The following is a 131,746-nucleotide window of genomic DNA, read 5'->3' as shown; positions in this document are numbered from 1 at the left end:
CACCCACCCGTCCGTCCGTCCGTCCATCCATCCATCCATCCATCCGTCCATCCATCCATCACCGGAATACGTTGTAGAATATGTTGTGCGACGTATTCCACGAGCTCCGTCATTTCTCAGCGACACCGGAACTGATTATGTAGTGGATGTACTACACAGATGCATGACAAAAAAGAAACGCAGAAAGAGCACGCGCCATCTAACGGCCGCGCTCAGAGGCATCTCTTGGCGAACGGTGCAAGAAGGGAAAGAGCGCTGCCGCTTCGCTTTCAATGGACAACAACGCGTTGGCCCTGTCGGTCGGTCCGTCCGGTTCCGAGCGCAGTCTGGCCTTCGCGTCGGCCACGTTATAGCCTAGCAACGCCGCCGCGGACGCCCCCAAAACCAGTTTTTTTTCGGCGCCTGGCGGCTCGGCCCAAAAGTTCTGTGCACGCCGAGCCTTCCGCCCTTTCGACCTCCTCCTCTTCCTACGGGTGTTCCTTTTCTCTTCCTAGTTTTTACACGTCGAACAAACATACTGTGCCTCCTTCCATCCTGGAGAGGGCGGCCGAGGCCAAGAAGAAGGCATCAGGCGCAGTTTCGGATTTGCAGACGATAACTTTGGGGCGGTCCACGATCGTCTGCTCAGCCCTCGGGGTGTTTGTTTTTTTCGTCTGCTAGTGCGCGGTCATCCTTATCCGTCATCTAAAGCCACGCCGCCGACCCTTTCCCTGTTGATTACTTCCGCGAGACATTGAAACGGAAAATTGCAGGGCGGGCATTAGGTGATCTCCAACCACTGTAATCGTGCGCATGCGCGCGCCCGCAGCTTCGATTAGCGAGATAATCTTATTTCGACCAGCCGTGGCCGGCTGACCCAGGCTGTGAACCTGATTGTCTGAGTGCGGGGCGACGTTGTGGGCAGGGCATTTTTATTTTCTTTTTTTTTTGGTGGGGGGAATTTTGTTCGTAGTAGGTGAACTTGACCCGGCTGACCCGCTCACTCTGGGTCCGCGACTTCTAGAGGCACCCGGGCGCGAAGGTCACCGCTTGTGATTACTTGTTATGGAACGGCATCAGATATCTTTGTTTCCTGATCTCATTTAACGGCTTTGTCTTCTTACCGCGCAATGCATGTACGGTATCCAACTACCTAATGCGATGGTTACTGTAAAACAAGCCCATACGACGATTTAAGCAGCTTAATGATGGCCAGCGAAGGTGAACGCTTTATGCCTCTAGTGACAGTATGTTGGGACCGATTGTAGGTAATATAACTGGTGCCGCTAGCGTGGTGACTAAATTAATCACTTTGACCTGCAACAGTAGACATTTCCCAGCCCATAAACGATCTGTTCTTTTAATCTTGGTAAATAGAATTTGAGAGATAGGCAAGTTCCATTTTGGACGTTGGAAAGCAACAGAAGGAAATGGTGTGGTGTGGTATGGTACGGTACGGTACGGTGCGGTATGGTATGGTATAGTGTGGCATGACATGATATGGTATGGCATGCAATGGTATGGTACGCAATGCTATGACATGGCATGCATGGTATTGTACGGTATGGTATGGCATGCGGTGCGGTACGCAATGCTATGACATGATATGGCATGACATGGCTCGATGCGTCACGGTACGGCACGGTATGAGAGGTGTGTGCTAAAGTGCAAATAAGTTGTTAGTTTCCCTTGCTGCTGTTGTTTTCGTCGGGAGTTTGAATGCACCAACCGCGACACTGTTTAGCCATCAGATAGCAGTGCGTCTCCCACAGCTGACAGCACAGCTTCGTGGAGACTCCGAAAACCTGGGGGCGGTTCGTGTACCGTGTACGTTCAAAACAATTCATTGAAAACAACAATCATTCAGTGCGATCCCACCCATCTCATGGCATTTACAGTCGTACTTCCAATCTCTCTACCATGTAACATAGCCTAAATCTACCCCGACTTACATGTGGATGCCAATTTTTTTCTCATTTTCTTATTTGAAAAAGGCCATCGGCAGCTTAGACTCGTGTTTTGAATTAATTCTGTTCACCCTGTCGTTCTGCGTGCATTGATCACTCCCCCCCCCCTCCCAAAAAAAAAGAATCATTTCTTGTAGAGCTAATTAATTGCTTTCGCTAATTGCTTTACGAAAGTTTTCTTCAACGCACATCGCGGGACTGGGAGCGCTTTCCTGAGCTCGTCGCCACCAGCAGGTAGCACCAGCACAAAAAAGTGCGTTAATTAGCAAAGAATTGCATAATTAAAATCCTGAAAACTTTTACCCTTCTTTTTCTGTTGCGCTTTCTGTTTTAGTGATAACGCTCTCATTCGCTCACCCACACCGACCATGAATCTTGGCTTGATGTTTCTTGTGCCGTTGCCTAGCAACACCGACGCCGTGCTAAGTTAGAAAAAATCAAATATTCATGACTGGGAGATTAGGGCGCTCGACTACTGATCCGGAGTTCCCGGGTTCGAACCCGACCGCGGCGGCTGCGTTTTTATGGAGGAAAAACGCTAAGGCGCCCGTGTGCTGTGCGATGTCAGTGCACGTTAAAGATCCCCAGGTGGTCGAAATTATTCCGGAGCCCTCCACTACGGACCTATTTGTTTCTCTCTTCTTTCACTCCCTCCTTTATCCCTTCCCTTACGGCGCAGTTCAGGTGTCCAACGATATATGAGACAGATACTGCGCCATTTCCTTTCCACCAAGAACCAATTATTATTATTATTATGACTGGGAGCCGAACCGGCGGCGGCGCGAACAGGTTAGCTTCGCAACTGCCGCAGCCGCTCGCGCCTCATGTTAAACTGAAACACATTCTCGAACTGTGCATTGCACATTGTCGTCTTCTATTCCAGCTGTGAAAGCTGAAACCTCGATCAAACGTTAACCTAAGTCTAATAACGTCGCCATATGTGCCGACGACCCGTATCATAGCAAACCTATGAGCCAAGAGGCTAAACACATGATTTTCGCGCGTCTACTCGGTTTAATTACGTTGATACCCTACCAATTTTTTGTTTCGGACTTCGCATACTTTTCCGTTCACCACTGTATTGCAACTCCGACTGTAAGGCACAAATGTAAGTGAAAATTAAATCGAAAATTTCCCGCGTGGACTTTCGCGCATGTCACTGCCGATCAAAACAGAATGGCGGAGGTCTCGCTTCAAGTGTTGTGAAGCTGTGAAGCCTACGGGAGGAGCGCCGAGGAGTGCGGAAAGTGAGCTCGATGTGTCAGGTCGGCCATCTTGTTTACAGGGCAGAGTTTACAGAAGAGCTTGGAGGGTGGAAAGGTCAATCAGAATAGTTAGCGACCAGGCAAAGGGAACAGTAAGGATACGATGAAGAAAGATTTGAGTTAAATGTCGCGGGTGGACCGATATGTGCAGAAAAGCCTACTTGTGGAATTGTGCATAAGGTAAATTTTTTACCAGCTTTTAGACGAACGCCTCTTGACCTTGCAAGCACATTGGACAGACGGAGCGTTCAGAAGAAGAAGAGTGAATTCGCTACATCTGTCACGATGAAAAGAAAATGGATTACTTGTCTGCGAAAGGGCTTTTCAGCGAAGCGAAGATGCGCCTCTCTGGGCTGTGGAGTTTTAAAATATATACACACCAGGAAAAAAAACAACCAAATCGGCGGATTTTTCAGTTTGAAGATGAGAAAACACAAAGAAGTGGTGCAGCCTAGTCGTTCGACAGCCGAGGTCGCTGTAATCGAATCAAGCGAACAAGAAGGAACGGCCAAGGTTGCATCATGCAGAGGTCATGCTTCAAGCGACGTCTTTATTTTTATGGAAAAGCTGGAAAGAGGAATCAAGATTTCTAGTTGCTAGGTGCCTAGGTGTTATAGGTGCCGGGAAGTGAATCCACCAGACCGGAAGTGAAGTATTTTTGAGGTAAAGTAATCAACAGCTACTAATGCAATCGCATTGCCAACACACAACGGAATTAGCTGTCCCTGGGAATTTTTATTTAGTCTGTGCACCCATATTTGCTTTACCAATGCTTTTATTCGCATCGCGTTAGGTTCCGTGAATAATGCGATTACTATAGCCCTTGAACAAGTTTCGCAATAGTACTCTACACTTTTCACATTCAGCGCATCCAAGTCCGCACCTTCAGCCTTCTCGCCACCCTCCAAGTGTGCACCTCTTGCCATTTTCAGCTTGTGAGGACGAGCTCTAATCTCGGATCCTTGACCACCAGAAAAAAAAGTCCACATGCTACGCCACCTGTAAGCTCGAAACAATCACTTCACCCAACGCCCCAAGCTTGAGGAAATTACTGTAAAATCTCTAGCGTCCACATTGAGAGATATGGAGACTAGACGGCCCGCAGTGGCGACGCCAAGCGCAAACTCAGTGCCCTGCTGGACTTTGTTTCAGAGTCCGGCGTCCTATCCCTTACTTAAACTTCCCACTTTCAACTTAGGCATCACACCATACTCGTCAATAAAGATTGATGAATGAATGAATGAATGAATGAATTTTTTGTGCAACTCTCCATCGTTATTGTCTTCGATGCACACCTGAACAGAATGTATAACGTATACCTTCCTATCTCCCCGACCATGTGCTCCGTGTATTCTGCACTTTTTAAAGTACATGACGTGTGCTTAGATAAAGGCACAACTGCTCTACAGCTGTTCAGAAAATGTTGGACCTGAACCAGGTCTGCTCTGACAGTACTGACGCAGTAGTGTGCCCTCCAAGTGCAGACGCTGATATGAGTTCGAGAAAATCTGTCGCACGGAAAGCATTAGATCGCATTGCTGCTTTAAATTCGAAGTTGAACCTCCGACAGGACCCGGGAGCAGAAGGGCCCCCGAGCAGTATAAGAGGTGCGCCAAATGACGTCCACACGGGGTTGCGCGCACTGCTCTCTATCTGGTCTCGGAGGTTTTCTAGCGACGTGGGTAGAGAGGCAGCACCATCGCCATTTTCCTTTCCCGACCAGGGCCCGTAGATAGGTGAGCTCTAAAGAGAAAGGGGGGGGATTAAAAAGACGCTGCGGTAGTAAGAAGAAGCCAGGCGAAAGTAGACGACGCCAAAGAGGAACGAGAAAAATAAATTAAAATAAACAAAATCGTGAGATATAGAGAGCGTGGCGGCGGTGGGTGCGCGGTGCTCTCGACTTGGCGACGTGGGCATCCAGGAATGAGGGCGACGCTGCCGCTCTGACTTCTCTAGACACGAAATGCGGCGGAGGAGTCCGTCGCTTCGTGAGGCGATGCGCGGGCGAGCGCGAAGCACTACACGTAATACGCGGTGGCGATGAGGGAGCGCCTAAAGCATTATGGTGAGGGTGTTCACGGCGGCAGAGAGAACCACATCGCAGTCATCATCATCATCATCAGCCTGACTGCGCTTACTGCAGGGCAAAGGGCTCTCCCATGTCTCTCCAATCATCAGTGGGAGATCGCACGTTGCGTCTTCGCGCGCACGTCGGGTTCACCTGTCGTATCACCGAAGGCATTCCGTCGTTGTCCTTTCTATGGGGCCTTCACATGACTAAATATCGTGGAAGCTAAGGAACGACTTATCAATGTATGCGCGCACCTGGCGATACTGGTCTTTAGCTTTGTGTTGGCGCAGACTTTTTTTTTTACATTTCTCCATCACTTCACGGTTTACTGAGCGCATCAGTCATGTAAGAATGTACAGCATGGTCCATTATTAAGGCATGAAGACCCGCTTCCTTCGGTGTCGTCCCACAATTCACATCGTCATCACCAGCGTCACAACCAGCAGCAGCCACAGCAGCAGTAGCCCGGCTTTTATCCACTACAGTCCGAATTCTTTTCCCCTTAATCTCCAATTAACCATGCACTGTGTGAGCCACGGCTGCCAATGCGTGCTGTGTGAAGTCTTTCTGGCTTCGCTGGCCCAGCGCCACATGATTCATTTATTAACGCACGCCAAGCGCATACAGTTTTCAGCCCATGCCTATCCTAGAGGCAAAAAGCCTCTGAGAGGCTACAAAGCCTTTCGGAGTGGCTCCACCTAGAAACACAAGTTCCTTTGCCCTGGTTATTCTCTGCGGGCCGTAGCAAACCACCAGGCACAAATTCAAACCAAGGTTCACCGCTTCTGCCACCGCCGCTATATATTTTGTGCTGCCCAGTTGCACAACAGGATGTGTGAGTCAGCCGCTACCGTGATCTAGCTTACTCATGCACCAGACAAAGCATCTAGCCCACAAGAAGCAAGTGAAGGGTGAGGGGAATCGGGGGGGGGGGGGGGGGGTATAGAGGAGGACTGAGCGCGATTCGGAGTAAGAACGTGAGGAAGTGGTCGCCCTGTACGAACGGCCGCTGGCAGCGGACGCACGGGCGCCTCTTTCCTGAGCTGGCCAGCCAGGAAGGCCCCAAGGTGAAGAGGGCTGTTTGGAAAGAACCCTTCGCTGCTCGTTGGACGATTAAGCTGGCTAGTCGAGGACGCCGACACACATTGCGTGTTTTGTATGTATACGCGCTCTGTGCCACTGAAACAGCGTGCAGCGTTAAGGAACCCTCGCGATCCGATCGAGCTCATGTAATCGGCGCTCGAATTTGAAAAGCCCTCCGCTACAGGCCGGGCAGTCTCCCCTATTGTAGTTAATTTCTTAGGTCGTATAAAAACTCCTTGACTGACTGATTTGTCCGCTTCTCGGCTGTCGTGTCGCATGGTTATTTGTGCAGGTGTGACCTCATCGTAATCGCGCTCAGCACCTTGGTAACATAGGCACACTGCAGAACAAACATCTTCCAAAAGCACGACATCAAATAACCAGAATTATATATTTTTAGTATTACAGACGTACGTAAAAGGTGGCGAACAGTAATTTAGCTCTCCAGAAATCATTTCAGGCATGTAAACGCCTATGTTTGGGACCAAGTGACAAACTCGTGTTGTTCTAAGCACAGGCTCCTTTAGCCGACATACTTCAACAGCGAAACCAGTCCGCAGCATGGCTTTCCGCCACATCCTGCAGCATTGCTCACTGTTCGCTTTCCCTCTTTTCCACAGTCACGTGACCCTAGCCCACTATCACCTCTCCTTCCCCACTCCTGCCTGCACCTTGTGCCCAGAACCATTCGCCTCTTCCCTCCACATCCTCTCCCTCTGACCGGCGGACCCTCCCCCGCGCGGCCTAGAGGACCTCAAGACCTGGGAGGACTGGGAGACCCTGCTGCGCTCGGAGGACCCGGCCGTGCAGACAATCACCACCGGCCGGGCTGCCAGTGTTATGGACCTTAGGGGCATAAACACTTGAGTGCAGCGGGGTCGTGCGGAGACCCAGGGGGCGTGCCCCGACTTCCTCTCCAACAATAAAGTTTTTTTTCTCTCTCTCTCTAGGTGTTTCTCCTCAGCCATGAGTGCTCTCGGTATACCTTGTTCTGATGCACCTCCCGCCTGCGCCATTTCCTTTAATAATAATAATAATAATAATTGGTTTTTGGGGAAAGGAAATGGCGCAGTATCTGCCTCATATATCGTTGGACACCTGAACCGCGCCGTAAGGGAAGGGATAAAGGAGGGAGTGAAAGAAGAAAGGAAGAAGAGGTGCCGTAGTGGAGGGCTCCGGAATAATTTCGACCACCTGGGGATCTTTAACGTGCACTGACATCGCACAGCACACGGGCGCCTTAGCGTTTTTCCTCCATAAAAACGCAGCCGCCGCGGTCGGGTTCGAACACGGGAACTCCGGATCAGTAGTCGAGCGCCCTAACCACTGAGCCACCGCGGCGGGTATTTCCTTTCCCCCAAAACCAATTTTAATAATAATTCGAAATTATTCAGGACGCCATCCACTACGGCACCTATTCTTCCTTTCTTTCACTCCCTCCTTTATCCCTTCCCTTACGGCGCGGTTCAGGTGTCCAACGGTATATGAGACAGATACTGCGCCATTTCCTTTCCCCAAAAAACGAATTATTATTAATAATAATAATTGGTTTTGGGGAAATGAAGGGATAAAGGAGGGAGTGAAAGAAGAAAGGAAGAAATAGGTGCCGTAGTGCAGGGCTCCCGAATAATTTCGACCACCTGACGATCTTTAACGTGCACTGACAACGCACAGCACACGGGCGCCTTGGCGTTTTGCCTCCATAAAAAAGCATCCGCCGCGATCGGGTTCGAACCCGGGAACTCCGGATCAGTAGCTGAGCGCCCAACCACTGAGCCACACCGCGGCGGGTAAACGAAAGCATTTTCCAATTTCCAATTCCCGTGTGCTGAGCTGTCATTGCACGTTTAAAGATCCCCAGGTGGTCGAAATTATTCCGTAGGCTTCCACTACGGCACCTCATTCTACCTTTCTTCTTTCACTCCCTCCTTTAACCCTTCCCATGAGGTGCTGTTCGGGTGTCCACCGGGATATGTCAGACATTTACTGCGTCATTTCCTTTCCTCAAAAACCAAATTTCACTTTCAAATGCAAAAGGCGCCCGTGTGCTGTGTGGTCAGCACGTTAAAGATACCCAGGTGGTCGAAATTATTCCGGAGCCCTCCACTATGGCACCTTTTTCTTCTTTCAATCCCACCTTCCTCCCCTTCCTTTACGGCGCTGTCCGGGTGTCCATCGAGAAGTGTGAGACAATTACTGCCCCATTTCCTTTACTCAAAAATCAATTTTCAATTTGGAAAGCTGAGAGCGCTCACATCAGCATTACCACGAATGTGCAGTCGCCGCATAATTTTTAAAGCCTTGGTTAACCGCCCCTTTCTACTTTTGAAATGCAGCAGCACCGTTGCAAGTCGGCCATCTCTTTCTGAAAGGCTAATTGTCAGTAAAAGAAAGATTTCGCTATAACCTATACCTCCCATTAGCGCTCAGTAGAAAGGCATTAAGATTGCATGACACAGGTTTGCGCATTTTCGTAGCAATGATTTGTAGGTTTTTCGAGCAATTCGGCTGAGGTGGTGCCGGTAGTTAAGAGCATTTCGACCCTGAGTTCAGTGTACGGTGCAAACCCTGCAATGAGGTGGCAGACATCACATGGAGTGGGTTGTAAAGAGAGTTCAACGTTACCACCCCTTCTTGGCCGCTTTCAGGACTGGGAGGCAACCCTGCATAGCAGCACTGGACTGGACCAACAGTGATCTCTAGTCTGACGGGCCATGGTGGCGGCCTCTACCAATGGCTTCCCGAACTAAGGAGGTCACTCAGTGCAGTGGAAACCTTCGGAACCTCACCCTCTTCCGAAGCGAAAAGCTTCACTGCGCTAGGTAAAGCAGTCGCCGGGTGGGCCAGATAATGACCTTGAACAGCCTTCATCTCAACCACGTTTATAATATATGAACGAAAATGGCGCGCTGACTGTCTCACATATATCGGAGGACACCCCGACCACGCCGTAAGGAAGGGATAAACGTGGTTGGGATGAAGGCTGTTCAAGGTCATTCTCTGGCCCACCCGGCGACTGCTTTGCCTAGCGCAGTGAAGCTTTTCGCTTCGGAAGAGGGTGAGGCTCCGAAGGTTTCCACTGCACTGAGTGACATCCTTAGTTCGGGACGCCATTTCGTTCCTCAAAACCAATTTTCAAAACCAATCTTGGCCCCCGCCGCGGTGGCTCAGTGGTTAGGGCGCTCGACTACTGATCCGGAGTTCCCGGGTTCGAACCCGACCGCGGCGGCTGCGTTTTTATGGTGGAAAAACGCTAAGGCGCCCGTGTGCTGTGCGATGTCAGTGCACGTTAAAGATCCCCAGGTGGTCGAAATTATTCCGGAGCCCTCCACTACGGCACCTCCTTCTTCCTTTCTTCTTTCACTCCCTCCTTTATCCCTTCCCTTACGGCGCGGTTCAGGTGTCCAACGATATATGAGACAGATACTGCGCCATTTCCATTCCACCAAAAACCAATTATTATTATTATTAAGCTATGGGCCGTCGGCGCTCTTTGTGTTCATTGGCGTTGGCATTGGCAACGTCACATCTCGGCGCAGTATCTATATGGCGCAGTATCTGTCACAAGGGAAGGGATAAAGGAGGAACTGATAGAAGAAAGGGAGAAAGAGGTGCCGTAGTGGAGCGCTCCGGAATAATTCGACCACCTGGGAATCTTTGACGTGCACTGACATCGCACAGCACACGTGCGCCTCAGCGTTTCGCCTCCGAAACTCTGCCGCCGCGGTCGGCTTTGAACTCGAGTACTCCGGATCAGCAGCCGAGCGCTCTAACCAGTGAGTCAACACGGCGGGTAGCGCCGGGTGAGCTTAGTGCAGAATTCTGAACAGCCAGTGCACACGCTCTCATTGCTCACGAAATACCATCGCGAGATACCGGATTTTCGGCCACTTCGCGGACAAGTTGCGCCATCTGGCACCACCACCACGATTTGTTGTTTGAAGGCCTGTATACCGCATGGCGGGGCAATCTTTGGTGCCGGGGAGCACGCGCTAGAAACTCTCCCAGTGCATTCGCAATCTCGTTATTGTAGGTAGTAATTAAAAAAATTGCCAGTGGCTTAACTTGGCTAATCCTGGAATTCAGTGAAAAGCAAGCACGCTTGCTAAGCGTCTGAGGCTCGTCCATGGCAGCGCCGCTACACGCTCGCGACAGCCATTCTATATATACGTACACGACCACGTGGCTATGACGTGGTATCACATGGTCTTACGACACCCCCATCAGATGTCATAACGCGGCTTCACATCACCACATCAGATGTTCCTAAGGTTGAAGTTCAACCAAAGGTCAGGGGTCAAGGGTTAGACACCATAACTGTGCCACATATGGTCATACACGGCTATCCTTAATTTGGCTGAAGGTCGTTCAAGGTCGTTGTGCTGCCTACCCGGAGACTGCTTTACCTAGCGCAGTGAAGCCTTTAGCTTCAAAAATTACGGTCGATTTGCGTAGTTAATCAAATGCGAAGTAAGTATGCCAGCACCGCTTATCCCTGCTTTTGCATCAGCGACGAAAAAAGCACCGGTGTACTATGAGCTCACTCCGCCTTCTCGTCGGCTAAGAAGCGCGACGCGGCGTGGCCACGGTCTTCTTCGCGCTTCAAGCTCACGTAGAGAGAGCTTGGTAACTCAGTGTCCGCGTTCGTGGCGCGCTTGTGGCGCCACCGACAGTGCACGTTAAAGAACCCCGGGTGGTTGAAGTTGTCTGGCGCCCTCCACTACGGCGTCCCTCATAGCCTGAGTAGCTTTGGAACGTTAAACCCCCATAAAAGCAAAACGACCCTTCAATCCTTCAGGGCGCGGTAAAGGTCTTCACAGAGAATGAGGGAGGTACTGTGTACTCATCCATGTCTTCAAATTCAACTTATTTTACTTTTGTTATATTATTTGTAAATGTCATTTATTTCTATTAATGCTGGTTTTTAATTTGTTATTTGCTTTGGCATGCGACGAGACTAATATGGACACCTCCGTTGAAGCCGCTTTGGATGCTACCGACAAAGGTGCTTGCAGTTGGTCCCGCAAATGCCAAGGTTTAAAAGAGACGTATATGGCAAGAAAACGTCCATTCTGGAGCACTTCGTGCCGCGCAGGATGCGGTCGTGCAGAGGCGTTGCTCTACTCTCGCGAGTCCCGCGCGAAAGCGACGGTGGGCTCTATGACCCCCAGAAAGTCGGCGCGCCGCCGACACGAGCGCTGGCGCCCAAAACAAAAACAACAAAATCAAAAGAAGAACGACGAGAGGTGACAGTCGGCTAGAGAGGCACCTAAGCTTCCACAAGAAAATGGGAAGGGTGGTGGTGGTGCTGGAAAGGGGAGACACACACATCAAGACACAATTCTTGCGACGCACGGACGACCCCGAGCGGGACGCAGAAAAACTTGACGAAGAGGACGAGAGAGAGCGGGTTAGGAAAGTCGAAAAACGAAACCAAAACGTCGACGAAGCCACGCGCAAGGAAAGAGGGAGGGTAGACGTCTCGGACGGATTCGCGCCTCTCGCCACCGTTGCCTCAGCCGCTTAAACGGAGCAGCTCTCCCAGATTCGAGTCGGCGGTGGTGGGGCGAGGGGAGTGGTGGGTGCAACCAGCTCTCTTTCCTCCTCTCCCACCTTCGTCCGGAAGGCGCGCGGGCGGCCCACGCCGAGCGCGTGCGCCAGTCAATCGCGACAGCGGACCCAACCGCGCCGGCCGCAGCGGAGCGTCCGGCTTCACATATCTCTGTCTGCGGACGTAGCGTTGATTGAAAAAGATATTTTTGTTTTGTGTTTTTCGTGTGGCAACGGATACGCCGGCTTCAAGGCAGCTAGTGTGAGACTGCGCGACCGGTGACTGCACCGTTTTGTGGCGTCAGCTGACGCGGTGGGGAAAGTTCATCGCGACTTCTCGGCTAGCTTGTGAACCCCCACTATTACAGCGTACTCCCTCCTCCTGCGGAACCCGTGATTACACTAGTGTTCACCTGTGCTCGACTTGTCCTAAGCGCTACTAATTTGCGGCCGACTTGCTTGGAGAAAACTCGGCAACAACTAACTCATCGTGCGCGTCTCATCGTACCGTTCGTACTTTCACCGCCATCGTACAGGAGGAAGAGGAGGAACTGACACCGGTGTAATCGTTGTTGAGTGTTAGTATACGGTGATCGAGAGTGGGGTGACAAGAGAAAAAAAAAAACCAGTTTCGCTTCTGTCGACACCAAGTGAGGAGTTGTGTGTGCAACGCTGACGTAGCGCTTGCGGACAGTCAAGCGCTAGCCAGTCAACTTGCTGCACAGTTTCATTTTGTCTCTTTTTTTTTCTGGACTTCGCAACGATTCCGGTGGACTGCACCGTAGAGCACACACAAAAACGCGCCCCAAAGCGGTCACCCTTCGCCGTCAACTTCACCGTCGATCACTGCCACTTTCCTTTGCGGTCCACGTCTGTTTCGGTTGTCAGTTGTGTATCCACCGCTTTCCATCTTCGCAGCGCGCTTGCTTTTTTGGGAGCCCCCCACGAAGACTCCTGGATTGTTCGGTGCCGCCAGAAGCCCGTTCGCGATTCTTTTCCTATTGGATCGGTTTTTTTCTCCTCTTTTGCGAGGCGTCTTCCGAGGGACCTGATCGATCACCGGGAGCATCGAACGCCGCCTTGCTGCTTTCTTGGAGGCACCGGATTAAGCGGTGAGTTTAGCGTCGTCGTTATGAGCCCCTTAACCTGTGATGATGCTTCGCGGCGATCAAGCTGTCCTTCCCGCCCTTAAGAATGTTTGAACTTCATCTTTTTTTTTCTCACATGGGCGAAGCATCTGCCCCTTCGCGTTACTGCGACGGTAGCTGAAGTGTCAGCATAGATATAAAAAAGTAATCAGTACGCACCGGTCTTTGTGTATGGTTCGAACATCTCAAGATCTCGAAAAGCATAAGAGAAAAAGTGACATGGCAGTCCTTGTTAGATAGTTTCAGCAATTTTGAGACAACCGGTTCTATAATGAAAGATCTTGTGCTTGAAGAAGTTTCGCGCAATGTTCCCCTTGTATTCTTGTTTTCCCTGGCACTTTTTTTCCTCTAAAGTCTCATCAAAAAGTGAGCCAGCTGGCATAAGCGACTTTCGTAGTAGAAAATACAGGTCATGGACACAGGGCAAATGAAGTATAGCCTTCGCTCTGTTTTAGCCGTTCTTGCGCTGTTTCTGTGTCGTACTCGCTCAAATCGATGGTAGAGAGAGGTTGGCCGGATGGTTCTTGATGATCACGAAGTGAATTAGGGAGGTAAAAACCACAGGGTGCTTGCCGACGTTTCGACAAGACGACTTGTACTTGCCCAGAAGAAGACAAGTCTTCTTGTCCAAACGTCGGCAAGAACCCTGGGGTTTTTCCTTCCCTTGTTCACTTCGTTATTATTGCACAAATTGAGAATATCGAGGTTTTTTGTTTTCTTTTTGTCGCGTCCGCAGTGAGATGATAGTAGTAGAGGCGGTTTGTCTATCCCCTCCCTCTTCCCTTCAATAGCCCTTCTCTCCTTCAAGGCATTACGCAGTTAGTTCAGTCAACGCCTACCAGCAAAAATAATACAGGATAAAAACGCTGTATGCCCTGCCTTAAGCGCTGGGTAATGAGTGCATGTGGACTGCAATAGAATATCAAATGATCCTAGCCTGTATGCTCCGCCACACAACACGGGAGTAACGCTCTTGTGCTCTGCTAATTTTGTATGTCATGTCATAACTGGCCTGTCTAATTCCCCTCTTGTGTTAGCAAAGCTGGCTCGCACCACTGTGTGCTGCGTTTACCTTTGGTTCCGTTCGTAGTGGCATGCGCCTGTATGCTTACATGCACCTTGATGCTCATTTGCGTGTGTGCGTTCCTCACAGCCGCAGCTGTTTAATGGCCATTAATTGGTAACGTGCTCCGCACACAGTTTCAGCGCAGAGGTTACGGAATTAATCCCGTATGTAACCCTAGCATCGACGTACGTTAGCGCAATGTGCGGCGAATACATGAGCCCGAAAACACAAACACGACGATGAAAAAGCAGAAAGAATAGAAAAAAAAATGTGTCCAAAGGTAGTCCTTCGTGTAATAATCGCGGGGCCGGTCGTCCCGTCCCAGTAACGTCGTAGTAGTGGAGGGGAACGGTGTAATTGAGACGTCATATTGCGCGCTCTTGCGCATAACCGCGATCTAAAATTGGCCCCACACCCACTACTACTCGCACAGGGGGCTGACCTCGATTAGGAAGCGCCGCGAGGCCTCCCCTCCCCCCCCCCCCCCCCCCTTTTCTTCTCTGTCCACCTACTCAGCACAGAAAGGGGCCAGGTATGAGTGGGAAGAACCTTCGTGTTATGTCATCTTCTTGCATGCGTGGGGGGCCGTTATGCGTGCATGCTTAATTTTGCCTCATTACAACTGTGTGTGTAGCGCACTTCCGATAGTGATATTTTTCCCTCTTGATCGCCTCTTGCTACGGCTGAGTAATCAGTGCGCACTACAAAACGAAGTGCAAAATATGGCAATATATACGATACTCTATGGCTTGAGTCGCGAATGTTTCGTATGCGACTTTCATAATTATAATATGCTTCCTCAATACTTGGACAATTCGGCTTCGTTTTTAGTGTTTGCTTGAAACACGTGGCCGCGGCCAAATACAGCTTAAGAAAGGAAACAGCAGCAGTTAATAACAGCTAACGACCCACAGAGTGCTGTAAATTACTACGCTAACCAGCGGCCGCAGTAAGCGTTTTTATTTCGCTCCGCTAATTAGTTCAGAGACATCGAAAATCTTGGGCTTTTAATTTCATCTTGTGATTAACATTTTGTACAGGTAACAGGAAGAGCATCAATAATGGATCATTTCCTTGTCGCAGCAAGTGTTTGGCGCGTATAAGCATTAGCAGGGTTTCACTTGAGACTCAGGTTGTGTCCCACAAACCGTACGTGGGCCCGAGCTTGGATATTGTTGCAAGCTGAGCTCCAAGCGGAGTGGACAAGCGCCGTACATTGTGTCGGTGGAGCCTTCCCGCACGGCTCAACAACTATGGCGTTCACGCGACAAGCCACAGTCAGAAGAGGTCAAGCGCGATTTGCATGCGTTTGTATGTAAAACCAGTTGCGTTTGTTGTGCAGTCACTTATCCGTCACGGTGCAGCATAAGCGGGGTCCACTGATAAAACGAAGTCCAGTTCTTGCAAGACTTGCACATCGCATTAATATGCGACTATTTTTGACATGGCCTAGATCCACTTGATGCTTCAGGATATCCTGAATTGTCCCGCGAGTTGTAACGGCCCACGAAGTTTTAACCGCCAAGAATATATCACAAAAAATGGTCGAACTCGTGACTTCCACGCAGCAAGGAATAGGAGGAGCAGGAATAAAGTCTTTAGTACGGTCTCGCGACATCAGGGTATAATTGACGACGACCCAGATTTAACGAATAATTGCCTTTCTGACTGCTCCACCTGGGTCCGGTTCAACTGCAAACAGCGCGTAAGCGTCAATTCGTTCCTCTGAACGGTGCCGGTTAGTCCGATTTTCCTCCCAACCCTCGCTACTCAGCTCCGTTCCGTGCACAGTGTCCTCCGACACCCATGCTACCGCTTCCCAACTGAGCTGTACAATTATACCTCATTCTAGGCGTGGTACCCAGAAACGTGCTGTGTTTATTGGCCTTCTCTTTTTTCGTTACCTATACAGAAAAGGCCTGCTGTATGAGCATTTGCTCCAGAAACGTGCGAGGCCGGCTATTTCTTCTCTTTTGTACCTTCGTATTTTCTTTTTCATCCTCCATAGACACGCGCGTCAAAAGCCGCCATCCTAAGCGAGTTCTGTACACCTCGCTCTCTGTGGGAACCAAGTGAGGGAGCCTTTTTTGACGGAAACGTGATATCCTTTCCCGTTGACGCTCGCTCTTTCTTCCGTGTTTCTTTCTTTTCCTTGTTTTATGCCCAACGAAGTATACCCTTTATCACTAAAACAGGAATGAATTTAATGTGAAAGGGGGGGGGGGGGGAATCATGAATATTGATTTTCTGAATGAAAACTTTCTTTTTTTTTTGGGCCAGGAATGTTCAAGAAATGTATCACGCAAATAAGAACTTTGTAGCCAAGTAAATTCATTCAAGGGCACACAGTCATTCAAGGATGATCAAGAAGCGTGACGTTACGTTTGCTGCCGCGAGGTCTAGACCCTTGACCTCTTCTACCGCGGGTACAAAACGTATGAAGCTTCATGTGGATGCCGAAAGAAAATTTTATGTGGTCGGTACATTCGAATGATTTTCTAGGGCCGTCGCAAATACTCGGTTGATCGCAGGAAGAATTCTATACGTCATACTTTGCTCCCAGAAGGAAGAGTCGGCCATGGTAATCACCATGTTCGTGCAGAATATATTGAGACTCTCTAATTTGTTTATTTTTTTTTCAAAATTGCAAGTTTAAAACATTTTCACCACAGCAGCTGTTCGTTTCAAGCTTCTTCTTTTAGCCTACGCTTTGCGCAGTTCAACTATCCATGTTTAAGAAACTCGCGAAGATGATGGAGGGCCCTTTTTTTCTCCCCCAGATAATTTTGAGGAACTCAATTTTTGCAATGAGAGAGTTGGCACGCCCACTGTAGTGCGAAAGCAGTGACTGCATATCCACGCACAGCTTATCCACACTCCTTCTAACCGTGGTAGAAGCCATTACGGTAAAGCCTGTTAATACCCTGCCGTTACTGCACAGACCACAGAGAGAGGAGGATGCAGTGTAACGGAGGAGAATATTCCAGTGGGAGGCAAGAGTAGTAGGGGGTGACAAAGAGCCTGGTGGGCGGGGCAGATCAGGAAGTTCGCGGGGGTAAAGTGGCTGAATCTGACGCAGCACACCGTTAATTCGAGATATATGGGAGAGGCCTTTGCCATGCAGTGGTCTTATGTTGGCTGATGATGGTGACGTTCGCGATGACGATGGTGCTAATAATATTGACGACGAAACGTGCCTGTAGAAGTGGGTCATTGATTCCGCAAGTCTTTTTGTACTAGCGTACCGTGAAGCTCCACAATAGCACTGCATAACGTTAGCTCAACCTTTTCTCCGCGTTCTACCCCGCTTTAGTAGGACGTTCTTGCGGGCTAATGGGTTCATATTAGACATGAAGGTTTGGTTAGTTGGTGGTGGGATACTGGCTGCGACATGTTAACTAGCACGAATAAAGCAGCGGACAGAAGCAGAGAAACAGAAATGTTAAAACTGCGCAAAAGACGAGGATATAGGCAACAAGGAACACCTGTGGTGTTTTGTGTGTTCCTCGTTGCTTATGTCCTCGTGTTTTGCGCAGTTTTAACCTTTCGGAATCTACCCTCCCCCCCCCCCTCCCCCCCCCCCTCTTCCTGCGCTTCGTGAGGGCTCGGGCGCGAAATGGCTGGTACAGTGACGCTGCTGAATGCTCCGTACAGATGGCTTCCTCGCCGCTGCTGCTGCGTGGTTCAGTGGGCCAGAGCACACGGAGGAGCTCGCACTGACTGCAGTCGCCTGCGGCTCCCTTTGCAGGCACGTATAGACATAATCGGGGCGCGCTCGAGTGGCCCTAATGGCCAAGTCGCGCTGCGTAATTGCCGCCCGCAAATAAAGGAAGGCAAAGCGAAGACGCAGGAGACTGGCTCCCCGCCCGAATCCGGCTTCCACGTTTGGCAGGAAACAGCGGAAACTGCCGCTGGATGCGCGAGCAGCCCGATCTTGTTCCGTAGGGCGGCGCGTGTTTAGCGGTGAGACCCGAAGCAGTGCGTTTATATACTTTGGGGCAGGGGCTGATAGCTGCTTTGTCCCAGTTCCTTCTTAAACTCGTCTTCGCACAGTTTATTAAAGATTAGTGTCGAAGGCTGGTTCGAGGCTTCCGTGCTCCGATGCTTCGTCGTCGTAATTGTTCGCTCGTCGCACATCTCACTGTGCGCGAGCCTTCCTGCTGTCCGGGATTTTTCTTGATGTCGTGACGCAGCTACTGTGCACAGCCGGTTTGGTGGTATCGAGATTGATCTAAGAAATGCAGTCACTTCCGCTTAGTGCCGGATAGGCATCCGGGACTAATATGCTCGCAAACAGACATGCATGAAGTTGTTGTTGCTTCTTTCGTTTATTTTTAATTGCTGGGAGCTCTGTGTCAGGGAATACTTTTTTTTTCGCTTCAAGGCATTGTTGACGTAGGACAAGGAGAAGCAGTGCAACGCAAAAATGACGTCCTCGCATTGGGATTACGTTAAGATGAGAATGAGCACTGCCCTGTTCAGTGCGGGCTAATGGAAATGTGACCTCCCTTTATGACGATCTCTTGTACTTGGGAAGATAGAGAAAGATGCGAACTATTGCGCGTTAGTGTATTTGTGTGTGTTTGCTTGTGTACGTGTGTTGGCTGCAGATATGGGCGACATGGCTGTCGCTTTGCTACTTCTAGGAAAGTAACAAGCCTCGGAGTTCTGCATGTGCTTCAGCTGGTTCCTAGACAGATTTTACGCCATTGCAATGTATTGTGGCAGCTCAGTAAGCAAAGAAAAGTTTGCCAGGTGATGTATGTTGGTTATCACTCATACTACTTGTGAATTCATTTAGTCTTCTTTTAGCATGTTGTGTTACTTTGCTGACATGTTTCCCAATATCTTCTTTGCATGTGTTATTGTATGTAGTTCTATCCCCCCTACAATAATGCCTCATGGCCGCTGCAGGTACTTGCAATAAATAAAATAAATAGTTCTCCTACGTCAACTGTCATTACCCGCCAAGCTTCTTGAAACCTATGAACGACACGCGGCTTATGCATGTCGCTTGTAGCCTGAGCGCATTCTTGTAGCTACTGCATCTTTTTTTGTTGTTCTATAGAAATTATCGAAAAACAAAGAAGGGCTAGAACGCAGGAATTCGCAAGACTACTAGCTATCTTCAGTGCTACGCCATTTTCGTCGGGTCATGTGATGTACGAGAAGTGGAGATAATCATAGTGCAACCACCTATCCTCTAAACGGGCCACGTTGTTATAAGGTCAAAATGCAGACTTCTGCCTTGAACCCAAACCTTATGAAAATCTTTAGAAAGTGTGCGAATAGCAAGATGTAGCCGATTCGGCCAGATCAATTTGTTTCCACCATTCTCGGGTGTTTTTCTCCTGCAGAAGTCAGCCAGGTATCGGATGCACGCTTACGCCCCCAGGAAAACTAACAGGTTACCAGTTATGCCGGAATTCTAACCCAGTTCTTTCCATCACCATTTGATTTTTGATTTTTGCTTTTATTGCGTACTTGCCATGATATACAAAGGAATAAATCAATACCGTCCGGCCGGAATGAAAACCGAACGGTCATATGTCGTTCTCTTGTACTTTACCTTTCTACTCTGCAACCAATTTCTGAATATATATTTCGGTAGATATCTAGAAACACGAATCAGGCTATATGTAAACTGCAGCCGAGAGTACAAAGGTAAAATATTTTGTTTTGCTCATAGGCACTGTTTGCGTTTCATTCCAACCTGTCTGTGCACAAAGGAAAGAACCCGCACCTGGCAAGCTATCCCAGAGTGAGTGAGTGAGTGAGTGAGTGAGTGAGTGAGTGAGTGAGTGAGTGAGTGAGTGAGTGAGTGAGTGAGTGAGTGAGTGAGTGAGTGAGTGAGTGAGTGAGTGAGTGAGTGAGTGAGTGAGTGAGTGAGTGAGTGAGTGAGTGAGTGAGTGAGTGAGTGAGTGAGTGAGTGAGTGAGTGAGTGAGTGAGTGAGTGAGTGAGTGAGTGAGTGAGTGAGTGAGTGAGAGGCGGGCAGTGCTACCTCTCGGAATACGGATGCGTGGTTCGCTGTATGGGGCTTCCCGTGACTTTTCCGTCTCGTCCAGTGACGTCACTGATGCAAGCCGCTACAGTCTGCGGCCTGAAGTGTGGCGTAACGCCCCGGAAACACGCCAGAAGATTTCGGGTCAGATCCTTGAAGGCGGTCGTCCTCCTTGGTGTGGATTATGCGGATGACGGCTGGTTTGAGTAGAGCCTCACTTTCTGAGCACATGACATCATGCTGTTTTCATTTACGCCACGGCGGTTTATGCGGGAATTCGTTGGCATTGCCATTCTACGCAGCTGTCGATATTTAAAAACAAAAGGAACCCTTCACAACCGTAAACAATGACATGTTTTTCACTGCCACCACGAAACACCATTCGTTGACTGCGTTCCACCATCAGCGAACGCTTTTCAACGGAGTCTTAAATTTCTTCTTAGCGACTCTAGGTTGGCCTTCTACAGTGTTCACTGCCAGATAGTGGGAAACCATACAGAGGCAAGTCTGAATTGATCTCAGATAACGCTTTCAACCGCTATATCCCAGCGCGTGTCAACTTGTGAACTTGATGAACACGATGAATATTGAAGCTGCAGAATCAATACGCTGCGGCTGCTCTAGTTGGCGACGATGGCAATGGCGCAGAAAGAAACCACACGCTCTTGGTATCGCCTGTTTATCCTGTACAACATGTAAATACTTCTGAATATTGAACGGATGGAACGTTGTTGCTCCCTCAATAACGAACCCTCAATTTCTTCAGCATGTATTATCCATCCTGTAAATGCATCTAGCCGAATGATCGTTGACCACTCGACAGATCAGTACGGCGCGAGCCGTGAACGCTGCTTTGAGCCACCACCGCAGTCCTCCCCTAATCGCACGAGGTGGCCGAGGAAAGGTCTCCAGAGCAAAAGGGGGCCGCGAGGACGATTTCGGATTGTCACCATTTTCATCGATACGGCCCACATCGGCCACGGTTCGGTGAGCGTTGACCGCGCGCACCGCAGCAGACAATGCACCGCAGCCACCGGGCCTTTCTTTCCTGCTCCGATCTAAGAAGAACGGCTATATTACAACACACCGCACCGCTGCTCCCTTCGTGCTGGCCGCAAAGAGGTTGCACACTGTCTCCCTATGTCGTTCCATTCGGACACTCGAGAGGCCGGCTGCGTGTTACATTGTCTCGATGCCCGTTACAGCATCTCCACTTTCGCGCCACTCATCCGATACGCGTTGTTTTCCTTTTGCTGTGTATTCTCGCGATATGCCCCGCTTTCATCTTTCATTGTTTTCTTTTTGTCCCTCGCTGCGTCCCCCCCCCTTCCCCCCCCTGCATGGTCGCGGTTGGCCCGCATCTATTACGGCCTCTCTACGGACCATTAGATGAGCCTCCTTTTGACCCGTATACGTACATACGGCGATCTCTTACGACTTTGGCGCAACAGGCACTCGACCCCTGGCGTTTGCTGTTAAATGGGTTTTAGTGTAGTCGGAGCAAAAACATTCATTGCTGTTACTATCTCTTGCAGTGTACAGCTTTCTGAGCACAAGATTTCCGCCGTGGTAATCACGCCCAAGGAAATATGTCAAAATGGCGTGTGAATATGGATGCGTTCTACTCTAAACCCTACACAAACAAGTTTATGCCAGTTCGCCAGCCTGCTAGTCAACACGTCTTAGTTGTATACTTATGTACACCACCGCTCAGAATGTTATGCCAAAGGCATAGCTCTTATAACTCAAAAAACGCTGTATTTAAAAGTTCCCACCAGTCTTAGGTGAAATACCCTGTATAGAGCAGAAACACGCCAGTTGATTAAGCGAACGGATGCAGCGCAACGCGTTCTTTGTTTGCTTTCATGTTAATCTTATCTATTTAGTGCTCTTTACACGCATGCTCAAACCCTTGGTCAGATTTTCCGCTCATTTTCTAACTATGCCATTAAGGCCAAGAAGAAAAAAATCCGCCGTAACCCCTGACCACCACTCCGAAATGATTGAAAAACAATCCTGCCTAATATGTCTGCACAAGTATAGCGCCTCAGGTCACAAAATATTCACACGCAACACAAGACACTAAATTCATAGCGAATTTCAAGAACCCAGAGAGGAAACTTGTTCCACTCGTTCCAGCATAGGACATAAGAACTCGAGCAACATCCCAATGCCAGACAGAAATCACGTGCACGGTACCACACATGAAAACGATATCACACGAGGTATTTATTAGCCGCTCGACGCATGCGAAGGAAAAATAGAAATTAACGGAGCCCAGAACCACGGGAAGAGGCTTTGTCGTCATAAGGCAAAGCCCCGATATACTCTCTTGCGGATGTGGGTAATAGGCCGATTAACGAGGCTAAAATATCTACAAAAAGGGAATGGCATGCATCTGAAACAAACTTCGAGGGTCTGCCTACCCTCCACTACTGATTTGCTCCTCCCAAAAGCTCAGTGCGTAGTTCACTTCCCCCCCCCCCTTTTTTTTTTCCTTTCCGCTTCAGTACTCTCTGGCTATTCCTGCACTTCTTAGGCCTACAGGAAAAGCAACAGTGGAGAAAAAAATTGAAGTACACCCTGAAGAACGCAGTGGACTCACGGGCATACAGCTGTGCACACTGCATCGGCTACCGGAGGAGGCAGAACCGGAGGGCAGGAAAGGAAGAACAAAGGCTGCCCATCCAAATAGAGTCACCGAAACAGAAACTAGAGGAAAGATTGTGGAACCACACAACCGTGCATTCAGCTCGCTTGCAACCAGCAGCAGCTGCAGGAGTGTAGGCGATGTCTCCGAAGTCGGCGTTCCTCTGGACTTCGTCGGCTTTTTTCTTTCCTCTTTCAGCTGTTTTTTTTTTCTTTTTATCTCTCGGTCGATCGGCGCGCGGAATTCGATCCGTTTCCGCTTGGCCGACCAAACAGCACGAGTACACACACACAGACGGAGCCAGCGGAGGAGATCCCCCCCGGCGCACTGGTCACCCATATTCCACGCCGCCTCGAAACACACCACTGTCCCCCCATTGCTCTTCTCCTTACGTCGCCATGGCCGTTGTTTCGGGGAAGGGCTACCGCTGCAGTTTTGTCGCGGCCGCCGGAAGCACAGCGCGGCGACGTCTTCGCGAACGACGACGCAGTGTCGTCACCGTGCAGTGCACAAGCGGTCGCTGCCATAACAGTGCCGTGCTCTCCATTTGTGACGGAACATAGCTCTACGGAACCCGCAGGTGTGGCTCACTGCGTGGTTACCGTGTTTGGTTTGTGAGCTCGACGACGCGTCAGCAAGTCCCGGCCGAGGCACTTCGATTGAACGCGATAGCGTTAAAAGGCCCGTTCCCTAGAAACTCCGATTTCGGCACAGTTGGTGTCGGCGTTCTGAGCGAAAAATCAAGGGCATGGCTCTCGCAGGTGGTCCCCGGAGAGCAGCCTGGGAGGCAAGTGGGCCACCTAAGTCACGTGACCTTACGGCCTCATCACAACCTGCCCACCGGATAGTGAGAAATTGGCTCTTCACACGATGTCAGTGCACGTTAAAGATACCCAGGTGGTCGAAATTATTCCGGAGCCCTCCACTACGGCACCTCTTTTCTTCCTTCTCTCAGTCCGGCGCTCAGCATAAGCCGTTGTGCTTTGCACACTTCGGCTTTTGGCACTCGGCTTTTCCTTGATTTCTTTCTAAACTCTCCATTGGCATGGCCAGTTTGAAAAGATCGCTTGTGCAAGCCTTTTTCGGCTTGAGAGCTGCAGCGGTACGAAGCTTCAACGCGCAAGCTGCCCAGCAACTGTAGAAAGGTGCATGCATGGGATGCTGAGCATGGTGGCCGCCGCCACCTCCACCTCCACGCCCACACCCATAGAGCATCTCGGTCACGCCCTCCAATAAGGAGAAATTATTACCAGCGCCTAGCCCCCCGCATGGATGCGCGTGCCCGTAATCGCCGCGTACTCTGCTAAGTAGGATCGGACGGAGAGACGCCAACACCGCAGAGATCTGGGCGCGGTCGGCGCATAAGCACGCTTAGTGAGAAACAATGGGCGGTGGAAGCGCTATAGAGCGAGCCTGCTATCTCGAGCGGTGTATATGCCTCTCTCTGTGTGCGCACTCGGGATGGACCACATGGCGGGCTACTTTTTCCTCGATGCCACCTGCATTTCTCGGCTCCGAAGCTCGCTGGAACTACGAGGCGACCTTGCGAAATAGCGCTGTGCTTTGGCTCTGCACCCTCGCACCACTTCGCTTGCTCCCCTACCCGCTCCCCTTTGCAACCGCGTTAATTCGCTTCCTCTATTCTCGGCTTGTGTTATTCCCCTAGCGCTTCGACAATGAGCCAGAACTTCTAGCACAAAAGCGTTTCCTTACTGCGACGAAACAGCGCGCGAATGACAGCTTGCGTAGCGTTGAACGGGCCACATCTAGAGAGATGTAAAAGTGAGCGGCAGCGAGATTCTATACTCACTACAGCAGGTGTCGTGGTTCAGGCAACACCGATACCACTTGTAAAGCAGAATTGCAAGCACTGAAATAATTGAGATACTTACAGAAGGCTTGTGCCAGAAGGGCTTCAATGAGTACGGTTGTCTTTTGGAATTGTTTAAATTGTAAATGGATTCTTCCGGAAATGGCGCTCAGAGGTTTGCTGGAGCTTTGCTTCGCTTTAGCCATATTTCCCGGTTATGCAGGACTTTAGAGCTAGAACTTCCTGTCAGATGAAGTTGCAAGACCAGATAATGTAACCAGGTGTCCCTGCCGGCTGCTTCCTTCACTCATTTTTTTTTAGATGACACTGATACTTACCGTTATACACTGCAAGAACTTTATCAGTCTTAAGTTAGCTCTATGAAAAGGAATTAAAAAAGAAATATTATATTTTGTGGGGCGTATCGTTCCGAAGCTGCGCATGATCTATGAGGGACATCGTATTTTGAAAGGCCCCGATTAGTCTCGACCCCTCAATGTTCTTCAACGTGCTCTGGCATCGCGCAGCACCCACGGTGTTTTTAAATTCGTCTCCAACGTCAGCAATTGCGACCGCTGCAACCGAGATTCGATCCTCCGACTCCCTTTTGAAGTCTATCACTACTTGATTCTGCTTAACAATACTTTATTTCATGAAATGAAAGGAAAGGTGACAATACACGCGGTGGCGTGGCGGCGGACTCTGCAGTCAATGAGAACATAGTGACCTGCATTACAAACGACATCATTGTGTGTGGCCGCAATCCCAACATGTGGGAACTGTATAGAGAGTACACTGAACACTAGGGGAGCTACGATCGCATGCGGTGATATTAATGACTTTCGTATTGTGGTACGTGGGAGCGGACTGACGGACGCCGGCTGCTCGCTGCTTTCTCAGTGTCCCGATGTCGCCTCTGCAGCGAATACCGGCGGCGCAGTGCGGCCATTCTCACTGATCACTGGACAAACATGCAGAGAGCGGAAGAGAAACAGAGAGAGAGAGAGAGAGAAAGACAGAGAAATGTGCCTCGTTCGTCATTTCTCATTGTACAAGCACTACGGATTGACCAGAACATTTGTCCCGGTACTGGGACGTAGCTATCAACATTGGGTAGACGAATGGTTAGGAAAGTGAATAAATGTTCTGACTACGTTTGATCTTTGTCTGAATCAGGAGAGGGCATGTGCTCTCGTCTGAGCACTGGCTATTGCAACGTGTGGTATCCCCCTTCTCTCCCCTTGTTTGAACTCAACAAGCGAACTCAGGAAGTACTTAGCAGCAAAGTGAAGAAGAGGGCCGACACTGGCTGTTAGTTTAAATAAATTTGTGGTTAGTCAGCCTATTTGTGCGTCGACTCCTCTCGTGTCTGGTTTGTTTGTTTGTTTTTAGCTCTATTCCCAACCTTGATACAGCAGGAACAAACTGTTTTCTTGTGACTGTTAGTATTTTTTGAAATGCGCTGAAATGGCATGGTTGTAGTGACAGACTTGTCGGCTCGAGCATGTTGGGACTGGTGGACGGTCAACAGCCTACGCTACGGCAGATGCTAACATTATGTGAGCAACGGGCGTAAATAAGATCTAGCTTCAAGAATGCGCACTAACTCCACATGGTGTGAAAATTCACGTAATCTTCAAAGTGGGAAACTTGCCTATTCATGGCATGCAAACCACAAGAAAAGGCGTTTCTCAGTTCCTGTCATCGCACCAGTTGCCGTCTCTCTGTTCTGGTAACCTTCGCCGTCGAGTATATTTTAGCCCTGAAAAAAAAAAAAAAGCCTGGGCTGAGGAAACGAAGGGTGGATCAGGATTCTTAAAACACCCCGGACCAGCTCTTAGCGGCGGCGTCCTCTCCGCGAGCTCACAGCACGCACAAAGTACACGTGCGCCGTGCATGTATTTAGGGCGGCTACCCGCATAACCAGCAATCCGGAACGCCACCGACTTGCTTCCACAGAGTCGAGGAAAATATAATACATACAAAACAATATCAACACTCGCTCTTGTGTGCACTACGCGGGCCACCCCCTGGTTGCTACGTATACGGGAAGACACGCTTCAGAAGCTGCAACAACGATGAGAGAGGTCCCCGGTAGTTTCTCATTCCTTAGAAGTCTCGGTTTTTTTTTTCTCACTTCTTTGTCAGCCTTTCATTTAATTTTTGAGCCCATCCCAGTCGGCGCCGCGGCTTCACATGTTTTCCTTGAACTCCGTGCGGTTTATCTGCGAGATGATTCTTAACGCTGTGTGCGTTAGGAATGGCTGCGTGTGGCCCGAAATGCGCAGTGTTCGTATACCGCGGAGCACTCTCCCGCGTGGTGCTGCTATGACTATTTTTGTTTGTCCGGCCTTCAGAATAGTTTATTTTCGTGCACTGTGCTTTACCTGGTTAGAAAGGATGCTGCCACGTGGTGCTCACGTGTTTGAGTCGTTAGACTTGGCACTCGATTCTAGTTCGGCCATTCCTGCTCCCCCGCCGCGGTGGCTCAGTGGTTAGGGCGCTCGACTACTGATCCGGAGTTCCCGGGTTCGAACCCGACCGCGGCGGCTGCGTTTTTATGGAGGAAAAACGCTAAGGCGCCCGTGTGCTGTGCGATGTCAGTGCAAGTTAATGATCCCCAGGTGGTCGAAATTATTCCGGAGCCCTCCATTGCGGCACCTCTTTCTTCTTTCACTCCCTCCTTTATCCCTTCCCTTACGGCGCGGTTCAGGTGTCCAACGATATACGAGACAGATACTGCGCCATTTCCTTTCCACCAAAAACCAATTATTAATTATTATTATTCCTGCTCGGTTCGTACTTCAGCTTTTTAGGCGTTACACCTACAGCCGCTCTGACGTAAACGAACCGGCGCTGCGGTGTCCCAACAGCTGGCCTCAGTTAATCAGTAGCCTAACCTGGCGAATAAAGAGAGATAAGATAATCACGACGCGAGGCGGCTAATCACAAACCACTGTTGCACTCGATTATCTAACATTCGACGGTGCTTCATATTTAATGTATGCCTGCCGCATCAAGCGCGGTGTTCGGCAGCGATGTTATGGGCGGCGAATTCTTTCGCATTTGTGCTAAGGGTCAGCAGCCCATTTCTGACTGAACACTGTGCACAGCCACCCCATAGCCAGAATCAAAAGCCGTACTTTAGCAATGAGCAGTTCTTTTTTTTTTTTCCTGACGCAATAAGCCACTGGAATGCCCTGCCCAACAACGATATAGTTTCATGCAGCGATCGCAAATCATTTCGCACGAAACTCGCCAGTCATTTTCAGAACACGTGAACCTTTTGTTGCCCTCAATTTTTCCCGTATTTTTTCCCCTGTATGTTTTTAATTTTTTGCTTACCCTTTTCGTAACCACTTGACCGTCCTGATTTTATTTTTTTAGCGTTTACAGTTGCAGTGTTGCGTTCATTGTGCCTATGTTTTCATCATGGGTGCATTTACACAAAACAATTTGTAAGCCCCTCCTTATGTAATGCCCTCTAGCCTTTAAGGATGAAATAAATGAAACAGCGGCGAAGTACTAGCAATTCAAAATCAGAAGCTGGCGAATGCAGAACCACTAGATACAGGCGCGTATAGTGCAAAGCGCAGCTATATAGAGGCCTTGTGGCTGGAACAGCGCAGCACTAGACAAAGAAGGGGCAAAGAAGGGAATTGCTGCGCTTTTCCTGCCACAAGATTATGCACCAATCAGCCCAACTTTTCACCTTGCTATATAGAGGCATAATTAGATAGTGCTACCATGCGATAACGTAGCCCGGGCAGAGTTCCTCCAGTCATGTTCGCTGCATACGCTGGCAATGCGCGAGGGCAACTTACTCCGCACCACAGTGGCACACGGTATAAAATAGTGCGTATAGAATAATCTAGAGAGGATCAACGTTGATGTCACTCGTGTAGGCATAGACAAAGTAGAGGAGAAAAAAAGCAAAAGAATGACTTAAGGAACCGTTATAAAATACGACGCGACGACTCCAAGAGCTGCAGAGCACCACATGCACATACCCGCGAGGGAAAAAGCGGTTTCCACTTAAAAACGGCGAAGCCCAGATTCCAACGACGCGTACCTTTCTAAGATTCCAGTACTGCAGCTGGGGCTGCTGGAAAGCTCTTCGCTGGAAGGCTCGCTCTACTTTTCTCTATTCCTTTCCGAATTTCAGCGAGGCAACCTCTTTAGGTGCGCGAATCTAGTTCGCAACTGCGAATCCAGGGGGCGCATACGCGAGTTACTCGAGAAGTCCACACACAGCACTTGGAGGCATTTAATGGAAGACACGCGACTACACGACGCCGCTCCGTTCAGGGTCGCTTCATTTCGAGGCAAGCCGCGATGCGATGCGAGCTCGAGTTTGATCGCCGGAGCGCAGCGACATCTAGGAGCGAGTAAAGGTATACGTTTTCACGGGCACAGCTTGACCCAATTTAAAGGAGTTAAAAGAAGCAGGGGACCGATTGAATAAACTGTGCCTGACTCACAGACCGCAACGAGGCGCATTTCAGTGAATATGAAAAGCCGGGTTAGCTCCATCGCCATGTGTATCAAGGAGGCATACTTGCGTAGAGTCACTTTCTTCGCGTTTTCCGCGACGGCGCTTCGGGGATTTAACACGGGGCCGGAATTCGTGGTAAGACCTGACCTTAGTGTATCGGAGCGTGTTGTGTGAAACTGTACGGTTGAAACAACGTTAAGCCCTGTTTAACGCGCCTCAGTTAGCTGGGTTTGTAAAGTGGCACAGTTTTGAACTTTTCTTGTGGGTCGCCAAAGCATTTATCGGCCGAAGATCGGCACACACTACGGTCATGTTATGCCCATGTAACCCCGGTTTGTGCTTCTCAAAATTTACTCGTGACAAGTTCAAACCCAACAATTCTGAAAAGAAGAATTTTTAAGCGGGAAACCGTCTGTGAACGCAATTTTTTCATATAATGTAAGATTTCACTAAAACAATCAATATATCCCCATATCACCAGACGCCAGTCTTGTAACTTTTTTATATTAATATTTTTGCTATCGTAAATGTTCCCCGTTGGGTTTCTTCGACAATGTTAACTGTTCGATAGGATCGATGCAAACAGTTTAAAAGAAAGATTTCCCTGCATATCAGAAGAATGGACCATTACCTTCAATATTTCCTTAACACTGTCCTACAATCTTTTAATTTTCAAAAAAAATTGCCCGAGAATGTTAGACATGCTGGTCGTTAGTTGGCTAGAACATATATCAGTAAAACTTCTTTTTGGGCTAGTTGGTGCATTTTGAACCAAGGAAAAGGAGCAGCGCAAAAGCATGCAACCACACAAGAAGAAAGGACAGCGCTTGTGTCTTGTCCTTTCTTCTTGCGTGGTTGCATGTTTTTGCGCTGCTTCTTTTCCTTGGTTTAGAACATATATGATCCAGTTTCCTGAAGTCCGTTTGGGTGGGTGCATACTTTACAATGCGCTGTGTGTCTCTTGCCCGTGGCCTTTACGGCTTCTTGGCTTTTACGGCGAGAGCCGTTAATAGGAGCCCACCTTCAGTTGTCGTGTAACTGAGGCTTGTTGCAGCTGTAGCAGTTGTAGTGTTATAGGGTTTGCTACTTGTCTTGCCCTGGCTTGGAACCGATGCACTTGAGCGCCAAGCCAAGGCAGGCCAATCCAACAGCCAAACCAAACCAACGGCAGGAGAGAGGGAAGAACAAGAGTCGAAAAACTCGAGAGAAAGAAGAGGACGAGGGGGAGAAAGTGGAGAGATGCCTGCGTGGAGAGTGAAATGCACAAGACGGTTCTAGCCGAAAGTTTTAACTAAGCCGTAGCACAGTTTATCCAGTCTTTTCATCCACTGGTCGAGCCAAAGCGGGTCCGTGGAGACGTACGCGTACGTTCTTGTCCTGCGACTATGACCTGACTAGTTGGTGAGTCACTTCTACTCCTAGCAAAACAGTGACACCTCTCTGTAGTGGTGAATTATTTATTTTCTTATCCGAAAAAGTGCGGGTGACGCGGCTATGTTGATCAGTGATGCCATGCGTGATGTAAAAACCATGATTGTCAATTCGTTTTTGGTTTTATGGGTGTTTAACTTCCCGAAGCGACTCAGGCTTTGAGAGACGCCGTAATGAAGGGCTCCGGAAATTTCGACCACCTGGGTTTCTCTAGCGTGCACTGACATCACGCAGTACACGGGCCTCTAGAATTTCGCCTTCATCGAAATTCAGCCGCCGCTGCCGGGATCGAGCCCACGCCTTCAGGGCCAGCAGCCGAGCACCAGAACCACTCAGCCACCGTGGCGGCCTGCTGGCCAATTAGTGTTGGCGTGGTTACGCCAAAGACGACGCTGCGGAAGCTGGAAACGCTGCTGGACAGCTGTCGCTGTAATGCACTTGTCAACGTTTTAAGTGCGAAGCAGAGCTGGGAGTTGTCAGAGATCGCCTAGGATATGGTGGGGTGGCGATCAGCGGTAGCTTGCCTCAACTGTTGTTTTCATTGAACGCTCTATAGTTAAGACTAATAGATGTAACGAGCACTGCTTGAGCACACCTACTTTGGAAGTAGCGTGGAACCATGGACTACGTCCCACCGCCGTCTCAGGACGCGGTGGAGCGTGCGCCGCTGCGCGCACTAAATTTAAGTAAAATGTGAGGCATGGTGTTTTTGTCCGCCATGAGCCATGAAGGTGCGCTCAAGCCAACGCTACCTGAGCGCGACATTTGGTCCAAACGTGCTAGACCATACACAGACACGTCTTACAGGCAAGGCAGAACTGTCGCTTTAAAAATGATACCAACAAACTAGTGTTGAACAGTTTTGGAAAGGACCAGCAGTTTAAGCACTGCAAATGACATGGGACTACATCCACTTAGGGCAGGTAGTGACCGCAGATCCTGACGGCGAGAGAAACATTGGAGGCGGCACTTAAGCTCCGCCTTAAGCGTATGACACGACAGCGTAGTGGGTTAATTCCCATATATGCAGAAGGTAATTCTGTACTTTACGTTCATAAACCCCTGTGAGTCCTCATACCTCTCCTGGCGCAGTGGCGCAGCGGTTTAGTGATGCGTCATTGCCCTGCGATGGCAGGTGCTCCCAGCTGTGGGCCTTGTTCGGCTCAGGTTGCTCTTCCCGAGCGACCATTCATTAGTTTAAATACCACCTCCCACGGCGGGCACTTTGCTCCGCATACCCGGTGGGCAGGTTGGGATGATGCCGCTAGGTCACGAGACCTATGTGGCCAACCTGTCTCTTAGGTTGCCCTCTGGAGACAACCTGTCAAAGCTATGCTCGCGATTTCTCGCTCACAATGTCGACGCCGACACCGGATTTTCTGGATAACGGGACCTTTAAACCTATCACGTAAGAAATATCGATAGGAGAATATTCAAGGGGCAGAAAGACTTTGACAGGTACTCTCAGGGCATGAACCCTAGCTTAGGTTGAGTTCTAAATAGAGACCATTTGACTGCGGACCCCGCGTCATGTGAGGCCCCATTCCCTCTCCATCAGGTCCGCGCTTGACCGGCGTAAAGAACAAAGACCATGAGCATATGTCTAATTCGCTTAACGGCAAGGTAGCGATAAGTGGATTAGGCATCTGCATGGTTTTCCGCCATGCCGAGTTCACCACCATTGCAGCACAGACACGAAAGCAGCGGTACTTAAAAATCACGTGACCTTTGGACTGTGGGCATATAAATCTATGTTTAGTAGTATCCCAGCACCAGGGGTACGAGTGAAGGTGTTTAAAAAAAGGGTAATGCGTTCCCCTATGCCTGGACCTCCTGGCGAGTTTCATCTCCGCACGCTGGACACGATGCAGCCGCGCGGTCCCACCAGTAGCTGCGGCAGGCATGGCCAGGCGGAACCTGTTTCGCCTACCGTGTGAAAATCGCTACTGACATCAGCGCCTCCACATGTTCTTGACGTCGCGGCGTGAAGGAGGTGTGTGCTATCTATCGCGACACCCTAAACTGCTAGGCCTTCCGCTCTCCTTAGCACGTAGGAAGACGTCAGTTGGCGCCGCCATGCCGAGTGTCCACGGCCCCCGCTTTGGCAGCCCAACATGGGTAGCATTAGCCACCGACAGCTGAGACATTGAACCCGCCGCCTCCCATCCACATGTGGTCCCCCGATGACTCCTCCATGTTTCTGGTACTGAGCAGAAGAGCACAGTGTTCTTATATAGCAGTGTGTTCCGACATTCACCAGTCGTGCAAAAAGTGCCGCCATTTCTCACCTCTCTAAATTCCGGCAAAATGATTTTCGACTATTCCGTGCTCCGCCTGGATTACCGCGTGCGACATGCACTGCAGTAGGTTATTCCTTTATGCAGTCCGTACAAATTCTCGTTGCGCTTTTCATAGGAGCGCCCATAGGGGCCGTTGCACTCTACGCTGTTATCACCCGTATTTGTAAATTAATGGGTGCCACTCTGTTGGATAGATGATCGTAGACGTATATTGCTGATGCGGGCTCTCAGTGAAACCCACGCAGTAGATCGCTGGCTACGGAACTAAGGACGTTGCCTCTTTTCTAGACGTTTTCGGGACGTTGTAGCGGCGCTCGTGTAACATCCTCGGAAGTCCTACCATTTGGAGGGGGAGTCTCAAATTTCCGCCTACCTCATTAGGAAGGCTTAAGATGCACAACCAGCCACACGGGGCCCCCCAAAAACAAATCCCGCTGGGGCAGTAAACATTGCAAAAAGGCTGTGCATACTGCCACAAAGCAATACTTTACTGCCTTTCACGTTGTGTAGTGTACGTATGGTATGGCGCATTGGTAAGGCTATACAAAGTAGTGAAAACAGATTGTCTCTGCCCGTGCCACTACGTACAGCCGACTTAAACCAACTACCACATATAACAATTGGGCCGAAGGCCATAACAAATTTCAGTTAAAAGAAGAAAATCACAGGGACATCTAATTACATTGTGTTAATTGGCAATGCGATAGAATTCCAAGCTGCTGATGCCTTTGCCGGAAGTGACTGCGGGACTTGTGAGTCTCAAGTTGCTGTTCCAAAGCAAGGCGGAGTAGGAACAGCTACCGCAGGCGCTACTTTGCGTACGCAGGCCGTTAATTATTGCACAGAGGCCACATGCTGTCTGAGTCTTTAGTCAACACTACTTACTATGTTTGGCAGTGGAGGCTTTACGTAGACGACGAACCTGGTCTAGGGACGTCACTTCCCTCCAGCTAATGGCCATTCTCCGGTCTCGTGACGCCACGTTTCTCCAGCCAATAAGATCTCTTGGGTCTTGTGACGTCATGAATGACGTCATTTCTCAGCAGCCAGTCAGCGAATTTTGTGACGGACGACGCCGGACGCCGCAGGAGGCCTTCGAATTTTTTCACCGATGAGGCCTTTAATGCTATAGTATCAAAGAAAGGATAAGGAAGCGAAAGACCCTTACAAAAATTTCTTTGGCAGTCTATTGACTGTCCATAGACTTCCGTCCATAAAGTCTATAGACTCTTTATAGACAAACATTAGATAACAGTCTATAGGCAATGCAAATAGACATTCTATAGATTATATATACATTTATGGCCATACACTTTTAGTAGCATTTTCTCTACAGACAGTCTATAGACTATGAATAGACAAAAAGAAATATCTGTAAGAAGCCAATAGAGTCTATAAGAAGTGTATAGACTGTCCATAGGTCATTTTTTTAAGGGGAGACAGGAGTGAAAAGAGACAGGAGGAGAGGAAAGGCAGTAGCGGACCGGTATAGTTGAATTTCAACCATCTGGGGGTTCGTTACCACGCATTGGTATCTGAAACACACGACCGTTTCTGCATTTCGCCCATACCGAAATGCGGCCGCTGTGACCGGGATTCGATCCTGCAACGTTGTGTTTAGCAGCCAAACGCCATAATCACTGGGTCCCTCCGCCGGTTGAGGGCATGTGTGCTTGGAAACAAACAACTAAGTAGACAATTTGTTGGTGGCGCACTTCACGTCGCCACTGCTAGGCAGTCCTTCCGGCGTCTGAGCGCCTCTGAAGAATGCGACAGGTAACAGCCTCCAGAATCGCTTGTCTTAAGAAATCGAAATGCCGACCCTGTTCGTGTTTCAAGTTTCACGCGCCCAAGGAGCGAAAAACACGAGTTATATTACGTCGCGCTTTAGCACGGGCGTAGAAACACGCACGCACTCGCCTCGCAATGCTGTCGAGGCAGCTTCGTGACTTACCGAGCCTCGCTGACGCGGCTAACCGGAGAGTCGATTACGCTCCGTGAACTGTACGCCTTCGGCGCAGCTCGCTACCATACTCGCGGGAAAGAAGGGATAAAAATAATAATAAAAAAACACCTTCGGCGCGCCTCCTCGCTAAACGACCGGATCTGTAAAACGCTATTGCGCTGCCTTTCGAAAGGTTTGGGCGGCAGCCCTGTGTGTCAGCTTGTCTGACAACCGCAGAAGTATAGTCGGAGACAAGCGAGATACAGCGCGAGTCGTGCCTCGTAGAAAGCGCCCGCTGCGGGTCGCCTTCTTCGCGTTTGGAGGGATCTGTTTGCTTATGTATTTTAGACCGTGCACGTGTCTACACGATAGCAAGAAAAGGAAGGGAAAGCAAGCGCTCGATCATTCTGACACGATTACCGCAGCAAAATGTTTGGAACGGAAGGTCTCCCGTTATGTACCGTGTTGATTCGATTGTAAGCAACTCCCCTTTCGATGAGAAAGCGTTAGAGTTGTCACATCAAAACACCGCCGATGGCCGGTGTCGCAAAATTTGCTGATAGATTGAGACTCGGAGGTCAATGTAGCCTTATGGCGTCATCACAACAGGCATGATGGGTCACCCTACTTGGAGAGTGCCGCCGCGTTGGCTCAGTAGTTATGGCGCTCGGCTGCTGACCCGAAAGACGCGAGTTCGATCCCGACCGCGGCGGTCGAATTTCGATGGAACGTTAAACAGCCCCAGGTGGTCGAAAATTCCATAGCCCTTCATTACAGCATCCTTCATAGCCTGAGTCGCTTTCGGACGTTAATCTCCCATAAACCATAAATGGTGTATAGAAGTCCCTTGACCTTGTGACGTCATCACAACCTGCCCACTGGGCTATGAGGCACCTAGATAAGGAATGAAAGTCAGCAATCAGAAAAGAATGTGGTATATGCAAATGTTGGCAACATAGTATCATATCGGATACCTGCTATTCCAGCTAGCAGTCGGAATATAGTGGTTGATGGAACCACATTTGCAAAAAAACTGACGCAAACACAGAAGTTGCAATCGATGCTGCGACGTATGGGAAATATAATGCTATCGCGTTCCACTATTCAGGTTACTTAAGCGTCCCCATAGTTTTCTGTTCACATCCCAAACTTTCCAGCTTGGAGTTTGCAGTATTGACCAGAAATGATGGCTGCTTATTTGGCAGATACCTTCCTAGGTCGAGGAATGTCCAGCTTCAAAAAAGCAAGATAACTATTTATTGCTTACTGCACTTCACGTTCGTCACAAATCATTGTCGATCTGTTTGAACACAGCGATCGGAAAGCACGCGAGTCATGGTTCAATCCTTCCTTCAGAACACTGAGAGCGCTCTTAGTGGCAAGGGACGGATATGGCGATTTCGTTTAGTTCAGCATGTCCTCAGAAGATGGCGATCTGTCGAAAGAGACGGAGGGAGTATCTGCGAAGAAAGGCTTAGGGATTACCCTCCAGCCTGTAAAGCCCTGTATGTCACGTGCGATACGCACACCCAAATAACAATAGTTCGTCTCTGAAAAATATATACAGTCCTCAGAGAACTACGATAAATCCGTTTTCCAGTATATTTCTCAAAGCAAAATCAAAGTTGCAGCTGTCATACAGGTAAAGATATTGTGTAAGGTCCTGAGACCTGACCACAAAAGCTAAACATACCGATAGAGAAACCCGAAGTTTCAGCACAAGTACTGTGACATTAGTAGGCGAACGAATACGGGATGCATTAATTTTATTTGCCTGAACGCACAAGCTTATCGTCTTTAGAAGTTCAGACTAGAAGACATTTTGCTCCAAGCACAACGAGCTTTTCTCTGTGGGTATAATAGTTTTCTTTTTACTTTTTGCCCTTCTACAATGGCGGGATCGGTAACATATAAATGCTAGAAATTAGGAATTAGAAACTTTTTTAAAACATTCTTAGTGCCTGAGCATCGCAGGATCAAATTCATGTCAATACTGCAGTTATAGCCGCAGCTTCAGAGTAGGCTGACGACGCAAGGGGTGGTTAAGGAGTTCTCCCGTGTGGTCTCTTGTGCACCCGAGCTGCTCGGTTCACACGGCGCCGGAAAACAGCAACGGCTTCTTTCGCGTGTTAGAGAAACCTCGGTCTCTCTCGGACGTCCGAGACGCTGTCAGCGTGACTGCACGGAGCTTCGCGCCTCTCACGAAGTCGGTCAGTAGATGGAGAGGACGAAGGGGCACCTTGTCTCTTTGCGTCACGCATTGCATATATATGTGTGCGTCCGTCGCTTAAGAGGCTTCCTTTCGCTGTTGGACGCCTGTCTTGCACTTTGCTAAAGCACGCACAGTTTGGGAGTTGCGCTGGAATACGTTCCGGTATTCAGGACATCGCACCAAAGGGTTATCCCCACGCCGTGGTCCGAAGGGGCTGTTCAAGACACGCGTGTTAACAATGGTCATGACCTCAGCGCGCGATTGCGACGTGTGCCTTGCTGTCTGCCCTCGTTTAGAGGGGCTGTTTTAATGGCAGCTTCACATAGAGGACTCGTCCCGGCGAGTCATATGTTAGTGGACACCGTAGTACACAAGCCCCATGTTGTGTCGAACGTGCGAATAAGTTGCGAATAAATAGCCGTGCTTCCTTGGCGTCCAATTAAAGCCACCGCTGCGCAAACAGGCATACACGTACGAATTCTGCATCCGAAATGTGGCGAGCAAGATGCCAGAAGAGGTGTCCTTGTCAGTCGGGGCGTGTTCCTGCATGCGGCCGCCCACGCGAGAGTAGAAAACGCTGCAAAACATCGGGAACCAAAGAACACCGCACTTCATCCGGGTCACCGAAAGCTTCGTTTCGTTCGCGCTCGCCCGCGAGCCAGGCTTCAGGGTGCGTGGGAGCGCAGAAGCGTCCTCGTTAGCTCTTCGAACCTCCCCCGTTCAAGGCGCGATGCAATTATTACGCGAGTTGTGCGCAGTTCGGCTCGTTTGTTATCGCGAGTGTCCTCGCGAGATTACCCGTTCAACCCTCGAGGACTGAGCGGCGAAGTGGATGGCGCAGTCAGGCTGGCGGTGCAGATGTTACGCACAGGTGGGGAGGTTGCGTGGGGGAGACCTCGTCCCCGCCACCGCATCCTTGTGCAAAAACCCGGACGCAAGCGCAGAAAAGGATTGCGCCTGTAGGCGTTCCCTGGCTCTTGAAGCTCTCCACTGCACGTAACAGAGATGGTTGCGCTGCTGCTCAGATCTAACAGGCTTTAAGAGTAAGAGAGCAGCGTGGAATAGGGAATAAAAGCGAGCTCACGGTCTCTAAGCTTAAATGAAGGAGATGGAAATGTACGTGAATGTAAGATATAAGGCGGACGATGGATAGCCAGTCGCCCTTTGGGGTTACAGTGTGGATTGTGAGGGAGGAAAAGCGCAGCAATCTACAGTAGAGGTTCAAATGGGGAGGCGAGAGTAGGTCATTTATAACGGCGAAAAACTGTGCGAACTGGACAACTCATCCCAAGTGCGCTGACTCGCAACAACTCACATTTAAGTCAATAACAAGATCGCAGATGGTACATCTCGTAGAGATAATTGGAAGTGAATAGGAGATACTTTTTTCTGCAGTGAATGTAGTGGACTCATAACGAGATGATGATGACGGTGATCACAAAAATTTGGGGTTGATGATTTGTCCAACTGCGTGAGAGGAAGGTTGTCAGAAACGAGAGCATAGCTCACAGCTCCCTGTCAGCGTATACCCTTAATAACTCGCTGTCTTTTTAATGTGGGGTTTTGCGCGCTGGCACGAACTTCCAGCGAAAGACTAGGTTTGGCAGGACCAAGTCAGGGGCTTTTTTGAACGCGAGAGAATTAGAATTGCCGTCACACCAAACACCCCACCGCTTTACAGTGTCACGAAATTCGCTGATTGGCCGAGAGAGGTTACGTGACCTTTTGACGTTATCACAGGCTGCCCACCGTGTGAGGCGGCAACCTGACCACCTGACTGCGCACAACCTGCCCACCGTAGAAGGAAAATAATGAAATGCTCGAGAGAAGTCGTGTGACATTGTGACGCAATCACAACCTTCCTACCGCGTTGTGAGCAACCTAGTTTCTAGACAGCAATCCTCATATATAGAAAGTCGAAATCAAAAAATCACAAAAAAAACTGATATACGCAAATGCAGGCACCGTCAAAGCATAGCGGATACTTACTACTGCAGCTAGCAGCCCGTATATGGCGTTTGTTGATGGGCCGAAAATTGCCAAGAAGCTGACCCAAACATGCACAGACGTCGCAATACAAGCTGCGACAAATGTGGAAAATAATGCTATTGCATTCCGCTCATAAGATGGCTCAAACGTCCCCGTAGTATTTTTTTTCTTGGTCGTATCAGTTATAAACCTTCAGCTCATAATACAGGCTTCACCTGTGGCCGCTTCCTACAGGCTAGCATACAAGCGAATGAGTACAAACTGCGCGAACAAGACGGTACGTAAGGCGCTTTGTCTGTCCTTTTGTGTGCCTTGCGTCCAGTCTTGTTCGCGCAGTTTGTACTCATTCGCTTCATTGTGAACCAACTATGCCGTCAGAACGTCCTTCTTCTAGCATACAAGATAGTTTCAGTTGATTGCCTGAGTAAAAATGTCCGGCGAGTTTTTGCATTACCTATTGCTAAACACAGCCTGGAATTTTCACCTCTCTGCACCAGTTTGTTTTAATACGAATGCCATGGAACCACGCTAAGCTTCTCTCAGAAATGAACATCCCAGCCTTGATGCCCGCTCATTTTGAAACACACATATCTGTTTGAGTTGGAGTTATGCACTTAGAAAGCCCATGTTTTGGCCAGCGCGTGACTTTTCAGTTCATCGCCCTCGCATGACGCTTCCGAGAAGACCTCCCAGCATCAAGGTCACGTTATTCCAAGCCTGCACCCCCCTCCCCCCCCCCTCACACACGCAGCCTTCTCCAGCTTATTTGGTGAAAGCCGGAGCGTTACTTTCGGATAGGTCATAAAGATGCGGCAGTCAGAGACGGCCCAGCCAACAACCTCTCATCCAAGAAGACTCGAAGGGGAGAGGGCATCATTTAAAGTAAAGTGTACGCCTCCATCGGCGCATAAGCCTTTGTTGCTACCTTCGCCGTAAATCTGGCTCTAGAGAATAGAAAGAAAGGATGAAAAGACGGCGCAAAGCCGAATCTACCGCGTCCTCGAGCGAGACACGAAAGATGTTGCGAAAGGGCCTCGCACTCTGTCTTACACTAAAACTGTACAGCGTTTCCGAATGCTCTTGCCTGTACGCAGGGAGCCGTTTTGGGTCGACCGCATCTTATATCCTATCGTATCGCCGATATCGCGGTTAGCGAACGCTCCCGCGCCGCTGTAAATCCCGAATTCCACTCATGTTGGGAAAGTTTAGTGAATCTGGTTTCTCGTATGCTGACATCGGCTCTATGTAGCCCTCCGCTAAGCTTAAAATACAAATAAGAAAAGTCGTATAGCTAAGGATACAGGCTTAGCGCATTAATCAACGAAAGCTGTTAGAGCTTTGGTTTAGCTATTTAGGTTAATCCTAGAGTCCCCACCCTATCTCTCACTTCCGCCTTGCTCCTTTTCTCTTTTCAACCTGTCAAGATAGACAGGTGACAACCATTGAACTGAATTTCAATAAACTAAATTCTATTAATCCAGATAAGTTAAATTATTTCACTAAGTAACTATGGTCATACGGCTGACACTATAGATTCCACAGCAGAATGTAGAACAATATGTATAAACCAGAGGTATAACAAGTTTTGCTGCAAAATAAAGTTTATTTTTCGATTTCCTCATGTTCGGTACTGCATGCCGCCTACACCTGTTTCGATACTTGAGTTCGGTGCAACTACGTTCGATACTCTCATGTACGGTGCTTTGTCTCTTCCACCAGCATCATATTCCCACCTATTGTACTCACTCCACCACCAAGTTTGACACTATATTTCACTTCGGTACGTCGCAAAACAGAGGATCAGAAGCGGGTATCCGAAACAGCTGCAGGGTATCGAACCCGCGATCTCGGATTACTCAGAAAAGGAACATCGAGCCGTCTCGCCCGATACATATCTCTCGCTGCACGGTTTTAGTGGAAAACCGCATAGGCGTTGACCTGCTGTGCGCGGGCGCGCGCTCTCTAAAGCCCCGCCGCAGCCGCCTCCTCCTATGCCGCTGTCTTTGCTCCGTATAGCCTCGGCTGTTTTCTTTCGTGCAAGAACAAGCCACCGGCGTCGTCTTCGCCGCACATTTCAGGCTTAGCGTCGCGTTTAGAGCCGCCTGCCTCATTGCCAATGCAACCATGCCCGCGCCGCTAAAAGAGTCACCGCCGCTTCTTCTTGCACAGCTTCGCCGAGACTGGTCTCCTCCCCTTCTTTCCTTCGTTCTTTCTCTCTCTCTCTCTCTTTCTTATTACGCGCCCTTCGATCACGACTCACTTTCGGCGTTTACAGCCCTGACAATGGTCGTTTACATAATGCGGAGGGCTTCCTTTCGAGAGCCTATACGAGACCTGTGCGAACGAACCCACAATGCGTAGCGGGAGTCCTTACCGTCCGTTTAGGTTCAAGCTCTCTCCCTTTCGCAAGGTGGCGGTTAAAGCGACTGCTCTGAATAACTGGCCGCCCACTTTCAAGCAGCAGCCATCCGCTTTGAACCGTTTAGTTCTGGTCTGATTGTAAAAAGGTTGGCCGTCTCGCCGAATGGGCGTACAGTGTAAATAATAATAATAATAATAATAATAATAATAATAATAATAATAATAATAATAATAATAATAATAATAATAATAATAATAATAATAATAATAATAATAATAATAATATCTAAAATAGTTTTAACGTACAGCGTGGCAGCGTACAGTCGTAACGTGCAGTGATAACAGCAGCACGACCAAGCTGCTGTTATCGGTCTTGTACGCGAGTTTTAATTCGGAACTGCAAATAGCTGCTGCACACTTTAGTTGGCTGAGGGAAAGTATAGTCGGAATTAATACGAACGTGATCACATTAGGGCTAACCCACTCGAATAAACTTCGCCGCCGCCATTCGCTTTTGCAAGAAAATAGAACAAATACGCGAGGATATCTGGCCCTTATTCCCTGCATCCTTCAAAGCCACTTTCTTATAGAGAATGGAAGATCGTCACAGCAGAAAAAAAAAAAGCTCGTTTTGGTATGTAGTATTGAAAGTCATTACCTTTTTATATCGACGCAGGCTTGTACTCCAGGGACGAAGGCAAAAAACCCATGATCGGCGAACTTACCAAAAGAGCTCTGCATGCCTCGTGGTGGCCAAGTGGCTGCAGAGTTCAGTTAGACCAACACGGTTCCCTGGGTTAGATACCCGCTCCCGACGGTTCATTTTAAATTGAAGCCAACGGCAAAACATGAAACTGCGCCGGTAATGGGACCACGTATAGCCCAAGTTATCCACAGCCTTTCACTATACTGGGCTGAGATTTAAGCCTGCATGATTAATTTGATTCGTCTGATAAACAAGTTCCAGTGGCAAATCTGAATTGATTGCTTGGTTGTTGTAGTTGAACGCTGCACCAACAATCCTCTTGTTAACTGGTTCAGCGTTGTGTGACTTAGTGTTCTTAATGTACGGTTTCTTTGAGCGGAACAGCGCAGCAGACGGGACAAAGAAAAGAAGACACACACACACGGTCCCGTCTGCTCCGCTGTTTCCATGCAAAGAATGTACCAACTAGCCCGGCTTACTCCTTTGTTGGTTTCCTTGAGGCACGTCTCCTTTGTCTTGTGTGTTCGCGAAGTTTACGCATACGCACTCTGAACTATTATCCTGTGGTTGGCAGAAAAAAAAGTTGATCAACGGCAACGCGCCCATTTCGTGGCATTGTACACGCGATGCGCGACTCCGGACAAGCGCTCTGCGAATGCGTCTTTCCTGCCAAACGAACTCCAGCAGAAGGTCGTCCTTCTGGAAACTTGGGCGTGGGTGTTCTATGGAAATAGCCGCGAACGTGTCGTTTGCGGTGGCGGCGGCGAAGGCCCGTCTCAAAGTCGGAGAAAAATACCGATGAACTCGACTAGATGAGGCCTACCGGGTGTTGCCGCCGCTTTCGGAAGGGCGTTCGCGGGGCGACTTTCTTCGTTCCTCTCATTCGTACTTTCTTTCGTTCCTTCTTTCATTCTTTCTTTCGCTCTTTTTTCGCTTGTCTTATCCTGTTAACTCGTTTCTTTATTCATCTGGCCATTTCTTTCTTGTCTTTGTCCTTTTTTTTATTCAATCCCTCTATCTTCCTTTTCTTCTTGGTTTAATTCTCTTTTTTTTTCGCTTTCGTTGTACTTTCTCGCTTTCAGGGCTTCCGTAGAATGTATTGCACGCTCGAACGCGTCCTTCTTATCTTCTTTCGCTCACTCATCAACGCGCTTTTCGTCGGAACGCCGGGTTCGCTTCACTAACGAATACGATTGCCTCGCACTATTCGTCCTCGCGTAGGCAGCCGCGCACTTCTTGCATTCCGCTGTTCTTCGGAGGCGTGCTCGTCGTACTAAGCGCAACATCGCCGCTGCGCCTATTGCATGTAAAGTTGGTAACCAGCGAACCGCACGCCCACATACGGAGGAAGTATACGTTGACCAGGATATAGTCGTTGGTGTGATGTGCGTGTGGAAGTGTGTCCTCAGAAGGAATGGCTTAGACGGCACTCACGGTTACGTGCGAAATCGCCAGAGCCAACTTGAAACCCTACACTTCACGTTGATGACCCCATTAACACGCATGGAACAAACCATACTTGATAAGCGCTAGTGCACTTGCTCAAACGTCCTATGTACGACTTGCCTGGCTGGCGTTTCTGACTTTACACAGAACAGTGTTGGTCCGTAGGTTGGCCCGAAAGCAGGTCATTATACAATAGTTACTTTTTACCATGAGTCTTCTTGTGTACGTAGCGACTGTCTGGTGATCTGAAATGCTTAGTTTCAGAGCGCTTGTGGCTCTCCTAGTGACTGAAGACATCAGACTCCTTCCGCTGCATGGGCATTTTGAGAACTTGAGCACAGGGTGTTTCAAAAATGCAGGAGTTATCCATGCTCGTTTTTTGTTGTGAACTCTGTTATGCCCTTCTCCAAAAGCTGGCGAGTAGCAGTTACCGATATGTGTGTGTCCTTGCTTGCCTTGCAATACCAAATACTACCTGAAACCTTCTGCGGTAATTTCGTTCAGTAGCTTAAAATGTAATGACGCCTACAAACTGTTGCCTTGCCGTGGACTTCCCAAGACCTTTTTAGTTTGTCCTGCTGTGTGTGCAGCGATTGTCTTGTCATTGAAGCCGTACGGGAAATTATAGTTCGTGCTAGTGTGCAAGAATATTCTGCCATGATTAATCCACAAGTATGAGAGGCAAGCTCTTTTTTTTTTCTCTAAATAACTTAGTTCTCGACAAATAAATGTCCATCAGATGTTTTCAGCTTCAGTACAAATATTGGTCAGAAGTTGTCAGTACAGATATGACAACAAAATTTGCCCTTGTATGTGAATTGACCGTTCCCGGCTGTTCCCTGTCAGACTGCTTCTCCCTGCACTTACAGGAAACTATTTGAGGCTGTGTCCTATGCGAGAAACGCGTCGTATACGAGACTGTTCTCCCGCCTGATTCACCTCCGCTTTAATTGCATTGCCTCTGTCGCCTCTGTCTGTCCTACCGCCGTCTCCTCCGAGTTGTCTCCAGCCAGCGAAAGTGGGGCGGACGTGGTCTTTGCCGCCGGCTCCACAAAGAGGCCGCAGACAGGCAAGGTTAGCGATTGTACGCGACCCGTCCCTTGCCGTGCCGTCCCGATTCAAGGCCTGGCGGAGTCGTCCCGCCGTAGGCACCGCCCAGGCAGATGCCCGGTCACCTTGCGCTCTCTCTTTCAGCTTGCGGCCTTCTGAAAACGATCCTGATAACGGCTCGCGCGGCGCTCTGGTGGCATCCGGCGAGGTGCTTTATTTGCTCAAGATGCCATGATTTAATTGCGCTTTTATATCCCCGCTTTTTTTTATCTGTGATGATTATACAGTCGAGCCTTGTTATAACGAAACGGCTTATAACGAAATAATAGATATAACGAAGAAATTACGACTCCCCTTGGAAGCTCGGTCAACACGGCTTATAACGAAGCTACGCCTGTAACGAAGTAATCGCTAGGCCCCTTCAACTTCGTAATAAAGAAGTTAAACTGTATGCGCTCTCCCTGTGCTTGATAATTTTGCTTGGCTAGGTAGCAGTGATGTAGCGATGCCCAGCCCACGACAGGAGTTAATTCAGTCTAGATTAAAGAGCTCTGTAACAGATAAAGATTCGTCCGCACGTAAAAATAACGTCGAGGCAAAACTTGTTACACGGGCCAAGTTCTTTGCTTGATATCTAAGACTTGTTGTTGCGTTTGTACATTTACTAAAAGAGTTCGTCATGAATTCACTTACAAGAGCCTCAGATCTTGCAGTTCTTCAAAGAACTGCGAGACCTGACAAGAAAGTGCGAGATAAAAGCCTGATAAGGTAGGCAGTTGCAGGACTAGCCGTCTTATTCCTAAGCGCAATTTTGCAGCTTATGCAACGAACGCTTTGCAATTTCGCGCCGAAGAGCCACGTGACGAGTAAGGCCCACAGCTGTGAATCAATTCGTTGCGTGGATTTGCCTTGATAAGCTACATTTACGAGGTTCCTCTTTGTGGTGGCCGCTCTCGCTTTAAGAATGAGCGTAAACTTTAATAAAACTTCCTTCTAACAATTATTCTATTATCATTATCTTCCCCAAACTACACTCCCTCGTTCTACTCCTTCATAACACTAGCTTCTCTTTCTATATCGTTCAGATCACTCGGAGTTTGGCTACATTTAGGCCCGCAATTTTCTCAAGTGCCTGGTATGTTTGCTGCTAGCGAGTCTTGATCTGTATTAGAATACTCTGGACTCCTTCCCTGTCTCGTATGCAGTAACAGTGAACACCATCGACATCGTCAAACCTTGGGAGTCAAAAACGCCGCACCAATTTTTCCACAAGCGTCCAGCCTTACGGCCAAGAAACAGAGAACTGAGCACGAGATCATTTAAAGATTTAAGATAAGGAACTTTGTTTTTCATTCTCGAGGTTGGGGGAGGAGTGGGGGGGGGGGGGGGGTTGGTAAGAGGGTCGCGGGCGCTATCAGCGCTCTCTGCTCACCGTGCGGTACCGTCATTTTCACATACGTGTTCATATAATGGTCGCAGTCCCCATCAGAAGGACGATTACCCTTCCGGAAACAAACAGCAGCGTTTCAGGTCTTTCTTTTTCCATTCAACTCATCGGAACCTGCGTTTGGCCGCCCTCTCTCATCCTGCCTGCAGCGCCATCAGTCAACTGCTCTCGTCTCCAGCGCTTCACCCATTCTTTTTCTTCACTTGTCCCTTGTCATCACAGAGAGGGTAGGGGGGGGGGGGGAGACGTCTGTCGTTGTCCTTGTCTCCTGTTTGTTGACCCTGCCGCACCGCAGTTTCCGCGTTGTCGCCGGTGCAGGGCTGGTCGCGTTCCTGAACTGGCGATGGTGTGTGTGGGAAGAAAGCGCGCGCGATGTCCCCTCCGTGCCCGGACGTCCCGCTGCCGGCGACAGTGGGAACGGTGGCGGAGTGCGCACTGTGTGCTGCTCACGCATTGCTGCTGTCAGCGCCCTCTTCGTACGTGCTCGTTTTGCGACTCCTGGTCCCCGCTTCCTTGTGAACGACACGCTGTAGGCGAAGAGAACCTTGTCAAAAGTTTGCGACAGAAGGGTTGGTTTATGGTTTATGGGGTTTAAGGTCTCAAGGCGAATCAGGCTGTGACGGACGCCGTACTGGAGAATTCCGGACAATTCCGACCACCTAGGGATCTTTAACGTGCACTGACATCGCACAGCACACGGCCATTTAGCACTTCGCCTCCATCGAAGTGCGACTGCCACTGCCGGTGTCGATCCCGCGTCTTTTGTGTCAGCAGCCGAGTGTCATAACCACCGAGCCACCGCGGCGGCTGTTGCAGAAAAGAGCCTTCGTCCTTATTCACATCTCTCTGCCATGCTTTCAGCTTTGAAGCTGCACAGCATTGGCGTTAAGCAAGCGGACATAGAAGGGAAGCACGCTTAACAATCGCTGGACTTCACACGTACTCCACTGCAAGTACTGTACTGCAGGAAGGGAGACATAAAAGACAAAAAGACCGGGAACTATATACGACGAGATGACAGCGCAGCTAGCCGATGTGCGCACCGCGAGCACCTGCATTAAGATATGCTATTTATTTGCGCGACAAGGCTAGAGAAACTGTGCTGCTGGCCCTAAGACAATGCTTGTGCGCGCGGTGCACACTTCCGTGAGCGGCCCAGTTACCTCGCCTTTGTGTAGTTTACCCACCCATTCCACCCCTGCCCAACCCATCCCTCCCAAGGACTTCGTTTCAGTTCCTGGTGTGAAGAAATGATTTGTCCAACGATCGTCCTGAGCGGGTCGAAATGAAGCCTTTGAAGCTTCATAGCCCTCAGGCCAGCTACCATACCTGAATTAATGAGTGAGAGCGCTACTTCCTACAAACATATTCTGTTACACAATAGTCACCGATATACACCGCCATGTAGTAGCACGAATAACATGCCACGGACGGCGCAGTATAGGAACGTCTGGAGCTCACTCAGAGGGTCATTAATACTGCACTGAATTCAATTCATATGTTGTTCCTAGCGCTACTGGTAGTGATGCAGCCATGAATGAAGACTACTCAAACAGACCACACGACGATAACAGCGAAACAAGAAAGAATTGATGGGGATACTGCGATGCGGACAGAGTGCTGATCCGCCTGGCGCCTTCCATGGCCAGTTCTCACGCTTCCTCGGCGTTCAAATAAAGGTGATCCGGTAGCCAGGAAGGGGGCACCCACCGCGGAATCAAGAACGAGGCTCTTCAGCGAACACTCCAAGACGGCACGCGCAGGACGCGCCGTCGTGTGTGGCGAGAGATGCTCGGTGGCCCATCGCCCAAGGCATATTAGTAGTAGACGCGGCCGCTCCCACAGCTGCTCCCGTTAACGCAGATGGTATAGGTCATCGAGAGTGAGTCGACGGCCCCTATGGGGGGGGTCAAGTGATGGCTGGAAGGGCGGCTGTGCCGACCACACTGGAAGGCAGGGCAGCAGGCCTCTTTGATCGGGGCACATACCAAGGGATTGCGAACTGCCTGTGCAGGCAACGGCAGCCGAGCAGGCAGGCCTCCGTGATCCGCACCCACACCGTCGCAGCGATATCTGCGAACCGGTTGCCGGAGCCGGGAGTGAAATTCGCTCGAAGCGTCTTATCATCTCCGAGCGCGCTTTGCTCGCCGCACCGCTTCTGCTCGATGCCACGGGCGACATCGTGCTTGCAGATAAACGAGTGTGAAGGACACTGCGCACGCAGCCCACGTAGCCCACTCACCGCTGGGTGAAGAATCGGTGATGCCCGATTCCGCTTACCGCCCGCCTTCTTACCCGTCTGCAGCGTGCCCCCGCTGCGTGCTAAACGGGAATAAGTGGAGCTGTGCAGGCTGAGAGCCCGTGAGAGGCTGTCTGGTACCGTTTCGCCGACTCCATTGTTTTCTGGCCTCGAGAGGACACTCCCTTCTGCTCTACCACCGCCACCTGTTGGGCTACCGATGTACGGGGTCGACACGCTTTCGTGCGGTGAACGCTCGCGAAAACAATGCAACCACGGGAAACGGAGAAGGTAGTTAGCGTTTGTGTAGAGATGAGACAATCCCCGCTCACTGCAAAACGCTTCAGGACGAGTCTAATGAGGACGTTCAGTAGTATCAACCGTGAAACGGGATTTAGTGATCGAAGCGTTGACACTATGTTGCAATACTAACAAAACTGCAAGAGCGCTTACGTGTGCGTAGCAAAACTGGTTTCGTGAGTGGTCGGCGCTTGTGTTTGGCCTGTTCCTACGTGAAGTCGTCCCGAGATTGGTCGGCGCCTTAATGTCCTCTGGTTACCCATTGTTACTGGCCAGATTGTGGGCGGTTTACAAATGAAAAAGGTTTGCTTTGATCGATAACTGCTGATTATTGATTACTTGAGTAGCGCTGTTTACTCCAACGAATGCCGCCTGGCAAACGCTGTTTCCCTCTAAATATGTTCTATTTGTAGTTTCGAACACTTCAGTTGTTAGTTCAGTGCCAACTTTGTCTTCTGCGTCTCAGCCGTCGGTTCACGACGTTTTTCTCTTGTGATATTGTGGCGAAGATGTTTAAAGGGAGCATAGCACTTCTCTGCCGGGCTTAGGAGCACACAAAAGACCCGGCGGAAAGCGTCCTTTGATATGCAATGGTCTAACTAGTTTCCTCTAAATAACAAGGTTAGTTTCGCTTCGTAGTTGAAATTGAACTTCAACGAGTATTAAACACGAGTACGATTCGTCTACGAGGTTGCTGCTCGAAAAAAAAAAAGCACGAAAATATATTGCTCACAATCGCGTAATATGGTTACGTGATGTAGTGATGTGTTCCTTTGAACATTTTTGTGGACCTTACGCCACAGGAACTCCCCGGAAAAATAGCGATAGTGGCCGCCTGTTTCTGACAAAACTCTTACATCTTGACCAAAAGTAGCTTTGTTGGCTTCAACAGTGAATGAGCACTAATGAGAATCATGATTTTAATTAAGGCATAAGGTACAGAAATCGAGAAGACTATCGATAGCTAAGGTGGCGATGCATTTCAAGAAGAGAAATAAGAAAGGGGGGGGGGGGCGATGTCTCCTACCTTCGCTTAAAGCGTACAACCGCGTACCGCACTTGAAAGTTGACACATCGTTACAAGGTGCCGTTCGGACTCAACGACTACCGGCTCGTCGCAGTGTTCTTCACGACGCTTCCGTACTCAACAACAACCACCTTCCTACCGGTCCTCTCAAAAGATAAGCGAAAGTTGTGTTCAACAAGCGTTTTCATTAGCTTTCTCGGCTTCCTTCCTAGTCTTGCCGCACATAACCCCTACGCACGATTAGCTGCGGCGTGTACGGTGGTGCAGCATGTGTACACAACTCGGGTTGCATCCTTCGGGGCTTCGTCTGAATAATGGCGCCGTGTTCGTGACAGGGCAGCTTCGTCTGCGTTTTGCTTTTTCCTCTGGTCGTCTGCTTTCGCGGCTCGCCCCGTCTGCTCCGACTCCTGCCTTTTTCTCTGTGTACTGTTTCTCGTCTTCGGCTTAGACGCTTGCTTTCACTGCATAGCCCTCGCCTGGTGTTACCGCCGCATACGCCCCATGTCACGATGGCGCATCGTGCACGCTTCCTTAATGGTTATTGCGCCACCATTACCGGAAAAACCTCACGCGGTGCGGCTCGATGCACGCTACGTGGATTATACGCGAGGAACAACGTGCCGTTGTGGTGACAAGTCTCGTGCATGGAGCTTCGGATAGTTTGTTCCCATGAGCCCACTTTCTTCATTCTTCCTGCTCTGATCGCGCCCAATTATACCCCAGCGTAATGAGGTACAGTCGTCCGAAAACTTCTCTGAAGCAGTCAAACCGAAAGCTCTGTACTCCATTCATGACAATCGCTGCTGCCTTGTGGGCCCGATACAGCTTTTAAAGGCAACAGGAGTTAAATACGTTCCATGGGAGTCTGGGGAACAGGTGTAGGGATGACTTTACAAAGGCAACGCATTTAGTAACAGTCGGCAGAATGAACATATTTGCGCAACCTCAAATTCTCGGGCGACATTCGTTACAATAGGAAACATTGGATGCGCTTTCTAGACAATCACATGTAAGAAGACAGGACAGGCGCAACTAACAACTGAGGTTTATTCCAGAAAAAAAACACTTATATATCATACCATACCAGCGCAGGCGCATCAGGGTATCAGCAGCGTAACAAAAGAACAACCCAAAATCAGAAAAAACCAAAGGCGTGGCTCACCTAAACATACTATCAAGAAAGCGTGCCTCCCTATTGTAAAGTATGACTGATGTGTCACTGATGCATGCTTGTCCCTTCTTTTTTATATAATATGACTCAAGAAGTTCACGTGCTTTTTCATTACTGCACTTGCGCAGGATCTTAACTTGGTGGAGCAGGGGCCTGCATTTATGTTCTAAGCAGTGCATGGGTAAATGACGTTGCTCCTGGTTTTTAATTGATCTTTCGTCTTTGATGATGCGCCTGCGCTGGTATGGTATGATATATAAGTGTTTTTTCTGGAATAAACCTCAGTTGTTAGTTGCGCCTGTCCTGTCTTCTTACATGTGATTGTCTAGAAAGCGCATCCAATGTTTCCTATTGCAATGAACCAACTTGCCCAACAACGCATCCTGCTAAACGACATTCGTTACAGTAAGTCGGGCGGCTCCTTTCCCTGTTGTACATGTTTAAGGGTATCTGGTTTCGGTAATGGCGGCCAAAATATGCCTGTCTGTGTGGCTCAGCGACCCTAGAATCTTGTTCCTTAGCATAAATAAGGTCGTAGGATCGATTTTCAACCACGAGGAGCCCCCGTCTTGATGGAAGCCTAATCAAAAACGTAAGATAGCACTCACTTTTCGACGGAGGCTAGATATAAATATATCCGGGTGGTTTGAACTTATCCCCAACGCTTGATTGAGACCAGTCTTTTAGCTGATATAGGCACAGGTATAGTTTCGGCGAGCATGAAAATAATCATATCAAGGTGCATACTTTATGCACGTCTCCCGAAGTTAACCGGGGCGACTGGCAACGGAATGGCATTTCAGTTACCAAACACATTTCATTACGACGCAGTCAAAATCTCTCCAGATCTAATGCTCTCCAATTTCTCGTCGCCCTTACCTTGAGAGGATCGCTTTCGGGACGTTGGCGTCCTCAGAGTGCGTAGATAACGTAGCAGGTTAATTTTCGTCTGCTTTCCTTTCTTTGTTCGTCTGCGTCGTTTTTCCGTCCGTCTGCTGCGACTAAAGTGCACGCTTTAACTTGAACGCTTGGCCACTTTCACCGCCTCGAACTCATGTCCTGGCTCAGCCACTGGCTTCGCTTTTTTTTAACGAGCTCGCACAACGAATCACGCCGTGAGATGAGAGCCGGTGCTATCGGCGCTGAGGCGCGGAGTGGGGGGGTGGTTCGTATAGATAAGTCATCCCGATAGGCCTAGCTTACTGGCCAGTTTCAACTGTTCATTTCGCCAGCCCTTACGCGGTGTCCCGTCGCACCGCTATCCGTGCCGTGATCGCGGTGGCGGAAATGCTGTTTCACGCCTCGTACAACGAACGAATGCCGGCGATCTGCGTTCCTTGCGCATACGCGTGCTGCTCTGGATTATCCCGCTGATGCTATATAGTGTCTTGACGCGATAACGTTAAGGGTCCCGTTCAGCGGAGAAACCACCGTAGTTGCTAGCGTAGGCATTGAATGTTGAGAAAAATTGGAGGACGCTTAAGCTTCGCCTTTAGGAGTGCAACGCGACAGCGTGTTGCAGCACTGCCAGGGAGTCCACGGAACGCCATCGCCCGTTCGGCGCGACGCCTTGCCCGTTAGACAAATCGCTCTGCTACGTACGGTGAAACGGACGCGCGAAGCGGCAAATTAACCACATAGAAGCGCTGCCAGGCGTCTTGCCGAAACGCGCGGGACTCAAGTTGCAGTCGTAGTTCGTCGGCACATCGTTCTCGACAAAACCCGATGCCACGAACACCAGCATAGCTTCCGCGCCGAACGAACGGGCAGCAAGCCGCAAGCTTCGTGGTGAAGGCGCTTTGGATGTGCGCTGCGTTGTTCGCCGCTCACCGCATGATTCCTGCGTGCCCGCACGGCCCAACTGCGCCCGAACGAGACGAGCGGGAGGCGCTGCCGTCGCACGCTATCTGTTGGGGCAGTGGCGTACATTGCGAGGAGGAGGAGGAGGGATTTTTCGCTCATGGCCAACGTCGCCGACGCCGACAATGACGACACCAGCTTTTCTGCGACACAGGGCCCTTAACGCTGTCGCGTTAAAACCGGGATTATTGTCGACAGTCGTGATGTCACAACCAGAGGACCTCACGCGGGTAATTCGAACACACCACAGCGATCACACAGTACAACAGTGATGACGTCAATGCGCAATTTCTCATTGGTCTACAGTGTCGTAACGTCCTTCCACCGCGTACATAGTGCGTATGAATGAAAAGCAATTACGCTGAAAAGCAAAGTGGTCAATGCGGGAACTGAACCGATACCCTTTCAGACACTGAGAAACGCTCGTCCGACTTGGTTAAAAGGAGGCGCTGTGTGTCTTGTGATAACTAAATAAAGAACATGAAAAATAAATGTGAAAAGTAAAATATCATAATATTAAAAAATAAAAATGATAAAGTATAAAGAAAAGAAAATCAATAAAAAAGAAGAAATAAAAAATAAATAAAGAACAGTGCCCGCGTCCAAGAAGTGATGGCAAAAAGGACACCAGGCCGCTGAAGGAAACCATTAATGCTTTCGCGTGATAATATTAAGCCGGAGCTAAAGTGCCCGCCTAATTTTAATGCCCTAGCTATGATTCCGGACCAGATGGTATGCTGTGAAACCATATACCACATATTCTTACGCTTTGCACCTGTGCGCATATTAAACGACTCGAAAGGGGTCAACGTCCTTAGTACTGCAGTCAGCGATGTAATTCAAAAGTTTCAGTGGAAGTCCGAATCAGCAATACAAGCCTAAGCTCACATACCCAGCACGGGAGCACCCATGAAATACAAAGCAGGTGATAACTTCGACAGCCGATCGGCCCCTATGGGAGCTCGTCTACGGAAGGAAAGACACGTACGGCGTTAAGGAGTGGCCTACATATAATTTCGTGCCCTACAGGGTAATCCATGCGGAGCACTGAAAAGCATAAAACTTTTTTGCCGAAGATTAAAGAGGTGCGAAATCAGCGGCACCTTTCGCACAGCTGCTGAACGACGGAACACAATCCTATACAAGGGCACTGTACTCCTTTGTGTAGTACCAGAGACATGGCGGAGTCATTACAGACTCTCCTGTAAATGGGAGGCAGCGGGTTCAATGTCCCAGCTGCCGGTGGCAATTCCGGCCAGGTTGGCCTGGCGATTCGGAGGCCATGAATTCTGGGCGTGGCAACTGACGTCTTCCTTCTCACGGAGGAGCGGGGAAGGTGTCAGTTGAAGATGTCTCCATAGAAAGTACTTGGGCTCGGCGGAAGCGTCGAGCTCAGTGCAAATTTACCCGGCGTTAAGGTGTGCCAGGAGGCCTGGCCAGGAGGGCCGGACAGGTCAAGGCATTGCCATCTTTTTTGTTTGTTTGTTTATTTCGAATACATGAAAGTCATTATACGTGCCGATTTACACTTTCTCGTTTCCGCTAGTTACGCTTTTTCTCCGTTCGTGGATAGAGCACTGGTGTCTTTACAAGTGTGCGTACCGTCTTTGTCGAAAGTAACCGGGCAACGGTGGTCACTTACTTGACCGCGTAGCGAAGTGCTTGTGGCAGCCCTTAAGCTCTGAATCTGTGTAAATTAATGTGACCATTTGAGCTCACATTCTAACCACTTTCGGTCTCTAGGGGTGCCGTTAAGGCTCTGTTGTACAGTTGAGAAGCTGAAACCTGCTGCTCGGTTACTTTCGGCAAAAGGGGGTACATTGTGTACAAGGTCGCAGGATAAGTAGTGAATTTGCGACAAGTTTGGAACGAGGGAAAAAAGTTGCACATGGGGAACAAGGTGTTGGATTCGATAGCATTCATGGGATATAGGAGTTAAAAAGCCACCCCAGAACATAAACCCTGCTACACGTCATGCAGGGGGGCTGTTGACAATTTTCACGACATCAATGCCACGCGGCGGCGGTGCCGCGCACTATAGTCCAAGAAAGATCGGCTGGCGCGTAACCACATCGTTGGCTCCCTTGCATGAGTGTTTCGCTGGCACATTTACACGCGTTTATCGAAGTTTTGCTGGAAAAATATATATGTTAGAAGCTATGCTAGATAGAATTTTCCAGCTAACGAAATGGATGACCAGCTAAATATCTGGTGTGTAATCCATCGCCAGCAGTAGTCAGCATGGGAGCAAGAAGCTTGCACGCTCTAGTGGAACGCTTGGAGGACTTAGAGGGCGCAGTTCTTATCAGGCAGCGAGCCTATATTTCTAAACAGGCCATTTACCCGGACTACAAGAGCCAAGGTAGACACCAGTCGCCATTTTGTTAACAGGCAGCGTTGAGCCCGCCCGACTAAATGGCAGATTTCTAGCGCGAAGAATTGTTTTAATTCACTGTCTCTGTAATGGCAAGCCCTACTGCGGTATGCGTGTGTTGCGATGCTTTCTTTTCAACGAAAACAGTGGCGTGGTAATGTTATCATTTCCTTAGAAATCTCGTTCATTCCAATTTTTCTCGAACGTTATTTGCTCCATGCCTTTGCTACCATTTCAATCAGCCAGTAAGGCTGGCACATTGCAAGCACTTAGTAGAGCAGGACGAAGAATAGCATCATAGCGGCCTTAGATTAGTTCGTGCCTTCAAACGCTGTCTATACGAACGATCGTAGAGCAGAATGTGGGTAACTGCTCCGTGAAAATCAGTGTGCGGAAAGGAGATATCATTGTTCTCGCTTGTTACTTGGAGACGAGGGTATAAGTGTTTTTGATATTTATGGACACAAAATAAACGCAAATGGCACAGCCCTGTCATTTAAAACTCCTACGATGGTGACTGCCAAATTTTCTAGCTCTCTTCTACGCAAGCATCATGACTTCAGAATAACGGCCTGAGGTACGAGTTCGTGCATGATGAAATTAACGGCGGCGCAAACAAGGACACTAGCGCATGTGGTGTCTCTTTCTTGTTAGTGTCCTTGTTTGCGCCGCCGTTCATTTCATTGCATCATGACACTCGCTGGGTTTTGCTTAACCCTAGTGCTGAATGCTAGAAACTGGGCGTCAAGTTTGCTTATTGTATCGTTGTACAAGAGTCTTCATTGTCAGTGTCACTGACTTGAAATTCCCTCCAAAGCGGGTTCGATGTGCACCGCTTCGCTTTCGGGCAGGCAGTTAAAAAAGGTCAAAAGATATTTCTTCCTTGTCTGTAATTTATTGCTTCACACCCTCGATAAACAGGAGACTGGTTCACAAGGGGTTGCCATCATCGACAAAAAAAAAACGCGGATTTTCAGCAAAAATTTAAATCAAGCGAGATTATACCCCGGCTACCCGCAGGTACCCTCAGTAGCGCCATCATACCGTATTTGCCAATTTCTTCAAATTACTTTTGTATTCCTTTCTTGAGATCTCTACCTTCTTCGGTGTTCTTTTCCTATAGAATATCTATAATACTCCTGAACACCCTGCTGTCCTGAATGCCCTGTGCCGCATTCGATGCAGCATGGGTATTCAGGAGGGGCCGGCTGATCCAGTTTTCTTCTTTCCAAACATTGGGCTTTATGCTAATCGTCGCACAAAGATATCAAGGTACTATAAGCGAGCCAATATTCTGAGTACGAGCTCACTGAGCGTAAGTCAACGATTGCAATACATAAGCTAGATGTACTCCTCATGCGGAAAACCGGTCACTAAAAATGAAAATAAAAATATACGCGCGGAAATTTATAGGACACACGTTGGAAACAGCGGGATTCAGAAAGTGAACTACTGACGGGACATTGATGTCACTCAGTGCACGCGGCCTAAATGTGTTCGCGTTTCATTTAAGCCGGTAGGTAGTACAGATATATAGACTTTACCGCGGCCTTTGTAAGAACAAAGGTCATGCTGCGTGGATCCTTATGTGCAGCCAGCGTTCTGAATTTTTTTTTGACGGGAAGAACACAGTCAGAACAAAGTTAGGAGAAAGAGCTTTCACGGATGCTGCGGGAGCCCGGCTACTCGGCTAACATCTTGTCTCTATTTTTTTGGCAAAAACTGCACTCACTCCTAACTACATGGCGATTCCGTACAAGCATGAAGTTAACATTACTCTCCAATCCCCCAAATAAAAGCGGTCTACTGCTCCGGCCTAGCTGTCAACGGCGTGAGATCAAACACTCTCGCTTGGTAGCCCGCCAGAACATCTGTGGCGGCAAAGTGCCAACGACCGCTGGACGCTGTAAAAGGTGCCTCAAGCAGGAAGCTGTGTCCAAGAACAATCGTGGGAGCGTTGCTTCACAGCGCTTTCTTGTATTTCATCTCCGCCTCGTTGCATCGCGCACGTGTGCCAGTCTGGCGGGTGACAATAACAAAAACAACAGCAACAAGGGCGCGCCCAATTTCCCGAAGAAATATTGGGAGTAATAAAAATCTAGCGGCCGCTCACCCCGGCAGAGACGCGAAGCACGTTTCAGAGGGCTTTGTCGTGCTCGCGCCCGATTTCCCAACTCGGGGTGGTATTCTTATAAATAACGCCGGCGCAAGGGGACCATGTACGGCTCCTCCTTCTGGCGTCGGTCTTTCTTATAAAAGTATCTGAACTTCGAAGGACTAGGATCCCCCGTGCTTTCTCTCTCTCTCTCTCTCTCTCTCTCTCGTAACCGCTTCGTGTTGGCGTTGCGCAACCGTCTGCTTCTGCGAAAGCGATTCTGTGCCTAACCTCCCCTGCCCTTCCTCTCCTAATGCGTGCGCTTTGTTCTGCGTACACACATCGCCGGCGATGTCGCTGTGCGAGCCTCCTGATCAAGACATTCCCGTACGCCGGACCAACTGAGGAGCGCGCCGGGCTTGCTTGGCTAGGAAGCTCTGGGCTGCACAGATGTACGCATTGAACCTTCTCTTCCGACGTTACTTCAAGCACTTGTTTCCCTCAGGCAGCATGGTCATTATTTTTTTCCGTGTGGCAGGGGAGGGGACGTCACTGACAAAGGGAGGACCCAATTTCTGTTTATCGGGGAGGCGGTAACGATTGGAGACGAGCATTTCTGCTTATTTAATTCCTCACCATCACCCGAACATCTGCATACACCCTGATTTGAAGGTACACATATTTCGCTGTGTATCTTGTATGCCTTGAGTGTTTGTCGAAAGAAAGCTTTTTTTTTTTGCTCCCTGCCCAATCACAATCTCTTCGATGGGTGAGAGCATAAAAAATACACTTTGACGTGGGCGACAAACTGCCTCCTCTCATGTTTGCTTGGCCACGCTGGTTTGAGCACTGCAGTTTGTACTGAATCTCCTCGCTCAGTACGTTTTCTCCGATTTTCTGTATTTTTCCTTTTGTAGCCTTTGTTTTGTTCACGTGTGTTTGCAGCCTTGCATCTCCTCGAGCTACTTTCACAAGCAAGGAGATAGTCCATTTTATGCCGCACATTCGCTTTTTTCCCCCTTAAACGCCTCAAGAAAAATTACAAGAGGATCGCCCGGCCCATGTTATTTCACCTGGTTGCCATAGCAACGAAGTAAATTTGCAAGCGAGTTCACGACGAATCCACTGCGGGAGCTCAGTAGAATGCATCGGAGTGGTCTAGTATGCGTCGGTGATTAAGCCAGTTGAAGAGTGGCGAAGCTGGTTGTGGTAACAACTGACTCACCTGAGACAGGAACCGAACACGTGTGTTTTGCTAGAGAAGCACATCCTGTTTCCCCTATGCGTGATGACGGGTCGCGGCATATACCCTCGCAAAGCTGGCAATCTTCTACACTGATAACCGGTGTTTGGGCACCAACTCTCTCCAGCCTGGCTGGCTCATTGACTGTGGCCTGACCTCCACACTACCGGAACTGTTTTCGCTCGATAAGGAAACACTTTCGCGTTGAGCAGTAATTTTTTCGGGAGTGTGGCGTGTGCCTACAGCTGTCTACCTGTTCTGGAGAACGCGACCACCTCTTAACCGTCACGTGCAGGCGCTTGCAGTATGTGTTTAGGGCAATAATCCCTAAGTGCTAAGCCATCATTACGTAAGAATATAGGAATGTTTGTCCAAGACACTTGGCTCTTGTTGGCAGCTGTTGCTAGAAGATATGCCCATGCCCACTGCAAAATCGTGGAGTTAGACGTGCGGACATAAGAGAGAAGTTGGATATCTACGCTGAATAAATAGACGATAGTGATGAAAGAAAGCAATAACTCTTCCATTCACTATACCTTCACTTTATATTCTGTCTGGAAGATTAAACTGGTTAAAAATGGTTTGCAGTCACTCCGGCTCTCAGCGATGTGCTAGTTAACTTGGGCTAATTTTACTGCAAATAGTAGCAAAATGTATTGATTGTTTTCTGGATTTATTAACCGGTGTGTCCGTTTGTTAACAAAAAGGCGACTGTGAAATAGATCTTTTTCCCACTAGACGACAAGCACGCTTTGATGTTTGAAACTTAACGAACGCCTCCGAAGTGATGTCACGAAAGCTTCAAAGCTTGACACTTTAATTGGCAGGGCTCCTTCAGAGCACTTATTAAAAGGGGTTCCTTTTTGGTTCCTGTTCTGTTCACCTTTAGGTCTAATTGCTTAAGGCAACACAGGGCGTGTTTTTAGTGCGCGTATGTTTTTTTTTTTGTATAAGGTTTAACGTCCCAAAGCTCTGTTGGACGTCGTTGTAGAGGGCTGCGGATAGTTTAGACCATCTGTGTTTCTTTAACGTGCACTGACATAGCACAGCACGTAGGCCTCCAGCATTTCGCCTCCATCGAAATGCGAGCACGGCGTCTGTATTCGAAGCCGCGTCTTTCGGGTCAGCAGCCAGGAACCCCTTAGCCATCGCGGCGGCATTAAGGTGGAAAGCTAGGCTAGCTTTTGCATTATCCTAGTACTGCAGCAGAGCAGAAAGTTAGCATCGTACTCATCTATTCATTCCTTCTATGTAGGTGTTTTTTTTCTGCTCCAGTGTTATAATAAAAGCGCTGTGCAGATATTCGACTAGTAGAGAACATTACAACCAAGTCGCAGCCATGCCAGTCTGCAAAGTCGGCGACAATCGCTTTCAACCCAGGCGCTTAGAAGTGCTCATGTGCCTTGTTACCAAACATGTAACGCTCATACTACAGCGGTGTGCTCCAGACTTAACGTCGCGCACAGTACGACGTCCAACATACATAATGTGCTTGAAGCTTCATTCAAGAAGCTGCAGGAACCCGGTGGGAAGGAAAAGATTGGCGGTGGTTTAGCCCTGGTTAAACCTGGAGTGACGCGATAGCTACAGCTGGCCGAGTGGAACTTGCTCAGTCGAATTGCAAGGTCAGCCTTTCGCCGCTCCGTTTCGCTGGGCGTCCCTTTTTCATCTTCGTCCCACCTGACACGGCGCAAGCGCACAGCTGTGGCAGCTCAGTTTCGCCGGCGCGCCGCGCCGCCGGCAGAAGCACTGCTCCGCACCACGTGGCTGGTCACGTGACCAACCACGTGACGAACCACGTGATAAGCCACGGCGCCGCGCCGCCTGCAGCTACTCCGCACCGCGTGACAAACCATGGGACAGCGCGGCGGCGCAGCCACAGGTTGCGCCGCTATCACTACAAAAATTATGCATATACGCTACTTATCACAACTGTAAGGTTTTGCGCAGTGTTGATAACTGCCATCATGATAAATTCACCATTTTTTTTTTCATGGCAGCTCTAGCGCATGCGCGCTTCCCTTCCCTTCCATCTCCCGTGCTCCAATGGTTGAAAACAAACCCCCCAGCTTGCATTGCGCATGCGCAGTTTGTGCTGGTGACAAGCACAAGCGATAGATGGCGGCGGCTGCAAGCACACGCTCGGCATCCTATATGTGGAGAAACCACCGTAGTTGTTGGGGTTGGGATTGGCACGTTGAGAGAACCGGGACCTGTATCAAAAGTCGTGATGTTGCAACCGCACGACCTCGCGCGGGTAATTCAAACACCCCGCAGCAATCCACCAAGACAACAGTGATGACGTCAGAGCACAGTATCTCATTGGTCTACAGTGTCGTGACATCTTTCCGCCATACGCAGCGCCTGTGAATGTAAGGCAATTTCGCTGAAAATCAGAATGGTCGAGCCGGGACCCGAACCGCTGAACCTGAACCACCGGGGAACGTTCGTTGGACTCGGCTAAAAGGAGGCTGTCTTGTGGGAAATAAAAAAAAACAAAAAAAAAGAATTGCAGAAAAATTAAAATGAAAACAAAAATAATGTAAAAAAGAAAATTGGCTGTGGTTAAAGTGAAACGCAAAGAGCATGCTGCGCGCCGCTGAAGGGAACCGTTAAAGATATCGCGTCGTACCCTTGACGCGGAGCTTAAATGTCCGCCGAGATTTAATGTCTTAGATGGCTTCTTGACCAGTTGCTGTGCCTTGAGACCATAGCCTACATATTCTCATGATTTCTGCCCGAGTGCATATCAAACGTCTCAAGGAAGGCCAACGTCCCTAAAGTACTGCATTCATCAATGTAATGCACAGGTTTCACTGAAAGGTCGCTTCAGCAATACAACTCTGACTTATCCAACACAGGAGCACCCATGAGTTTACAAAGCAAGTACTACAAGTAACTTCTCAAAGTGAATCGGCTCATATATGGGAGCTCCACTACGAAAGGATCAGCCAGATGATACGTACTGCATTAACGAGTGGCCTATGCATAATTTCGTGCCCTACAGGGTAATCCATGCTGATCACTAAATAGCATAAAACTTTTTTTGCCGAAGATTAAAAAGGTGCGAAATCAGCGGCACCTTCCGCACAGCTGCTCAACGTTCGAACACACCGCTATATAAGGGCACTGTGCTCCTCTGTACAGTACCAGATGTATGGCGGAGTCATTACAAGCTCTCCTGTAAATGGGAGGCAGCGGGGTCAATGACCCAGCTGCCGGTGGCAATGCTGGCCAGGTTGGCACTGCGCACTCGGTCGGAGCGGGAAGATCCTTCCTTCCCTGCCGTTGAGTGGGCTGCTCTGACTGCATGCGGCGGAGATGGACCTGGCCAGACGGTCTAAATAAGATCGACACATCGCCATCTTTTTTTTTGTTTGTTTCGAATGCATGAAAATCATCATGCTGCGCAGAACCACGTCATTTGCTCCCTTGCATAAGTGTTTTGCCGGCACATTCACACGCGGTTTTCGAAGTTTTGCTGGCAAATGGGAGGGAAAAAATTAGTCATATAAGCTACTAATGACAACAGTAGAGCTTTGCGCATTGTTTGTCAGTGGGTGCTCAATTCGCTTTTTTTTTTTCACGGCCGCTCTAGCAGATGCGCGCTTTTCCTTCCCTGCCCTGTCCGGAGCTCCACTGGTTGAAAACAAAGCGCCAGCTTGTATTGAGCATGCGCAGTTGGTGCAGATTACAGGCACGGGCGATAGATCGCGGTTGCTGCAAGCACACGTGTATTTGTCTTCAGCCAGTTATCTGGCCAGCGGACGAAATTTCGCACACTCCTACTATCCAGTGAGCGTAGAATCTTGTGAAAAAGGCGGATTACTTAGGTGCTCGCTTGTGCGCTGCACGTCATCCTGAGCGTAGCTGTAGATCTCAGAAACGGGGCACAAAACCGCGCTTGTTCATGAATAAATCTGCGTGTCCTCCGGCCAGCGACTAACAATTTGTCGTCCGACTTACGCGGCCGCTAATGTCCCCGTGCTTATCTTATTCCTTGTTCCTTTGCTCGCCGCAGGCTCCAGCGGCCAGTGACCGTGGTGACCGCGAGTCCATCAAGGCCCGAGATCTCGAGCAAGACTTTACAGGGAGCCCCTGAACCGAGACGACCGCTCGAGGGAATGTAAGTGCGCACTGTAACGAGACATTTCCGGCGGCGAAGCTTGCAGACGCGGTTCTGAAGCGCTCTATTCCACCTGCTCATTCTGAACGCACCCCTCGTCGGTGAAGTAGGAGCCTAGGCGAAGTGGATGTAATGAAAAACAATTGAAAAACAGCCTACCCTGTGACATCGTCGTCATCGCTTCATCACCTGCTTTTAAAGATTGTGCAACTGACATTCTTCAATGCTGAATAATCGTGGCCGTTTGTTTTCCTACACCCAAATGTAAGCCCACCCCTTATGTAACACCTGCTTGAATGGGGGCCTTTAAGGAATAAAACCGAACTGAACGGAATTAATTGTGCACTCACGAAACGTTGGTTACAACTTCTGCATAAATGCATTCCTACCCATGACGCTTGCAGTTCTTGAGGGACTGTGCTGCTGTTGTCCTCCTGGCGTCTAGCGGATCATACCCGCGATGGGTCATCGGCCCCGAATCGCGAGGCTTAGGAAGACTTATAAGCAGGATACGAGTTGGACAATAGAAAATTAATGGTAGGCAGTAACAGGCGCGGTATTAGATGGGTTTCTAAGCGAGTCGCTCTGCTCTTCTTCATACCACAGCTCCTAGAAGAATTCTTGTAATCTGTGGAGGCATTGCAACGGTACTTCTTTTACCACTCGTTCTGTACATTTTTCTTCTTCTAAGCTCGCTCGTCTTATTAACATGCATCAACACACTCCAACTTATCTGACCATGTAGCGACGTAGCTAACGCAAAAGTGGCGTGTGGCGTGCAAGTCCAAATTGGAACCTGGCATGCGGGCCCTTGGTTGAATTTTTGCATAAAAAAAGAAAGCAGCACTCAGACATACTTGGCTTAGAGAAAAAGAACTAACAAGGCAGTATTATTTCTCTGTTGAAAGCATACGTCAGCCTGTACACATTTTTTTCCATTACGATCTTAAAAGAAATAGACGAATTTATCATTTTTTTAAGTTACTTACTTGGACTAGCCGTTAGAAACATGATGTATAAAAATAAATATTAATGAAACAGGCGAAATGCGCGACACAATAAAAGGAAGACACCAGAAGCGCATAATACGAACTACTCCCAGTCCTCATCATATATGCCTCATGTAACTCAGGCCGCCTTGTTGCAGCATAGATCGTGTGAATCGACGACGGGGCTGATCAGTGTCAAGTTTTGTCCTTGTTGATACTTTGGCATGCAGCGTATAATGCTTATAGGGCTAAGCCGATATAGTTATAAGCACAAAACACGTGAGCGGGCTGATTTTGCTTAACTGTTTGGCCGTACAAAACGTTGAGGGCCGAACAGCTGCACTCGCTTGCTGGCTAGCCACAACAGTCGGCAATACAGCAAGCAAAGCGTAGACCAATTTCCTGACTTCTGAAGCGTGAATATTGCCGTGAAATCATCTCTCGTCTATGACTCACGTGAGCTATGGCTTCCAGAACTATGCGCCAATTTAGTGAGATGACTTCAACGAATTGGGAATCATCTTCTGGCACGTCTTCTTCATGGTGTGTTAAGCTGCGCAATGCTTTTTCACTTGCTGTTTATCATAGAGGTGGTAGTGAAGCCCAAATTCCAGAGACTCGAAGAGGAAGCTCATGAAACTTCATGTTTCCTTATAAAAATAGCTCAAGATTCAGCGGCGTTTCATATGTTATGATCCCGTTGGCTCGGCTCGGATGTCGCCAACACACATGCCATGGAGTCAGGAATCATTCTTACTTGCTAACGAGTTTCTAAATCTTGCCCCACATAAAGGTACCCTCACTCTCACGAACTTCTGTAGTAGCGCCACTGTCGCGATCAGCGCTGTACAGCGTCTGATCTTGTGGCATGCTCCCGCGTGGGCTTCCTGAGCTACGTGAAGACTTGTTGTCAGCTTGCTCCACTCATCCTTTTAGAGTTTTTAGCTTGTAGGAAGCAAGTCTTATCTCCGATATTTCCTCTAAGACCTCACCCACATGACCATTACCTGCGGTCCTTATTAACGCCGAATAAGACAACACTGTTATCAGCATTGCAACGTGTTGTTCTTTTACGCGGCCTTAACACTGCGCAGAGCGGGAAAGCTGTGAACGACGCGGAAAAAATGAAAGGTAGGAGAAAGGAAGGAGCCTTACCGGATCTATTTCTCGCTCCTTAGCAGTGGAAAGGTATAAAAAAGGAAGCTACTTTACTCGCTCAAACTTCGTATACTGGCCTGCCAACGCGGGTACCAGAAAGAAAAAAAAAGCAGGAAGTGGGGTCTTATACGTATTAACAATACCCAAATCATTGTTATTCTCTCAGGACGCCCACTCGAACCGGACAGGCAGCGCATAAAAAAAATTATTTCATGCCCCGTTCACAAAGCACATAGTGAAAAGCAAGCCTGGCTCAGCAGTCAACTGAAATCAAGCGAAGCGCTTCGCTGCGCCATGGGTAAAAAAAAAAAACCAAGCTTAGAAACTGGCCGCAAAGACTAGAATTTCGCGGATCCTTTTTTTCGCCGTCAGACGTCGGAACAACTACAGATGTGCGTGGGATACCCGAAGCGAAAGCAGACTCCTGGGCGAAAATTGTAGGCGTCCAAAAGTCAGGGTGCCGCAAGGCGTCTTTCAGAGAGCGCGTTCAATTGCGCGCCAGTTGATAAGCAAGCGGTCTCAACCGCCAGTGCGGGCAGGACGCAAATTGGTGACGGATACTTAATTCAAAGTGGTGGAAACGAACAGAGAGTTAAGGAAAGAGTAGAAGGAAGCACCCGCCTCGGACGGGCACCTTTAACAGCTGATGGCGTCCAGCGCTGGCCGTGCGAGCTCCAGCCAAGCGAAACGCGCTCAGCGGACCGCGCCTGAAAAGAACACCCCGCAATCGTCGCTCGGCTTGTCTCCTGTCCGTTCGAGTGCCGTTCGGACTATACTGGGGGTGGTGGCGCCGCGGGCCGGTCTTCACCTGGAGAGCTTAGGTCTAATTCTATGCAGCATGACCAAGCACTTATGGTTACGATGAGAAACTGTCCTTGCTGGAATGCTTATACAGCCGTTTAATCTTCGATAATCGGCTCATTTTTCTGCCAGGAGGAAGGCTTTTCAGACTGCTGTCTTGTACGGGCCGATTGCGTGCCTCTGATGTGTCGATACCAGGACCGCACCAACCTTTGACGCGTGCCCCGTATACAGGTTCCTCCGCTGTGTTGTTCATAGTGGCCGAATGCGTGGTGGCTGGAGCTATGAAAAGGAAGCCACTTACGTCACCAAGCGCAGCCTTCGGTGGACGGCTTTGCTGCATGGCCGCTGCCTGCCCGCAAGACACGCTTCCTCGTACAATCGTTGCACGCAACAGATGGTCAGTCCTGGATCATCAGTGACACGGAGAGGACCTTTCTTCGGGATCTGCAGAGGCAGGGGGAACGCGGTCGTCAAAGCAGGGAGCTGGTTCGTCGTCACGGAAGCCGCCCTGGATTGGTTCTTGTAGTGGCCGTTGTCCAGAAGCCCATTTGTGCGGTTCTTCCCGGAAGAAACTGCGCACGGCAGTGTCTGCTACGCGCCGAAGAGGAAGACAAAGTCAGTGGGCCATTGGGTGGGCGAGGCGACAAGTGACGGTGGAACCGACATTCAGTCCTGCAGTGCCCACTGCGTAACTGCGTACTTCGCGCCTCTGTGAAAAGACGGTCCACCAGAGAGAAGGGTCGTTCTTTTGAGTCGGATGATCCGGCTTTCGAGGGCGTCTTTGAGGTGCGTTCTGCTTTTCACAGTGTCCCTTCTGGGAACTGGGAGTGCGTCTCTCTGGTCGAGTGGTTTGATATTGCGCTGGGGACTGGGTCACACACATGAGGCGATAGCATTTCTGCTCCACTACGTCACCCACATGCCGAGTGACCTTCAGCGTGAAACGCTGGTAAAGGCTCGTATCGTCTGCGCTTCGGAGGTGTATATTCTGGAGCTCCTGCTATTGTCGTGGTCTCAAGAGTGCCGCGTGAGAAAACTGTCACGCATTTCGTCTCCCCTCCACATCCACAACGCATTCACCGAAAGAAAAAGTCCGCGCGAATGCAGCAATAGTTATCCGTGCCAAGTCGTTTGATCCATGGGATGGGTGAAAACCCCAGCCGTGGTGACCGCAAGGTGAAAGGCAAAATTGTCAGTTTACTGTGCGGTGTCAGTGCACGTTAAAAGATTCCCAGTGATCAAAATCAATCCGTAGTCCTCCACTACGGCGACTCTCTCTAATTTCCTTCTTCACTTCACTTCACTTTATTACCTTAAAGGTCCCCGGGATTGGGGGTGTTACATAAGGGGTGGTTTACATGTATAAAACATATTTAATAAACAAAGAAAACACCTAAGGTACTTAAATTATTCGCTGTTAAATATAGTCTCTAAGCAATTCACAAATGTTGTTGGACAGGTGATTGCGGCGATGTCGTGTGGAAGGCTGTTCCAGTCCGTGGCTGAACGGAACTCTTTCTTCATCCGTGGTTGAGGTGTCCACCAAGAAGGGAGATAGTTACTGCATGTTTGTTTTCCTCCTAACTATCGCACCGTATACGCAATCCGACCCGTGCAAGCTTCTCATGTACAGGGCAGTCGAGCCAGCAATATTGCGACGCGCAAGGAGCCTACTTTTTGAAAAATTTGCATGCTATATAGACTTACCTCCTAAGTGAAAAATTGTGGGTTCTTTCGACTGAAAGACACTGCTAGACCAAAACGCAGAATGGTAGGCCCGTAAGCAAGGCACGCTCAAAAGAAGTGGCATAAAAAGTGCCTGGTTTGCTGAAGCAACGGATTGGACGCTTGCGTTTAAAGTCAGAATAAAACTAAACGCTTTGAGCCTGCGGGTACTCACAAAAAGTTACGTTCGGTGGGAACTGAAAGCAACAGAAAACTTTGAAGTTATATTGCAGGACATAAAAATTTAGTATTGCAATGGGCGAAGTAGAATAACTTTCGTGCCTTGAATACCTATGAGGCAATTTATTATTATTATGAGACTGTGGACGAAGCGAGCTTTTATTGCCACTCGTAAGTATGGCGGCCACTCCTTCGAAGACGAAGATGCATGATGATGATGAATATGCACAGATGAGGACGAAGGTCGTGCACTGTGCTTACATTTGCTCCCCCTAGGGACGAAAGCGACCAGCCCGGGCGCACGTTAGAGCGAAGTACGGGGAAGGGCGAAGGGCTTTAAGCGCGATACATGAACAATATCTACACCACGACAACGTCGGTCATTGACAGGATGGCAGCGGCAACGCGATAGTTCACGGGGGACGTTTGTTCGAGTACAGTGTACGGACAAATAAAGCGGCTGAGGAATTTTTCGCACAAGCCGGGGCTGCGCACTGGAGTCCACATGAACACTTCATCAGCAGGGAAGAAACACACTGCACGGTGTTTGAAGTCATAGGTGCTTTTCCGGGAGGCTTGGTAGGCGTCAGTGTTCAGGCGGGCAATGGGGCGACAGTGGGCAAGACGCGAAGTCAATTCGTCACAGGAGAGTCCGGAAGAGGTTGGGGGGGGGGGGGGGGGGCAGAGAAGAAAGATGCTTCGAGAGCGAAGGTAGGGGGGCGACCATACACAAGAAAAAACGGGGACAAGCTGGTTGTTCGTTGCATGGCAGTATTGTAGACAAAGGTGACAAAGGGAAGCATGGCGTCTCAGTTGGTGTGGTCTGGGTGGATTTACGTGGACAGCATATCTGACACGGTGCGATGAAAGCGCTTGGTGAGCCCATTGGTCTGGGGCTGATAGGCGGAAGTTGTTTTATGGACGATACTGGAAGCGTGAAGAACTTCGGCAAGAACGCTGGAGAGGAATGACTTGGCGCGGTCACTGATAAGGACACGTGGGGTTCCGTGGCGCAGAATTATGGCATTGAGGAAGAAATGGGCGATCTCGGAGGCAGAACCGGAAGGAACGGGGGCCGTTTCAGCGTACCTGGTTAAGTGGTCGATGGCTGTGACAATCCAACGGTTGCACGATGGCGTTGGTGGTAAAGAACCGTAGAGGTCAATCCCAACGACCTCGAATGGTGAGAGAGGACAGGGAAGAGGTTTAGAAGGCCCGCAGGGGGAGATGCGGAGCGTTTGCAGTGTTGGCAAGGGATGCAAGATGCAATATATTTGGCTACAGAGGTTGAGAGGCCAGGCCAAGAGAAACGGCACCTGATACGGCCATACGTTTTCTCGAATCCTAAGCGGCCGGCCATGGGGTCGTCATGAAGCGCCTGCAAAACTTCACGGCGAAGAGAACGAGGAATGACAGGTACCCAGGCGTGACCCAGGGGGCTATGTTTGTGCCAAAGAAGGGTGCCGTCGGCCAGCTTGAAGCAGTTAAGTTGGCGACGGAGGTGGGCAGTTGGAAGCCGCATAGCACCACTCAGGCGATCGATGAGGGTCTGGCAGTTAGGGTCGGCCCGCTGTGCTGAGGCGAGACCGCCGAGAGCGGGAGTGGGCATCAGATCAATGGCTGCGGCTGTCAAGGCTTGGGTAGCCATTGAATTAGCAGATCGGAAAGATGAAGAAGCAGGAGGAGAGCACGGAGGGTGTGTCGAGGCGAGGGGGCAACGAGAGGGCATCGGCGTCTATGTGTTTTGTGTCGCCTGATTTGTAGGTGACGGTGAAATCATACCCCTGGAGGCGGAGAATCCAGCGGCCGAGGCGCCCGGACAAGTTCTTCTGTGACGACAACCAGCACAGCGCATGGTGGTCAGTGGCGATGATGAACTGGCGGCCATACAAATGAAGCCGAAAGTTAGCCGCCGCGGTGGCTGAGTGGTTACGGCGCTCGGCAGCTGGCCCGACAGTCGCGTGTTCGATCCCGGCCGCGGCGGTCGAATTTCGATGGAGGCGAAATTCTAGAGGCCCGTGTACTGTGCGATGTCAGTGCACGTTAAAGAAACCCAGGTGGTCGAAATTTCCGGAGCCCTTCACTACGGCGTCTCTCATAGCCTGAGTCGCTTTGGGACGTTAAACCCCCATAAATCAAATAGGGGCGAAAGTTCTGAACGGCCCAGACAACGCCAAGACACTCTTGTTCAGTGATCGTGTAGTTCTGCTCCGCTGCAGTCAGGATACGACTTGCGTAAGCAATCACGCGCTCGGTCGAAGAGTGCTGACTCTGCAAAAGAACGGCACCAAGGCCGTGTCCACTAGCGTCAGTGTGTAAAATCGTCCAGGCGCTGTCATTAAAATGGGCCAGTATCGGATCAGATGTGAGAGCCTGCTTTAGAGTCGTAAAGGCGGCCTCGCAGGCTCCAGACCAAACGAAGGGCATGCTGGCGCCAAGAAGCTTATGCAAGGGGCGGCGATGAAGGCGAAACTTCGGATGAAGTGACGAAAGTATGAGGCCAGTCCAAGAAAACTGCGCAGGTCTTTAATCCGTGATGGGTGGGAAAATGCAGAACAGCAGCAACTTTACCGCGATCAGGTTTTATGCCCCTCCGACTAACGACGTGTCCGAGAACGTTGATAGAAGTGGAAGCAAGGCAACATTTCTTTGTGTTTAACTGAAGTACGGCCGCGGAAAGAGCACTTAAAACTTCATCGAGGCGAGCAAGGTGCTCACAAAAAGTCGAGGAGAAAATTACGATGTCGTCCAGGTAGCAGAAACAAGTTCATTTTGTTCTTTTAATGCGAAATCATTATACGCCTCATGGGCAATGACACACGGCGTCGGCGTTGACCAACAGCAGTGGTCCCAAAAATCCCAGATGACGTCATCAGGATTTTCGGACTGAGAGGCGAGCATGCAACACGTAGGCCACAAAACCGCGTTGCCTTTCGGCGAACAAATGGGAACCTAGTATATGCGTTGGCTTAAGACTGTACCCTAAGGAGTAGGTGTGTCGTTAGAAAGTAAGAGAGAAGAAAACAATTTTAAAAATCAATAGAAATCAATAATATAAAGCAAATTAAAAACAGTGCTTTCGAATTCAAAGCACGTAGTAGTCTTAAGTGCTTGCTGGAATCACTTTCTTAGTGGCGCCCTTCATAGCCTGAGTCGCTTTGGGACGTTAAACACCAACAAACAAACAAAAAAACACACAAACAAACGATTTTCTAGTGGTTTAAAAAAAGCAGCCACTATATCTAGAAAACACACAAGGGACACCCTATTTTGACGAAGTTTTCAGGGCCCTCCGCAGTTCTTAACATATAGAGCCAGCCGTGGTCACTTCAAAATGTGCAGCTATTGGCAAACTGCTTTCTCGTGCGACATTACGTCTCAAGGAATCCCGATAGACCAAGCAGACACTGTCAGAAGAACATGACTGAAAGAAACCGCTTTCATTGCTCAATGCCCTCCCTCAGTGACTCATTCGCGCAGTTGTTTTCGCTTGGCCGCCCGCCCTCCGTTACAGCGTCGTCTGGCGACTGAGTCAGCTGCGGCAGGAGCGTTCAAGGGTGGCGAACCAAGATCGCCGCGGCGATAGCGTCACACAGACGAGGAGGCGGCGGCAGGCAATGCTCGCTGGCGTGCACAACCAGATAGCTCAGGATATGAACTTGTACCGACCGCATCCGTGGCGTCCTGTGAGCCAGGTGCGCGCGGTGTGTTTGCGTTTCGGAGGGTTTCACAACGAAGGGCCTCGTCACGAATACATGGAGCAACCACGATTTGCCTCAACCGCGACCTAGCAGAAGTACTTGCTGTTGGTTTAGTTGGTTCATCATAAAGTTTGGATGGCGCAAGGCAACGAACACAGGAAGACACAGAGACAGAAAGGGCGCCTGTCTCTCTTTGTCTCTGTGTCTTCCTGTGTTTGTTCCCTTGCGCCATTCAAACTTTACGCGAACTAGCTTTTGAACTGAAAGTTCCCAAGAATCATCCTGAGCAAATTCCTTTAATCGCCACAGGTTAAAGAGTTGACAGCTAACCTCATCGACCCACGACGGTCTTCTTAAAGGGTCTTACAGAGAGAAAATTGCGAAAGCAAACAAACGAGATAATTTGTTTCGTGGGTGTAAGGAAATACCCTCTTGCAAATTTCAGTTGCAGGCATTGAGTGGAACATAATTTAAAAAGATTTTTAATCTTGTCTAAGGAGCCGCTCGGCATTTCCACTCGCGTCGAGGGCTGTCAAAGTGCACGTGCCCCAATTGTGGCAACGTCCCCCAACCCAGTGGTTGCTCATAGGAAAAACCAGTGCTTGCCGGCTATGGTGACGTCGTGAGTACTGTGGTAGTCCAAGTTGGCTGCGTGACGCGAAGGTGCACTTGACCCTGGAACTGACCGAGCCGGAAACTACCAGTATAAAATAGGTTGCAATTAATTATTCGGGCTGCGCACTGGTGTCCTGAGCTCATTTGCATTATTATTATGTCCGTAGGCCTCTTTCAAGGCAAGGAAAAAAGACGTCCAAAAACTTTCTGCCTGTGGGTCTTAAATCTCATGCAACCGGATACCCCTTTTAGCCTCTTCCAGGCAACGTCGGACAAGAAAGAGACGACCGACGAAAGGCTAAAACCTGCTCCTAACTTCCACACATAAATAATCTGCTCCCTGAACTGCTTTCTTCGCGTTGTTTTGTCCAGTTGTGTTGTACCAACTTACGTAGCAACAACCCTGGCTCGAGTTTTGGTTTCGCTCTATCGTGACGACGCCGGTGCAGACCACGTCGTGTCTTGCGATGCCTTCTGGCGGTCGCTGCATTGTGTTTGTAGTTAACTGGTTAATGGTACCGCCGTGCATAACGTCGCGATCACCGAACTATACAGCGCACTTCACCAAGCAATTGTTGCGCGCTGGCTGTGGAGACTGATTTATATACTCGTGACGGGTGGGAGGGGCTCCGCTAGATGTTATCGCATGCCGCAGACCTCTCAAGGCGTGAAGAAAAGTTGCCCAACTTTCGTTGTTTGCTTCAGGGAACAGCTTTTACGTGTGTTCAATTCCGTCCTTTGGCGTGCGCAGTAGTTTTTCTTAACCTGCACCTGCGAAACCTATGTCGCGCAGGTTTAGGCTTCATCTCAGCCTCAGTAATTAATGTTAGTTATTCTCCACGGTCAAGCGATGCTCTTTTTGTAATTGCATTGTCCGTTTGTTGCAAGGACAGGTCTAACTGGAGAGACATGAAAGAGGCCTTTGCTCTGCAGTGGGCGTAGTCAGGCTGATGATGTTGATGATGATGACTATCTGGTTAAGCATCGATCGTCGTTTGGTTTTTCTAGCGATTGTGAAACTATTTACACTGACTTTCACAAGCGAATAACAGTCTTAATTTTCTAAAGAAATATGTGTATGTAAATAAATAAACAAATTTGTTTCCTATTATACCTGGCGTGCATTAGTTTTATTCCCCCACTTTGTTCTCGTTTTCATTAAGTGCACAACAGTAAAAGCGTTCCGAAAAGGCGCTCTGAAAAGTTAAGTGCTGAAGCTTTTTCGACCACGGTGGTTAAAAATAGAATGTACGATTAGGGGAGAAAATCTTTTCAGCATAGTAATCCTTCGCATCGATGAATTGTTAATCCACCAAAAGAAAAAAAACGGTCAAGTCTACGCTGCTGTCCCTGGACGGTAGCCAACGTAAGTGACACGGGCGGAGAATCCAAATGGGATAAGCGCGCATATCAGTAGGCTACAATTGCCGCTGGGCTGTTTTTTCCTGCGTGCTCAATCTTATGCCGCCGAGTGTTTAGTGTTCCCTCGATGTAAAGGACGACCTCTCAGATGCCATTCTTCGACGCGGCGTTGGAGTAAGGTCGATCTCGTCGTTTCGCGGGAGACGGCATTATGGGCTGCTCAAGTGCCATTCTCCATTTTGAGACGATTTTTCAAGACGTCCGAGAATTCCCAAGCACAGTCGATTTCGTCGTTTTCTAAGCCTCTCGTTCGCAACTCCACGCTGAAGCTAGTGACGCGCTGAGCACAGTCACATACGCTCTGTGCTATGAGTAATACCTGCGCGTTCGTGCCGGGCTCATAAAGGCCCGCTATGCATTTCTAACCACCCTACAGTACTCATTACGGACGAATAAGAGATGGCCTGCCTGCCATCTACCTCAAGTGCCCTTGTGACGTCATCACAATCTGTCCACCGGATTGTGAGCTAGCTGCCCACCGCGGCAGGTGGTAGGTAAACTAATGATTTATCGCGAGAGACTGCTCGGGAAAAGCAGCCTGGGTCTCAAAAGCACCACCGGTGGCTGTGCTGGAAACAGAAAGCTGTCAGGGCAGTGGTGCATCGCTCAGCAACAGTACTACTGCGCCAGGAGTGGTATAAGGGCCTCCGCGATCTAAGAATGTTAAGTAGAGAATGCGAAGTGATGCGCAAAGAGGACCTCAGGCTGCAGGCTGCAGAGACCCAAGAAGCCCTTAACGCTGAGCTTAAGTATCCCCTAAAGTTGTTCGTGTAATTTGTGTAGAGGTAACACGAATCAAAAAGCATTACTCAAGAACTTTCCTACGTTCAGCAAAAGTGTAAAAAAAAATACATTTCCCTCAGGCTCTCTTTGTTTCGCTGACTTCTGGCTTCTTTTATATGTGCCCTCTTAAGTAGAACGTGCTTACGCTAAGCTGTTTTGATAATCGGTGACATAATGCCTCAACAATATACACTGCGTAACAAAAACCATTCCATCTTTTCTCCCCGCTTCACTGCAGGCTGGTGGCTTCGTCCACAGATCCTCTCTTCGTCGTCCTGCAAAGCAGTGCTGGCCCGGCCGTGGTCGCAGCGGTGAGCAAAGAAGCGGTCACTGCACGATCCCCACTACCGCCGCCATGTCTCTGAGTTCGAAGAACACGGACGGTTCTCCCCGCAGCGGCAGCTGGCAGCCCGGTCTACCACCGCGCGAGTTCGTGCGCCGGGTGCCGCTGCCGCAGGTGGTCCGCATCGCCGAGCGGGTGCACTCGCCCTCCAGCCTGGACCTGAGCCAGCCGCTGGTGCTGTACGGCGCCTACCGGTGCCGAAAGGTGCACGCGCGCTCCCTGGCGCCCGACGCCCGAAACGCGGGACTCAGCACCACGGGCCCGCCGCTCGTCATACCCGAGAGCTACGCCGGTGAGTGCACGTGCTGTCCTGTGGGACGTTTTGAAGGCTCTGTATTGCGCTCTTGTTTCCTGCTTTATAATAATAATAATAATAATAATAATAATAATAATAATAATAATAATAATAATAATAATAATAATAATAATAATAATAATAATAATAATAATAATGTGAAGAAGAAGATGGGCATCAGCGTAGCCACATTGCCATCGCTCCCTGCTCAGCCCGACCGCCGGCGGACCACCACCGCTTCACCACTGCTTTCATCGACCTCGGCGTCCCCAAATAAATCACTCTCACAATACATTTATTTCCCATCATATAGTTGCGGGAGGTAGGGCGAAAAAGCCGCGCGATAGGCTTGACAGCCCCCCCCCCCCCCCTTCATTTGCTCGCATTCTACTGCACAGCAAGAAATTACCGACTGCAAGAAGCGTTAATTGTGCCCTGTTCGTTTTAAACAGCCTGCTTGCTGCGGAGATCACAGAAGGTGACGTTCGCTTAGAATGCCTGCTATTCTGATTTCTCATGTGCTCCAGCGCCACATTAAACTTGTTCAAGCACGTGCTTGTGTTGAAGTGATTCTGAGCGAACTAGATGACATTAGCCTCTCCTTTCATGTTATCCAGATAACTGGAAACAATTAAGAAACTAAAGCAGCGTTGCAGTCTCTTGCCTCCCCTACTGGCAAAGCTAAGCGATACCCGCCGTACACCCACAGCTCGATTATAGGCCGCGATTCCTGACACGTTTGCAGACTATTTCGCACTGGCGCGTGACAGTTAACACCATCTTTTTCTCGATTCCCGCGGTAATCGTTTTCGTCAGTTAACTGAAGGTGTTGATGTGTTCCAAAAGCTTAATCCCACGCATCGCCTTCATGCGCAGCCGAGGTCAAAATTCTCCCCCCCCCCCCTCCCTTCCCCCTCGCAGTTTTGAACCGTGCACCGATAGTGTTCGTGTAAATGCTCCCTGCGGGAGCATATACAGGAACACTATGCACCGCTGCATGCGGGCGCCACCTGGTGATGCACTCCTGGGGTCAAGACCAGTGCACTGCACCGGTTTAGACAGCAGGAGTGCATTGTCAGGTGGCGCCAGCATCAAGCGCAGCACAGTTCAGAACTGGGAGGGGGGGGGGGGGGGGGGGGGGGTCAGAGATTTTTGACCTCGACTGTGCCTTGCCCTCTCATTGGAATGTCGCGTGACACACAGCGGCCATGTACAGAGCGTAAACAATTTCGAAGCCAAGACCGCGGTTACCGCGAGCATGTTTGCCTTTCGTTAATCACGCGCTCATCCGAATGTTCGTCTGTTTACCGCATCCGTCTGCTTCCATGCGTAACGACAACTGCGACGACGTCGCTTCTTTCCCAAGAACCTACCACGAAAAGGATTCGCAGGGTTGGTAGATTTCCCAGAAAACCGCACAAGAATTCAACTGTCACCCGAAGCGTGAAGAACCGAACGCTTTCGCCGCTAGGGCGTTTCAAGGCGGTTAATAAATACAGCCTTTCGCCCTCCTTCGAAGCCAAACTCTCTCCTACTCTCTCCCTGCTGTTCGAACTCGAGTCGTGAATCACGTCTCGCGCACGCAAACTATTCAGCTTTTCTTTTATTTGTCTTATTTATCAATAACGTTGCCCCTTTTCTTTATTTTATGCCTCCCACACCCCTGCCCCCCTCTCTCCCTCTCCTCCCGTTCGTGCCAGGCACATATTGCACGCATTTCTGAAAAGCCTTTCTTTTTTTTTTCTCCTTTGGTTCTTGTGGTGACCCGAATGCAAAATTACGCGAGGGTTATCCCCCGCTCCTTCCACTACCGAGCCGCTGAGTGCGCTGCATTCGTACAAAACTGTGCAATACTGTGAAAGGTACAGAGCTTGCCCCGTTCCTAGTCTGACTCTAAATTCACGAATCTCTTCGCACATGCTAAGAACAAGCCACGATCGGCTTTTGACTTAGACATTGTGCATCGGTATGCACAGCAAGACTGGCTGGCTTTCGTATACTCTGTCCAGTTGCAAGAGCCAACGATACACGATAACAAACAAGTCGATAAATCACGAACAAAAACTTCTTAATGCCCCGCTTATCACGGACGATGCAAAGTACTAGCGTAAATCTACACATTGTTCCGCAAACCCTGTTTCTCAGCGCATTTCTCAAACTGAAGTATAAATGTCAAGTGCCAGATGTGCAGAAGCTAAGCTTAACGCCTAATCATTGCAAAAGACAATCCTCTCGGATACACAACTTAAGCACTCTTCCTGGTCTTAAGGCTGCATCAGTGGGTAATTAAATGCCCCATATTTTACCTCGTTTAAGAACTTGTTATTTAGGCAATAATTTCCAGTGCATAATGAAACACAAACATTGTCTCCGAAAAAAAGAAGTGTTTTATGTTTGCATCTGCATAGTGAGGAATTTCTCCTGTAGAGTCTTCCTTTGTTCTGTTCTCCTTAATCGCACGTCCACAGGACGCTGCTAGGCTGAGTAGATTCGATATTAACCCTCTGTGTTATCTTCTTCAATGACTGAAATAAGATATTGGTAACTTTTTAAGATCCTGCTGTCACGTTACGGACCACTTGTCGCTTTCATTCTCGTCAACGTGCGACGGCTGGTGAACTGGCCTTATTCAGTGCGTCTTTCTACAGCCGCCTGTTTTCGTATGTTTTCAAGTTAAAAAGTCTTGTCGCACAACAAATTGCAACGAGATATCGCAGCTGGCCTTGCAGAAAAAAAAATATTTCAGCTGTTGCTCCTGAGCAACGCTGGACATTCAACGGTGAACTGTTCCTTTTGATATACTGGCAGTGCCTTGGTATTTGTGCGCAGTTGTATCGTTTCAAGACGCTGAGAATCTAGCCTAATTTGGTGATGCCACTCAGGTACATTACCAATATTCCTCTCAAATATCCGCCCGTTGTTTATCGTATTCCATTGCTCCAATGCAGGGGATAGAAACGACGGAATATTGGAAGTTTGGAACTTTAGTCTCACATTTTTATTTACAGCACCATTAGCCTGATCATTCGCAAACTGAATCTACCTCTACTGCCTACCCTGTACTGCACGGTTCTAACTTGCGACGCGCTCAGCGTTCACAGCGGAGGTGCAGCTCAGAAGCGAAGCGAGTGGGGCGTGACAACCTTGGCGCGCCAAGCCGCGTTCTCGGAAAAAAAAGAGGGCGAGGAGGATGGAGAGAGCTCGAAGCTACGTCGAACTTGGCGCGTAAGGCGCGTATGCCAAATGACCCCACGTCCACGCCGATTGCGAGCGGTCGGAAGAAAAGGAAAAATAAGTAAGGAAGAAAGGACAAAAAAAGTACGCCAGCTTGGAATGACGGAAGTCTCGTCGATACTCGAGAGTTGGCATGATCGGAGATAAACAGCAATAAGTATGAACGGCGGTGTTATGGTTGTCTTAAAAGGTCATTTGCCCGTCGTATATCTACCACATGCTGGTCGCCGGAAGCATTTACCATGTTTCCTGCCAAGCCTAATGAAGAATGTCCTTTCTTCTCTTCATCCTCACAGAGCTTTGCCAGTTTTTAGCGTGTGTACACAAAGAAGTGATCGCTGTTAAGTCAAGTCGGCAGGAAAGCATCAAAAAGACATGCTCTTTTTTCACTTCGGCACTCTCCATGGATGCACAGAACCAATTTGATGATGATTTGCGGCTACAGTGCGTTCGAAATCGAAATAGAAGAAAGAAAGAAAGAAAGAAAGAAAGAAAGAAAGAAAGAAAGAAAGAAAGTAAGAACACTGATTTTGAGGCAGACACTTATTTCGTGCTGCAAATACATTTCGACATCGCTAGTACAGAAAAGATGGCGTATGGAGCAATTGGTTTGGTTTGGTTTATAGGGGTTTAACGTCCCAAAGCGACTCAGGCTATGAGAGACGCCGTAGTGAAGGGCTCTGGAAATTTCGACCACCTGGGATTCTTTAACGTGCACTGACATCGCACAGTACACGGGCCTCTAGAATTTCGACTCCATCGAAATTCGACCGCCGCGGCCGGGATCGAACCCGCGTCTTTCGGGCCGGCAGCCGAGCGCCATAACCACTCAGCCTCCGCGGCGACGTATGGAGCAATTAATAATGCCAGTAATGCCTTCACAAAACGCCCTTTTTGTATCCAGTAATGGCTTATGCCTATGTCTGTGGACACGTATAAATTAAGAAATGTTCCTTCCGTTGTGTGCAGTTCTTCTTCAACGAGCCGAACCTCCCTTCACGGTTGGGTCCAAAAGAGGTTGATGGGAATTATGTGAATTTTAGGGTCTTGTTAAGCTTTGTTCTTCATTTTCAACTACTTTTTGAGAGCGCGTTTATATTGCAACGAGAGCGGCATTCGTGCATGTAATATGATGCCTTCACTGATGATGATGATGATGATAGCTGCACCCATGTGGACAACTTTAACAGCCTCTCTTTCCATCTCGCAGGTGTTCCTTGTAATATTTGTAGTTACTTAACAAACTTTTTCTTTGCTGCTTTTAAATCAAAGGTTTTTGAACCCTTTCACTGCAAAAGCTCTTGCTGCTGTGATCACAGACAGAACAAATCACAGACAAATATATATATATATATATATATATATATATATATATATATATATATATATATATATATATATATATATATATATATATATATATATATATATATATATATAAACTTATGAAGGGAGCCAACAGTCACCGAAACCAAGGTGCATGGGGGAATGTTTTAATTTTTTTTTAATGTGTAGTGCTAATCATTGGGTTAATAATACTTAGATTATTCTGTCGCTTAAAGAAAATTACCTATAAAGCAGCAGAAAAACAACCATGCCGCCAGTGGGATCCGAACCCACGACCTCAGAATATCGCGTCCAGTGCTCTTACCAACTGAGCTACGGCGACGGCTGTCCAATCTGCTGCTCTTGTGGGTATTTATGTTTAATGGGTGTAAGCGTACCTTGAGAGTGTGCACCGGCAGCATGGTTGTTTTTTCTGCTGCTTTATAAGTAATTTTCTTTAAGCGACAGAATAATCTAAGTATTATTAACCCAGTGATTAGCACTACGCATTAAAAAAATTAAAACATTCCCCCATGCACCTTGGTTTCGGTGACTGTTGGCTCCCTTCATAAGTTTGTCAAAAACGAGTCTCTCATCTCCTTTACCTTGTCTGCTAATTGCTTAACGAGGGTCTCGGTTCTAGCAGTCTTGATGCCATAGGTAGCATAAGAGGGCTTTCGCACAGTTTCTGCCCTCGTCGTTAGATGACGTTCCACGTCACTCTCGCGGTAACACAGGACGTGCTACGTCCGCCGCTATGGACGAGGGTGGCGCTGGTGCACACTCTCAAGGTACGCTTACGCCCATTAAATATAAATACCCACAAGAGCAGCAGATTGGACAGCCGTCGCCGTAGCTCAGTTGGTAAGAGCACTGGATGCGATATTCTGAGGTCGTGGGTTCTGATCCCACCGGCGGCATGGTTGTTTTTTCTGCTGCTTTATAAGTAATTTTCTTTAAGCGACAGAAAAATCTAAGTATTATTAACCCAGTGATTAGCACTACGCATTAAAAAAAATTAAAACATTCCCCCATGCACCTTGGTTTCGGTGACTGTTGGCTCCCTTCATAAGTTTGTCAAAAACGAGTCTCTCATCTCCTTTACCTTGTCTGCTAATTGCTTAACGAGGGTCTCGGTTCTGGCAGTCTTGATGCCATAGGTAGCATAAGAGGGCTTTCGCACAGTTTCCGCCCTCGTCGTTAGATGACGTTCCACGTCACACTCGTGGTAACACAGGACGTGCTACGTCCACCGCTACGGACGAGGGTGGCGCTGGTGCACACTCTCAAGGTACGCTTACACCCATTAAATATAAATACCCACAAGAGCAGCAGACTCAATTCACAGAAGGCCTGAACTCCAAAGAAGAATACCGGGATGCCCGAACTCTAAAACCCCGTTCTCGGAACTGTCACACATCTCCCGAACAGTCAGTAGGAAATGTGGCCCTGCAAGACTGTCGACCCCATAGGGCCTAACCGTCACGTAAACGAGCAGTTATTCTGGCCGGCGTCCTCAAAAAGTTGAACCACAGCCAATCCAAGAGCTTGGCGCAGTCAGAGTAGTTGTGGCGAGAATTGAACTGCAGTTCACAACAAAATCGTTTTCTCCTGTCACCGCTACACACCATCCGTGCTTTTTTCAGGGATATCCGCGATGCCGCCATGCCTGCATTTTTGCGGCAACCGCTCTTTTTCTCCAAACACTGTTAACACCAAAACGTTTCGCCGTCCTCCCATCGCTTGCAACGAACGTTGGCCGTACATCTTAGCACAAGGGGATGACATCTTAGATAGGCCCTGCCCTGAAGACAACCCGGAAGCCCCTCCAGCTTTTTCATCTGGCTGCCCGAGGCGTCTTCCCAATCCCCAGCTAGGAGACCTGCAGGACGACGGAGCGGGGAACCTCGCTCTGCAGACACGATGGCCATCGGCACCTCCGCCACTGCTCCGGGTCGTCGAGAGCCGCCCCCTTTTCCTCTTTCTTCTCTAATTCACCCTTATCCACCCCTTCTCGCTTCCTGAGGGGGCAGCCGTATTCCGCCGGCATCACACACGCACACACAGAATAGGCCTTGTGTCCCGTTTCGCTGAGCTTGGCCATAGCCTTCGCTGCTTTCTTCTTCCTTTCGTCGTCTGCTGCGCGCAGGCCGTCACTTATTCCGCCTTGTCTGTCCACTGAAACCCGTGGCGAGGGGGCGCCCACCCCTCGGACTCTTGTCTCGTTCGCTTCCCCGAGGTGCGGCCCGATCTGGCCTCGTTTCGCAACGCATAACTCGTGGCGTGCGTGCCGCTGCATTCGGCGTCTTCCTTCTCTTTTTTGAGTGTGCGCTATGGATCGTCGACCTATAGTTCAAGCTGGTGCCCTCAGGGGTTACGTGGGCGACCGATGGACCACGTTGAACGGCACGGGGTGAACCGTTATAACAATAGATGGGTGCCAGAACCTCAAATCAACCAGTCCGTAGGCGTTCTAGTAATTTCCCCCTCATCACTACCGTCAGCCACATCCACTGCAGGATAAAGCCTGCTCCCACTTATCCCCACTTAGTCCTGACCTTCGCGAGCTGCCGCTGGCCTATTGCAGCAAATGTCCTAAACTCATTAACCCACCGGTTACGCTTGCTTCCCCATTGGAATCCATTCGGTTACCCTAGAGAACCACCAGTCGACCCTTATCCGTACTACGCGTGGAGAACGTCTCTATTTCCCTGTAGTTCCCCTAGTTGTATTTCGCCCTGTTCATTTACGCCGGAATATCATAATTTCGAGTTTGCTCTCCAAACCACCGTGCCATATTTATCTTTCCTTTTTTCAGCGATGACCGTATCACCGCAGTATGGGCTGTAAAGAAAACGTGTCCCTGCATTTCTTTGTGGTATGCGCTTAAAGCGACACGAAGGTGCGCCACCCTGCGCTATACTCGAACTAACTGAAATCAATTAGACATCTGCGAGTGCTCCAAAAAGTTTCATCCACCGGCAAAACATAAGTCTATGTATCTCAGATCACTCTCGACTACTCCATCGGCACTCGCGCAAGCTTCTGCGCCTAGTGTAATAACAAATATCGCGTAATTTTGCCTACGTTGACTGAATAGATTCGCCTGAGCAGTGACCCATACGGTAAGCTGGAAGCCTACATCACTAACGAGGGCCACGCACGCGGCTTCCATGACAGTGAATATCCTGCGAAGCTATCCTTCAGAGTTAGCGCAGTGTCGCCAAGGATGATATTACGAAACCAGCGCCCGTTCCGTTATCTGTCTGTGTGCTCGCCTAAAAAATTGCTGATGGTTTTGCTCCTGTTAGGCCTAGTGTGTACGCGATAGCTTCATACACATGGTTACATGTGGTAAATCTCTTTACTCAGCAGAAGGTGTTTCCTTGGCTATAGCTGTGAGGACACTGCTGAAGAGGCGCACTGTGAAAGACGCGCATCTGTTGCCCAACCACGCATGCGCAGTGCACCTGCAGCTATTGCGCATGCGCGACGCGCGCAGCGAGGCTGCGGAGTCGGCGGCGGCAACGGCGCAACTCTGACGTCACGCGCGGCGCATGCGCATTAACGGCTCCGCCTCGGACCGGTGACCTTAGCTTTACATTGAAGCTATTGCTTCAAAAATGGCGCTGAATTACTTTTATAGATGGCACCACGAGCCGCTCCGTGCGCGAAGCGATTGCAAGCAACTTCACAGAGGGCGCTTTTTCTGCGAGCAATTGCGACCGATTACGTATGGAATCAAGCGAGTGTGAGACAGCGACACTGAACTCTGGCTGCAGGGCGCTAATAGAGAATGCTTGAAAAGGTATATGTAATGCCTCTTTATCAATTATGGCCAGCCTTATATTGGCTACATTTCGGCAAATGGTCAGTGGAAACAATGAGTCAAGCTGAATCTCGGAATTCTCTGAAAAGAAATGCAGTCGAATGCAAGCAGCATTCAAAATTGCAGATCAATTCTGCTCCGAATACACACAAGGTGGAGTTTTCCACCTTCTGTTTGCGCTTGGCTGCACTCTTATTGGATGTCAGTTGCAGCCATTTTCTCGACCTAACCCAGTTCCTGCAAACGCTCCTGCTTCACGCTATAGCGGGGCCTTAGTAACAACAAACTAGGAAAATGCACCACGGCGGTGTTTGCCGGGCGATGGGCGGAGAAGAGATGCAGGCAGAGAACGCGTGTGTGGGCCCGTTCAAGCACCCGTAGCCTACGTGAAGCGCTCACCGGGGGCGCTTGACGTAGGAGCGCAGTGCGCCGTCGCGATGACACGGCAGCAGCCCACAGCACCCATGTTTGCCCGCTACCCCAGGGTCAAGAGTTCGCATCAGGTTCTTTAGTTTTCCAAGTTGAAAGTGCACTCAAAAGAGTAACCTTTATGCTCGCTTATGAAGGACGCTTAAAGAAGGACCTCTTGAAACCGAACACTTCAGCCAAGGTTAACCGCGGCACTGAAGGAGGTTGGTTTGACTGGCAAACACTGGAGACAGGCTTGTGTCGTTTGAGCGTTTTGTGAATGCAAATACTAGACCCGCCAGTTGAAGGCCCGACAGCTGACATTTTCTTCAAAGGTCCTTGGCTTCTGCCCTTGAGTTTGGTTTTGTTTATCGTTCAGCTTCAAAATTATGCAGCGTTCTCTTTTAACTTTCAGCTGTACAGGAGACTTTCTTCGTTCTTATTCGCGTCGACATAGTATTGTGTCAAGCTCAAATAATTTTTGTTTTTTTTAAGATGTTTTCATTTCAACATCGGGGCAGCTATCGGTGCTCAGTGGTTAGGGCGCTCGACTACTGATCCGGAGTACCCGGCTTCGAACCCTACTGCGGCTGCCACGTTTCGATGGTGGCGAAACGCAAAGGCGCCCGTGTGCTGTGCGATGTCAGAGCACGTTAAAGAACCCCAAGTGGTCGAACTTATTCCGGAGCCCTCCACTACGGCACCTCTTTCTTCCTTTCTTCTCTCAGTCCCTCCTTTATATATTTTCTTACAGCGAGGTTCAGGTGTCCTCCGAGATATGAGACAGATACTGCGCCAATTCCTTTCCCTAAAAAACCAATTATTATTATTATTATTATTATTATTATTATTATTATTATTATTATTATTATTATTATTATTATTATTATTATTATTATTATTATTATTAGTGAAAATTGGTAATAAAAAGGCGCGGTAACTATGTCACTTCTATGTGAACTCGCGCCATGAAAGAGAGAGAGAAATCCCTTAACTGAAAAACAGAGCGACATGAGGTTTCCGAGAAAGACGCTTCGTCTATCACTCACTGAGTCCTCAAGACGAACAAATCACCAAAATCGAGTAAGTCGAAGTCTGTGCGAGTACGCGTGTGGAAGTTTTCTTTCTCTCTGTGAGTCATGAGCGAGCAAGATGCAAAGACAAGATGCGGGTCTCTCCGAGGCGCGTCGGCATGACCGGGCCAGTCGGATGTGCGCGCCAGTTTGACTCCGTCCTGATGTATGGCGACGGGCCTTATATACGACCGCGGCCACGACGCTTCCGTTGTGTTTGGCCACCACCACCGCCGTCATGAGAAATGGAAATCCCGTCCCCGGCGTGCTTGTAGCCAGGCGTTCGCGTGGTTAGGTGCACTGGGTGTGTGGGCGGAAGAACGAGTATTCCTCCCCCCCCCCCCCCACCCCGTCCCGCCTCTCCCACTCAAACGCACACACGCATACACCGATTCCGGAACTCATTTGGTTGCAGCATAGAGTACGCTGCAAGACGCCGCGCGGGCAGTCAGTCAACGCGTGCAGTGCGTGCCCCGCATCAAGCTGTGCGCGCAGCGCCACTCCTAGTAACAGTATGTGAGCAATGGCACCGCGTTGCTCTCGGCGAAATTGTGTTTAACCTGTTGTTATGTCGCCCGGTAGGCGGCGTTTGCCTATGTCGACCCGGATTCGTGCACTCCAAATGGCGGCCGCGGAGACCATTTCTACGAACGGAGAAGCTCAAAGCAGTTCTCGTGCCGAGCGAGCCGTCGCACGCCATGCTCTGAACCCATTACTTCTCGTTTAGTCGCCCTGGTTCGAGCGTCACTAGTCTATTCACGCGGGAGATGTTATTGCGACTAGTCTAACCTGAGTCGCCCAGGTCCCAGACAGCTACAGATGAACCACGGAAAAGCTGTGGAACCAATATCATCCACAGAGACAAAGCTATACATGAGCGAGGGCAGCATAGAGTCACTGGCTAAGCTACACCCTTTTCAAACAGCTAGTTTTTACTGGCGTAGTCAGCCAGGCTTTAGTCAACCTCTCGCCGAGTCTTTAACCGAAAGAGTTTTTTCATATTTTCGTTCTAGAAATATGGGCCACAGGTCATCAGATGGTTAATGAAGAGAAGACATCCAGAGGCGGTTGAAATCAACGTGAAGGTAGATCTTTATTTTGTGCTTACACCCAGAAAAGTGGGAACTATTCCTTTTCGCGAATAACCGACGTTTTGTGTCACACGGTAAAGCACTGAAAATTGTATGAAGGTCGCGTAATCCGACATTTGGTGCGTACACCCAGAGTAGAGGCATTCGAAGCTTTCGATGAGACCGAAAAGACAAAAAAATAATATTCATGCCGAAACGGCTGGCAAGTTCATCGTCAGCTCCGCGTACGCTGCCATGCGGGGTAAACACAACTTGACGCCTTACACATCGTGGAAACGTTGCCAGCCGAGCATGACGACTTCCCGCTAAAACATGCAGTGCACGGAAGGAGCCCTTTCATACGAAGAGCGAGGCGCTATTTCAGTTATCAGTGCAAACGGGACGAAGAAGTTATGTCTACACTCGTACATGAGCTCAGCTACCTTATGTGACGAAGTATATGAACTCATGTGAATAACCGGCTCCGTTACTGCTTAACTCAGAGCAGGAAGTCTTCTTACCAAATGCTGAAAACTAGTTAAGGGTGTCATCGCGTATTTTGTCCGCCGTGAGGCAGGTGAAACATGGAAGCCAAGGGGAAAGGAATTTTTGCGCGATAACTGAGCCTGCAACTTGTTAAGGAAATGGTTTACAGTTTTTGTTCTTTTTTTGTAGAAGAGAGAGGGAGGGGGGAGTTCAGGTACCTGTCTATACCCTCCCTGCGGATATGATCGTGTGAGAAGATCACAGAAAGAAATTCTTTATTCCACTCATTTACTTGCGAAGGATAAATTCTTTCCCGAGCGCAAGCCCTTCTACGACATTGGGACCAGTTTAACGCTGATGATAAGATCTTTCTTGCCAGGAGTATAGTTTGCACACTATACTCACCAAATTTTGCTCGTTCGCCATGGTTGCTCAGTGGTCAGGGCGCTCGGCCACTGAGACGGAGGAACTGGGATCAAACCAGGCCGTGATGGCCACGTTTCGACGGAGGCGAAATGGAAAAAGCCCCCGTGTGCTGTGCTATGTCAGCGCACGTTTAAGAACCCCAGGTGCTCCAAATTAATCCGGAGCCGTCCACTACAGCGCCCTTCATAGGCCATGTGTGCTTCGGTACGTTAAACACCACAATTTACAACTGATAATTTGTATAATACTTCTAGCTGGATGTCTAGCTGGATCTAAACAAACGTTCAGCTCGTTGTACCGAGACCACGGAATCTGGCATCAACTCCATCTGTGTCTTTCGCCAGCTGTTGTGACGCTGTAATAGAAAGACGAATAACGCACACTCACGCGCGTCTGCAACTCAGCACTGACATAATCTTTTTAATTCGTATACGCGGGTCCGTTTGCAGCCACCTTTCGCGTGTCTGCAACGAGCTTCTTGTCTGGCCAAAATTTATGACGTAGCGTCATAACACTTGTCGCGGACGCCACGAACGCCAAGGTGCATAGCGTTGGCGCCTTCTTGCAAATCGTTCGGCTTCTTACATAAGTGCGCGGCGCCCGCAGCTGCTGTTACGCAAACTCGGCAACCTTGACTCACAGCGCGCAGGAGGCGGGTCTCTGCAGCAGATCCAACAGGGACACGCACAAATGCGCCGTTCGCTGTAGGCTGTCATACTGTGGTGTGCCAAATTGTTGCAAATAACTTTCTGCGGCCAGCGTTCATCGAGGGTCGCCTCGTCTTGCACCTCTCCATCAGCGTGGGATGGGCTTCGGAGGCATGCAGTAATGCGTGATAATGGTTGATAATAGTGGTGGTCGGGAATGCTGAGCACTGGAAAGCCAGCCGTCCCCTGGGCGCCTGCCTTTCAGAGCTGCCAAGTAATAACTGTTCAAACGTATGTGTTTTTTTTTTCCTCTCGCTAATACTAAGACTATTGTTAGTGATGTATTCGCACTGCAGCGCCACCTTGTAGCGGCCGTAGTGGCACGCGCGAAAAGAACGAAGAACCTGAAGCGCGAGCCGATGAGAATGCTGGATGCGCCTTGCTGGCACAGCAGCGTATACGCTACGCTCTGAGGCACTCTCAAATAAATGGGGCCGCACTGGATGTGGTTCCTCTGTGCGTGCCACAGTACATCCGTCATTTTGTTGTGAACTTCCGAAGTCATTTCATGGATTGGTTAAATTTTATGCCGTATATGAAGCATATCCTAATGCAGTTATCAAAACTGAATGAGAGATGATCGCATTGAGGAATTATATAATTAGCACACATTCATTGATTATTTGATTGATTGATTGATTGATTGATTGATTGATTGATTGATTGATTGATTGATTGATTGATTGATTGATTGATTGATTGATTGATCAGAAACGCATGCTCATTCAGGGTCGATCGAGCGACCCTGAACGAGCATGCGTTTCTGTGTAGAAGCGCGTATCAAATCGTGCCACAAGTGGTGAACGAAACACGAACTTATAATTTGGTCGTCAGGATAGCGCCTCTGCCTTCAGGAAAATTGAAAAATGTTTTTTAGGGGATGGAAATGGCGCAGCATCTGTCTCACGTACATCTCGGTGGACAAGCTGCTTTTTGTTGCTTGCCCTCGCATTTTTGTACTCTTGTAAAAAATGCGAAATAAATTGAATTGAATTAACACGCTCGGCTACTGATCCGTAGCACACGGGTTCGAACCCGACCGCGGCTGTCGCGTTTCGATGGAGGCGAAACGCAAAAAGGCGCCCGTGTGCTGCGTGGTGTCAGTGCACGTTAAAGATCCCCGGGTGGTCGAATATTCCGGAGCCCTTCACTACGGCACCTCTTTATCCCTTTCTTCTTTCGCTCCCTCCTTTAATCCTTTCTGGCGCGGTTCAGGTGTCCGCCGATATGTGAGGCATACTCTGCACCATTTCCTCCCCCCCCAACCCCCCCCCCCCCCACCAAAAAAAAACTATTTTTTCAAAGTTCGCTAGAGTGATAATAATAATTGGTTTTGGGGGGGGAAGGAAATGACACCTGAACCGCGCCGTAAGGGAAGGGATAAAAGAGGGAGTGAAAGAAGGAAGGAAGAGGTGCCGTAGTGGAGAGCTCCGGAATAATCTCGACCACCTGGGGATCTTTAACATGCACCGACATCGCACAGCACACGGGCGCCTTTGCGTTTCGCCTCCATCGAAACGCAGCCGCCGCGGTCGGGTTCGAACCCGGGAACTCCGGATCAGTAGCCGAGTGCCCTGACCACTGAGCCACAGCGGCGGTTAAAGTGCGAAGTCGAGATTTGCGTGTGGTCGTTTTCGAACGGTGCAAAGAACGACGCAGCAGGCATGTAGACACGCCTTCAGTATCAAATGGGGGTGTTTGTCTAGATGCGCGTAATATATATAGGCTCGGGGTTAATCATCGCAGTAGAACCGAACAAAACCAGGGTGATGGTGCACGGCGAGGCATAAAAGGCGGAAAAAATTAAACATCAAAGTAAACACGGTAAGAACATTTAAAAAGTGAAGGTAAATAAATATAAAGCGGACGAGACAGACAATAAATGAGTAATATTGTTGGGGTTCATCCATGCTTGTACAATGCGCTTCTGCAAAAATAACACACACACCAGGTGGTAGCCAGTGCCTAGGTTGTCTAGCTGTCTACTGTTCCGCCATGCTCGTTATACTCATTCGATACGGGCGGTAACTTTTCTTTTATTTTGGCGGTTCAACTCTAGTAATTGCACCGCCTTGTGAACTGTTTCAAAATTAACAGCGTCAATTTAGAAAAAAATTACATGCTTATTGTGCACGCATATCTGATGGCACGCTTTACAAATGCAGTTGCTCCATCAATGTTGATGACAACGGTTCAGCCAGAAACATAAAGAGCCGACTCCGCCGGCACCTTTAAAACAAAGGCTCTGAGGATGGACAGGCCGGCACAGTGCACGATGCGAAACAGCGGCCGCACTCCTCGAGGCCGATTCACCCCGATACGGAGAGGCTCCGCGAATTTCGACGTCACCGCGCACTCCCGCGCCGTTTTATTTCACGCGCATTCCAGCGGTAAAGCTGGCGGTCCCGTTTCTTTTTTCCTTTATGTATTTTATTGCCCAACGCACCGCGTTCGCTGCTGAGAAAAGCCGCGCGTTGAATGAAAAGGCGAAGAAGGCCGGCGCCCAAGCGATTCGCCACGACCTCGCAGTCACCGCGCGAAGAGCGTTCGTTCGGGGAAGCGAACGCTGTACGCACAAACACCGAGAGGGAACTACGCCGTCACCCTTAAAACGCAGTTTCGTGCTCCCATTAGCATTCTCGGGAGTCTTTGAGAACGGCGCGTGCCGTAATTTTTCACCTGTGTGTGATAACTTTCCAGGTAAAGCCGTATGGGCCGGTCAAGTAGAGCTCGCTTGTCGGTCGAGGCGCCCTCTCTCGCGAAAAAGTGTCCGTTCAAACTCTGTACGTTTACTGGCCGCAGCGCACCAAGTGTCGACTTAACAGCACTTCACTTGTGCGCTGTGCACTGCCTCACTAAGAACACAGCGGCACTCTCCGAGCAATGGAGCTGGCGTCAGGCTGATAGCCAGGCGAAATGTATAAGCTCCTGGTACGTGAGAACGTTTCGCGGTCGAAACCGGTAACTGAGCTATATGGACTGCGATAATATACTGATTCCTAGACTAATCCAGCTCTATTTCATCATCATGACTGACTTATACCCCACGACGGTCCCGTTATCTCTGCAGTGTGCTGGTCATCACCGCTAATGACAAATTCGTATATAATGAAATGAATAGTTATATTAGGTCGGTTATAGTATGTTCACCTATCGTAAGTGTATGCTGCGCGCAGTGCTTCCTTCATAATCCTGAAGTGCAGTCTATATTCCTCGCACTGAAACGGTTATAAGTGCATTGATCCTCTTTGTCGCTGCTCCATTTTATATGGGCTTCGTACGCATTATATATCACTCGCCCGGCTGTGAAAACAGAGGAGCAACCGCTTCGGACTTTCAGTCAACAAGCGTCTACTTTCGCGACCCGAATGATGTCTCACAACACATCACTGGGAAAACTGGCGAGCCAGGTTCATTAACGAAAAAAAAAAAGCACCTGTGCATTCATATGAAGGTCAACGACCGCGGACGATTTACTTTCTCCCCGCATTGCCCCGAAATGGATCGCTGGTCCCGAGGAGAAGATAGCGCCGACCGAGGTGTGTACCTGTGCCCCCCCCCCCCCCCCCCTCCAGCCCACTATCCTACCTGACGTGCGACCTACGCACAGCGGATGCTCTCACGTCCGAGTCCAGCATCGTCGGCGCTGACTCGATGTCCTTGTTTTGATAAGTGGGGAATCCGTGTAGGAGCGCCCAACACTCACCGTCAACGTTCGCCATTCCTCGTCGCGTTATCTGTCGCTATATGCGATTCGCCCACCCAGAGCCCCGCGTTGTTGCCCAGTAGAGAGTGTCTACACACTTGCGTGCTTCTTTTCATCGCAATGCCACCTGTTCTTTTTTTTTATTCTCTTTCTTTCTTTTTAATTCGAGTTCCGTCTCTCCCAGCCAATCAGGAATCGAAAAACCCAAGATCGAGAAACGTCTTGACCGACGTGGAACTTTCCACTGCCGTGGTTGGTCGTCTTGAGTGATGCGCTGCTAATATTTCTTTGCGCAACGCCGGGTCTTCATATCGGCGGCGCATTTCAAGTTTTCTCTCGGCTTAGTGTTTTTCGCAAGCTTCCCCCCCCCCCCCCCCGGTCCACGTTTTATCTCTGCATTTCCCTCCTCCTACGCCGCCATGTCTGACCCACTCAAACCGTGGAGAGACAGATAAAGAGAGAAGCTCTTTAATTGAAAAGCAGAGATCTTAGCCGACGTTTAAATCTGCTGACTTGATACTCTGCGTGAGGAAGGGTATTCGGGGGGAGAAAGATCGAATGAGACAGGTCTAGGAAATGGTACGGCAAAGTTCACTGCATATATAGAGAATGCGCAGTGAGAGTGCTGAACGGTGGGATTACAGTTTGTCTAGAAGACCAATGTCATATAAATAATCAAATAAAAAGTCTATAGGGCATCTGTGCTGTCTATGGCAGGCTTAAGGTCCTAATACGCAGTCAAGTGTTGGCACTTGAATGAATGATTCGATAAGATATTCATAACGTGCATGCTCGTCGACATACGCTGGGCATTCTGACAAAATATTGCCGCGAATATTTGCTGTGTTTGTTCCTTTTTCAAATCTGCCGCCACACCACTTTATCGCATTGTTTGCGACTCAAGACGCGACTAGATTTATCTCGATTGATCGCAGCCAGGCAGAGCTGATTCTACGTTGTTCCGGAATGTTCTAGTAACTTTGCACGCTTTATCTCGAAAGTTCGCTATCAGCTTTAAATTGAGCACGGCAGACAGCGGCGAGCATTCTGTTCGACGACCGCCGTCACCACTACGTGAAAATATGCTCCACCGTTTCTACTAAGGCGCAGTGGTCGCAATCCGGACTGTTTGCTTGACCTAAGCGGAACTGTAAGGCGTTTGTAAGCGCAGCGTTTATACGATGTCGGTGATAAAGAGCCTACAGATGGGAAGGAATTCTAGGCGACAGTTTTGATCGGAGGTGTGGGTCGATCGAGCGCAGAAAATGGTTATGATGTGTCGGCAAGCTCCACAGTCGGTTTTTTTTTTCTTCGCAAGCGCTTCTTTTATAGATTATATAGTTGGGATGCCTCAGACCACGAGCAGTAAATTAGCCTGTATTTCTGGTTTTGATGACCTCTGCGGGTTGTTTTATCATCTACAGCAGACGTCTGCGTACAACGTGACGACGTTGCAATGAGGTTTAGGAGCACTGACAACAGGGATAATTAGTGTTGCGCTGTGCTATAAAACAATCTTGCGAAGCTTTTTAACGCTCAACAAGGCTTCATGAATGGTTGTAGACTTGACTGCTCTGAATTTGGCCAACGTGACTCACGAGTACATGGTGGCCGGTCAAGAACACCATCAGAACGCAGTGCACAGGCACCGGATATTAGAAGATGCTACGCAGCACATCCCTTATATAAGTGCTACGTTTACATCTTGTTAAAGAATTGACACCAGCCTAGCGAAACTGCACACTAGCGAAACTGCAGCCTAGTGAAACTGCACGAAACAGGTGGCCGATCAATCATGAACGAGACCTTGCGGGAGAACACCTGTATACACCGTCGAGCCATGATTGGACAAAAAATTCTCTTAACCAATCGCGTCGCATGAGTGGTCGATGATCAAGCGGCAGCCAATCACGGTATCAAACGAGGAAGCAGCTGACCAATCACTAACTGCATTTAGTTGATCGAAGCAGCTGAAACAGGAATTTTGCGCAACGCTTTCAATGTAGCACGAAGAATGGTGCAACCTGACTTATGCATCTAAAAAACGCCCCCCCCCCCCCCCCCCACCCCCCGTATCGTGAATAAGTGCATGCGCACGGATTTCTCCGACTGCTCGAATCTTCGTGTCGAAAAAATTCACGCCGGCCGCAGAATTAGCCGCGCTTCTTGCTGCGGGGCACGTCCGATTCGACACTTTCGAGCAGTAGGTGTTATTACAATCTCACCTCCCCCCCTCATCTACCCCACAATCTACCGCCTACTCCCGGAGGGGCGGCGGTTTCCCTGGTGCGTGAAATGACCTGACACGGTGTTCCGATCGGCGCTGATTGCGCAACGTCCCCGTTCTCTCTTCTGGCATCGGTTGCATCATCGGGTCGACCGGCTCCATAGCGGTCCTGAGGCGGTGTCTGTTCTTTAGGGTAGCGAATGCCTTTGTGCTTTGTTTCCTTTCGCCTTTTCTGGTGCGGAAGGGTGCTCACAGTTTCTCCTGCGTCGGGAGCACTGAGCCGGGGATTTCATCGATAAAATTACGGTTAAACATGTCCTGCCAGCGCTAAGGACAGTCCTCTGGGAAGATATGCGCTGTGCAGTAAAAGTTGAATAAGAACGTGTACTACACAGATAAGCCGGCGGTCAGAGAGCAGTGCGCGCTACTTTCTTCATAACAGCGTTAATTAAGGAGAAAAGGCGATAAGCTTGGATTGATAGACCATTTTAACTAACTATTGCACTGTAAAATCAAACGAATACACTATGTCGAAAAAATCACAGACCAATAATGCCATTAGCAACCGCTGAACAATCTGCTCAGGAAGACAACTCGAGGCATGGTGCTTATCGCTTCGTAAAAAAAAAAAAGAGAAGAATGGCCATGGTTATGTGCAAAGTGGTCCTCAAACAGCGCTGCTTACCCTTGTTATTATTAGCTGCGTTTAGTTTGGTGTGTCCGTCCGCAGTAACCGATGGTGCTCTAAAATGTTGGTTGCGGTCGACAGGCTTCGGCACAGTTCCTGCATCGCCTGCGGGGTATCGATGGATACCGTTCCACTCTACGCAAACAAGTTGTCGATAGGGCTGTTACCATGCATAATAACACAATAGGCAATCGAAAAAAAGGCAGAATTGAACCCAAAATATGCTTCATCGTAATTTCGTGAATACATTTTTCTTTGTATTGCAGCAGTATTTCTGTAGTTGTGTCACTGCAACAAGAGACGGACTGCTCAATACTACAGAAAAATTTTGGTCGTTACCACAAAAATTTGTTATTTCTACATGTTCGAGGCCAAAAATGCTACAAATGTTTGTTGTGAACGCAGACAATCTTCTGTTGTGTTTTTAGACAGAGAACTTACTAATCAAACCGGTCAGTAATCGAATGGTGCTGAGAAACTTAGAAAAAGAAAATACTTAAGGCTCAAGGGTAACAACTGGTGTGTAATAATTTCGAAAAAAAAAAACACCGAACTCTTTTCTATTTAGTGAAGAAACAATCGCCTCCCGGGATGCACCAAACACTGCCCTCTACTAACTACGTCCAAAATGGAATGATAATTTTAAGCAATTTACATCTTAGTGTCTCATCCTACAAGACTTGTAGCTGACTTCATGGACATTAGCTAAACGTTGTGTGAACCGTGGTATAGAGACATCCTGCTGCTGATCTCCACTTATCTGTGTTCCGCATATAACAGAGAAAGTAAAAAAGGTCAGTTATTTGCTCTAAGCTACATGAACATATTGGCCATTTATTCTAGAGGAGAGAGAAACTCAACTAAGAACTGCCACGCTAACTTGACGTATTGCTTTCACGCGCACACAAATCCACTTCTTCTACGACGTTCAAAAGTGGACGTATGTGTAACGTGGGAGGGGATCCTCGGGTCCTTTTTCCCTGTGCACATAGATGTCAGTGCATCGACTGCATTCCCTGGTTTTTCTATACCTTCACCAACTTCGGCATCTGACATCAGCGGCGTCCGGTCTCTGCTCCCTAATTCTGAGTCACAAGCCGGCGTCTGATTGTGGGTGTGCCGAAGTTCTTCTCTATACTTTATTATGTTTGTCTCTTTTACTTTTTCGCGAAATAACTCTTCCGTCGAAAGAGCAGGAAAACGCGGAGTAAGGCTTGCGTGAAGTTCTCAGCTAGATTGGCGGAGAATGACGTCAGCGAGTGCTGAAAGCAGACAATGCTGAGTACATTAGCAGCGCCATGCCTGCATATACGCTACAACAGCACCACCATCGCTCTATTGGGGCCGCTGTCGTCAGGTGAAAGAGGAGAGGGAGAGAGCAAAGCCTCACTGGCACGCGACGTCTGTGGTGATCAGAGGACGCGTGCCTTGATAGCAGTCCTCCGATCGCAGGCTAAGAGCTCGCGAACGCAGAAAGCGCGCTATCCGCTTTAGGAGGTCAGAGGTCAAACATCATTATAGGCATGTATGGGCGCGCTGTTGTTTTTTGGTTTTTTTTTCTATCTGTCTTGTATGCTCCTCTGTTTTCAGCCTTTGTGAGTGTGTGCTGGCTGACAGCTATTTTTTAAATACCTACAACGTCCAGCCTTGAATGTGCGTCAGGGGTGGTACAAGAAAGGACAGCCACGCATAGAAATATTACAGACATTAATAACCATCATCATCAGTTCGGCTGCGTCGCCTGCAGGAGAAGACTCTCTATAATAACCTCTATTTAACCCTATCCTGTGCCAGCTGCGAGCCACCTTATCCCCGAAAACATCTCGATATTATCCGCCCGCCTGATTCTACGTGAATAAATGCATACATGCATACCTTGAGTCAAGTAATAAACAAAGCGCATTTGCTCATTACGAAGAAAGAAGTTTAATATGAGTGAGGCGTGCTATCTCGTGCTTTTTTTCTTTTCTCAACTCAGCGGAAAGTATCAAAATATGATGTATACGATAGAAAATGAACGTACCCATCTCCAGACAGTGGACTATTTTATATTATTAAACACTTTAACATAGCAACGCTCATAAAAACAAACACGACAAAATGGGTTGTTTTCGAGCCGCTGTATACCTTCATCGCGCGGTGGAGACTAAAACATGGAAGTCGTCTATAGGTGGCTAGTTTTTATGACCCCCATCATGCAGGCCCTATTAAACACTTCAGACTGGTTCAAATAGGCTTAGTAAAAACGGATTAAGGTAGAGGCCACGTTTGAAATAGGTTCGAACAGGAAACTGTCCGGAAAAGTGGACCGGTCATCAGTGTGGAGGAAGGGGCTCTAAGTGGGGCGACTCCTTTCTGACACTTTTTTTTTTTCGCACGGTGACGTATTCTGATCACGAAGCACGTGTCAGCGATGCTTGCGCTTCGCGTTTACGCCCCTGCCCCGAACGCCACGCGACCCGCAGAGAGCAGAAAATGGAGCAGGCTGATCAGCGTTGGAAATACGGGCAGTGAGTACCGTATCTTCCTGTCTGTAGTTCGCACTTCTGCGTAAGACCAATGTGCAGTGTCCAGGCACTTTGTCGGCATTGCGTAGTGCATGAAGAAGGCGCGGCGGATGCGGCAACCGATAGTTTCCATCGAACTGTTGCTTTCAGCATGATCAAGAGTAAGTTAGAGCATCATGGTTCCTGATAGCGGCATCGGAAGCTCCTTGCCCTGGAGCGCAGATTATTCATTTTTATTCCCTCTAACTGTCGCAGCATAGCTTTTGTTCTTGTAAGAGAGACGAGAATGCTGTAACGGCAGAATTTCCGACCGCGTTTTAACGTGAGAGCGTCAGTACCCCCATGTAGAAAAAAAAAACTGTCCAGCGTCGGCGTTGGCAACCATTTGAAGCCTCGCATCCGGAGCAGTCAGAGAAGAAACCTAGGTGGGCCACTTAGGTCACGTGATCTTGTGGGGTCATCACAACCTGCCCCCCCCCCCCCCCCCGGTCCACGTTTTATCTCTGCATTTCCCTCCTCCTACGCCGCCATGTCTGACCCACTCAAACCGTGGAGAGACAGATAAAGAGAGAAGCTCTTTAATTGAAAAGCAGAGATCTTAGCCGACGTTTAAATCTGCTGACTTGATACTCTGCGTGAGGAAGGGTATTCGGGGGGAGAAAGATCGAATGAGACAGGTCTAGGAAATGGTACGGCAAAGTTCACTGCATATATAGAGAATGCGCAGTGAGAGTGCTGAACGGTGGGATTACAGTTTGTCTAGAAGACCAATGTCATATAAATAATCAAATAAAAAGTCTATAGGGCATCTGTGCTGTCTATGGCAGGCTTAAGGTCCTAATACGCAGTCAAGTGTTGGCACTTGAATGAATGATTCGATAAGATATTCATAACGTGCATGCTCGTCGACATACGCTGGGCATTCTGACAAAATATTGCCGCGAATATTTGCTGTGTTTGTTCCTTTTTCAAATCTGCCGCCACACCACTTTATCGCATTGTTTGCGACTCAAGACGCGACTAGATTTATCTCGATTGATCGCAGCCAGGCAGAGCTGATTCTACGTTGTTCCGGAATGTTCTAGTAACTTTGCACGCTTTATCTCGAAAGTTCGCTATCAGCTTTAAATTGAGCACGGCAGACAGCGGCGAGCATTCTGTTCGACGACCGCCGTCACCACTACGTGAAAATATGCTCCACCGTTTCTACTAAGGCGCAGTGGTCGCAATCCGGACTGTTTGCTTGACCTAAGCGGAACTGTAAGGCGTTTGTAAGCGCAGCGTTTATACGATGTCGGTGATAAAGAGCCTACAGATGGGAAGGAATTCTAGGCGACAGTTTTGATCGGAGGTGTGGGTCGATCGAGCGCAGAAAATGGTTATGATGTGTCGGCAAGCTCCACAGTCGGTTTTTTTTTTCTTCGCAAGCGCTTCTTTTATAGATTATATAGTTGGGATGCCTCAGACCACGAGCAGTAAATTAGCCTGTATTTCTGGTTTTGATGACCTCTGCGGGTTGTTTTATCATCTACAGCAGACGTCTGCGTACAACGTGACGACGTTGCAATGAGGTTTAGGAGCACTGACAACAGGGATAATTAGTGTTGCGCTGTGCTATAAAACAATCTTGCGAAGCTTTTTAACGCTCAACAAGGCTTCATGAATGGTTGTAGACTTGACTGCTCTGAATTTGGCCAACGTGACTCACGAGTACATGGTGGCCGGTCAAGAACACCATCAGAACGCAGTGCACAGGCACCGGATATTAGAAGATGCTACGCAGCACATCCCTTATATAAGTGCTACGTTTACATCTTGTTAAAGAATTGACACCAGCCTAGCGAAACTGCACACTAGCGAAACTGCAGCCTAGTGAAACTGCACGAAACAGGTGGCCGATCAATCATGAACGAGACCTTGCGGGAGAACACCTGTATACACCGTCGAGCCATGATTGGACAAAAAATTCTCTTAACCAATCGCGTCGCATGAGTGGTCGATGATCAAGCGGCAGCCAATCACGGTATCAAACGAGGAAGCAGCTGACCAATCACTAACTGCATTTAGTTGATCGAAGCAGCTGAAACAGGAATTTTGCGCAACGCTTTCAATGTAGCACGAAGAATGGTGCAACCTGACTTATGCATCTAAAAAACGCCCCCCCCCCCCCCCCCCCCACCCCCCGTATCGTGAATAAGTGCATGCGCACGGATTTCTCCGACTGCTCGAATCTTCGTGTCGAAAAAATTCACGCCGGCCGCAGAATTAGCCGCGCTTCTTGCTGCGGGGCACGTCCGATTCGACACTTTCGAGCAGTAGGTGTTATTACAATCTCACCTCCCCCCCTCATCTACCCCACAATCTACCGCCTACTCCCGGAGGGGCGGCGGTTTCCCTGGTGCGTGAAATGACCTGACACGGTGTTCCGATCGGCGCTGATTGCGCAACGTCCCCGTTCTCTCTTCTGGCATCGGTTGCATCATCGGGTCGACCGGCTCCATAGCGGTCCTGAGGCGGTGTCTGTTCTTTAGGGTAGCGAATGCCTTTGTGCTTTGTTTCCTTTCGCCTTTTCTGGTGCGGAAGGGTGCTCACAGTTTCTCCTGCGTCGGGAGCACTGAGCCGGGGATTTCATCGATAAAATTACGGTTAAACATGTCCTGCCAGCGCTAAGGACAGTCCTCTGGGAAGATATGCGCTGTGCAGTAAAAGTTGAATAAGAACGTGTACTACACAGATAAGCCGGCGGTCAGAGAGCAGTGCGCGCTACTTTCTTCATAACAGCGTTAATTAAGGAGAAAAGGCGATAAGCTTGGATTGATAGACCATTTTAACTAACTATTGCACTGTAAAATCAAACGAATACACTATGTCGAAAAAATCACAGACCAATAATGCCATTAGCAACCGCTGAACAATCTGCTCAGGAAGACAACTCGAGGCATGGTGCTTATCGCTTCGTAAAAAAAAAAAAGAGAAGAATGGCCATGGTTATGTGCAAAGTGGTCCTCAAACAGCGCTGCTTACCCTTGTTATTATTAGCTGCGTTTAGTTTGGTGTGTCCGTCCGCAGTAACCGATGGTGCTCTAAAATGTTGGTTGCGGTCGACAGGCTTCGGCACAGTTCCTGCATCGCCTGCGGGGTATCGATGGATACCGTTCCACTCTACGCAAACAAGTTGTCGATAGGGCTGTTACCATGCATAATAACACAATAGGCAATCGAAAAAAAGGCAGAATTGAACCCAAAATATGCTTCATCGTAATTTCGTGAATACATTTTTCTTTGTATTGCAGCAGTATTTCTGTAGTTGTGTCACTGCAACAAGAGACGGACTGCTCAATACTACAGAAAAATTTTGGTCGTTACCACAAAAATTTGTTATTTCTACATGTTCGAGGCCAAAAATGCTACAAATGTTTGTTGTGAACGCAGACAATCTTCTGTTGTGTTTTTAGACAGAGAACTTACTAATCAAACCGGTCAGTAATCGAATGGTGCTGAGAAACTTAGAAAAAGAAAATACTTAAGGCTCAAGGGTAACAACTGGTGTGTAATAATTTCGAAAAAAAAAAACACCGAACTCTTTTCTATTTAGTGAAGAAACAATCGCCTCCCGGGATGCACCAAACACTGCCCTCTACTAACTACGTCCAAAATGGAATGATAATTTTAAGCAATTTACATCTTAGTGTCTCATCCTACAAGACTTGTAGCTGACTTCATGGACATTAGCTAAACGTTGTGTGAACCGTGGTATAGAGACATCCTGCTGCTGATCTCCACTTATCTGTGTTCCGCATATAACAGAGAAAGTAAAAAAGGTCAGTTATTTGCTCTAAGCTACATGAACATATTGGCCATTTATTCTAGAGGAGAGAGAAACTCAACTAAGAACTGCCACGCTAACTTGACGTATTGCTTTCACGCGCACACAAATCCACTTCTTCTACGACGTTCAAAAGTGGACGTATGTGTAACGTGGGAGGGGATCCTCGGGTCCTTTTTCCCTGTGCACATAGATGTCAGTGCATCGACTGCATTCCCTGGTTTTTCTATACCTTCACCAACTTCGGCATCTGACATCAGCGGCGTCCGGTCTCTGCTCCCTAATTCTGAGTCACAAGCCGGCGTCTGATTGTGGGTGTGCCGAAGTTCTTCTCTATACTTTATTATGTTTGTCTCTTTTACTTTTTCGCGAAATAACTCTTCCGTCGAAAGAGCAGGAAAACGCGGAGTAAGGCTTGCGTGAAGTTCTCAGCTAGATTGGCGGAGAATGACGTCAGCGAGTGCTGAAAGCAGACAATGCTGAGTACATTAGCAGCGCCATGCCTGCATATACGCTACAACAGCACCACCATCGCTCTATTGGGGCCGCTGTCGTCAGGTGAAAGAGGAGAGGGAGAGAGCAAAGCCTCACTGGCACGCGACGTCTGTGGTGATCAGAGGACGCGTGCCTTGATAGCAGTCCTCCGATCGCAGGCTAAGAGCTCGCGAACGCAGAAAGCGCGCTATCCGCTTTAGGAGGTCAGAGGTCAAACATCATTATAGGCATGTATGGGCGCGCTGTTGTTTTTTGGTTTTTTTTTCTATCTGTCTTGTATGCTCCTCTGTTTTCAGCCTTTGTGAGTGTGTGCTGGCTGACAGCTATTTTTTAAATACCTACAACGTCCAGCCTTGAATGTGCGTCAGGGGTGGTACAAGAAAGGACAGCCACGCATAGAAATATTACAGACATTAATAACCATCATCATCAGTTCGGCTGCGTCGCCTGCAGGAGAAGACTCTCTATAATAACCTCTATTTAACCCTATCCTGTGCCAGCTGCGAGCCACCTTATCCCCGAAAACATCTCGATATTATCCGCCCGCCTGATTCTACGTGAATAAATGCATACATGCATACCTTGAGTCAAGTAATAAACAAAGCGCATTTGCTCATTACGAAGAAAGAAGTTTAATATGAGTGAGGCGTGCTATCTCGTGCTTTTTTTCTTTTCTCAACTCAGCGGAAAGTATCAAAATATGATGTATACGATAGAAAATGAACGTACCCATCTCCAGACAGTGGACTATTTTATATTATTAAACACTTTAACATAGCAACGCTCATAAAAACAAACACGACAAAATGGGTTGTTTTCGAGCCGCTGTATACCTTCATCGCGCGGTGGAGACTAAAACATGGAAGTCGTCTATAGGTGGCTAGTTTTTATGACCCCCATCATGCAGGCCCTATTAAACACTTCAGACTGGTTCAAATAGGCTTAGTAAAAACGGATTAAGGTAGAGGCCACGTTTGAAATAGGTTCGAACAGGAAACTGTCCGGAAAAGTGGACCGGTCATCAGTGTGGAGGAAGGGGCTCTAAGTGGGGCGACTCCTTTCTGACACTTTTTTTTTTTCGCACGGTGACGTATTCTGATCACGAAGCACGTGTCAGCGATGCTTGCGCTTCGCGTTTACGCCCCTGCCCCGAACGCCACGCGACCCGCAGAGAGCAGAAAATGGAGCAGGCTGATCAGCGTTGGAAATACGGGCAGTGAGTACCGTATCTTCCTGTCTGTAGTTCGCACTTCTGCGTAAGACCAATGTGCAGTGTCCAGGCACTTTGTCGGCATTGCGTAGTGCATGAAGAAGGCGCGGCGGATGCGGCAACCGATAGTTTCCATCGAACTGTTGCTTTCAGCATGATCAAGAGTAAGTTAGAGCATCATGGTTCCTGATAGCGGCATCGGAAGCTCCTTGCCCTGGAGCGCAGATTATTCATTTTTATTCCCTCTAACTGTCGCAGCATAGCTTTTGTTCTTGTAAGAGAGACGAGAATGCTGTAACGGCAGAATTTCCGACCGCGTTTTAACGTGAGAGCGTCAGTACCCCCATGTAGAAAAAAAAAACTGTCCAGCGTCGGCGTTGGCAACCATTTGAAGCCTCGCATCCGGAGCAGTCAGAGAAGAAACCTAGGTGGGCCACTTAGGTCACGTGATCTTGTGGGGTCATCACAACCTGCCCAGCCGATTGTGAGCAAGGTGGCCACCGTGGCAAGTAGGAGTTAATGATTGGTCGAGAGAGGTCGCCCGGAAAGAGCAACCTGAGTGACATAAGCCCTCTGCTGCACCACTGTGCCAGTAATGGTATGAGCACTCCCAGAGATCTATGGTTATAAAGTCCAGAATGACCAGTTCCGCGTATATGTAATGCTATCACGTCATATCAGTAAAGCAAAGCTTAAGTGTCCCGACGAAGTTTTTTTTTTTTTTCTCTCGGAAAGCGCTCTCTTCATAGAGCTCCCCAGCTTTCATCACCGTCAAAGCAGCGATGAAACCTGGCTGTCTTTGCTTAAAACAAAAAAAAAAACCTCTAGGAACTCTGTCAGTTGTATTGAGAAAATCGCGGCAAAAGCGCAGAGGTTTGGCTAGTCGTCACTGCAACCACATAACGTCGTTCTTCTTTATTGCCTCGCTTTGTGCGGCTCGCGGCAGTCGTATTTTCCAGCCTTCAATTCCTCGCTCGCACGCGCGCGCTTCGGCCAGAGTCGATAATCGTTCGGGCAGAGTTTACACAAAGTATTTCGTCTAGACTCTTGAGCCGCACGGGTCAAGCAGGTCGCTCGCTGGCTCAGCACGCAAATTCACCTCTGCGTGCGCAACACACCGACGCCCTGCTTCGTTAAAACGGTGCAACGCTGTACAAGCCTGCAGCTGGCGTCAGCCTATAGCCGTAGGAGCCGCTTTCAATGGGCCACTCGCATATGTTGGCGAGTATCGTGATTCACCGATGAATTTATTATGTTATCATCTTACATCATGACTAATGTCGATATGTCTATCAATATATATAGAAATATTTAATTACACTAAAGAGAAAGGAGTGAAAGGGCGTAGACAGTCCTCCAGCCCACGCACCTTTATGTGATGACGTGCGCTAGAAAACAGCTTAATGCATTTTTACTCCCCATATAGGCTCATACTTGTGTTTACTGCGTATACTGGCAACAATAAACAGAACTAACGTATTTCGAGCATTCGACAGGTGGCAAGTATTGATGAGAAGTGCACCTTTTTCGTTTGCCAACTATTTCTCGTCTGCACGAACAGTACCCACTACGAATCTTTAATTTCAGTGCAAAATTAACAACATAATTTTTTTTCTTAATCGTGTGGGAACGTAGTGTTCCCTTGCATGCTGGTTGCATACTGGTTCTACCTGTACGGACAAAGCGGTTCGCGAATCCAGCCTCTGTTTAGCTGACGCCTAAGCCTACCCATGCTTCCACTGCACTGCACGGTTCTAGTGAGAAAGATCGGAGTCACGTGACAGTACGGTGGCACGCGCCGTTCGCGCGGTCCTTTTGTCGTTGCGACAGTATTGGTCTTTACGTCGCCGACACCGCAGCGGAAGGGCCGATATAATGTACACACATACAAAAAAAAGAAACAAGAACAAACGGCAATATAGGCGACGCATGCGCTCGGTAACTGCGAGAGAATTAAGGCGATGCGGGTGACCGCAGAGGTCGCACCGCGACCGATGCCGCATCGTCATCGACTGTGTGCGGCGACAACGGAGGAATGTCGAAATACTTTCGCTCCAGAGACCCCGCATGCGCTGGGGTCGCTGCGGCCAGCACCGTAAACCTATACGATGACGTCAGCGACGGCACCGCACACAAAGGACAGATAATTGTCTCTGCCAACGTAATTTTGTTGCGCACTCGAGAGGCCTCAGCTGAGGCCTCAGAGCCTCAGCCCGCTACTTTTTATTTTCCTGATTTTCGGCTTTTACTTTTAGCTTCCATTGCAAGCACGCTTGGATTGATTTCATTTCGGGACCGACTGCTGATGATAATTTTCTATAATGACCTCACTTTCATCCGTGCAGCATTCCCCAGACACGGCGAACAGGATGTCACATGGTATACTGACCGATATTTTTTTTCTTTTTGCGCTGAAGCACATAGTTCTGGTTTCGATTTAGTATACAGTTTAGTGGTTTCATTACAAGTAACGACAATCCTGCAAATCTTCACACCCTATGATGTTCCTGATGGATACGTTCAGCCACAGAAACTCGCAACATCACTAGGAGAGCTTAGACAAAGAGCGTCATGGCTTGCACAGTCGGTCCGCACGAATCCAAAGACCCTTGTGTCAAGCATTTTCGTTCCAGACAAACCGAGCACCAGTCCAAGGGAAAAAAATACCGCAGCGGTGGCCTAGTGGTTGAGCATCCGCCTCGCATGCGGGAGGTGCGGGGTTCGATCCCCAGTGCCGCCGGGAAACCACCGGTGATACAATGGGTACAAGCCTTCCCCTGCCTGGTGCTCGGTTTATTTAGGGAGAAATGCTTGCGAAATGGGTCTTTGACCCCACGTTCAGTAGAAGAAATCAACCTTGTGTCATGCCGCTCTTTGGCCTCAGATGTCCTTGCGCCATAAAAAATCATCATCATCATCAGTCCAGGGGAAAAAATTGTACCCACTGGGAAATCGGCGTGCCCCCGGCGGCACTGAGGATCCAGCGTCACATCTCCTGCATACAATAACCACTAGCCCACCGCGGCGGCGTATCATTTGCTGTCCGAACGCTCGAAACCGAACCAGTTTCGCGTTGAACTGACGCCTCAACACCCGAGTAGCATAGTCGAGGTTCGCCCGCGTCTTGAACCTTCGGCTACACGTACTCATCCTCATCCCAGCACTGTTGTCCAACTTTCTCTCTCGGCATCGTAAGACCGCGTGTGAGGATCCTCTCATCGTCGGCGATATCGCTGTCCGCATCATGGGCGCGCAAACTAGGATCTTCACAGGGCCGTCGCTTTGTGCTCGTGCTCGCGATGACTTTCCTGAAGTTTTTCTTCCGGCTACTGCTTCCTTCCGGCGACCGATTTGCTCTACTATAGTAGCGAGCGACGGGGTGATGGATTGGTGACCCACGCCACCAGCTGCTGATGTCATAAAATCGCACCGCCTCGAACGACGCGATACCGCCACAGTCCCAACCAACGGCTACAGCGAGACCTGCAGCTCTGTCTGGTGTCCGTGAAAAGCGGAAAGGTTAGGGGAGAGCAAACAGGAAGTGAGAGGGGCATGAACTGCACTGCAAGCAGCCACTGTAATCACACAATACATGCACAATTACAGTGAAAAAATAAAAATAATAACACCGTGGGTGTACCTGCCCTACCCAGTGTTACATAAGTTTAAGAAATTGATACACATTATCAATAGTGCCATGTATACTGCTTCGAATTCTTTTTCTTTGTGCCTTTCTTTCCTTCCTTCTTTCATTCCTTCTCTTTGTTTTCTTCGATTGCTTGTTTTTTATTTTCTCTCTTTTATATATATGTTGATTTCTTCCTCTTTCTTCCTTTCTTTTCCTTTCTTTCTTTCTTTATTTCTTTCCTTCCTTCCTTCCTTCCTTCCTTCCTTCCTTCCTTCCTTCCTTCCTTCCTTCCTTCCTTCCTTCCTTCCTTCCTTCCTTCCTTCCTTCCTTCGTTTCTTTCCTTCCTTCTTTCTTTTTCTTTCCTTCTTTCTTTCTTCGCACGCCTTCGCTGTATTTCATTTTCCCTCGCTATCCTGGTTCTCGTCTCAACCTCATTTGGTCGTGATCGGATTGCGCGAGCGTCTGTTTACTCTCTGCGTATTGTGCTACAGCGCGGTTGTTCTCATATGCACGAAAGCACACTTCGCCCGGCGCGTGGTTTTTCGCGTGCTGCATTGCTCGCAACGCGCTCTTCGCGTGACTCGAGCGATCGGCTTAACTACACCTTCGTGGCGCAATGTTTGATCACACTTCGATTCCCGGTTTGCGTGTCGGTCGCGGTCGTACTCTCACTCCGTCGCGTTCGAGCACTTTCTTGCGGAACAAGTGTACCGGCCTGAACCGATGACGTTCATCGGGGCCGGCGTAATTTAGCAGACTCTTCATATTTTGTTCCATTCTGGTTATTTTTGCCCGTTGTTGTCCGCTCGAGCCGAACCATGCCCCCGACATTGTCAGCACTCGCCTGTCGGAGCGGCGTACGAGAGCATAGAGATAGTATTACATGAAAATAACGGTCGGTCGTATTACAACTGCCTACGTCGACAATAGCTTCCAGTCATTCGTTACCTTTCTCACTATTCACCACGTTCTAAAAGTCTTTGCGCTTAACTAAAACGACCTTGCTGCAATCAATACTTGTCCTGAGAGCACTAAAGCTGGGACTGTTAACGCACCACCTATAGTAGCATCATTTTCGTCATTTTCAAAATCCATCAGCCTCTGATCACTGTCCGAGTGGCTCACTCTTCCTTCGATTTTCATTAGCCTATGGTGGTTAGTGCACGTGGCTACTCACCCATGATAAAAGGTGGCCCTCCCCGAAGTTACTAAACACTCTAAAGGACACCAGGACGTCGCACCGCCCCAGCTGTAGCTGAACTTCAAATTTCCTCAAGTCTAAATTCAATCTCGAGAGGAGACATCACTCGTTTCTGCCCCAACAAGAAGCAGGCGGGGCTGTAGAGGGCCTAGTGCTGTCACTAATTCACGCCTATAGGGTAAATCTTCGAGCGTATTGTAATTTGTGGTATACTAAATGAGTAAAAAAGAGGGTCACCCACGCCACTGCTGTATCGCAGACTTAATCCCAATTGTGATATAACAGATGTGGTCTGAGAGAGGATAATTAGAATTTTTTCACCGAAAGGTGCAGATAAAATAATTGGGAACAAGCGACTGCTAGCGACTCACAGCCTGGGGAGCGGTACCGCTGGAGACTTTCCTAATCTTTTCTGGGAAGCAGTTGCAAGATTGTGCTACAAGCAGCCGTATTCTACACCAGAAAGAAAATTTGCACATTATAAGCCAAAGATGGTTCGCCGTTTCGTCGTCCGGAAATAATGTTTAGAGATATCGAAGGTGAAGGCAGAGTCACCCATCCAACATTTCTGATTTTAAAGTTGCTGCCTCTGTTACAAAAAAAAAAAACACTTCGTGAAAGCGAGCGTAGCAGAGGTAAAGCTCATGAAACCATTTTACCATGTTCAATGAACACTATTTGCAATCACCACACCAGCATATATGTGTGCAGCTGATTCCCTCAATACGTCAGCATACGTCATATTCATACGTCTACCCGAAAAAAGCAACCGATAATATCTATACATAGATTTACTGCTTCACCTCCGCGTCCTCCTCCACAACGATGTGAGGTCATGACGTGGTTTTGCCCATTTTCGGACGCATGCAACAACCACTCATGCTACCGCCGGCGTCACACCACCGCAGCCTTTTCGGATTTCGCACTATAGCCCGCTGAAGTCTATCCGCGGAGCACAAATATACACCATCCCGCAGCACGACAGCTCATCTATGTCAAGGACTGAGGCTTCTTCAGGTTAGGGTTGCTACAACGCACGAGCTGTTTATCGGCAAGCTCTCTCTTTTCAATTTTCAGTTTCACTTTGCACGAGAAGACTTAAAAAGTAATAGAAATTGAATGTTTCTCTTCTGCTGCGGCGCGTGTCTCTTTTTCGGCCAGAGTCATCAGCTACATACGACGCTTCGCTCGTGTCAAGTGGACCCTTTGACCCTCGGTGATGGCGCGCTCTGTGGTATAGGAGAGAAAATAATAGAAAGAAGCGAGAGGTGGAGAGAAAAAGAGTCGGCGTGAGGGAAAGCGGAGAGATATGCGTGTCACGGTCTTCTCCGCCGTTGTGGCAAACGTTCACCTCGCGTACACGCGCACGTTTCCTCCATCTTCTGTTTCCGCTTTCAGCCGCGCTTTCCCGTTTTCTTTTTAGGTGAGCGCCGCGCTTTCGTTGCGTGGTGATGCCCGGACGCACGCGTGATGACGTCACAGCACTCCAGCAAAGACTTTTTTTCCGCGCTTAACGATGCCAGAAACGCACTCCCAGTGCTCGTCTGTGCGGCAAAGTTGCCTAAGCGGCGCCTTGCAGAGATAAGCGACGGTGAGAAATTTATTCACGTGATGCTTTGGTATGTACAGGGTCGGTCAAAAGTTCCCACGCCAAGAGGGTCTGCTTTTGAGCAGTATAGTCAGACAGTTACGACGCCCGCGAAGCTCGGAATATCTGTATACGGTAAAAGAATTATCGTTATAACTTCTGAATACCTTGATAGCTTCACCGGCATCTTTAGTGCCAGAATATACCGAAGAAAAGCAAACCCTGTGGTCTGGGAACTCTTTACTAACCCTGTACGTTCCTGTATCCCTGTTTAGGCTGCAGCTAGTCTTGATGCTGGCGCAAGCCGCCGAGCCTCCAGCCTCCAGTTGCCGAGAGATATATGAAGGCTGGTCGAATATGTGACCGGCGAGTCGTTCCTGCCATCTCCGCAGTGTTTGTGCAGTATTAAGTGACCCCAGCAGCACAGCTAATCGGCCCAATATTGACAATGAATTGGTAAATGCTGGTCCTGCAATATACGAGAGTGAAACCATAACCATTCCAATAATGGGCCGATTACCTGTGCTGCTTGGGAACTGCGCACATGGCGAGCCATTCAGACGGTGTTGTTCATATCAGGTGCAGTCATCAGACTTCCGCCCAATTACACGAGAAACATATAACTTAAAAATCAGTACCAGTGATGACCCAATGCAAACCCCTCCATGTTGAATATACAGGCTACCTTTACGGCTGTTGACTTTCCATTGAAGGTACGAGGTGACCATTACGAGGTGATGGTAGCAGCTCCTGAGAAGGTGCAGGCCAAAGTAACCAGAGTGAAATATTACGGGTAAAACATTGATTTACACTTGCCTTTGTCTCGTCTAGCTTTCCACATCTTCATGTTGCGAGTTTCTATACAACAGCTCTCATTACACTCTCTCAGTAAGCTTATGCTTGTCGTCATCACATTTTTTTTCGCCGATTTTCCCCTTCACTTTCGCCGCATCTATGTCAACAGATGGTTTCAAAGTTAAGCCTTCTATTTCTTGCGCCCGTAAAAGAAGATGTTCGATCCGCACGAAAGCCTGAAAATACTGTAGTTTCACCCCGTCCATATCGTGTCCAAAAATGCGTACGAGCATCGACCAGGACAGGAATGAAGGGAACGAATTTATTTTTTTATATATTCCTGTACAGAACGGTAACAAAGGATGCGGAAGCACTCCTTGACATCTTCTAGCTCGCTTATCAGCGAATCTCTTTATTTTAGAGCATTTCTAGAGGTGCCCGTTTCCGTGAGCTATCCCGTGATAAGAGAAGAGCTTGCGTATCCATCTTCTACCTTAATGCGCTTTTTATTCACTCCCCGTCATCGCTGTATAAGCGGGTCGCCTATATTTTGCTGATGTTACTTTTTACCGCACTCACCGCCTGTATACTCTAGGGAGCCGCCTCTTCGAAGACAGGCGTCTACACACCGGCATCCACAGCGTGACAGGCGAGGTTGGCCCGGACGTTTTGCGTGTATTACAGTTTGTACCGCCCCGGCCTCTTCTCCTATTCCGGATATAACATCATGCGCTGCGCGCTCCAATGTACTCTCCGCCGCCTCGGATGACGTGTCCGACACGTGTGCGTGGCCGCACTCATCGGCCGTGGCGAAATAACAGTGCACACAGTTTTTGGAAGCGCGAAATATAGCGATCAAAAGCGCACGCTTGTGGCCCTTTCTAGAAAAGAAGCAACTCAAGTGTTCCACTCTATATAGCCAGTGAAGAGTATTGCGCGGAATTAGAGAAGCAAAAGAGCAAAAAATGTATGCATATACCGTTTCTTTGGTCCTGTTACTGAAGCCGGCTCCCTATACTGAATTAGAATGAAACGTGTTTGATAAAAAAAACGTAACTCTTTGAATTTACGCAAACGGACGGACGGACAGACAGGATTAACTTCAAATGAGCTTCTTCGCCGTCTCAACTACTCTCTTGCCGCTACCCACCAATCCTGTGATCACCTATTACTTACGTCTACTTCTTGAAAATTGAGCATGCCCTGGCTGCTCCTGAATAACAGTGCATCCAGGATATTTTTGGTGGCCTCGTGCACTGAAGTGCTGCAAGCACTTACATTAGTTAAGAATATGTTCTATATATATTTTTTTTCTGCCTTGAAAGCAGCAACCGCATGTCAACTGGGGAGGGGAGGGGGGGGGGGGGGGGCAGGCTTGGTGCGGCTGCAACTGACTGCAGGGGATCTTGATAAAATCCATGGCGGCCTTTATGTGCAACTTTGTTTTCCCATCCGTTGTCGTTTCCGCCTTCACCATAATCATGACTCCGAACTTCAATATAGCCCGGCGATATCTGTTTCGCCCAACCAATAGCGAATGATGACCACAGCTGGGAGTAAACAGATTGGAGCAGGTTAAAGTTTCTAAAGTGCGCCTTACAAGAGGCAAGATGTTTGGTTTGGTTCGGTTTTATGGGGTTTAATGTCCCAAAGCGACTCAAGATACGAGGGACGTCCTAATGAAGGACTGTGGACGATTTCTAGCACCTGGGGTTCTTTAACCTGCACTGACATGGCAGAGTACACGAGCCTCTAGCATATCGCCTCCGTCTAAATGCGACCATCACTTCCGGAATCACACCAGTGTCAGCAGCCTAGAGAAGAAAGATGTCTTTTCATTTTTTCGGCGCACTTTTTCTCCATCCTTTTGTAGAACCTTCTTTTTCATCGTGATCTGCACTTCTCTTTCTCGTATAGGGCGTCCTTAACTGCTTTCACCTGTCTGCATCTAATGCTCACACTTTATGAATTCCCTAAGAGAGAATTTGTCCCAGAAGCGAACGCTGCTGTATTCTCCGCCGACTTCGATCCGACAGATTTAAAACAGGCTATTTGTCGGCTGTACCGAAGTTCAGCTGAACAGCCACACTGAAAAGTTTCCCGATGAGCCGTTCATACTGAATTATTGTAATACGTAGTGCGCGGCATGTAAGACGATAAAAAATGCTCATGTTATCCGTAAGTTTCTGTAACTTTCATCTGCTTTCCTTATCGCTTCCCCGTGAAGTAGATGACGTTGTTCGACATCTGTATGTAATCCAACCTTTCGGTATGGCTTGTGAGCATAGAATACCCGTAATTCGAATCAGTCATAGAGAAAGCATACAGAACCCATTCAGGAATTGTATGAAGTTATCGTTAGTCATATACGGGCCATTTCAAAGGGGAGGGGGCGGGAGAAGAGATGTGTTTCCCGTACTGTGTACGACGAACACACAAGGTTTCCGTTGTTGTGTGAGAAGATAGGGAGGGGCGTTGCCCAGCCCTCTCTTTTTCCATCTCCTCTGCCCGCCGCTTCTCTGCCGGCGGTGGGACAATGCGCGAAGAATAGCGGTGGGCGAGTCGTTGGCGTCTTCACGAAATGCGCGCTCGCGCGCTCAGAGCGTCGCCTTCGGCTACACTTCCGCATATCGCGGCAGGCGAGGTACCGCATGTCTCACTCTGCAACCCGCACGGAGTGCAGCCAACGGCGCGTCATAACGGAGACGTGATGCCGTCACTGTGTAGAAGACGCTGCGGAACAAAATAGCAGTTGATTAGCCGGATGTAGGCCAATGCACGAGGTACATTCGGTATTTTTTTTTTTTGAGCAAAAGCTGCGCATACATAAGTTGGAAGAATGAAGAAAACGGCTCAAGAACTGCATTGCATTCATCATCATTCCTGAGTGTGTTCGTGATACTGTTGTCCAGTATTCTACGCTAGCTAGCTTAATTGACGGCGTTACTTAACAATTGGAACCCTACGGCGGCATTCAAGCTTGGGCTAGTTGTTATTTACATGTTATTTTTTCCGTTTGAAATCGCGCAATGGGTTATTTTTGGGGGAGACTCTACTAAACCTTGCAAACTTTTAGGCTGGAGCCTGCATTGGGCTGTTTGTAAACGCGTCATGATTAAGTAAACTACGAGAGACTTAACGGCCAGGAGCTGATACAGAAACCGTTGTGCGAGTTCGAGTTCTTGGCAGTGGGTCCACACCACATTGAAAAACACGTCAAATCTATTCTAAAAAGAACTGTGATGCGTTCAGTTGCTGTCGTTTTAAAAGTGATGCATCTTGTAAAGTAATACGTTGACAAACATACCCGCCGCGGTGGTTCAGCTAATCATTGCTCTCGGCTGCGGAGCACGAGGTCGCAGGGTCGAATCCCGGCCGCAGAGGAACTCCCGTGTGCTGCGCAATGTCAGCGCATATCGAATAACTTTCAAGTGGCCGAAATTAACCCGGATCTCTCTGTCTAGGCTCCTTCCTTTCACCTCCTACTACACCCCTACTCTCACGGCATGGTTCTGGTGTCCACCGACAGTGCAGCGATTGCTCTACCTTTCCGTTCCTTGTAAAACATTTTCTTTTATCACTTTTGCATTTTACTACTGACGAAGTGTCAAGAACCCTGCATCCTATGTGGGCTAAAATACGGTATACCAAGTCCCTCCTCCCTGCTCACACCTCCGTTCGTCTCTCACCTCAGCTGACCTTCCTTTTTTCGTGGGGCACGAGCCGTCATGTTCGCTTTCGGACGGGCCCGTCTGACCTGGCCGCGAAGAAGAGCGCCGGACGGAGTCTCCCCGGCGCCTTCTTCTTCGGGACAGTGCGATGATGCCCCGCCATCAAGGGCGGAAGACGCAGTTGACGCCCTGAAGCACAAGGTCTGTGTAACGCCCGTCATGCCGCTTGATGGCCGTGACGATGCGGAGAGATACGTAACTGGGTATGGCTCGCGTTCTGCCTACTGGCCTGGTTGCAGCATTTAAAGATTTCATTTAATGCCTGAGCCCTTCACGCAAAGTCGGGCAGACGGTTATGAACAGAGCAAGGACATGAAGATCCCCCTCGAAATGTTGGTGCTCAGTTTGTCCTAACTTTTTCTCTTCTGGTGCGAACAGCGACGACTCTGCTCTAAAACCAGCGCGCGAAGATACCACGTTTATGTCATCGCATTTAACAGATTCACCATCACCCCTTTTCCTTTTTTCTAACTTCACATTTCATCTCAAATTTGTGACTTTTTTTTATGGCGAGTCTCTGCCCTTACTGCGACCCCAATCGAGTTGTCGTATAAATGAAGTCCGTTGCAGTCGCCGCTGTCATTGGATTCTGCAAGCCAAGCGAAGAGAGAGAGAAGAGGAAAATAGACTTGGTATGTTTTAGTTTAGCGCTGATCCGCTTGGCTGCCAAGCCAAGCCAAGCCAAACCAAGGTCCAAGCCAAGAGAGATGATTTGGTCTATGAGGGTTTAACGTCCCAAAGCGACTCAGGTTATGACTGACGCCGTAGTGAAGGGCTCCGGAAATTTTCACCACGTGGGGTTCTTTAACGTGCACTGACATCGCACAGTACACGGGCCTCTAGAATTTCGCCTCCATCGAAATTCGACCACCGCGGCCGGGATCGAACCCGCGTCTTTCGGGCCAGCAGCCGAGCGCCATAACGACTCAGCCACCGCGGCGGCCTCCAAGCCAAGCGAGAGAAAACAGAGAAGAAAACGATAGTGAAAATAGAGGAAGAAGAGAAAACGGAGGCACATCAAGGCTCTCGGCGAACGTTTTAACCAATCCGTAACCCATATTATTCAGTCTTCCTTATCCCACCTCAGATGCCATAGGCTAAGGAAGAATACAAAATTGAAGTCTAGAGTCTGACTGAAACCCGTCTGGTCGGGATGGTACATGACGAAAGAAGAAGGCGCCGACCAAAAAAAAAAGGATGGGATGACGTTTCGGCTCCCCCACGGGAGCCTTGTTCAAAATCTCCCCGTGGGGAGCCGAAACGTCATCCCATCCTTTCGTTTGGTCAGCGCTTTATACTTTTGTCAAGAATACAAACTCCATTTCCTAATCTTGAAGTATTAAGCAAGATCAGTCCTACAAAATACCCACTCTTCCTGACACGGAGCAAGCCCCACGCTCTATCATACCTCTTGGGAGTGTCAGAACAAACCATACCCAACGTTAAAAATGCCATACCCGACACACGAGCAGTGCGAAGCGGCCCTGACCAGTGTACCAGCAAGCCTGGCTGATCCAGCTAGTCCGCAAGTCAGCTGCCACCAGCGGATCTCTTGACTAGAGGCACTGACCACCCAGCTCCTAAAAAATCTTATTTTGCCTAAACAAAGATTTTCTCTCTCTCTCTACTTAATAATTAGCCTTCCTATCTTTTTCTTTACTGCTTTGCTGTCTCCTTCTCTCTTCTTCCCAATGCTTCTATATTTCCCTATTTCCAAAATTAATTTCTTTCTCTCCTATTTCAATATCATATACAAACCTTGTTCCCTCACATCGGCCTCACCTGTAATGATTGTGTTAATTATCTGTCTGCAGAGAATCCATCTTTTTTCGTGATTTTTCGCCAAATCCAGCTGCCCAATACCCCATCGTGGGTATGTGCTATTTCGACAGGAGCATATCCACGCTCTCACACAGACTTGGTACCTGACGATGATGATGATGATGATGGGTTTTTTGGCGCAGTGGCATCTGGGGCCAAAGGGCGCCATTGCACAAGGTTTTTTTTTTTCATTTACTCAAGCTGAGGTCAAGGCGTAAATAAGCAGAGAACCAGACCAGGGGAAAGCTTGTACCCATTGTATCGCCGGTGTGCACCCGGCGGCCCTGGGGATCGAACGCCGCACCTCCCGCATGCAAGGCGGATGCTCAAACCACTAGGCCACCGCTGCGGTGGCTTCGATGGCCTAGTTGATACCTCAAGCACTCCGTGAACGAAGAAAAAAAAAAGATTGAATATTTGGACAAAAAACCCAGGAGAGAGGGTTCAACAATATTCTGGGAGGTGTGGATCCAACACACGTCTCCAGCAAACGTCTGAGTGCTGCAGTGCTTTACGTTACACAGATTCAGAGCTTAAGGGCTGCTGTAAGTGCTTCGCTAGGCGGTTAAGAAAGAAACCACCTGCGCCGGGTTACTTTTGGGAAAGACTGTACATTGCATTATATCATACTAAGGTTCTGGGCTCATTTTCGCTTACTTGGATAATATCTAGCGCGAAAGAGACCTGCACTGGAGGAAGACACCACAAACACGAACGCTCGTCTCTTCTGCGCTACATTTTATTCAAGCATGTGTCACCAACTAGCCCAGCAAGAGGTTTTATTGAATCATTTTCCACTGTGCTGTTGGTTGCTGTTTCTGTCCTCCTTTTTGTATTTCAAAATCTCATTGGATAGTCCGCATCCCAGGTTCTTGTGACAGGCGTGTAGACAGCGTTGTCAAGAAAAAAACACAAGATGGAGCTTGCTTATGTACCAGCGAAGGCACGCAATACAACACACTATATTCATGAAGGGAAAGCCTTGCTTAAAAAAAAAAAGACTCTACACCGCTTCAGTTCTTGGCCAGCCAACCGATCACATGTGTCGCGACGAGAATATCTATGGAACGCTCGTTCGAACCACGGAAACTAACAATGCGATGTTACATCCGGACAATAAGCTTTAATGCGCAAGATTTTAACACTGTTCACAATGTGAATACGCAAGGCGCATTGTAAGCGATCTCACTTCGACTGAAACAACAAGCTTCGCTTTTTGTTTCCCATACTTTTTCAGTGTAGAAAACGGCTCTGCTGTTCAGAGTCAAGGTGGCGCCTTGCTCGCATGCGAGCGCTGCGTCGTAATTCCTAAAGAGCGTCCCTTGCTGCGAGACGGGAAGCTAAGAGGAATGCTTTATTCTGTGGACTCGTATGCCTGATCCGCGGCTGTTGTTGTTGCCATTCGCAGGCTGGTTTGCAATCATCTCGGAGGACGGCCACACGGCGGGCTACTTCAGCTGCCTGGAGCAGGTGGCGCTGGCGCACGTGTCCCACTTCCTGGCCAGGGAACCATTGCAGGGATACCGACTGCTGGGACACAGCCACGAGACCGGAAGGGCAGAGTACAGCCGCACCGTGGTGAGTGGTACTGTAGCTATTACTGCAAGCACACCGGTATTGAAGGGCTTGCGCTGACGTCATCGCGGCCGCCATCTTGATACATTGAATGCACAGACGAAAGTTACCACGTAGTATGATGCAAGTTGGCTCGTCCTATTCTTTGCACTAGAGCACCATGAGCCACGCAGAACAAACGAGTGGGGGGGGGGGGGAGGGGGGGAGGGGGGGGGGGTTGGTATGAGAAAAGGAAAGGCGCAGTAGCGTCCTCGTTCGTGGTGGACATCTGGACACAGCTAAGGTACGTGTCCACATAGAAGGGACGGTTACTGGGCTCTTCGTTTCGAAATAAAATATTGCGTTCTTCTCATCGTGGAAAAAGAAAGGACGCAGAGATAAAAGAGAGTTATCTGAAGGAGTACACACACAGAGGCACACACCGGCGCAAGCTCCACTTCTACTCTGCACCCACTTCACTTCTTCCCGTCCGGAATTTGGCGCTGCTGTGCGATGAACTGTATAGTATTTTTTTGTGAATTCCCTACTGGCTTCCTAAACTAGGTGCCATGGAACTGGTGTGCCAGTGGCATAACGATGCAGAGTCTATGATCTCCTGCCCATTTGCTCATGCATGCCTTCTGTCCCTGCGTACCCACCAGTCCTGCAAGGAAAAAGATGTGTGTGTGTGGTTGACGACGAGGCAGTTTCGATGGATGTAAACACGGCAGAACGAAGCCTGCACTTTCTCTTGCATACCCTCTAATATCCCTCTTTTTTTCCAGCTGTCACGACGAATGCCTAGTATGTTAACGAAAAGCACTTAGTTAGAGGGCGATGCTGGCCCCGAGTATGTTAAGTGTAAAAGGTGTATCAAAGGCCATGTAAAGTGCATACACCGCTGACCGCACATCCATGCACATTTTCAGAATGTTCTGGCACAAACTGAAACGAAGAGACAGGGAGACAAGCGGGCTAGAACTCGAAAGGAACTATTGATTGATTGTTTGGTTGGTTGATATATTGATTGATTGATTGATTGATTGATTGATTGATTGATTGATTGATTGATTGATTGATTGATTGTCATGTTCGGGGCCGCTCGTGGTGGTATGTGTCACTACGATACTGCCGCTGAGCAATAACGCACGTTACTATAAAGCGTACCAATATGAGCAATAACGAATGTTACTATATAGCACACGAATATGATGACGATGACGACGAACTCTGTGTGCACTGCTTTGTCGCAGGTCCTCCCGGGCCAGGTGCTGGGCTTCCTGGGCGTCTACGAGGACGTGAACATCCGGGCTACGAGCTGCGGCGGCGCCCTGCGCGGCGTCTCCGTGTCCGAGTGCCGCTACGCCAAGTGCTGCCACGCAGCCACGGGCGACGTGGTCTTCGTGCCCCTCTCGTCCCGGGGAAAGTTCTACTCGGTGGCGCGCCGTTCCTCTCGCTCGCCCAACCACGTGTTCCCGCTGACGCAGCTTCTGCGCTTCGCCCGGGTGCCCCTCACCGTGCGCCTGGTGTGCGGACCGCTGCTCAGGACCCCGTGCGGATTCACCGGCATACTCAGGCTCGAACACGTACAGGTACGGGCACCTGTCCTCCTCCAGCACATCGCACTTACTTCATGTATTTAAAAGTCGTAATTGACGAAAGGTTAACCAAACATGTGTCGTCCGTGATGTTTGGCTCCATTCAGAGTCTTCTGACCGGAATGAAAAGACATACAGCTCATGCAGCCACCAACAAACACACAACCAGCGCAGAAGAAGTCCAGTAAAAGATTTGCGTATTATAAAGCACTAACGACTCACCAAAACATCTTACTGAGGTCTAGTCGGAATTATGTTATGGACAGCTTCAATTTAGGCTAGAACTGAATGATATGTTCACTCAACTTCGACTTCAACCGGGGCGGATTACTGAAACAATTCAGTGGGTTCTTAAATGACAATTCGCTATAAATTTAACACAGACTGTGTTCTATGCCTGGCTCCCCTAAAATTTTCTGTATGGCGCGGAAGTTCCAGGCACATGAAAGAAGAAATGGCGAACATGGCATAGGTGGGAGCAATGTTGCCTTCACGTTCCGTTGTAGAGACCGCGTGCTGTACTATATCGGTGCGCTATAAAGGATCTCAACTGGTCGAACGTAATCCGAAGTACGGGGCTTCATGAATTTCTGGGGAACTCCAATAAAATTTGCACTTTTTATTGCGATAATTTCTTGAAGTGCGATCGTCCGCAGCATGTTATGGAATGCGCGTTTTTAACAACACCACCAGAGCGTTCTTCATGGCCACGTTATCGGGAGACTGGGAGCAGTGTTTTGAAATCAGTCGTCGTTTTTGCGTCAGTGCACACCAAGGCAACGACGCGCTTCTTATCTTTTTTTATCTCCTTTTACCTTCTTTCTTTATCCTGGGTATCAACAGATACCAAAGGGGATTGTGCTGAACGATTCGGAAAGCATGTTCAGAAAGTGAATGAGATTCCCTCACGTAGCATATATCGCTACTGGGCGTGGTAATGTACTGTTGTAATGCATATCTATAAAGAGTGCAAGGGTTGACTTTTTAGCCTGCGCCTTATGCTAGCGATTCGGAAAGCATGTTCAGAAAGTGAATGAGATTCCCTCACGTAGCATATATCGCTAAATTTAACACAGACTGTGTTCTATGCCTGGCTCCCCTAAAATTTTCTGTATGGCGCGGAAGTTCCAGGCACATGAAAGAAGAAATGGCGAACATGGCATAGGTGGGAGCAATGTTGCCTTCACGTTCCGTTGTAGAGACCGCGTGCTGTACTATATCGGTGCGCTATAAAGGATCTCAACTGGTCGAACGTAATCCGAAGTACGGGGCTTCATGAATTTCTGGGGAACTCCAATAAAATTTGCACTTTTTATTGCGATAATTTCTTGAAGTGCGATCGTCCGCAGCATGTTATGGAATGCGCGTTTTTAACAACACCACCAGAGCGTTCTTCATGGCCACGTTATCGGGAGACTGGGAGCAGTGTATTGAAATCAGTCGTCGTTTTTGCGTCAGTGCACACCAAGGCAACGACGCGCTTCTTATCTTTTTTTATCTCCTTTTACCTTCTTTCTTTATCCTGGGTATCAACAGATACCAAAGGGGATTGTGCTCAACGATTCGGAAAGCATGTTCAGAAAGTGAATGAGATTCCCTCACGTAGCATATATCGCTACTGGGCGTGGTAATGTACTGTTGTAATGCATATCTATAAAGAGTGCAAGGGTTGACTTTTTAGCCTGCGCCTTATGCTAGCCTGCGTGTATATTTCAAATAACGAACGTCAGGCATCCATAACGTTGCACCAGAGGACGCTGCACTTAGCCACCTTCCACCCGTTACTGTAAACCAAGCGCATTCGTACACATGGGAGCCGATCACATGAACCTGCAGTCGGGTTCACGTCGCAGCATTAATGATGTACTCTTGCACATCATTATCACTGGGCTGTCTACAACGGAATCATAAGTATAGAGAGAGTGTAACGCTCCCATTGAAATTAAGCACATTGTTTACGCTTAGGCTCATTCACGCGTCGTATGTTGGGGCAGAAGGCAGATGAACAGCCCCAACAAACAGGAACGACTGCAGGGGTCAACATGAGCTTCCATGTCTATCCTACCTCCTGATCAGCTCTCACTCAATCCCTCGTATTCAACACCTTTAAACACAGAAAAAAAACAGGTTATCTAGCAGGAGTACTAACACTGCAACACGGGCACAATGTGAATACTTCGGTAAGGACAACGGTGCGAATAGTCTTGATTATGTCTTGGCACGGCTAGCTCCAGCTCAGAGAAAGCAGAAGACGGAGGAAACGCTGCACTTCACGCCTTATCTACTGCCCCGGAAAGAAAATTTTCATTTTAAGTATAGTCGACGACAAATTACTCATCACGCATTTGCCTGAGGCAGTATAGATTCCCCCAGGGTCAGTACAGCTCCCCTGGCATATGATATACCTGGTCACAGATTGCAGTGGTTATAGCAAAACAACCGCCACTGAAAGGAATGTTGATACGCCTTACACTTCGCAGTAGCGAGACTTAACCGTGTTCTCATTTGTCGACATCATTCGCGCAGGAGCAAGAAGTGGTGCTGGCCTGCAGCCTGCAGGAGGGCCGGCCCACGCTGCTGGAGATCGACATGGGCTCCACCTTCTCCTTCGTGCCGGAGCGGGACTCGCGCAAGATGGGCAAGTCGAGCCAGCTGTACAACCGCATGCTCAGACACTGCCTCGAGGAAGCGGACAGGTGGCGCAGCGAGATCAAGGTGGCGCACCACGTGGTGCCCAAGCACCAGGTGCAGCTCAACGGCGTCGGCCTCAAGAAGTCACTGTCTTCAGCCAGCAAGAAGTCGGCCTGCTCCTTCGTCGACCTACCTTCCTCCGGGGTGCCCACGCTCAAGTCCCAGATGTCCACGCTGTCCAAAAAGTCGTCCACGTCATCGACCTCCAGCAACCCCTTCAAGAGGCTATGGTCCCTCCACAGGTCATCCTCGAAGAAGGCGGCGGCAAAGCTGGGTCCCAGAGGAGACGGGTCCGAGACGGCCGACGAGTTCGAGAAGCTCGACGTATTCCGGACTGTTGGGCCGAATGCTTCTACGAGGCTGTTCGCGTCAACGACGGACCACATCTACGAGTCGATACCCAGGCCCCGCCCCACGAGGACGTTCCGCTATCTGCTGTCCAGGGACGTGCTTAATCCCATCAAGGCCGGGGACTTCGAGCCGGCGGGAGACGACGGCTACGGCACGTCGCATATGGACAGTGACTCCGTGTACGACTCGATATCGTAGCCGGCCTCTGTTCCTTCCCTGGTGCGCGCTTTTTTGGACAGACTCATGTGGCACTTGTTCCGAGTGATCCAACAGATCTTGTGGAACTGCCCGACGCCAGCCTTTGAGAACAGTGTTATAGAACCAGGAGCGACTCCCCGGAACGGGGGTGGACATCACGTGATAGCCCCGACTAACACCGTTGCTGAAGTGTACCAAAAGTTGATATGTACTTGGCATGCTGAGTTTTCGCGTTAGCTGCGCTTTGCGGTGTGAACCACTTTTATGGAGCGGTCTTGCAACCTTGGTAGCCCGAAATATTTCATCCGACTGTGCACGTTCGGCAGTTTAAGACAGAGAAAGTATCTCCTGATAAGACAACAAAGCAGCAACCGAAACCAGCAGTTACCAGGTGACAGCATGCAACGCGGGCAGTCACCATGGCCAGCTTTCCTGGACTTTCAGCAAGTAGCGCCATCTGTTGGCAGCCCGCAACGAACACCGCATAACCCACTGGGAATATTTGAAACTTGTAACTTTTAGAAATCTAGAGGGTCCCTAGAGATTCCTTTTGAACGGGGCGATTATCTCGCCGACTGTCCCTCCTCGCTGCAAAAGAACACTGATAAAATGCTTCCCGAGATCGTACCAACTACTTCCGACGGTCGCAGATAATCAATGGGATGTACGGAACATCCAAATTTCCCGCGGTAATTTCAAGTGTTCAGCGCCACTCGGCACGGGGTGGCAACCGAGCAAACTAGAAGAGGTTGTCTAGATTTCCAGGGCTTGCCATAATCAAGTGCAAATCAAGCTAAACACTGTACAAGCTGAACTCTTTGTGCACTGTATAGACAACTGCACAAGGAATTCCAGTCTGGAATGCGACACACCAGGGCCAAGGTTGCACAGCAAGGTGCCTTAACCTGGCAGGAAGTTCAGCTTATTGTTTTCTTTCGTTTGCCACAGTTCTTTAGTGCATTTGATAGCGGTTGCGCATATTTGTGAAGTATGTGTTGGAACATCTTGGAACAGATGTTTCTGACAATGACACAGAGTTATAGTGTAGCGGATCTGTAGGCTGGATATGACCCAGTGAAGTGCAGTATAGCCAGAAAGGTTACAATATATAAAACACCGCCCGAAACGACAATTCCTTGCATTACTGAGCATTTAATATAAACATCTAATGTAGGATGTGCCATGCTTTGTTTAAAGTCTGCTTTTGTAACATTTTCATCCAGCAGTCTAAATAAACATCCCAATATGATGCATAGACATGGATGAAGCAAAACTGCGTAAAAGGTGCAAATGACTGTGGGGCATTTGAACCAGCGACTTGGCTTACAGACGCTCATCTTTGTATTTTAAGGCACGCTGAGCACAACTTTACTTAGTTATTGTTCTCAAAGTTCATTCTGTTGCTCTTTGTGGCTATGTTGACGCCTCTGCAGCAGCAAAAGGCGCATTTATTGGCGAGAAAGTTGTATTTAATAGTGTTCCCGCCATTTGATTCAATCATGTGACGTATTTACGAAAAATGACGGGTTAAAAACATTTTGAAGTGAATGCAGGTGTAGCGTGGCCTCTGGGATCCGAGCCCAAATATCGGTTCGGAGGCTCGCATTTTCGCTTGCGAAATTAGCCGCTGGGGGCGACATTTTTATTACGATTCGGTTTCTTTTCTAGCTTATAATATCTCTGTTTTCGTTGCGAGCGGTCTCTTCGTGATTAGAACGCGGTACCCTAATGCAAACCAACATCGAATTTTCCTCACTGTCCCTTTAAGTGGAAACGAATTTATTAACATCTGGTGCCTCACATGTCACGAGTAGCCAGTGCGCGAGGCAGTCGTGACAGCTGCTTTATCATTGCAGTGCGACAGGCAACAACTCGAACACCAGCTGATTACAAACCGGTCTTAGTACAATGGTAATCTAATAAAGAGCTCCATGAATCAGTTTTGGGGTGCCTACGCTGCAGGCTGCTCGCTGGAATCCCAACCATTGCAAAGCAATATCACTGGAAACTGCGGGTCCCTAGAGTAAATATATTTTTCGATGCTCTGTAGCATTTCATAATGGCGGACAGTTGGGAGAGTTGGTGTATGTTCGCAATGTACAGGGTGCTGGGACAACACATTAAGGATAACACACAGGCGTTGTTTAGCCTTTCGTTTGTTGTCCTGTGGTCCTTTTAATCGGGAAAATAAGCCTTCTGTCTCCAACGAAAAGCTCTTTTTCATAAGTCAATGGAAAAAAAAAAGACCTTGTCCAATTCATACTGCTCTAAGGTTTAGAGAACTCTGGTACAGATGCCTCTTCACGGTACCAATTATGGTGTACTGATGCTGCAGTCTAGTCTTCAGCGTGCACTTAATAAGCTTAAACTTAAAATACACGATCTGCGCTTGTTATAAAAGAATGTGTTCTACGCTATGCTTATGGTAAAAGATTGAGTTAATTCACTCATTTTCTTTTTTTTAATTTTTACTCCTGGTGCGTGATGACATGCCTGGAAGATGTTATGGTATGTTGATGTTCTGGACGCTGCTTCGCTCTTCTGGTTGCCGACTTTAAGAGTGGGCGGGGCTAGTCAAGCTGCATCTCACGCAGCATTTATCCCGCTCTCCTCACCCCATGTCGTGGTCGATCTTCTGTACATGTGTGGCGAAAATAAACTGAAACTGGACACGTATTCCAACTTGTGTCCCTTTCGAAAATGCCCAGTATTTCTACGACACCTCACTTGCTGTCAGTGAAAACTTGTAGATGTCAAATTAACCATACGCATTATACGGTATAGATTCGTTATACGGGGTTGATTAAAAAATTATCCGCACTTTTCATTGAGCAATTTATTTCCACAAAGGTAGGTGCACCACATGCACATCACTTTCTGTATAGTCTTCTCCTTTTCCAATGCACTTGGTCCATCGGGCCGCAAGCTTGCGTACTACTTCTGAGACGCAAGTTTTCGGTTTGTTGTTAAGCCACTTGGGTACCGATTACGGCGCGTCAAGATTAGTGAAAAATGAACGACCTCGCAAAACATCCTTGAGCCGCCCAAACAGAGGAAAGTCGGAGGGAGCGAGATCTAGACTGTAAGGAGGGCGTTCCAGTACCACAGGCGTACCAACTGGACAACCGGACGCCCTACGTCCAAACGAAGTTCAAGGCTACCCGGTGAGTGCGAGAGAGAGGAAGAGGGCCTATATTAATGTCGTTTGGCCCCGGGAGAAATCTTGCTTGCTTGCTCTCTGACTGCACGGTGTGCCTGCCATTCCGGTCGTGCGAGATAGTACCGGAGAGAGCTTCCTGCCTCTTGTCAGATGGCTCTTATTTTTCCCTTGGTTCTTTTCGGATCAACATGCTTCCTGTTGCAGTTCCGCTGTTTGGAATGAGAGTGCGTGAATAATTTTTTTATTTAATGAAGTTATCACTTTCAGCTGAGTCTTAATGTTGCTTAGAATGGCATTTTTAATTGAAGTTAGTTCTCTAATTGACTTTCTGCTTTTCATGTCTGTCAAGTTTAGCCCTATCTTTTAGCTTTCCATGTCCCGTTGCGACGACTTCAATCGTATTTAGGATTTTTAAGCTAGCCTTCCTGCCTCGGTCCCACAGGCGAGTTCCTTCAAAATGCAAGCGCCTTGCAGTTTTTCAAGAGATAAAGCTCCCATGCCGTTCATAGCCAGAGCGCCTGTGAAATTCTTTCCGTACCAATCCTTTTTTTGGAGGCAATTTCTTTCACATGAATTGAACCTGCAGTCTCTAGCTCACCTGTACAGAACTCCACTACTGATGCCAATACCTCGCTACCTTCGCTAACTGTTGTTCCCTTGCTATAGTGTTGAACATCTCTAATACTTTTCATTTTAGTTTTTAAACCTACTTTTGTCCTTTGCGTCTGATGGTCGGCTAGAACGCCCATCCTCCAAATTACTCAGCAGAACAATGCCTGACCAAAGCAGTCATTTTTCTATTATTTTCTAAGAATGGCATGAATTGCTTATGCCTCTGCTTTCTTGCAAGTTCGGACTACTTCTGTGTCCTTTAAATTCAACGACGCTTCAAGAAAACACCACCGGAATCCGGTTTCTTCTAAGTCAAGAATTTCAAAAGAAGCATTGTAACTACAACTGGACTACAGATCACAGAGCCATCAACAGCCTGTGACACAATTGTCTCTCATAAATTGTTTGTTTAGCCTTTGGTGAATCTTTGTTGCCTATCCTTCTTCTCTTAGTGCATCCGTATTGTTTATGTGAGGGCACCGTTACTAATGTTGCGCACCTCTTCATTTCCTACTGAGTTGTATACGCAGATGACTACTTATTTCTAAGACCTATTTCCGTCTGCCTGTTTTCTCCATTTCCTTTATCGTCTCCCCTTGCTTTCGAGGTCCATATCTAAACCGCCATGTTCCCCATACCTCCATAGCAGCGCACTACGCTCTTACTATGTAATGAGTTTGGAATGAGGAGGAACTGCGATAGGTTGGGGGCATTCCCACAGGTAGTGTATTAGGGTAGCCTTGGCCATCCCACATGTTGAGCAGAGTGGGAGGGTCCTACCCAAGCTATCCCCCCCCCCCCCCCCCCAATATGGGAGGACACTCTGCGAGTTCCTCAACCAGCTGGCCAAACATGGCCAGTGGCCAGAGCTCTCCGTGAAGCTCAGGCCCGTGGACCCTTGGACAAGCAGGAGCCCACCCTTGAGGACCTTTTCTCCTTTTGGTAAAATACATTTGCTTCCATCCCACCAACCGTGCAATGAACCTTTCTTCTTCTTAAAACCAACCATAACACCGCCTGACAGTTAATAATAGCGCGTAAACTGTGTTCGCGTTCCGGTATTCAGTCAGACCTTACATACTATACACCCGCTGTCCAGCTGTTCGGCAGCCCAGCCGCTGACGGCGAAGAAGGCGCCTCCAGGTCCCGAATTACGCCACTTGTGGGCGACGAAAGACAATGGCCGTCCTCTGACGCTTCCGCGAGTTACCCGGTGTCCTCGGACTCAATGTCCGTCTCGGCCTCCCCCCCCCCTCGCCCCTGCTGTTGCCCTTTTGGCACGGAATTGCCCCCCCTGTGCAATTGAGAAATGGTGTCGGCTCTTTACACTGTCCTTGCCCACTCAGAGGCGCTTGTCGACGGACTTTCGTGAACGCGGCCGAATGAGCCTACATAGAGTACGAGGTGGCAGAATCAAAAGGCATGCAAGCATTGGAAACAGCTGAAACGTTACTAATTTTGTATTATGTCTTTATTTCTCACAAACATTATGCTATACATCTTTAGTTTTGTCACGCGGAAGAGCAAGAACTGTGAGTGTGTGCATGAATACAGAATTAACTACTCAATTAGGAACCTATCTTTTCATCAGATGGGGTGTACGAGCGGCAGATTATCGCTTGTTTTCCCATTTGTTTCCTTAAGCCTAGGATCGGACCCGTAAGCCATGTCTTTTTGTCGCCCATGGCAAGACAAGGGCTGCTCTCCGGGAAGCTTTGCTGCTCTTTCTTCCTGCCGATTTTTTTTTTCGTTGCAGTTCGAAAATCGTAAAAAAAAACTGACTTGTAAATTTCCTTTCGCCTGATGCGTACATGTCCCATTTTTCTTCCTTTTCGAACGTCTGGGCCGGTATTAGTGAAATTTAAGCAGCAGAGGCTTACCATCGTAGATGTTTGCCGGATTTCTCCTCCGCATGCATAGCGGCAGTTCGACAGCCAGGTGGGGCACGCACCTACCACTACGCATGCGCGGCAGGCATCCCACTATACGCATGCGCATAAGGGATACGAATATCCGGCATATGTCTACAATAGTACGTCTCTGCTGTTTCAAAATTCCCTGATACCTGTCCAGACGTTCAAAAAGGAAAAAAAGGAGAACACCTTCTTGCCTTCCGTTCACTCCATGCACACACGAGAAAAAAAATAGTGAAAAAGTGGAGGGTCACGTCGACACGTTTCTGCGGGCTTAGGCGCCTTGGTTGTTGCGGGTCCCAGAAATGTCCTGAAGGAAAACACCGTACCGGAAGCCGGTGCTGCAACCGCACATAAGGAAGCAGTTTCAAAATGTGGAAAAATAACGAACTAGAACGCAGAACGTTTTTCCAACCGTGCCTTTCTCTCAGGGTAACAAAAGCGGCAGCATGACACATGGCTGTTAAGCTGGCATCTCTACATTTTCTGCTGGCTTCTTATTGTTAAAAGCGCTCTGACAAATGAACTCTTGGCCGAAGGATCCATGAGTGTTGTTCGTTATTCTTGGAGAAAGATTATCTGGACGCTCTAGCAATTTTTTTCTTTCGTCGTTCCTTCTCTCTACTTCACTACCTCCCTGTTCCATGTTTTCTTCTCTTCGCTGCAATTATTTTGTGTCCTTCTTCACGCAAGACAGGCGCAATATCGAACAAACGTTTTCGAAGAATATAATTACTACGTCCCTCTTCGCGACTCCTTAAGACTTGATTTGAAGAAACGGGTCAACAGAAACTTCTATAAAGAACACATATAAGCATGTCCTAGTCTGACTACTGCTTCGCTCTAAAACAGAAAGAAAGCGGCGAAACCGCCAGATGGGTTAGTCCTTTGGGACTCAGGAGAAACTGCGTTGCCACAACCATTAGGCCCCTAAAACACTGTTACTCCGTCGGAGATTAATTACACAGGGAAGGGACAGCCACACAACCGCTCATCGTAAGGACTATGTGGTAAGGTCAACGCAACTCAAGTACAGTTGCTCGTCTTCCACAGTTTCAGGTAAAATTACCATCCTATATCACTGCGGTATCTGCCGCAGTTTGCTATGACGAGACAGAACTCTGCACTGACTTCAAGTTCCTTGCCGCTGGATCTGACTTGCACTTTTCCTCAGCTGTTGAAATTTGACGCAGCTACGCAGTTTTCAAAAGTAGCCGTATGACTCTGCCGGAGCTGAGTTATCATGTGCATGCTGTGATTCACTCGTTTAATTACACTAAGCCCTTTTATGAAGCATAAAATAAATAAAGTAAACTGCGTTTTTACGCTTCGAATCTAACATTGGGCTAAATTAGGCGCAACGTAGAGGGAGGGTTACAAATTCCGGCTATCCTAAGCCTTCTACTATACAGTACAGTCTCAGGTCTCAGTACGAGTGCGTTTTTATTATTTAGTTTTCTTGAATTTCATGTTTGTAACTGGGAGGACCGGTTGCCGGGAATCAAACCCGCTACTTTATGCGACTGCGACAGACCACCAGTCCACTAAAACAGCTCAGCTTGAATGCAAGGGAAAGCTACATAAGTCAGCTAAGGAAAGCGAACAGCTGTGGACACCGTCCAGGATATGCTTTTTCAACCTCTTCAGCTGAATGCTACTAGTCGCTTCCAAGCGCAGAGCCGCCTTGCGTTGCTCTCATCGTCCGTGTTCAGCGAGACGCGACTGATTGCCCGCGCTTCCAACGAGTCCCATAAGCTCATCGCGATTTCCCACGCAGAAGCCCGACGTCGTCTCCCGGACCACCACCGCAGCGGGCGCGTATGTCGGCGCGCCATACTTGTTCAGCCTGGAACAAACGGGCTGCCACGGGCTCCGCTCGGTTCGAGGACCACCCGAAGAGAGGAGACGTGCGGGGCAGCATCGTGTTTTCCTTTCTGGCGATTTCACCGGATGCTTGCTTCGCGTGACGCTGCCCACTAGGAAGCGGGGAGCCCTTCCGCCCCGCCGTTGTCTCTGCGTGCGTTGACATAGCTGCGCCCACAATTTTTTTTTCTTCGCCACATGCGCGGAGAAGGCGGTGCTAAGTTCAGCGAGGGACTCTTCTTTTTTATTTTGCTTTATTTGGGGCGAGAGGGATGAGGGGGAAGGATCACACATGCAGCTGCAGCGGCTGCCAGTGGTAAGGCATGCTGCTGTACCACCTTAGTGGTACAGCAGTGTAAAAGTGGTACTGCAGTGTAAAAAGTGTAGTGTAGTGGTACAGCAGTGTAGTGTAGTGGTACAGGAGGGTAGTGGTGCAGCAGTGTAGTGGTACAGCAGGGTAAAAACAGGAGAGCAGCCGGAAGCGCAATTCATTACAACAACTCTTTTGTTATAACCATATGTGATCAAAATAGAGGAATTACAATTACTACCTTTTATTTCTTATTAAGTCACGTTCGGCTCTGTTAAAAGCTTGGTGTAAGCAAATATAAGAGTCGGACGAAAATGGAAGTAACGTGCTGCGGGGCCAAGGTGATTTAGGCAGAGGCGTTAAAGGGCTCAAGGGAAATCCGCAGTGTAACGGCAACGAACTCAGCCGCCAAAATGAACCAATCAAACAGCGAAGAGGCAGTGAGGGCAAATGTGAAAAATCTGCAAGTCAGTGCTACATCACCGCTCCGCGGCTCAATCAACTATGCCACCAACAATTGTCATGGTGCAATAAGTTCTAAGTGCCTCGTCGCTTCTGTCCATAGGTTGGGCTGCTGTGGGTGACATTAATTTACTTCTAGTGCGTATATGTTTTCGTGACGAAAGCGAAGGATTGCTGCGCAACTTCTGATGCTGGGGTGCGTCACTGCACAGCGTCCCCCACGTGGTGTTTCCTACAGGTCGACAAACTAAATTGCGCGTGGTAGCAAGGCTACTTTCGATGTCCCTAATAGAATATTAGCCATGTAGAGTACTGTAGGAGTTATATTTTGTTAGGCTATGTGACTTATGCGGACCAACTGCAGAGCAGGACATATCCTGCCTGCCCCTTACCATCACCCAGGGTGGGATGTTCCTCTGATAGTGTCGTCCGGGTTCCAGCGGTTTCTCTCAGCAACAGTTTCACCTATTTCACGAAGCCACATAACACCGCTATACCGCAGCACAGAGAGGAGAATTCGCGCATGCTCTTTGGCAATGAAAAATACGACGCCTGCTACGCCCTACTCCAGTTAAGTATTAACTGCAGTTAACACTTACTTACTTAGGAGTTAATACTTAATAATACGCACAGACGGTCAACGAGCTGGTGAAATCGACGAAATGCTGCGTGCCTTCTCGGCATAGTTGGATGTGGATTTCATGGTGGATGCTCACTTTAAGCTCTAGGTCGTTCACTGCTCCAAGTTCCTCGCGGACAAAGTTTGCAACGCAAACGTGTAAGACAACAGCGTTAAAGATGAAGGTAGATTAATATTTCATAGCAGTCGCATTCATGCAGTTGGAATATAAGAGAGGCATTTATGAGAGCGTGTGTCTGAGTTCATGAGGCAGCAACCGAAAATGCATATCTCCGTTCTGTTTGGCCATAGACAGGTTGCAAATGACTTCTTGTTTTTAGTGCGAAAGCACAGCTTAACGCGGTCCCAACCAAGAACTTTGTGTGAAACCTCGGAATAACTCGGGTAAGGTCCTGTTAGTTCGAAGGAGCGTCGTGCAAGCTGCAGCCAATGGGAGTGTGACCTTGAGGGTGACCGTGGCCAAACCTAGGATAGCAACAGCTGATACCGAAATAAAATAAATATTGCCGCGACTCGGTTTCTAACCGGCGGCGGCGCGAACAGATCAGCTCCGCTGGGCGCTGCACGAAAGCACTGTATGCAATAGCCGCAGCCGACCACGCCTCGTGTTAAACTGCAACACACACTCGCGCTGCGCACTGAACATCGTATAGTCTTCATAAACTGCCATCTGCGGCGCGAAAAGATCAGGTAAGATCAGATCAGCTTAGCTTAGCTTAGCTTAGCTTAGCTTAGCTTAGCTTAACCTTGATCAGAGCTTAACCTGAATCTAATATCGTCGACAGACGTGCCGCCGACCCAGCAAAACAATACCATGAGCCAAGCAGTCTAAACACATGTTTTCGCATGTCTACGCAGTTCAAGTATGTTAAAACCCTACCATTTATTGTTGGCCACAAAGACCTTCTGCCCGTGGCTATGTTCCATGTGCTCCACAGGCTAAACGTTCCTTTTATCTCTTTCATCTCGCCGTCCTCTTATATCCTCCTCATGTGTAGAGCAGACATCCGGGCATCACTCCTGCTTAACTTTCCTGCTTTCTTCTGTCTCTCCTGACCCTTGATTTACGAAACGCGCATAGCGGGCGCCTTTATGAAGCCCGAAATTACCTAATTAAAAATAATTACTCCAAGTACCTTTAGTGGGAAGTAGAGAAAGGGGATTTATGAGTTCCCACGCGGTTTCCCACAGCGGTAAAATTTATAGTCCGTGGTTAAAGAGTCCTCCGTTGCCACCTCGCAATGAAGCTCACCGTCGAGGCGAGGGACCACATCTCGCGGAGTCCGCTCGTGTGGAGAAGGGGGGGGGGGGGGGGGTGCGTCGTTAGGCCATCGACTCTGAGGTAAGCGCTTCCGCTCCTTCGAGAGTGAAAAGACATGTAAGCGTGCGCAGATAACGGCGCCGCTGGGGCGGCGACGCCGCCGGCTCACAACAGAACGCCAGGCGGAACAGCAACGGTGCGCAGGATATCTCATCTCTGCCTCGAGGCGATGACCTCCCTCATCCTTTTCTACTGAAGAAGACACAACCGCGAAAGATGTGATGGCGCTGTTGTGAGGAACTTCGTTCTCTCCGCCGCAGCGCACCGACCTCAGGATGGAAGGGGAACCGCATCAGCGCGAATTTAAGCAGCGACCCAAGTTTTTGGACCGGTGTCGCAGAACTTGTGTTAATCGGAGGCTGGCGGGCTATACAAATGAGTAGGAGGATTGTGATGCTAGGAAAGTTGACGAGTGTTATGCAGGCAATGTCTTCTTGGTCATGATTATGATTATGAGGACGACGATAAGGATTCGATTTTTACGGCGAAAGGGCAGCTTGGCCAAAGAGCTCCACACACAAGGTGTTTTTCGTGAACAGAAGCCATATTGCAAAAGAGCGCGAAACACGAGGGACGAGAAGAGGTGAGACAAACGCAGCGCTGTGCTTGTCTCATCTCTTCTTGTCCCTCGTCTTTAGCGCTGTTTTCCAACATGGCAATTCGTGACC

The 131,746-nt window shown here is 48.8% G+C and overlaps 1 protein-coding gene across 1 annotated transcript; it reads left to right on the top strand.

Moving 5' to 3' along the window:
- The first annotated feature begins 12,028 nt into the window (after positions 1–12,028).
- LOC144106292 (uncharacterized) lies at positions 12,029–123,472 on the top strand. Its single transcript, XM_077639060.1, has 6 exons — positions 12,029–13,027; positions 62,304–62,408; positions 74,024–74,420; positions 115,814–115,983; positions 117,213–117,551; positions 120,084–123,472. Exons 3-6 carry the CDS (start codon positions 74,141–74,143, stop codon positions 120,795–120,797), a joined length of 1,503 nt encoding a protein of 500 aa, XP_077495186.1. The 5' UTR covers positions 12,029–13,027; positions 62,304–62,408; positions 74,024–74,140; the 3' UTR covers positions 120,798–123,472.
- The last annotated feature ends 8,274 nt before the right edge of the window (positions 123,473–131,746 follow it).

The sequence above is a fragment of the Amblyomma americanum genome, chromosome 10, assembly GCF_052857255.1.
Source record: "Amblyomma americanum isolate KBUSLIRL-KWMA chromosome 10, ASM5285725v1, whole genome shotgun sequence".
Classification (NCBI taxonomy): Eukaryota; Metazoa; Arthropoda; class Arachnida; order Ixodida; family Ixodidae; genus Amblyomma; species Amblyomma americanum.
This window is presented reverse-complemented; position numbering and strand designations above follow the sequence as displayed.

Bases quoted from the DNA above. Each gene is read 5' to 3' on its own strand.
- LOC144106292 (XM_077639060.1), top strand. From the start codon at position 74,141: ATGTCTCTGAGTTCGAAGAACACGGACGGTTCTCCCCGCAGCGGCAGC. The intron at 115,984-117,212 runs GTGAGTGGTACT...GCTTTGTCGCAG, and splicing joins CAGAGTACAGCCGCACCGTG to GTCCTCCCGGGCCAGGTGCT. The intron at 117,552-120,083 runs GTACGGGCACCT...TCATTCGCGCAG, and splicing joins TCAGGCTCGAACACGTACAG to GAGCAAGAAGTGGTGCTGGC.